Source organism: Nicotiana attenuata, unplaced genomic scaffold (genome assembly GCF_001879085.1).
Source record: "Nicotiana attenuata strain UT unplaced genomic scaffold, NIATTr2, whole genome shotgun sequence".
Taxonomy (NCBI): domain Eukaryota; kingdom Viridiplantae; phylum Streptophyta; class Magnoliopsida; order Solanales; family Solanaceae; genus Nicotiana; species Nicotiana attenuata.
Genome location: NW_017670970.1, coordinates 11,707 through 155,885, shown reverse-complemented (window position 1 = coordinate 155,885; position 144,179 = coordinate 11,707). Strand labels below are relative to the sequence as shown.

The 144,179-nt window shown below is 40.0% G+C and overlaps 1 protein-coding gene across 1 annotated transcript; it reads right to left on the bottom strand.

Annotated features, from left to right (window-relative positions):
- Positions 1-104,239: 104,239 nt before the first annotated feature.
- On the bottom strand, positions 104,240-106,833 carry LOC109244925 (probable tyrosine-protein phosphatase At1g05000). The gene is made up of 5 exons (XM_019412094.1): positions 106,329-106,833; positions 106,110-106,203; positions 105,195-105,249; positions 105,056-105,099; positions 104,240-104,656 (listed from the first exon to the last, which is right to left on the bottom strand). The coding sequence occupies exons 1-5, from the start codon at positions 106,475-106,477 to the stop codon at positions 104,402-104,404; spliced, it is 597 nt and encodes a 198-aa protein (XP_019267639.1). The 5' UTR covers positions 106,478-106,833; the 3' UTR covers positions 104,240-104,401.
- Positions 106,834-144,179: the final 37,346 nt, after the last annotated feature.

Sequence of the window (144,179 nt, the reverse complement as noted above, 5' to 3'; positions counted from 1 at the left end):
CTGTTCACCAGAAAATTTCTGATGCGAGGAGTCGAGTTTGGAAGCTCATATCTTGCAATTTATAAGTTTAACGACCCGACCGGTCATTTAGAGCTTTTGAACTTTGCTCGCCAGTTCTCGGGTATGACCTGCCCCTTATGATGTATTGAGACTTATGTAAATTGTTGGTTTTGACTTTCAGGGTAATCGTAATGAATTTGAAATAACAGTTCTCAGTTTGAAGCTAGAAATTTGAAAGGTTTGACCAAGATTTGACTTGTTTGTACATGATCTCAGATCGGAATTTTTATGATTTGGTTAGCTCTGTTAAGTGATTTGGGGCTTAGGAGCGTGATCAGAATGCATTTTGGAAGTCCGGGGAAGGTTCAGGCTTGAATTGGCGAAATTAAGATTTCGGCTTTTTTTGTTTGATAAGTGAGATTCTGATATAGACGTCGGAATGGAATTCCGGAAGTTGCAGTTTGTTATGTCATTTGGGATGTGTGTGCAAAATTTCAGGTCATTCGAACAAGGTTTGGTTGGGTTTTTTATCAAAAGCGGAATTTGGAAGATTTTAGAAACTTAGGCTTGAATCCGACGTGTTTCGGTTGATTTGATGTTGTTTGAGGTGTTTTGATGATTGGAACAAGTTTGAATAAGGTATTAGGATGTGTTCGTGCCTTTGGTTGAGGTCGTGGGGGCCTCGGGTGAGTTTCGGGTGGTCAATCGGATCATTTTGAAGTTGGAAAATGCAGAAGTTGCAGGTTCAGCTATTGCAGGTTTTTACTCTTCACGTTCGCAAGTGGACCATCGCGTTCGCGAAGAGCCAGTGGAGGTCTGTGGAAGATTAGCCTTCGCGTTCGCGAGATGGGCATCACATTCGCAGAAGATTGGGAAGTGATGCATCGCGTTCGCGAGAAGGGCTTCGCGATCGCATAGAGGAATTGGGTCAGCTGGGTTTGAGGTCAAGTTGTTCATCGCGTTCGCGGTAGAGGGAGCGCGTTCTCAAAGAGTAAGTCTGAGGAAACATCGCATTTGCGATGGTCATGTCGCGTTCGCGTAAGAGGAAAGTTAGTCAAGGTAAGTTTGTGCTTCGCGAACACGATGGTTTTACTGCGTTCGCGAAGAAGGAAATTAAGGCCTGGGCAGAATGTTTTAAGGGTCGTTTTGTCCGCGAATGTGGAGTTTATTTCTTCCATTGTTGGTCGTTTTTGGAGCTTTTATAAAGAGATTGAAGAGAGATTCAAGGGGAATCACTTTGAGGTAAGATTCTTGGACTTAAAACTCGATTATTATGTGAATTCCACCTAGTAAATCATGAAAATTAAGCCAAACGGTGAAGAACTAGGGCTTGGAAATTTAGACTTTTGATTGGGGATTTGAAGGACCATTTCGGGTCGGATTTGAGAACTTTTGATATGTATGAACTCGTTGGAAGATAAGGAATCTATTGGTGTAAAAATTTCTAAATTTCGAGACGTGTGCCTGGGGGCCGAGTTTGAGCAATTTCGGGATTTTTGATTCAAATTGGATATTTTCGAGTGGGCTTTGTTCCCTTAGCATATTTTGATGATTACGTTCTGATTGTGGCTAGATTTGGAGCACCCGGAGGTCGATTCGTGCGGGCAAAGGCATTGCGGGCTAGAGTTTGGACCGGATCGAGGTGAGTAATGATTGTAAATGATGTTCTGAGGGTTTGAAATCCCGGATTGCACCTCGCAGTGCTATATTAAGGTGAGGCACATGCTTGATGACGAGCGTGAGGTCGTGCACTATTGGGGACTGGGACTTGGTCCGCCCGATTGATGATTTTACCGCGTATTTGACTGAAATCGATTTGTTATCATCATTATTTTGGCTGAATGCCATATTTGGGCTTCGTGTCAACTATTTGAACCCTTCGGGGATCTTTGTTGATATTTCCTCACTGTTTTGATTTTATACTTGAACTCAGTCATGTTATTTTCCACTGTTTCAAAACTCAGCCATGTTCACTCAGTTTTAATACTCAAATGATACTTAAATGATGTTTTGGGCTGAGAAACACTGTTTTACTGTTGCCCGAGACGATTATGTGATCTTTGACTGAGTAAGGCCGAGGGCCTATGTTGTAAGGATATCTTTTGGGTCGGACTGCACGCCGCAGCGGTGATACACTAATACTTATTTGAGGCTGAGGGCCTAAGATATGTACGCCACGAGGTGGCTTGATTGATATGAGGCCGAGGGCTTAGATTTGATGCCATGAGATGGCTTGTAATTGCGCTTGGGCCGTAAGGGGCCCCTCCAGGAGTCTGCACACCCCCAGAGAGCGCGGGTACTCATTGTGATGTGAGATATAGCCCGAGGGGCTGGTATGGTTCTATGTGATTGCCCGAGGGGCTGGTATTGTTCTATGTGATTGCCCGAGGGGCTAGTACTGATTTGAGATTTTTCCCGAGGGGCGGATTTGTTGACATTGTGCCCGAGGGGCGAACCTTATGTGCTTATCTTTCTTATTTGCCTGTCGTTTACCTGCTTAATTGTGTATTTGTGCCCGAGGGGCGGATTTCTGTGCTTATCTGCACTAGTTGTTTTGCATTCATTTGCGCAACTGTTGAAAAAGTCATTTTCAAAGAAGTTTAAACTGAGCTAAGATGTTTTAAGGGATGTTGCAGCTTCATGGCTTTCTTACTGGTTTTTGAACTGCTTCTATATAGCATGTTGATGCACTTTTTGTGATTTCTTACCATTCAGACTTTAGTTATGATTATTACTCAATGAGTTGGAGTACTCACTTTACTCCCTGCACCTTGTGTGCAGATTTAGGTATTTTTTGGACCCGGTAGCGGGTATTGATTGATCGGAGGCAGAGTCGTCGGAGTTTAGCAAGGTAGCTGTCGGCGTTCACAGCACTGCTTTCTCTCTCTTCATTCTATTAGATTGTACTGAGTACATTTCAGACTTTGTTAGTTGTATTTAGACATAGTAGATGCTCATGACTAGTGACACCCCGGTATCGGGCTGAGTTGGGTTGTATTCCGCAAATTGTTTTGTATTGTCATTGTTACTTCTGAGTTTATATCATGTTTTAGATGTAATGCTTATTGTTTAATTGCTTAAAGACTGGATTGGAAATGTGTCGGCTGGCCTTGTCTTCACGAGAGGCGCCATCACGACCGGGTCTGGGTTTAGGGTCGTGACAAGTTGGTATCAGAGCCTAGGTTACATAGGTCTCACGAGTCATGAGCAAGTTTAGTAGAGTCTCGTTGATCGGTACGGAGACGTCTGTATTTATCCTCGAGAGGCTGCAGAACCTTTAGAAAAACTCCATATTCTTGAAGTTCTAATCGTGCGTCCTTGATTCAGTTTGAAATATAACTCTTTGAACTCCTTCCACGCATTCGTCTACGCGAACAAGCGCTCAGTATCAGATGTGCATCGATGGCTTGTGATTCCCTGATTGAGGGGCGAGATGTGATCTCTATGTGCTGATGTTGGGCCAGCCTGGAGGACTCGAGGCCGAATTTTTGCCTATAGCTTGAGCATCGAGGTGTTGATTGCGTGAGCACGTGTTTCTGGATCTAGGTGTTCTGTTGTGTCCCTATTAAGGGAAGTAATGACTGGATAGTACGTGATGAGGGTGATGTACTGCGAGATGTATTCATATGATTTAGAAGCAACCAGAAGGGTCTGCTGGAGGATGGATGAACTATGAGGTACCTGATTTCCATCTTGATTTGAGGTATAGCCCCGAGTTAGGGGTGCGTGAAGAATCTTTTCCTGTTTTCTAGTTGGGAGTGAAGTAAATTTCATGTTGCGGTATGAGTTCAGGAAGACTAAGTGACTGCGTAAAGTTTATGTCGGTGGAAGGTATACAGAAATATTAGTTGGAGGCAAATCAGGTGGGTTATCTCCTGCGGAATGTTCTGAATTTGTGCGATCCTTATGTTGTCTGTTAGAAGATCTCAATTTCAAGTAAAAGATATATGTTGTAATTTGAATTTGGGTCGCTTAAGAGAGTGGGTTTAACTGTTGCGAGGGTGAATGCGAGATCTGCAGAAGATTTAAAGTACCAAATGGTCTGTGTTTCACGAGCTTATGAAGGATTGAGTTTAACCTCACTACGGAAGTATGGCAGTAACAGAGTATATTCATTATGAGTTATGGTGCATTTTGATCTATGGCTTCAAGCCAAGTGGGGGAGTCTGCTATTAAATAGTTTATTGCACGGTTATGTGCTATGATGGTTCCAGTTCGAGGCGTATTTGTGAATCAGTTATGGCTCGAGTAAAGGAAATTCTAATAAAGGTTATGTTATGCTTTATGGGTGTATGAGAATCGGGGAATGGCTTGAGTTGTTGTTGGTAAGGGATGCTCAGTGCATAGAGCAGGAAGTTGCTTGGTTGTATTGGGATGAGGTTACATTCTGCGGTGTCGGAGTGCTAATGAGGCACGGGTTGTTCGGTTTATTTGATCAGGCTAATTGAATCTTGAGTAGAGTGGATGACTCTAGAGAATGGTAATAATGCGTTCAAGGTTTTTTATGTAATAATTGGAGATTTTCAGGTGTATAATTTGGCTAGAAACTAAGGTTTGCATTGGATGGTGTCAAGACTTGTGATATTTCTATATCCATTATGGGGATTCTTATGTCGGTATTAGGAAGGTAATGGTTCCAGAATCGCAAGAAGTTTCTTCGGGGTAGGTATTCTGAACACGGTGCTTTTGGGAATATTTAAGAGAGTATCCAGCGGCTTATGAGCCTTGGACGGCGTGGTTTTATGCTTGGGTCTCGTATGGTGAGTCTGGGTTGAGGAACTCTGGTGCTATAGCAAAAAGGAGTATCAAGTTGAAGGTAAATCAGAAGGAACTTGGATAGATGGGATAGCTTGGTAGTAGGCCGAATCGGTATGGTAAGGATATGATTAGTTCTTTGGATGCTTATGAGGTAATGAGTTTATACAGGTGTTTCGCAACAATTCTCTTGGGTCTTAATGGCCTGCGTAGCTTGGTTGAGTCAGAAGGATTCAGTCCTGATGGTTTAATTTTGTGCAAGTGGAATACGGAGAGTCCTTCATGGTTTCTACCACGGTTAGAGGTGTATATTTTCGGCGAGCGTGAGAAGCATAGGATGTGTAGTGATTTTTCTTCTAGGTAGGATTAATGGAAAGTTCTTGACTAGTTGAGTACGTAGATGTTTGTGGCTCGGAAAGGAGATGAAGTTCTCATGTTATCCTAAGATGGTATGGTATATGCGGTATGTTGTGGAGGATTGAGATTTGCGTGTGTAAGGTTACGGTTCAGTTCTGAACGGAAGGTCATAAAATTCTTAGGCAGCACGGGCAATTTCAGATAATTAGAGAAATGAGCTTCAGATGATTAGGGGAATGATCTTCAGATGATTAAGGAAATGGTATTGCTAATTGGGGTGATTTGACGAGGGTATATGTTTCAGAAAAAGGCAATGTGATTAAGTTGATGGTACTTCATTAGTATTGCGGCACTTTCTTGTTGGATCGACTACTGACACTCAGGTTTGCTTGGTGGTACGAAAGAATCATAAGAGTATCTCTCGTGGGAATGATTGGGTATTAGAGGTGTGTTGTATACTCGGACAGTGGAATCGGGATCAGATATGGTGATTCGTGTGCTGTACGGAGTTGGAGATTGGGGGTTCTCATATTCAGGTTATGTTGTGGTTGTGGGTCGTGGGTATCGGACTGCTTACTGACTATCGGGGTTTGGAGACCCGAGTGGATCTTTGCTGCTTGGTATGTTAGATTTTGGATGTAATATTGGGTGTAGACTGGTTGTCTTTGTGTTGTGTTATTCTGGACTATTGCGCTAAGGAGGCAATGTCGGCTATGCCGGGAATGCCACGGATTGAGTGGCGAGGTTCGATGGATTATGTACTTAGTAGGGTGGTTTTATATTTCGAAGACCCAGCGGATGGCTGGGAAGGATTGTCTTTCTTATTTGGGCTTTCGTGATGGATGTCAGTGTAGAGACTCCTACCATTGATTCAGCTCCGGTAGTGAGGGACTTTTCCGATGTGTTTCTTGTGGCTGGGCATGTTGCCGGACGAGGTTGTTGATTTTGGTATTGATTTGGTGTCGAGCACCGTAGCATATGGCACCGGCGGGGTTAAAGGAGTTGAAGGAATAACTTCAGGAACTCCTTGATAAGGGGTTCATTAGTAGACCTATATGGATGTGTGTTCTGCATCGAGACGGTTTTGTTGACTTGAGTTTCTATTGGTGAGAGATGTGTTGATTCGGTTGTTACTGAGCTATTAGTGTTCTGAGGTGATCTATGGGTTACTTTTCTATGTTAAGAGGTGCTATGATTTGTTGGTTATAGGCACATGTGGTGCGGTTCTTTTGGGGTTCGTATTGTAACTCGAGCGAGAAGAGTATTGGGTATTGCTCGACAGACGGCGTATCGGTTGTGTCCCTTCGGGTATGTGTAATGTTATGTCAATTGCTTCGCCGTGGTTATGATGATTTGCTTTGGTTCTAGACATCAAATTGTGCGCGGTTGTCGATTTTGAGCATAATGACTTGAGGTGTTTCATGTGGACCAGTGTTGGATAGGGTCGCGCATTGCAGCGATGTTATGTGGGGGTATGACCCTTTGAGTTAGATTCGTGTGTTCTATTTCTATGATGTGTGATGGGTTCTCAGCATTGTGTGTGGTGGTACTGGTGAGCTTGCAGCGCAGCTCTCTCATTTGAGTCATTTTCGCGATTTGAGTATGTTCGTGTTGTTGCTTATCGGTGCACGGGTTGCACGAGTTGCGGCTTTAGATCGTATTGATGTGTCATATCACTAGAGTAGTTGTGTTGGATTAGATGAGATCGTTGGGATCTAGAATGAATACAAACGGATTCGGTTTCAGTATGTTGGAAGGATAATATCAATGTTCGGCTCAGAAATTTGCTATGGTCCTTGCCGACGGAGAGGGAGCTCCATGATTGGTTGATATGAGGAATGGTTATGACTTTCTACATGTTTTATTCATCATTGGCGGTATACAAAAGTGTTAGAATGAGGCTTTATTTGATAAGAGGTTTATGATCGATATTCGGTTGTTCTGAGCAACTGATGTGATCAGAAGTTATCGTTACAAGAGTTTGAGCTATATGGTATATCATGTAATTGCATCTGAGGTTGGAGGTATGGCTTGTTACAGCTTGTTCGGGCTTATTCAGAGTGTAAATGTGAGATTCTAATCTTGTAGATAATATTGAGAAGTAGAAATCTAGTTCTAAGGTTTATGGGCTAGGTTGGATTGCGAAATTTCAGTTACATTGTGTTATCGGACCTATATGAGATAGGGTGACGTAGTATCACCCTTGTATATGCATGGTAAGGCTATTCAGCAATTGGTTGGCTCTTGGAGCAACTCTAGGCACGTTCGAGGACAAACATATGTTTAAGTAGGGGAGGATGTAACGACCCGATCAGTCGTTTAGATCTTTTGCACTTTTCTCGCCAGTTCTCGGGCATGACCTGCCCCGTATGATGTATTGAGACTTATGTTAATTGTTGGTTTTGACTTTCAGGGTAATCAGAACGAATTTGGAAGAACAGTTCTCAGTTTGAAGCTAGAAATTTGAAAGGTTTGACCAAGATTTGACTTGTTTGTATATGATCTCGGATAGGAATTTTTATGATTTGGTTAGCTCCGTTAGGTGATTTGGGGCTTACGAGCGTGATCAGAATGCATTTTGGAAGTCCGGGGAAGGTTCAGGCTTGAATTGGTAAAATTAAGATTTCGGCATTTTCCGGTTGATAGGTGAGATTTTGATACAGAGGTCAAAATGGAATTCTGGAAGTTGCAGTAGTTTTGTTATGTCATTTGGGATGTGTGTGCAAAATTTCAGGTCATTCGGACGTGGTTTGGTTGGGTTTTTTATCAAAAGCGAAATTTGGAAGATTTTAGAAACTTAGGCTTGAATCCGATGTGTTTCGGTTGATTTGATGTTGTTTGAGATGTTTTGATGATCGGAACAAGTTTGAATAAGGTATTAGGATGTGTTCGTGCCTTTGGTTGAGGTCCGGGGGGCCTCAGGTGTTTCAGGTGGTCAATCGAATCATTTTGAAGTTGGAAAATTGCAGAAGTTGCAGGTTCAGCTGTTGCAGGTTTTTACTCTTCGCGTTCGCGAGTGGACCATCGCGTTCGCGAAGAGTCAGTGGAGGTCTGTGGAAGATTAGCCTTCGCGTTCGCGATATGGGCATCGCGTTCGCGGAGGATTAGGAAGTGATGCATCGCGTTCGCGAGAAGGGCTTCGCGATCGCGTAGAGGAATTGGGTCAGCTGGGTTTGAGGTCAAGTTGTTCATCGCGTTCGCGGCAGAGGGAGCGCGTTCGCGAATAGTAAGTCTGAGGAACCATCGCGTTCGCGTAAGAGGAAAGTTGTTCAAGGTAAGTTTGTGCTTCGCGAACGCGATGGTTTGACCGCGTTCGCGAAGAAGGAAATTAAGGCGTGGGCAGAATGTTTTAAGGGTCGTTTTGTCCGCGAAGGTGGAGTTTATTTCTTCCATTGTTGATCGTTTTTGGAGCTTTTTGAAGGAGGCTGAAGAGGGATTCAAGGGGAATAACTTTGAGGTAAGATTCTTGGACATAAAACTCGATTATTATGTGAATTCCACCTATTAAATCATGAAAAATAAGCCAAAAGGTGAAGAACTAGGGCTTGGAAATTTAGACTTTTGATTGGGGATTTGAAGGACCATTTGGGGTCGGATTTGAGAACTTTTGATATGTATGAACTCGTGGGAAGATAAGGAATCTATTGGTGTAAAAATTTCTAAATTTCGAGACGTGGGCCCGGGAGCCGGGTTTGAGCAATTTCGGGATTTTTTATGCAAATTGGATATTTTCAAGTGGGCTTTGTTCCCTTAGCATATTTTGATGATTACATTCTGATTGTGGCTAGATTTGGAGCATCCGGAGGTCGATTCGCGCGGGCAAAGGCATCGCGGACTAGAGTTTGGACCGGATCGAGGTGAGTAATGATTGTAAATGATGTTCTGAGGGTTGAAACCCCAGATTGCACATCGTAGTGCTATATTGAGGTGAGGCACACGCTCGATGACGAGCGTGGGGTCGTGCACTATTGAGGACTGAGACTTGGTCTGCCCGGATTGATGATTTTACCTCGTATTTGACTGAAATCTATTTGTTATCATCATTATTTGGGCTGAATGCCATATTTGGGCTTCGTGCCAACTATTTGAACCCTTCGGGGATCTTTGTTGATATTTCCTCACTGTTTTGACTTTATACTTGAACTCAGTCATGTTATTTTCCACTGTTTTCAAAACTCAGCCATGTTCACTCAGTTTTAATACTCAAATGATATTTAAATGATGTTTTGGGCTGAGAAACACTGTTTTACTGTTGCCCGAGAGGCTTATGTGATCTTTGACTAAGTAAGACCGAGGGCTTGTGTTGTGAGGATATCTTTTGGGTCGGGCTGCACGGCACAACGGTGATACACTGATACTGATTTGAGGCCGAGGGCCTGAGATATGTACGCCACAAGCTGGCTTGATTGATATGTGGCCGAGGGCCTAGATTTGATGCCACGAGATGGATTATTATTGCGCTTGGGCCGTAAGGGGCCCCTCGAGGAGTCTGCACACCCCCAGTGAGCGCGGGTACCCATTGTGATGTGCGATATAGCCTGAGGGGCTGGTATGGTTCTATGTGATTGCCCGAGGGGCTGGTATTGTTCTATGTGATTGCCCAAGGGGCCAGTACTGATCTGAGATATTGCCCGAGGGGCGGATTTGTTGACATTGTGCCCGATGGGCGAACCTTATGTGCTTATCTTTCTTATTTGCCTATCATTTACCTGCTTAATTGTATATTTGTGCCCGAGGGGCGGATTTCTGTGCTTATCTGCACTAGTTGCTCTGCATTCATTTGCGCAACTGTTGAAAAAGTCATTTTCAAAGAAGTTTAAACTGAGCTAAGATCTTTTAAGGGATTTTGCAGCTTCATGGCTTTCTTACTGGTTTTTGAATTGCTTCTATATAGCATGTTGATGCACTTTTCGTGATTTCTTACCATTCAGACTTTAGTTATGATTATTACTCACTGAGTTGGAGTACTCACTTTACTTCCTGCACCTTGTGTGCAGATTTAGGTATTTTCTGGACCCGGTAGCGGGTATTGATCGATCGGAGGCAGATTCGTCGGAGTTTAGCAAGGTAGCTGACGGCGTTCGCAACACTGCTTTCTCTCTCTTCATTCTATTAGACTGTATTGAGTACATTTCGGTCTTTGTTTGTTGTATTTAGACTTAGTAGATGCTCATGACTAGTGACACCCCGGTATCGGGCTGAGTTGGGTTGTATTCCGCGAATTGTTTTGTATTGTCATTGTTACTTCTGAGTTTAGATCATGTTTTAGACGTAATGCTTATTGCTTAATTGCTTAAGACTGGATTGGAAATGTGTCGGCTGGCCTTGTCTTCACGAGAGGCGCCATCACGAACGGGTCTGGGTTTAGGGTCATGACAATAAGGAATCAGAAAAATTGCAAAACATGAAAGTTGTAGCCCTTACATTCTAGTTTCCAGAAAGTTAAGCCATTCATGATTTGGACATCTTATGAGAAAGTTATGATTGATTGAAGATGGCTGGTGGAGCAGTTTCGACAGAATTTTCTGATGCATGGGGCCGACTTTTGACGCTCATATCTCGGAATATATAAAGGTTTATACGGTGTACAACCTATCAAATGAAAGATCTTCGAGTTTAGTTTCTAAATCTTCAAACCGTTTGTCATTTGGATATTTCCACAAGGAGTTATGGGCGTTTTAACAGAAGGTGTACAGCAGGGGAAATGGTAAGAGGATGTACAACCCGCACAGCGCAAGGTACAACTCGATGAAGCCTGGGCAGATTGTTTTAAACACGAGTTTTAGCCCATTTCTTTCATTTGGCTTGGACGATTTTGGAGAGCTCAAGGAGGAATTTTCACCAAACAACACTAGGTAAGTGATTTCTTCCTATTTTTGAGTTAAATATGTGATCTTAGCTGGATTTAGACATGAAAATCAATAGAAAAAGGTGGAGTTAGGGCTTGAGATTATGAGACCTTCTAGGGATGATTTGAGGGGTCAAACAAACTCCGATTTTTGAGTTCTTTATATGTACGGATTCGTGAGATGATGAAGAATATTTTGGTATAAAGTTAAGCAAAATAAAGGACGCGGGCCCGAGGGTCAGGTTTTGACTGATTTCAGGTTTTGTGCTTAAAATCGATATTTTTCAATTGAAATTCATTCGTTTAGCATAATTTGATGATAAAAAATCTGAACTTGGTAGATTTGGAGCACTCGGAAGTTGGGTCGAGAGGCGAGCGTGTTGCAGAGTAGCTTTTCGGGCTAGTTCGAGGTGAGTAATGATCTTAAATGTTGTCCTGAGGGTATGAAACCCCGGAATTTCACAGCGTTCGGCTATGTTGAGGTGACACACACGCTAGATGACGGGCGTGGGGTCGTGCACCGTTGGGGATTATGGCTTAGTCCATCCCGAATGACTGTTTTACTGCGTATTTGATAGCTAATTGTTTGATATTATTATATTTTAGGCTAAATGCCATATGTGGGCTTCGTGCCAACTGTTTGAACTCTTAGGGAATTTTAAATGATATTTTCCTCACTGTTTGATTTTATACTGGTGCTCAGTCATGCTATATTTTTACTATTTTAAGAACTCAGCTATGTTATTTCTGTTTTAAAAACATTAATTGATATTTTCAAAGATATTTTTGAGCTGAGCTTCATATTTTACTGTTGCCCGAGGGGCTTATGAGATTCTGACTGAGTAAGGCTGAGGGCCTGTATTGTGAGGATACTTTTGGGTCGGGCTGCACGCTGCAGCAGTGATATACTGATTATGATAATGTGGCCGAGGGCCTAAGATTGTACGCCACGAGGTGGCTTGTGATTATGCTAATGAGGCCGAGGGCCTGAGATTGTACGCCACGAGGTAGCTTGAGATTGATATGAGGCCGAGAGCCTGTTTATGATACCACAAGATGGCTTGATATTGCGCTTGGGCCGTAAGGGGCCCCTCCCGGAGTCTGTACACCCCCAGTGAGCGCGGGTACCCATTGTGATATGAGACATAGCCCGAGGGGCTGGTATTGTTCTATGACATAGCCCGAGGGGCTGATTCTGTTGTTACTGTGCCCGAGGGGCAGTTATTATGTGTTTACTCTTTTTAGTTGTTTTTCCTGTATATTGTTTAACCGTTTAAGGGATGTTTATGAGATTTCACTACTTAATTATACTTATGGATTTTTGTTATGCTTCTTTTAGCTTAATGTTGTGTCTTACGTGATTTTATATCGCTCAGTCTTCATTTATTTTTATTACTCACTGAGTTGGAGTACTCACTTTACTCCCTGCACCCTTGTGTGCAGATTCGAGCGCTACAGGTCCTGCTCCTGAGGGTTGATAGTTCCAGCAGGTCTTCGGAGATTTACTAGGTAGCTGCTTGGCGATTCGCAGCCCAGTGCATTCTCCCTCTATCTTAGTTCTTTTGATTCAGTTATGTAGTAGTGGATTAGACTTCAAACTTCTAGTATTGTTTTAGATGCTCATGACTGGTGACACCCCGATGTTGGGCTGTGTTGGTTTTTACTTCCGCCACTTATACTGTTATTTTGGGATCTTATTTCTATTAAAGACTTGGTATTTATTATTTTAAATGCTTAAAGTGAATTGGAAGTGTGTCGGCTGGCCTTGTCTTCACGAGGGACGCCATCACGACCGGGTTTGGGTTTAGGGTCGTGACAACCCTGATCTCACCCCAAAAGTACATGTTATAACATTTCCAGCTTGTCGACTTTCGATGAAACATTGTTTTCTTCAATTCCTTAGCTTCTGAACCCTCTTTGTACTTGTTATTCATGATCCTCAATATTTGTAACCTTAGAGGTAACATGATTAAATTACTTTATATTCTTTCAAAGATGATCTCATTTGTGAGCTTACATCAATTGACTTACGACGTATTCTCACGTACAAAACTATGGGGTGTAACATCATTCCCCCCTTTGGAACATTCGTCATCGAATGTTGACTGATGCGCTTATTAGTCTCATAACTTATAGCTCTTACAAATAATCTAGTATTGTCCTTGACATATAGGCAACTGTTTTGTCAATAAATCCGAAGGCCAGGGCATTCCCCCCTTTAGGCCTCTTTCTCACACCATGACTTATTGTCAGAATTCTTCCAATCTCATAACTGTTGCGACCTTATGCCATGCAGCATGTACGACTTTGTCCTTGTATGTGCGCCTATGCAACTCTTATGTCCTTTTCCTCCAACTTTTAGCCAATCTCTAGGCCTCACTTTGGGAACATATACAGAACTACGGCAAGTTGTCCCTCTAGGCATCTATAGGTATACTGAAGTCCTTCGCTTGGTACTTTGTCGAACTTACGACTATTGCTATATCTTGCTTCACAGCCTCGTATATCTATCCTTATGGCCTTAGTGCATCTAGGTAGGTCATACTATACCATAACACTTACTTAGATTTATTATTACCGAGGTCTACTACCAAACTCCAAGTTACTCTCTCGCTGCTTATCCTATATGTATAAATATATGTCCTTTAATTCTTTCTCATTACTGTTCATCTTAAGAATGCCAACCAAATCTCATCTCGTACTTTGGAACTTTTATCCCTCTATTGTTGATTCTCCTTAATGTTGATCTTGATCTACCATTTATAACTTGAAACCTCTTACGTAATATATTGTCACTAGGGCTCACATCTCATCGGGGAACATCTGGAGTTATTTGCCTGATCCACTTAGGGTCAATATGTCACGACCCGAATTTCCCACCGTCGGGACCGTGATGGGGCCTAACATTGTACTCGCTAGGCAAGACAACATTACAGACTATTTCACCTTTTTCGTTTATCTTTTAACAATTAAAATTAAAAAAAATAAACCAGCGAAAATAAATGCAGAAGAACACGGTTTAAAAGATTATCTTTATATTAATAACAAAACTGTAATAAATTCCACGCAGAACTGGTGTCACAACTCACGAACAGTCTACGAATACTACAAATAATGGTTTGAACGAAAAGTTTACATCTGTCTCGAAAGTAGATAAAACAAAAATTAAGTAGGATAGAAGGGGACGCCAGGGCCTGTGGACGCCTGCGGGACTACCTTGGGTCTCCGGAAAGCAGTGATAGCAACCAACCTCACGATCAGCCACTAGCTCCAAAATCTACACAGAAAGTGCAGAGTGCAGTATTAGTACAACCGACCCCATGTACTGGTAAATGCCGAGCCTAACCTCGGCGAAGTAGTGACGAGGCTACGGTGGGGCATACAACACATACAACCTGCAACAGTTAATACTAAACAGAAAGGAAATACAGAATGTAATAAAGTAATAACTGGCATTAAATGATCTCGGAACCCAGATGTCCTACTAGTATTTAGCTATAACCAATCCTTAAGGGTGTTTCAACATCACAGTAATGGGCCTCAACAGAAATGAAAACATAATAACAACTGATGCGGTGTGCATCTCGATCCCAACATATAAACAACAACAGTATCAATATTCACCCTTGTTCCTCCTTGTTGCGGCGTGCAACCCGATCCCACCTGTCCACCCTTATTACTCCTCAACACATATCACCCTTATTCCTCCTGTTGCAGCGCGCAACCCGATCCCACCTGTCCACCCTTATTACTCCATGTTGCAGCGTGCAACCCGATCCCACCAGACAATTACATTTCACCCTTATTCCTCCTGCTGCAGCGTGCAACCCGATCCCACCATATCAGTACCAATCACACAATAAGAACAAGTATTTCACAATTCAGCTCAACCCCCCACAATATTTATGCCTCAAACCAATACAAATAGAAGGTTATACACTTATGAAACTTCACTCAATTACTACTACACAACGAGACCATCCAACATATACCATGATCCACCGATAAACCAACTTAAACCAATAATGCAACACAATGAAACTACGGAACAGTTACTACCTTCAATAAGGAAAACAACATCTAACAAGAAGCAATTAACATAGAAGCACCAATAAGCATGTAGCAGTTAAGACAGGAAAACAATATATTAGGAACGGGAAAGGGAACAGGCTAAACAGATAATTTTGGCGGCGCATAGGTACTCGTCACCTCACCTATACGCCACACACATGGATTTTCACATAGCAATTATGTCGGGGATCCCTAATGTCATGCCCCGAACCTGGGCCTGGACGTAACACGACACTCGGTGCCTGACTACATGTGACCGAGCGAACCAACTGGCTGGTTGAATAAATATGTGATATCATAGCATACTGAATGCGGAAGTGTAACGACCCGGCCAGTCGTTTCATGAGTTACCACCCTGTTTCCCTCATTTCTACTTCTTATTATCTTGTTCAGCTGTATTATGTGTTATCGGGTTAGTTGGCTTGGGTTCGGAGAGGTTTTGGTAAGGTTTGAGACACTTAGTCTCTTTTGAGAAAGCTTAAGTTGGAAAAGTCAACCGGATGTTGACTTTTGTGAAATAGGGCTCGGATGTGAATTCCGAAGATTCGGATAGCTTCGGGAGGTGATTTGGGACTTAGGAGTGTGATCGGAATGTGTTTTGGATGTCCGGAGTAGCTTTAGGCTTGAATTGGCGAAAATGGATTTTTGGCGTTTTCCGGTTGATAGGTGAGATTTTGATATAGGGGTCGGAATGGAATTCCGGGAGTTGCAGTAGGTCCGTTGTGTCATTTGGGATGTGTGCGCAAAATTTCAGGTCATTCGGACGTGGTTTGATAGACTTTTTGATCGGAAGCGGAATTTGGGAGTTTTTGGAACTCTTAGGCTTGAATCCGATGCAAATTTGGTGTTTTGATGTTGTTTCAAGCGTTCCGAAGGTTGGAACAAGTTTGAATGATGTTATGGGATACTTTGGCATGTTTGGTTGAGGTCCCGAGGGCCTCGAGTGAGTTTCGGGTGGTTGAACGGACCAATTCCAGTTGGAAAAGATTGCAGAAAATCTGCTGTGAGTGTTGCAGACTTTTGGCCTTCGCGTTCGCGAGTGGGACCTCGCGTTCGCGAAGGGTTAGGATGAGAGGCAGGAGGTTTGGCCTTCGCATTCGCGATGGGAGTCCTGCGTTCGCGAAGGGTTGGGGTCAATGAGCTTCGCATTCGCGAGAGGGCAGCCGCGTTCTCGATGAGTTGGAAGGCTGAGGCTTCGCGTTCGCGTACGGGGAGTCGCGTTCGCGATGAAGGAAAAATGGTCAACTTATGTTTTTGCTTCGCGAACGCGAGGCGTTGACCGCGTTCTCTACTAAGGATTTTGAACAGCTGGGCAGAATGTTTTAAAAGGCCATATCCGCGACTTTTAGCCTAAGTTTCACCATTTTTGGGCGATTTTAGAGTTTTTTGAAGAGGATTGAAGAGGGAATCAGAGAGGAACACTTGGAGGTAAGATTTATGGACTTAATACTCAATTCTAATGTGATTTCTACCTAATTAATCATGGAAATTGTGGAAAATAAGCCTGAAAATTAGAAGTTAGGGCTTGGGAATTGGAGACCTAAATCTAGGGATTTGAGGGGCCATTTGTGGTCGGATTTTGAAGTATTTGATATGCATGAACTCGTGGGAAGTAAGGGTTCCATTGATGTTAATTTTTTCGGATTCCGAGACGTGGGCCCGAGGGTCGGGTTTGGTTAATTTCGGGATTTGTGTCATAATTTGATTATTTTCGAGTGGGCTTCGTTCCCTTAGAGGCAAAGGCATCGCGGGCTAGAGATTGGACCGGATAGAGGTAAGTAATGATTGTAAATGTTGTCTTGAGGGTATGGAACCCCGGAATTCACATCGTTGTGCTATTTTAAGGTGACGCACACGCTGGATGACGAGCGTGGGGCCGTGCACCGTTGGGGATTGTGACTTAGTCCATCCCGTATGTCTGTTTAATTGCGTATTTGATTGAAAACTATTTGCTATCATCATGTTTTTGGCTGAATGCCATACTTGGGCCTCGTGCCAGGATTTTTCTGCTATTCCTCACTATTTTGACTTAGTATTTGTATTCGGTCATGCTAAATTTTACTGTTTCCACAACTCAGCCATCTTTACTCGTTTTTAATATTTTAAATGCTATTTTTGGTCTGAGCATCGTGTTTTACTGTTGCCCGTGTGGCTTGTGAGATTCTGACTGATTAAGGCCGAGGGCTTGTGTTGTGAGGATACTATGAGATCGGGCTGCACGCCGCAGCATGTGGTACTGATTGTGATATATGAGAGGCCGAGGGCCAGATTTATTATGCCATGAGGTGTCTTGTGATTTATATGAGGCTGAGAGCCTGTTGATTATGCCGCGAGATGGCTTATTATTGCGCTTGGACCGTAAGGGGCCCCTCCCAGAGTCTGTACACCCCCAGTGAGTGCGGGTACCCAATTTGTGATGTGATATAGCCCGAGGGGCTGTTATTGTTCCATGTTGTTGCCCGAGGGGCTGATACGAGTGATTTTGAGATAGCCTGAGGGGCTGGTTCTAATGGTATTTTGCCCGAGAGGCTGTTTTGTGTTTTCTATATTTTATACTGGTTTTTATTCACTCGTTTGAACTGCTAAAAGATGTTTTAAAAATGGTTTTTCTGAATTAAGAAGTTTTTATGAGTTCTTACTGTTTACTGTATTGTGCTGGTTTACACTGCCTTGCTGTGTATTTACGTGTTTTCTTATTGCTCAACTGCCTTTACTTTTATTAATTACTGAGTTGGCGTACTCACATTACTCCCTGCACCTCTGTGTGCAGATTCAGGAGTCTCAGGTCATGCTAGCGAGGGTTGATTTGCTTCCAGCAGGCTTATTTGGAGTTCACTAGGTAGTTGCTCAGCGTTCGCAGCCAAGTGCTTCTCCTTCCTACTTTTATTTTATTTGTCCTAGTTTTGTAATAGACTATGTTGTATTTTTATACTCTTAGACGGATTTTAGATGCTCATGACTGGTGACACCCCGATGTCGGGCGCATTTTCTTTTAGTTCATTCTATTTTGGGATTCATCACTTATTAATGACTGCTTATGAATCATTATAACTGTTAATTGGGTCGTGACAAGTTGGTATTAGAGCCTAGGTTACATAGGTCTCACGAGTCATGAGCAGGTTTAGTAGAGTCTCGCGGATCGGTACGGAGACGTCTGTATTTATCCTCGGGAGGCTGCATAACCTTTAGAAAAACTTCATATTCTTGAAATTCTTGTCGTGCGAATCTGTTGATCCGAGTACTAAACTTCTATTATTCTATTCTCTCACAGATGGTGAGGACACGAGCGACCGGACAAGATGGACAACCACCAGTACCACCAGCTGGGGCCATTAGAGGCCGAGGATGCGGTCAAGGCCGTGGTAGGGGCAGAGGTGTAGCCCGCACAGCAGCTGAGGCATGGAGCAGTAACACATGATTCGACGGGTCGGGTCGTCACATCCTCCCCAACTTAAACCAGCGCTCGTCCTCGAGCGTACCCAGAGTTGTACTAGAAGCAACCCAATGGTTGAAATNCTAACAACTCTGAAGCGGAGGTGCACTAATAGGTGCTGGTGGTGCACTGTAGGACTGCTGATCAGAATAGTGCATTTTGAGAACCATGGCCACCTGAAGCACCGTCAGAAACCGGAAGTGCTGACTGAAAAGGCCTAGCCGGTTATGTGCTATGATGGTTCCAGTTCGAGGCGTATTTGTGAATCAGTTATGGCTCGAGTAAAGGAAATTCTAATAAAGGTTATGTTATGCTTTATGGGTGTATGAGAATCGGGGAATGGCTTGAGTTGTTGTTGGTAAGGGATGTTCAGTGCATAGAGCAGGAAGTTGCTTGGTTGTATTGGGATGAGGTTACATTCTGCGGTGTCGGAGTGCTAATGAGGCACGGGTTGTTCGGTTTATTTGATCAGGCTAATTGAATCTTGAGTAGAGTGGATGACTCTAGAGAATGGTAATAATGCGTTCAAGGTTTTTTATGTAATAATTGGAGATTTTCAGGTGTATAATTTGGCTAGAAACTAAGGTTTGCATTGGATGGTGTCAAGACTTGTGANCTTCCGATCTTCATGACTGGTGACACCCCGATGTCGGGCGCATTTTCTTTTAGTTCATTCTATTTTGGGATTCATCACTTATTAATGACTGCTTATGAATCATTATAACTGTTAATTGGGTCGTGACAAGTTGGTATTAGAGCCTAGGTTACATAGGTCTCACGAGTCATGAGCAGGTTTAGTAGAGTCTCGCGGATCGGTACGGAGACGTCTGTATTTATCCTCGGGAGGCTGCATAACCTTTAGAAAAACTTCATATTCTTGAAATTCTTGTCGTGCGAATCTGTTGATCCGAGTACTAAACTTCTATTATTCTATTCTCTCACAGATGGTGAGGACACGAGCGACCGGACAAGATGGACAACCACCAGTACCACCAGCTGGGGCCATTAGAGGCCGAGGATGCGGTCAAGGCCGTGGTAGGGGCAGAGGTGTAGCCCGCACAGCAGCTGAGGCAGCACCTACAGATCCACTAGCCGCCCCGTTCAGGATCAGGTCCCAGTCGTGGGTGCTCCAGCAGCACCAGCTCAGGCACTAGCTGTGCCCATTGTGATTCCAGGTCTTCAGGAGACCTTGGCCCAGATCTTGACAGTGTGTACGAGTCTTGCTCAGGCGGTCGCAGTTTCTACTACTGCAGCCACTTCTCAGGCCAGGGGAGGCACTCAGACTCCCGCCGCCCGCACACCCGATTAGGTTGTTCAGGGGTTGCAGACACCGGAGGCACCACTAGCCCAATCGGTGGCAGCTGCTCAGGGTTATGTAGCTCCAGCTATGCTAGAGGACGAGCATCGCAGATTGGAGAGGTTTGGTAGACTCCATCCTCCTACTTTCAGTGGTACAGAGGGCTAGAATGCCCAGGGTTTCTTGGATAGATGTCAGAGGTTTCTTTGCACCGCGGGTATTCTGGAGACCAGTGGGGTCGCATTCACGACTTTTCAGTTTACGGGAGCTGCCTTCACTTTGTGGGAGGCATATAAGAGGCGTAGGCCTGCTGGTGCGACACCTCTTACTTGGCAGCAGTTCTCCGGTCTCTTTTTGGAGAAGTATGTGCCACAGTCCCGCAAGGAGCAGCTGCGTAGGCAGTTCGAGCAGTTACGACAGGGGGATAAGACTGTGACACAGTGCGAGATGAGGTTCTCAGAGTTAGCTCGTCATGCTATTTTGTTGGTTGCTACGGAGAGAGAGAGGATCAAGAGGTTCGTGGATGGCCTCACATATCAGCTTCGGATTCTCATGACCAGGGAGAGGGTGTCAGGTGCTACGTTTGAGGAGGTTGTTGATATTGCTCGTGAGATTGAGTGAGTTCGCCGCCAGGAGCGCGAGGAGAGGGAGGCCAAGAGGCCTCGAGGACATGGTAGTTTTGGGGGTGCTCCTTCGAGGGTCAATTTCAGCACGGTAGAGGTCGCCCATTCAGGCATGCTCAGTCAGCTCGCCCAGGTTATCATGGGGCATCATCGGGCCATGGTTCTCACGGTTCTCAGCTGGGTCATTCCTCACTCAGTGCCCTTCCAGCCCAGGGTTCGGCCTGTGCTCCATCAGTTCAGGACTCTTCTGCGCCAGGTGCGTCTGCTAGTCATTCGGGTGCTAGGGGTCCTCTTTAGTCCCCGTCTCCGGCACCAGGGAGTTGTTATGAGTGTGGAGAGTTGGGACATATGTGGAGGCAGTGTCCTCGTCGCCTTGGGGGTTCATCTCAGCAGAGGGGTCAAACATCAACTTCGGCACCAGTTACTTCACCATCCACCCAGCTAGCTAGGGGTGGAGGATAGTCATCTAGAGGTCGCCCAAGAGGGGAGGTCGATCCGGTGGTGGTCAGGCCCGTTTCTATGCACTTCCAGCTAGGCCTGATGCGGTTGCTTCAGATGCGGTGATTACAGGTATTATCTCAGTCTGCCGCAGAGATGCCTCTGTGTTATTTGACCCTGGTTCTACTTTCTCTTATGTGTCATCTTACTTTGCCCATTATTTGGATACACCCTGCGAGTCTCTCGTTTCTTCTGTTCATGTCTCTACTCCGGTGGGCGATACTGTTTTGGTAGACCGTGTGTACCGGTCGTGTGTTGTGTCTATTGGGGGTCTGGAGACCCGAGTGGATCTTCTGTTATTGTGTATGGTAGACTTCGATATGATATTGGGCATGTATTGGTTATCTCCGTGCCGGGCTATTCTGGACTGTCATGCCAAGACAGTGACGTTAGCTATGCCGGGTGTATCACAGATTGAGTGGCAAGGTCTGTCTGATTTTGTTCCCAGCAGGTTAATCTCATTCTTGAAGGCCCAACGTACGGTTGGGAAGGGTTGTCTTTCATACTTAGCATTTGTGAGGATGTTAGTGCAGAGACTCCCAGCATTGATTCTGTTCCAGTTGTGAGAGATTTTCCAGATGTGTTTCCTGCAGACCTGTCGGGCATGCCACCGGACAGGGATATCGATCGATTTTGGTATTGATTTGGTGCCGGGCACTCAGCCCATTTCTATTCCACCGTATCGTATGGCACCAGCGGAGTTGAAGGAGTTAAAGGAGCAGCTTCAGGAACTCCTTGATAAGGGGTTTATCCAGCCTAGTATGTCACCTTGGGGTGCACCTGTTCTATTTGTGAAGAAGAAGGATGGCACGATGAGGATATACATTGATTACAGGCAGTTGAACAAAGTAACAATTAAGAACAACTACCCTCTGCCTCGTATCGATGATTTGTTCGACCAGCTTCAGGGAGCGAGGGTGTTCTCCAAGATTGATCTTCGCTCAGGGTATCACCAGCTAAAGATCAGGGACACAGATATTCTCAAGACAACTTTCAGGACCCGATATGGTCACTATGAGTTCCTTGTGATGACTTTTCGGCTGACAAATGCCCCAGCAACATTCATGCATTTGATGAACAACGTGTTCCGCCCTTATCTCGACTCGTTCGTTATTGTCTTCATTGATGATATTCTGGTATACTCGCGTAGTCAGGAGGAGCACGTGGAGCATTTGCAGAGGTTGAGAGAGGAGAAGCTTTATGCAAAGTTCTCCAAATGTGAGTTTTGGCTCAGTTCAGTGGCTTTCTTGGGGCACGTGGTGTCCAGCGAGGGTATTCAGGTTGATCCGAAGAAGATAGAGGCGGTTCAGAGTTGGCCCAGACCGTCCTCAGCCATAGAGATTCGCAGCTTCCTTGGTTTGGCAGGCTATTACCGCCGGACTGTTCCGGGATTTCATCTATCGCATCGCCCTTGACCAAGTTGACTCAGAAGGGTGCTCCATTTCAGTGGTCTTATGAGTGTGAGGAGAGCTTCCAAAAGCTCAAGACTGGCTTGACCACAACTCCAGTATTAGTGTTGCCATCAGCTTCCGGTTCATACACAGTGTATTGAAATGCTTCGAGAGGGGGTATTGGGTGTGTAATGATGCAGGAGGGTAGAGTTATTGCTTATCTCGTCAGTTGAAGCCCCATGAGAAGAACTACCCTGTTCATGATTTTGAGTTGGCTGCCATTGTTCATGCGTTGAAGATTTGGAGGCATTATCTGTATGGTGTGTCTTGCGAGGTATTTACTGATCACCGTAGCCTCCAGCACTTGTTCAAGCAGAAGGATCTCAATTTGAGGCAGCGGAGATAGTTGGAGCTGCTAAAGGATTATGATATTACTATCTTGTATCATCTAGGCAAGGCCAATGTGGTGGCCGATGCTTTGAGCCGGAAGGCGGTGAGTATGGGGAGTTTGGCATATATTCCTATTGGGGAGAGACCTCTTGCAGTTGATGTTCAGGCCTTGGCCAATCGGTTCGTGAGGTTGGATATTTCGGAGCCCAGTCGGGTATTGGCTTGTGTGATTTCTCGATCTTCCTTGTTTGATTGCATCAGAGAGTGCCAGTATGATGATCCTCATTTGCTTGTCCTTAAGGACAGGGTTCAACACGATGATGCCAGAGATGTGACCATTGGTGATGATGGGGTATTGAGGATGCAGGGCCGGATATGCGTGCCCAATGTGGATGGTCTTCGGGAGTTGATTCTAGAGGAGGCTCATAGCTCGCGGTATTCTATCCACCCGGGTGCCGCGAAGATGTATCAGGATCTGAGACAGCATTATTGGTGTAGGAGAATGAAAAAGGACATTGTAGGGTTTGTAGCTCAGTGTGTCAATTGTGAGCATCAGAGACCGGCTGGCTTGCTTCAGCGGATGGATATTCCAGAGTGGAAGTGGGAGCGGATTACCATGGACTTTGTAGTTGGGCTCCCACGGACCTTGAAGAACTTCGATGCTATTTGGGTGATTGTGGATCGGCTAACCAATTACGTGCACTTCATTCCTTTGAGTACTACCTATTCTTCAGAGCGGTTGGCGGAGATATATATCCGGGAGATTGTTCGTTTGCATAGTGTCCCAGTTTCCATCATTTCAGATAGGGGCACTCAGTTTACTTCACAGTTTTGGAGGTCTGTGCAGCAAGAGTTGGGTACTCAGGTTGAGTTGAGCACAACTTTTCACCCTCAGACGGACGGGCAGTCCGAGCGCACTATTCAGATATTGGAGGACATGTTGCGCGCTTGTGTCATTGATTTTGGAGGGTCATGGGATCAGTTTCTGCCGCTCGTGGAGTTTGCTTATAACAACAGTTACCAGTCGAGTATTCAGATGGCTCCATATGAGGCTTTGTATGGGAGGCGGTGTAGATCTCCGGTCGGTTGGTTTGAGCCGGGCGAGGCTAGGCTATTGGGTACAGACTTAGTGCAGGATGCCTTAGACAAGGTGAAGGTGATTCAGGAGAGGCTTCGTACAGCACAGTCCAGACAAAAGAGTTATGCTGACAGGAAGGTTCGGGATGTGTCCTAAATGGTTGGTGAGAAGGTTTTGTTGAAGGTTTCGCCCATAAAGGGTGTTATGAGGTTTGGGAAGAAAGGTAAATTGAGTCCTCGGTTCATTGGGCCTTGTGAGGTACTGAGGAGGATTGGGGAGGTGGCTTATGAGCTTGCCTTGCCGCCCAGCTTATCGAGTGTGCATCCGGTATTTCATGTTTCTACGCTCCGGAAGTACATTGGCGATCCGTCTCATGTTTTGGACTTCAGCACGGTTCAGTTAGATGATGATTTGACTTATGATGTGGAGCCAGTAGCTATTTTGGAGCGGCAGGCTCGAAAGATGAGGTCAAAGGATATAGCTTCAGTGAAAGTGCAGTGGAGAGGTCGGCCCGTGGAGGAGGCTACCTGGGAGACCGAGCAGAAGATGCAGAGCAGATATCCTCACCTATTCGAGGCATCAGGTATGTTTCTTGACTCGTTCGAGGACGAACGTTTGTTTAAGAGGGGGAGGATGTAACGACCAGGCCGGTCGTTTCATGAGTTACCGCCCCGTTTCCCCCGTTTCTACTTCTTATTGTCTTGTTCAGCTGTATTATGTGTTATCGGGTTGGTTGGCTCGGGTTCGGAGAGGTTTTGGTAAGGTTTGAGACACTTAGTCTCTTTTGAGAAAGCTTAAGTTGGAAAAGTCAACCGGATGTTGACTTATGTGAAATAGGGCTCGGATGTGAATTCCGAAGATTCGGATAGCTTCGGGAGGTGATTTGGGACTTAGGAGTGTGATCGGAATGTATTTTGGAGGTCCGGAGTAGCTTTAGGCTTGAATTGGCGAAAATGGATTTTTGGCGTTTTCCGGTTGATAGGTGAGATTTTGATATAGGGGTCGGATTGGAATTCCGGGAGTTACAGTAGGTCCGTTGTGTCATTTGGGATGTGTGTGCAAAATTTCAGGTCATTCAGACGTGGTTTGATAGACTTTTTGATCGGAAGCGGAATTTGGGAGTTTTTAGAATTCTTAGGCTTGAATCCGATGCAAATTTGCTATTTTGATGTTGTTTCGAGCGTTCCGAAGGTTGGAACAAGTTTGAATGATGTTATGGGATACTTTGGCATGTTTGGTCGAGGTCTCGAGGGCTTCGGGTGAGTTTCGGGTGGTTGAACGGACCAATTCTAGTTGGAAAAGATTGCAGAAAATCTGCTGTGAGTGTTGCAGACTTTTGGCCTTCGCGTTCGCGAGTGGGCCCTCGCGTTCGCGAAGGGTTAGGACGAGAGGCAGGAGGTTTGGCCTTCGCGTTCGCGATGGGAGTCCCACTTTCGCGAAGGGTTGGGGTCAATGAGCTTCGCGTTCGCGAGAGGGCAGCCGCGTTCGCGATGAGTTGGAAGGCTGAGGCTTCGTGTTCGCGTACGGGGAGTCGCGTTCGCGATGAAGGCAAAATGGTCAACTTAAGTTTGTGCTTCGCGAACGCGAGGCGTTGGCCGCGTTCGCGAAGAAGGATTTTGAATAGCTGGCAGAATGTTTTAAAAGGCCATATCCGCGACTTTTAGCTTAAGTTTCACCATTTTTGGGCGATTTTAGAGCTTTTTGAAGAGGATTGAAGAGGGAATCAAGGAGGAAAACTTGGAGGTAAGATTTATGGACTTAATACTCAATCCTAATGTGATTTCTACCTAATTAATCATGGAAATTGTGGAAAATAAGCCTGAAAATTAGATGTTAGGGCTTAGGAATTGGAGACCTAAATCTAGGGATTTGCGGGGCCATTTGTGGTCGGATTTTGAAGTATTTGATATGCATGAACTCGTGGGAAGATAAGGGTTCCATTGACGTTAATTTTGTCGGATTCCGAGACGCGGGCCCGAGGGTCGGGTTTGGTTAATTTCGGGATTTGTGTCATAATTTGATTATTTTTGCATGGGCTTCGTTCCCTTAGAATATTTTGATGTCGTGATTCTGATTTTTGTTAGATTCGACGCGAGTTGAGGCGGATACGAGAGGCAAAGGCATCGCGGGCTGGAGATTGGACCGGATAGAGGTAAGTAATGATTGTAAATGTTGTCCTGAGGGTATGAAACCCTGGAATTCACATCGTTATGCTATTTTGAGGTGACGCACACGCTGGATGACGAGCGTGGGGCCGTGCACCATTGGGGATTGTGACTTAGTCCGTCCCGTATGTCTGTTTAATTGTGTATTTTATTGAAAACTGTTTGCTATCATCATGTTTTGGGCTGAATCCCATACTTGGGCCACGTGCCCGGATTTTTCTGCTATTCCTCACTATTTTGACTTTGTATTTGTATTCGGTCATGCTAAATTTTACTGTTTCTACAACTCAACCATCTTTACTCGTTTTTGATATTTTAAATGCTACTTTTGGGCTGAGCATCATGTTTTACTGTTGCCCGTGTGGCTTGTGAGATTCTGATTGATTAAGGCCGAGGGCCTGTGTTGTGAGGATACTATGGGATCGGGCTGCACGCCGCAGCATGTGATACTGATTGTGATATATGAGAGGCCGAGGGCCAGATTTATTATGCCAGGAGGTGGCTTGTGATTTATATGAGGCCGAGAGCCTATTGATTATGCCACGAGATGGCTTATTATTGCGCTTGGGCCGTAAGGCGCCCCTCCCGGAGTCTGTACACCCCCAGTGAGCGCGGGTACCCAATTTGTGATGTGATATAGCCCGAGGGGCTATTGTTGTTCCATGTTATTGCCCGAGGGGCTGATACAAGTGATTTTGAGATAGCCCGAGGGGCTGGTTCTAATGGTATCTTGCCCGAGGGGCTGTTTTATGTTTTCTATATTTTATACTGGTTTTTATGCACTCATTTGAACTGCTAAAGATGTTTTAAAAATGGTTTTACTGTATTGTGCTGGTTTACACTGCCTCGCTGTAGTATTTTGCTACGTATTTACGTGTTTTCTTATCGCTCAGCTGCCTTTACTTTTATTACTTACTGAGTTTGCGTACTCACATTACTCCCTGCACCTCTGTGTGCAGATCCAGGACTGTTAGGTCATGCTAGCGAGGGTTGATTTGCTTCCAGCGGGCTTATTTGGAGTTGACTAGGTAGCTGCTCGGCGTTCGCAGCCCAGTGCTTCTCCTTCCTACTTTTAATTCATTTGTTCTAGTTTCGTAATAGACTATGTTGTCTTTTCATACTCTTAGACGGATTCTAGATGCTCATGACTGGTGACACCCCGATGTCGGGCTGTGTTTTGTTTCCGCATTTTCTTTTAGTTCATTCTGTTTTGGGATTCATCACTTATTAATGACTGCTTATGAATCATTATAACTGTTAATTGGTTTTGGAGGTTTGTGTCGGCTGGCCTTGTTTCACGAAAGGCGCCATCACGACCGGTTCCGATTTGGGTCGTGAGAGGAAGATAAACTAACATATGCTGATATACTGAAAGTCTGGATGATATAAATCAAAGTGCGGAAATACTAATACAATGCTAAAACATATTTGTAGCCAACATAGCTTAATTTAAAAAGCCTACGACTCTGTCTAGCTGTTACTCTAGTCTATGAAGCCTCTAATGAAGTACTGAAGACTGTAAGGTAATAATAATGCCCCGAAAGAACTAGGGATCACCAAATAGCTGGTACGAGAATCCTAGCGCTCTAGATCGCCAACCTGTAAATCATTACCTGCATCGTGAGATGTAGGCCCCGGGTAAAAGGGACGTCAGTACATTTGAATTGTACTGGTATGTAAAGCAACTTAAAGAAAGAATTAAAAATGCTGAAACTAAAACTAAGCTGATAACTGAGAATCGATAATTGATAACTGAAATGATAACTATTGAAACTGAAACTGATAGCTGATAACTGAAATGATAACTGAACTGATAACTAAAATGATAACTGATAACTGAACTGAACAAAGGAAGTAAGGATATGAATACTCCCTCTTCTGAATGATGAATAACCTGTTTATCTGAATAAGCTATGGCCTCGGGCCCAATATATATGTGCACAAGCTATGGCCTCAGGCCCAAGTATGCGTATACATAAACTACGGCCTCAGGACCAAACATGCATAAAGCATAAACTACGGCCTCAGGCCCAAGTATGAATAAAGCATATAAACTATGGCCTCAGGCCCAAATACAGGTGTTCAACATTCAGGAACTGAGAATGATACTGAAATACATGATACTGAAATACTGAACCATACTAAGTTACATGATACTTGAATGCTGAATAGAGCTAGACTGAGACATGTATTCATGAACTGATTATGAAAATTGAAACTTCAACTGTTTATGACATGCTGAGTAATCTAGACTGAGACTCATGGTCATCAAACCCAAGTCTATATTGATTACGTACTGATTTCACAACGTTCATAATGAAAGTCATGAACGAGTTACGAAGCTAGAGAATAGAAGTTCTGCGACTACTCAAGAAACTAGGCTTAACTATATTTCTGAGGCAATTGGTAACGTGGTAAAAGAAACATAGTGTAGGGAGAATCATTAGCATTCCCAAATATAGAGAGTTAGCCTCATATACCTTAACTTCCTGCTCTTGAGCGTAATACAACATTCGCTAACCCTTTCAACTTTAATCTATATCAATACAAGTCAAAGGAATTCCATATTAGCAATAATACTCATATTTTGGTTACTTAGGCATTTTATCAAATACTCGGTGAGAATAAAGCTTCATAGTCCTTATTAATGGTGTCTCTATACCCAATAACACATTCTCTTGCTCCTAGATAAATTCTAAAGTCTCAAATGGCTATAATCAACATTATTCTTTATCACCCATAAGGTAAACAACACCCTTAACCAATAATCAACAATCAACACCCCAAACCTATAATCGTTCATGCTTTTCTATCAAACCCATCAATTCATATCTCATGAACTAGAGTCTATAATCATTAATCCAATGCTAGAATCAATTAGAGGGTGAAGACATTACCTTTTTGAAGTTCAATCCCCTTGAATTCGAGTTCTAGGGTTCCTTCTCTCAACAATGATATCCCAATCGAATATCTAATGATAAGCATTTGAACTCATTATAGTGCGCATGGAGGGTTTACCCATGTTAATAAGATGTTGGGAAATTGAAATTAACTTAGAATCACCATTAGAACTTTCCTTGGGTGGTGGAGGGACCTTTAAGGAGTTAGGTTTTTGAGAGGTCCCCTTTCTAGAGCAAGTTTTTGTGTTTTGGGGCTGTGGGGACAAAGTAAGGCTTTAAAATGACCCCCCATGAGCGCCCCCGCGCACCTGGTAGGCCTGACCGTGCAAAATGGCAGTAACACTGCCACAGGAGCGCGGCCGCGCTCGGGATGCGCTCAGGGAGCGCATATCGCGTACTGTTCTGTAAAACACACATAACTTTTTGCACAGAGATCCGTTCGGGCTCCATAATATATTGTTGGAAAGATATTTCAAAGACCTACAACTTTCATCTTTTGAATTTTCCAAATTTCTTACACATTTTCACTAACTGCTGCTGGAAGACGGACCTTTTGTAAACTTAGTCGATTTTGTCGAATCTTATGCACCTCACTCTCCATCTTGATTCCGAAACAACTACTTGCTTCAATAATCATCCCTCTAGGAATATGTCTAAAATATCAAATTAATACCCATTTAACATATCCACACCTAGTTCGAATGTACGGGGTGTTACATCATCTCCCCCTTGGGATCATTCGTCCTCGAATGATTGTCCTGACTGTAACTTCTGCTAAATCCGGACCTTAAACGGGTCTGGTGGAAACATGAACTTTCATTAACACTTGCATAATAAACTGAATGAATACATGATTACTGGACTGTTGAGATACTGAACTGAATGGCTACTGCATAGACTGAATATTGGTCTGCCATGGATACGTGAATACTGAACAAACATGGATATATGAATATTGAACTGACACGAATAATTGAGTATTGAACTAACATCAATATCAGAGTACTAAGATGGCATGAATATCTAAGTATTGGACTGACATGAGTAGCTGAGTATTGAACTGACATGAGTATCTGAGTACTGAATTGACATGAGTATCTGAGTACTGGAAACTTGAATGTTATAACATGATACATGAAATACTGGCTATACCACCGCTAATTCTGGTGGCAACTCCAACTCATAAGCTATTTGACCGACCTTTTGTAGGATTTTATATGGACTAATATAGTAGGGACTATGCTTCCCCTTCTTCCCAAATCTCATAACGCATTTCATAGGCGAAACTTCCAGAAACACCCAATCATCAACTTGAAACTCTAGGTCTCTATGCCGCACGCTCGAATAGGACTTTTTGCGGCTCTGAGCCGTCTTCAAACGCTCTTGAATCAACTTAACTTTCTCCATAGTCTTATAGACCAAATTTGGTCCCAACAACTCCTCTTCACCACCTTTGGACCAACCAATTGGCGATCTACACCTTCGCCCATACAGAGTCTCGCACGTGCCAGCTTGATACTAGAACGGTAGGTTATTATTAGCAAGGTCAATGAGAGGTATGTGATCATCCCAATTACTTTTAGCATCAAGGACATATCCTCAACTTTTTGAATAATGCGCTCTACCTGGCCATCTTTCTGAGGATGAAAAACTTGTTCCTAATCCTTTCTGAAAGAACTTCTAAACGTTCATTTTAAATTGAGCACCACAGTCTGAAATGACGGACAATGGAGTCTCATGCAATCAGACAATTTCCTGAATGTATAACTTGGTATAATCTTCTGCTGAATCTGTAGTCTTTACTGGCAAGAAGTGTACTGACTTGGTAAGTCGATTTACAATCACCCAATCAAATGATGCTTTCAAGATGAGCAAGATAATCCTGTTATAAACTCCATATTTACCATCTCCACTCAAAATATGTGTATTCTATGGTGAAACACTAGGCTTTGTGCTGCTCGACTTTCACTTGCTGATAATTTGGACACTTGGCCATAAAGTTTGCAATGTTCTTTTTCATGTCGTTCAACCAATAAATCTCCTTGGTCATGATGCATATTTGGGGAGCCTGGATGGAAAGAATACCTGGAATTATGGGCTCCTAACATGATCTTCCTTCTTTAAGTCCATCTATGTCTGGAACACACAATCTGTCTTGGTACCTCAAAGTACCATCATCTCCCCCTTGTTCAAAAGCCATCATCTTATACTTGTGAATCTCCTCTTTCAACTGCAACACGTAGAGATCATCAAATTGTTTCTCCTTCTCTACGGCTACTAAGGGGGAACAAGTCCTATTCTAGCCAACAACTCCGTCATCTTCAGAGTCCGAAGTCAAACTCCTATCTTGGCTGGTGAACTTCTTTTACTGGAGTTCTCTTATCTACCTCAATCATGAGTTATACTTCTCACACTTTATCTTCTTAAGCACTTCCTAAAAACACTTATAGCATAAATGTGACCTAAGTCTTTGACCAGTACTCCAAAGACTAGAGTCTCGTGCAATGGCACTACCCTCGTGACACATAAATAGGCATGATTATATAGCTTTTATGTGATCACTTTATCATCAATAACTAAGCTCGATGATCATTCTAATCACTTTGTGTTTCTTACACATTCTAGACATAATCCTTGTGGTAATTATACAATTTTCCCTCATTACCGAACTGATTTTCTTTTTCATATCCCATGCTAACTATTCGGGCTTCAAATCTCTAACTGCACTTACTGATGGTTTTCACATCACCCTTAGACCAAAGGTCTTATACTTGCGGATCCTTCCTTTTTTTTTTGTTGGGATCCAAATAACTTTCTTTATTTTCTGCAATTCTTTGCACTCTACGTCAATGACGACTCATCTTCCAACTTACTTCTGAGAAATCTTTCTTACTAGGAAAAACTAAATTATTCACTTAACGGAAAGCTAACATATTCACAGCTATCATACACAATCTTAATAATTTAACTCTGCTCACACTGTCAATCCTGGAGAAACCACATTACGATAATTCCTAAAGGCTATTCTTCTATAGTTTGTGCTCTCATTGCTAGCTGATTTTTTTTCCACTGCCACTGTACTTCGGGTTTAACTTAGACTCTTTGGGTTCTAACACGCGTTCGGTATTTCAAGTTGTCATCCACTCACTATAGTTAACCTGGCTAAGTGGATCAAATTTTACTCCTACTAGCTTTGCTGAAATTGCTAATTTGTTGTATCTGCTCAAAACTTACTCACTATCCTTTTACTAACACCTGCTAGCATCATATTTTCTTCTCCTGCTTTGTATAACTAAAGTGAAACAAAAGATTATTCCTAAAACCCCTCACTATCTGACCCTATTCTACGATCGCATACTATCCTTTTTTTTCTTCTAAGCTATGTGCATGGATCACACTTAGGGAATTCATCTGTCTTAAACAAAATTAGAATATCTAACCCCAAACTTTCTATATAATACAAAATCATATCATACTATAAAAATCCGCGGTAATCACTTAGTCACATAACCTAAGGGAAACAGCCATATCTTTTATCTTACATCAATAGCTGCTTCTCATAGTAGTTTACTAACGTGGTACTTCTAGTTCTGATTTGAATAAATATGAACAACTTAAAATCATTCCCTGAAATTCGCTATTGGCTGCTCTTGGTTCTCATTGGATACATCATATCTTCTAGTCATTTGCATGAGTTGTACGAGATTACATCTTTGGTAATAACAAACGTTTCTGACTCCTAGGTATTTTACCCTTAGGCTCTTTTCTGTCTAAAACTATAGTGATCAATGTTAGGGTCTAACATCTGAACTATCATCATCCAACTTGTGGCTCCATTTCCAAAAATTAAATGAAGTTGTTCTAGGAGGTGAAACACATACGAGTACACTACCATGAACAAACTTATCCTTCAAAGTATACCATCATATGATAAATCACTTCTTGCGCCATCCGGTGAGTCTTGGTCTTAATCCAGACCTAAAATATGCGAAGATTAGCTACAATCCCTGTTACTTACATTTTCTTTGAGAACCTATATGCATCACTGTATGCTCACAAGTCACCAGAAATTTTGTTGCACTGAAAATTGGATAACCATAAGATATGATAATTGCTTTTGTACTTTCTGATAAGGTTATGCTCTAATCTGTACTACTATCCATTGCATCCCACTTTTAACATCCTCTCAAGTCTCATATTTACCAACCTGTACTCCATAATTATACCCCAATGGGCAATTATCCTCTCTATGACCTTAGGTTTCTCCTGCGCGTCGCTTGGGCATCCAATACGACTATTTCTCTAAGCTTCATGGCACGATCTAGAGTAGAAAGAAATGAGACAATACTGGATGTCTTGGTAGTTAACCATTTATATGAGTGGCCGGCACACACATATAAAGGAAACTCCACTGGACACGGCTTCATTGACTCCCTAGGACTCTTGAACCTAGTGCTCTGATACCAAGCTTTGCCACGCCCTGAACCTGGGCCTGAACGTAACACGGCACTCGGTGCCTGACTACATGTGACCGAGCGAACCAACTGGCTGGCTGAATCAACATGTGATATCATAGCATACTGAATGCGGAAGATAAACTAACCCATGCTGATATACTGAAAGTCTGGATGATATAAATCAAAGTGCGGAAATACTAATACAACTCTAAAATATATTTGTAGCCGACATAGCTTAATATAAAAAGCCTACGACTCTGTCTAGCTGTTACTCTAGTCTATGAAGCCTCTAATGAAGTACTGAAAACACTGACTGTCTGAAAGTATTGAAGACTGTAAGGTAATGATATGCCCCGAAAGAATTAGAGATCACCATAAGAGCTGGTACGAGAATCCTAGCGCTCCGAATTGCCAACCTGTAAATCATTACCTGCATCATGCGATGCAGGCCCCGGGCAAAAGGGATGTCAGTACATTTGAATTGCACTGGTATGTAAAGCAACTGAAAGAAAGAATTAAAAATGCTGAAACTAAAACTAAGCTGATAACTGAGAATTGATAATTGATAACTGAAATGATAACTATTGAAACTAAAACTGATAGCTGATAACTGAAATGATAACTGATAACTGATAACTGAACTGATAACTGAACTGATAACTGATCACTGATAACTAAATGATAACCGATAACTAAACTGAACAAAGGAAGTAAGGATATGAATACTCCCTCTTCTGAATGATGAACAACCTATTTATCTGAATAAGCTACGGCCTCGGGCCCAATACATATGTGCACAAGCTATGGCCTCAAGCCCAAGTATACGTATACATAACTACGGCCTAAGGCCCAAAAATGCGTAAAGCACAAACTACGGCCTCAGGCCCAAACATGCATAAAGCATAAACTACGGCCTCAGGCCCAAGTATGCATAAAGCATATAAACTACGGCCTCAGGCCCAAATACAGGTGTTCAACATTCAGGAACTGAGGATCGTACTGAAATACATGATACTGAAATACTGAACCATACTGAGTTACATGATACTTGAATGCTGAATAGAGCTAGACTAAGACATGTATTCATGAACTAATTATGAAAATTGAAACTTCAACTATTTATGACATGCTGAGTAATCTAGACCGAGACTCATGGGCATCAAACCCAAGTCTATATTGGTTACGCACTGATTTCACAACGTTCATAATAAAAGTCATGAACGAGTTACGAAGCTAGAGAATAGAAGTTCTGCAACTACTCAAGGAACTAGGCTTAACAATATTTCTGAGGCAATTGGTAACGTGGTAAAAGAAACATTGTGTAGGGAGAATCATTAGCATTCCCAAACATAGAGAGTTAGCCTCACATACCTTAACTTCTTGCTCTTGAGCGTAATACAACATTCGCCAACCCTTTCAACTTTAATCTATATCAATACTCATATTTTGGTTACTTAGGCATTTTATCAAACACTCGGTGAGAATAAAGCTTTATAGTCCTTATTAATGGTGTGTCTACACCCAATAACCCATTCTCATGCTCCTAGAAAAATTCTAAAGTCTCAAATGGCTATAATCAACATTATTCTTTATCACCCATAAGGTAAACAATACCCTTAACCAATAATTAAAAATCAACACCCCAAACCTATAATCGTTCATGCTTTTCTATCAAACCCATCAATTCATATCTCATGAACTAGAGTCTATAATCATTAATCGAATGCTAGAATCAATTAGAGGGTGAAGATATTACCTTTTTGAAGTTCAATCCCCTTGAATTCGAGTTCTAGGGTTCCTTCTCTCAAAAATGATGTCCCAATCGAATATCTAGTGATATGGAGGGTTTACCCATGTTAATAAGATGTTGGGAAATTGAAATTAACTTAGAATCACCATTAGAACTTACCTTGGGTGGTGGAGGGACCTTTAAGGAGTTAGGTTTTTGAGAGCTCCTGTTTCTAGAGCATGTTTTTGTGTTTTGGGGTTGTGGGGGACGAAGTAAGGCTTTAAAATGACCCCCCATGAGCGCCCCCGTTCACCTGGTAGGCTTGACCGCACACCTGACCGCGCAAAATGGCAGTAACATTGCCACAGGAGCGCGGCCGCGCTCGGGGCGCGCATATCGCATACTGTTCTGTAAAACCCACATAACTGTTTACATAGAGATCCGTTCCGGCTGCATAATATATCGCTGGAAAGATATTTCAAAGGCGTACAACTTTCATCTTTTGAGTTTTCCCAAATACCTTACATATTTTCACTAAATACTGCTGGAAGTCGGACATTTTGTAAACTTAGTTGATTTTGTCGAATCTTATGTACCTCACTCTCCATCTTGATTCCGAAACAACTACTTGCTTCAATAATCATCCCTCTAGGACTTCATATGTCTAAAATATCAAATTAATACCCATTTAACATATCCACACCTAGTTCGAATGTACGGGGTGTTACACCTAATCCCTCAAGTCAAAGTTAGACACAACACTTACCTCAATCCAACGACCAACTCAATGCTCAATTATTGCTTTTCCTCTAGATTCCACCTCCAATCCACTCGTATCTAGTCATAATTAACTTAATAACATCAATTATCGCTAAAGAACAACATTTCCCCCAAAAAGTCAAAAACCGACCCCGGGACCGCTTGGTCAAAATCCAAAATTCGGACCAAAACCCGATTACCCATTCACCCTCGAGCCCGGATATACAATTGGTTTTGGAATCCGACATCAATTTGAGGTCGAAATCCCCAAATTTTGAAATTCCTAAGTTCTAACCAAAAATCCCCAATTCCACCATGAAAAACCCTAGATTCTAGGATGAAATCTTGTCAAAAGATGTAATAGATTGAAAAAAATGAGTTAAGAATCATTTACCTATGATTTGGGAAGAAATAGCCTTAAGAAAATCGCCTCTTGGGGTTTAGGTTTTGAAAAATGGGAGAATGAATGAAAAATCCCGTCCAAAATCGTTTTTGAATAGTTGTAGATATCGCATTCGCGATCAGGGGTTCGCAAATGCGAACCCCGAAAATGCGAACATCCCTTCGCAAATGCGAAGAATGTCTAGGACCTTCTACTATCGCAAATGCGAACAATTGTTCGCAAATGCGACATGTTCGTATCGCAATTGCGATCCTAAGCTTCGCAATTGCGAAGGTCCCCTTCCAGCCCTTCTAATCGCGAATGCAAAACTTCTTCGCAAATGCGATGCTCGCATTTGCGAGCCAGACTTTGCAAATACGAAGTCCGCAGACCTGATGCATACCAACAATTTTCCTTAAGTCTAAATTAGTCCGTAGCCTATTCGAAGCTCACCCGAGCCCTCGGGGCTCCAAACCAATCATGCGCACAAGCCTTACAACATCATACAAACTTGTTCGCGCGATCAAATCGCCAAAATAACACCTAGAACTACGTATTTAGCACCAAATTGCATGAAATTTTCAAGATAGTTTCAAAACATCTATTTTCTCAACCAAAGGTCCGAATAACGTCAAGTCAGTTCCGTTTCTCATCAAACTTCACAGATAAGGTATGAATATCATAACGGACATATACTGGGCTCCAGAACCACAATACGGACCCGGTATCAACAAGATCAATTATTAACCAAATTCTTGAAACCTTTATAATTTCAGTTTTAACAATTTTCATCAAAAATTCATTTCTCTGGCTAGGGACCTCGGAATTCGATTCCGGGCATACGCCCAGGTCCCATATTTTACTACGGACCCACCGAGACTGTCAGAATACGGGTCCGTTTACCCAAAACATTGACCGAAGTCAACAAAAATCAACTTTTTAGGCAAAAAATTATTATTTCTTCAATTTTCATATAAAAGCTTTTCGGATACATGCCCGGACTGTGCACGCAAATCGAGGAGGAATAAAATGAGGTTTTGAAGACCTCGGAACACAGAATCGAGTTATAAAAAATAAGATGACCCTTTGGGTCATCCCAATAGTAACCAAACCTGATCTTGGATTGAACAATGGAATTCGTCCTCGATTGGACCCCCGGTACAAGCTCGGTCCTGGGCGAAGTAAAGAACAAAATAAGCAATGCTTTGAACAATAGCTAGAAGACAAAAGTAAATTTTTATTGCTTTGATTTGTGTGTAACCATCTGTCAGAATAAAGAAAACCTTCCCCTTATATAGTAGGAGAATTTTAATCCTAATACAAGTTTTAATAAGGTAAAAAAACTTCTTTTTCTGATAAATCTCGATCCACGGTTGATATTGGACGGGATTCGCGCCGTGATATCCAATTGAGGCCGAGCATTTCGGTCCTCTACTCTCCATGCATAATCATTCTCCGTGTTTCCCGAGGTTCCGAAGCTATACTAGGTCTAGGTCGGTTATCCCACCATGCCCAGCTTTAGAGGCGTCATTCGCTCCTCCTAGATTTTGATATGAGAAGTTCCAGGGCCTCGATTGTGATCACGTTGAGCCGTGCTTCCTCTTTGTTTCCTAATCGAAAAATCGGGGAAAGCTCTGCCCCCGATTTTACACGTGTGCAGATAGTCCCCTCATTTTCCAGAGGGTAGATTTATCGAAGCGATACAAAGCGACAATTTAACCCCCGGTTCCTTCTTTCGTACGCTTCAACCGAGTTGGCGAGTCAACATCAGTCGCGTCATTTTGACTTCGTACACGTGTCAGCTGCCTGTTAACCTTCCCTGAATGCGAAACGTCATGCATTGATTAGCATTTCTCTGTAAAAGATCCGACCTCTTTTTCACTTTTTTACTTTTCGATTCTAGAGCTCATTGATTTACCCTCAAATTCCTCACTTAACTCTAACCTCTTCAAATCTTCATATATTGTTTTCCTGATCTTCATATCTTCATCTTCAAATCTTTATACTCTTTCTTTAATTCTTCAAGTCAGACTTTCATACCTTCGTCCCTATCTTCAAATCTTCTTTCTCATCTTCAAAACTTTATCATTACCTTCAAACCTTCATATTTTTCAGAATTCGATGGCAAAAACATCAAATCAGATGCCGAGGTGGCCGTTCATAAGGTGGCCCCGAAGCCTCCATTAAATAGCTTCATCCCCGGGGCTGTTCCATCGAGAACGAATTCAAAGTTGAGAAAGCCTCCAGTAAGAAAGACCGAGGGGAGGGGGTATGGAGGTACATATCCTCCATTACCAAAGATATACTCCCCACAGTCTAGGTGGACTGCAACTGGGAGGGCAAGGGTGTGGTTGTCCCTGGGCCTAATGAGGACATTATTGTCGCACCTCGTTTTCTCGCGAAAGCGGGCTTTGACTTGTGAAAACTCTTTTAATGGATATTAAAAGAGGAGAGTCGCCACCTAACAATTTTAAGGTGCGTTAGGGCACCTATTTTGCGAATAACTCCGTTTGACTAGTCTGTGTCACCCAAGATCGGGTAAGGGCTCACATTTCTTCAAAGAGAAGGTTTTAGGCACTCTTCGTGGTCCACAACTGTGGGTCCCGACCGAGCTTTAAACTATGTGGATTATGTAATCAAAATAGGTGAGCGTATGAAGGAAGATATGAAAGTTGAAAGTCCTGTTGTAACATAAGCCAATATGAGGAAGCATAAACTATATGAATACAAGTTTAAAGATCACAACTACGTCGGTCTCTATTTAATGATTACGTCCTTTTAGCAAGCATAAATGGGAAGGGGGGGGGGGTGGTGCTAAAGGATCACCCCGTGCAACATAAATAATACTTCGCAACTCCCTTAAGGTAGAAGTTGCTCATATTATTCAGTGGGCACAAACTATCATCTCCTGCTACCCAATTACTATGCTGAAGTTGTTTACCTAAAGGCGCTCTAATTCAATTCTAAGCCGCGTCCTATGCGTGCATTACCCGTCCCATGCCTATGGTCCAAGAGGCTTTGGAACTCTATTTGGGTGGTTCTAGACTTACTTAGGATGGTCAAAATGATAAAAACTAGGCAACATTCAAAACAATTAGGACTGCACATAATAGCAATGAAAGGCTTAAGTTAACCTCCACACATAAGCACAAAAGCACGCGATCAGTCACAGATTTTCAGATTAGGGAGTGCACGTTATTAATTGTTAAGTCCTATAGGCAGGATCTCTATGTGATTCTAATTTCCAGTATTATATATAAACAACGTTCAGGCAGATTAAAATATTGCAAGTCCTATAGACATGATTTCTAATTGATTCTGATTTAAGGCGTTGTACAGGCAACATTGCAGCTTTAAACTAACAGATTTGTATATTGAAGGCGTTACAGGTCCTATAGACGTCATCTCTACTTGTTTGTATGAAGAGGCAGTAAGGCCATTTGAAAACTCATAGTTTGCGACATTGATTTTATAAACATGCTGTCTAAGATGAATAACCACACCCTATAGGCAGGATTTCTAACGATTGACAATCAAAACTGGTTTTATAACAGTTTATTCCTGTAAGCATGTTTTCTAGGCGGGTGATAATATCCTATAGATAGGATTTCTAATAATGAAGTAGTAATGAAGCAACACAAAGTTGTTGATTAATTAATTAAGATCCTATATCCATGGCATCTAAATGGGCAGTACACTAAAGCAATAGAGGCCGTTGACTAAATGATTATTTGAAGTTCAATAGGCATGGTATCTAGTTGAGCAATGCATATGTGTCACATCCTATAGGCATGCTATCTAAATGTACGGTAATAACATAGAAGCAAGTATGGCAAATACTTAGACTAACGTGTTTGATCAGTGTACAAATGAAGTATGCGTGATTCCTATAGGCATGCTTTCTACACATGAAACAAAATAGCATATAAGGCATGTTGAACAAATAACAAATAGACCACATAGATCCTATAGGCAGGTTTTCTACCCTTTCATGTAGATATAAGAATGTACCCTTCTCCCGCAATTTCACTATTTTTCCCATAATTTAGTTTAGAAGTTGTTACAGACCATATTGAACAAAATTCCGGACCAATTACAAATATAGAATAACCCAGTAACCTGCTCAGAACGTCATACGGATAGTAGGCCCAATCTTCAAATGTGAACATTGCATCTCAGACCTCCAGTACTTAACCAAAGGGATGCCTAATTCGACCTTAGAGGTGACAAAATACTCATTGAATCGATTAACAATTTTCATACTTGATTCCTAAGGCTAACAACAATTCTAGCCAAATGCATGAAAAAAAGATAAGTTCAAAAGACTCACGCTTGCAAAGCTAAAGTAGCAGAATTGATCATCATAGGATAGTGAGCTATTCCAAAAGGTTTTCAAAAGTAAACTAATTCAGAATTACCTAAAGAGCCTTAGACACAAGATTCAAGCATGACAATCTAATAGAGTCATAGACAATAACAAATAGAGCATAACCTTCTCATGAAAAGTTTCAATATTAGGGCTTAATGAAGACAACATAACAGAATAGACTCAAGCAATCATTTAGTCGAGAATGAGAAAACTTTAATATGCTGAGTATCAATTACAACACCAGAAGATTTATAGTGAACAAAATATGTCACCTTCACACCAGACAAGCATCAAACCTTATGCTAATTGGTCACATATGTGGGAAAAATGGTATCTACTCTAAAGGTCTCAATTGATACTGAGGGACACAAGGTTGAGCAAGTCAGGAACTCAGCAGGGTTACAAATAGCATGTGAAAAATCATAGCTAACAGGAGAATTCCATAAAGATAATAGGTTGGGCATGAATGTCTCAACAGAAATTAAAACACATTTTGGGCATGAGTTAGTTATCACGATAGTGCAGAACAAGGCAAGAAGCCAAACTTAGGATAAGCAACATGTATAAGTAACATGATGATCATTCAGGTTGGACACAATTAAGGTTAGCATATTAGGCCAAGCATTTAGGCATGACTTGCAGAGAAACAGCATTTTAGGCATAAAGGATTCAACATGAAGATAGCAATTTAGAGCCAGAACATAGTCTCACAAAGGGATTTCATTGCAAGAAATCAAACAAAGTTGAACAACCATCAATTAGGTTTCAATTACAAATTAGGCAGGCGCCATGAATCAACTTAGCTATACACATATGAGTTAACATCAAGACTTGCACTTAATTGAAGCTAATGGAACTATAGAGTAATGCTAAAATAAGCGAAATTGTATATGAAATGGCATAATATCGAGATTAACTCAGAGAATCCAGATAACACCAATGCACATGACATAAGCACAAACAGAAAGGAGTAGAATTACGAGGGTATATGGGCACTAACTAGTTGCAAACAAACGAATAAAGAACGGAAAATCAAAATCTCAGGGATAGCAGCAATTGCAGGAGACTGATGAAAAAACCCCAAATCTCTAGTGCTTCAGATTTCACAAGAGCCTCGAAACGGACCCCGAGCAGTGCTTGCACTGAAGGAAGGTTAACAGAATACGGTGGCCTTGGCTTTCAGCTGGCCAGAAGATTAAGCCTCAGAATAGTGTAAGAATAAGGAAAACGGTAGGAGTTTTTAGAGATTAGAGTCCGTCCAAAGGGGAAATTGGGGAGGGGTTTATATAGCATCAAAATCAAGTACCCAAACAAGTAAAGACAATCGATTTAAACACAAATAAGGAAATTATAGCATGCAAAATCAATTAGAATCAATTTAGGGGAAATCCGGCAAACCCTAGTTTAAAATGAAGAACAAAAATTGTAAAAATCTAACTGAATCAGACCCATAGTGTTTGAGAAGAGGAAGAGACGAATATAGAGAGTAGGGGCGCTTCGAATGAGGAAATGGGTCTTTAGGGTTGGGGGGGGGGATATATATAAAAGGGTTAGTTTATTAGGGGTCGTTGATCATTTGAGATCAACGGCCAAGATAGAAAGGGGAGCNNCACTCTTTGGGCATGCTTATATATGCATGTACATGCTATTTTGAAAATATTTTGTATATTAAAAGGTACATTAGGAGTAAAAATTGGGTATCAACATTTAAACAAGGTGTGTATGGCTAAAAACCCCCTTTTCTTAGAAATTGAGCTCCCATGGTGCCCATGTAAAATTGTAAGTCCGGAATTTGATTGACGTAGTACTTGTTATTTCAAAAGAATTGGTGTTGCAAGAATATATGTGAAAAGTGTGTCCCAAGATGTTCAATATGCTATTCTTGATAAATTGGTGACATGTGAAGAATGTGAACTATATGCTAAATTGCCCTAGATTTCAAGTCAAGTTTAAATTGTGATTATTATGCCAAGTCATATGAATCTCTCTCTATGCTTACAACATGAATTGCTCNAAAACGGGAATAAGTAAACTAAACCGACTATTCTTCTTTTTTTCTTTTCCTCGTTTTTTTTTTTTTTTGCCTTAATGACCACTCTAAACTCATAAATATATTAATGATGCAAAAATGACCTTTTAAAAATATATATTCTATTTGAAAAAAAATATGAGGGCAAAATTTGGTATCAATAGTTGTCACTCTTTACCCGGGAATGATGAAAGAGTTATCGGGTAAAGAAAATGATGACCAATTCTGTCCGAAGTGAGTGAGGAATGATGTGTTTTGAAAAAATGGGGGCCGAACCCTGGTTCTTGAGTTGCCTACATATCCCTGGTTTTACGGAAATCAGGTCGTGTGTAGTTCTGGATCCAACGACGAACGAAACCGATGGAGTTACTACAAGAGGTGGTTGTATGTTTCGAAAAGGTTCTTTTTGGGCAGGATAGTGTCATAGGTAACGAATATTTAGGCGGGGTTATGAATGCGAATTTGGACATTACGGGTGTATCACAAGGCAAAAATTTGATCGGTAATAGAGTAAAAGGTAGTCAATTACTGGTCGTCAATTACGTTTGAGGTAGTCAAAGGATGTGAACGTTATGAACGAAAATCGGAGCGAAGATTGCTCCTGTTTGTAGAACGGTTACCTCTCGAGTTACCTACAAAACTTAAAACACGGTGCATGCGAATATACATGTGTTACACCCCATGTTTCGTACATGAAGGTACGCCATAAGTAGATTGATGGAAGCTCGGAAATGAGATGTTACATCTCGCATTTTAGTATGTTAAAGTTTCGTCGTAACTTAATCGACGTAAGTTCAGGAATGAGATTATTTTGAGATTATAAGCATTATGCTATTTAAAACAAGTGATGAATAAATTCGTGAAGGTGAGAGGGTAAGCAAATCGAAGAAAATGAATTTCGTTGAAGTTGGAGATAAAATACGGTCCAAGCTATAATACCCCGTATTTATGGACTAGTGCCATACAAGGTACCACATGACCATGATAAAAAGGTATATAAAGTGCGTTAAAGTGAGTAGTATTTTAAGTAATTTGAAATAATTCTTAATTATGTGGATAATTAATTAATGGTGGGGATAATTATGATTAAGTGGATAAGGATCCTTGTTGGGGCTGCCACTTGGCATTAAGCTAAGCAAAAGTGGCACCCATATGAATGATGAGTCATATGACACAACAAGCCTTGTTTACACGTGAATTGTTCTTAGGATAAATACCTTGGATTGGCTTCTTTAGTGGTAATATAACTTGGAGAATTAGACCAGCAAAGTTATGATATAATTTGGAGAATTAGTGGTAATATAATTTGGTTTGGATGATGAGTTATGGCATGCTTGCCACTTTAGAACTTGACCAGCAACATTGGAAACTTCATAATGCGATAAAGCGTGAAATTTGTGATTTTAAGGGAATACAATGCAATCTTTCTCAAGAATATCATACGGATTTTTCCCTACTTCGATCCGTCGTTACGTATTATCGCAATTGACGTGTGTTAGAGGGATTGTCAAAAGAATCGGCTCAGGTATGTTAAGTCTATCCCTTCTTTCCTTTTGGCACGATCCATACGATACAAACAAAATGAGTAAATGCACAACTTCCATAAATGACTCTATTCATAGAAGTATTAGAGGTGCCTATGTTCTTGAATTCCCATATGTCTTATTATTTTATCGTATGTTCACGGGTCTCAGAAAATACGTAAGTTGATAAAGTTTATTTCATGATATTAATCGGAGGTATAATGGTCTTATGACGTTCCGAGAGATTTTATTGATGTACTTCTCATGCATTACATTCATTTATACGTGTACACTGACCCATGATCAGACGATGTTATATATATATATATATATATATATATATATATATATATATATATATATATATATATATATATATATACGGCGTTATATACACACCACCCTTGATCAGCTAGTATACATTGATGATTTGCCCACAGTGGCCGAGATGATATGATGGGATACCCTCAGAGACTTGATGATGTTATGAACGCATATACCCATGCATAGTATGAAATTTATATGCATATGCATGACATTATTATATTAAATGATTCACAGAGCTATTCAAATATACATGTTGAGTCTTTTACTCCATATTTCTCTCACGTCTATTGTTTACTGATTTTCCTTCCTTACATACTCGGTACATTATTTGTACTGACGTCCCTTCTGCTTGGGGACGCTACGTTTCATGTCCGCAGGTCCCGATAGACAGGTTGAGAGTCCTCCAAGTAGGCTATTAGCTCAGCGGAAGATGTTGCTGCTCTCCATTTACTTCGGAGTTGCTTATTTGGTTATTATGATTTAGACATGTATTGATTGGTATGTCAGGGCCCTCTCCCGGCCTTATGACGTTTATGTACTCTTAGAGGCTTGTAGACATATGTCATGTATATGAAAGATTGTATGGCCTTATCGGCCTATGTTCAGTGTACGAGTGATTATTCTGGTCTTATAGGCCCGTACATTATATGTATAAGCTAGTATATTAGGTTGGGTCATTTTATGTCGAGTGTTCACTCATGTTTTATTCTTGTTACATCATACAGCCCTTCTGGCCCATTACCCATGTTGATGTAATGAGAAAGATACGTTACGTTGGTACTCGGTTGAGTAAAGGGCATCAGGTGCCCGTCGCGGCCCATCGGTTTGGGTCATGACAAAAGTGGTATCAGTGCAGTTCTGTCCTAGGGAGTCTGCAAGCCGTGTCTAGTGGAGTCTTGTTTATGGGTGTGTCGTGCAGCACACTTATAAGCAGGAGGCTACAGGGCATTTAGGACTGTCAGTCTTTCTTCTTACTCTAGATCGTGTGGTAGAGCTCAGTTGTAAGAACTCAATTTACTAAACTCTATCTTATTCGTAATACGACGATGCCTACATCCAGAAAGACAATTGGTAAGGGATCGAATGCGGTTGTGGAAGAGTTGAGTCAGAGGAACTCTATTTTGCATCATGCTTATGCTGAGTAAATGAAAGGTCTCCAGCAGATCATGTGTGTACTAAGACGTGTGAGCTTCTGGAAAAGGAGTCCTAAGGCATGAATATCTATCCACCCATATGGTAAAAAGCAACGAGAAATTCAGAAGGTAGTTACAAGCTTCAACAAGTAAAAGGAGCAAGGTGAGAAGGGTACGAGGTACCCAGTTAATGAAGATTATTAGTAATTACAATTCAGGCAGAAAGATATAAGCATTTTGAGTTCCCTTCAACAGCAACAGAGATGTGTATAATTGGCCACACCGATCTAAGTTATACCCTATGGGAGCTAACAAATATGATTTAAGAGAAGGACGGAATATCAGGATATGGCTGGGGTTAGAGTGACCTAAAATGGTGGATTGATTGTTTACCTTAGTTGATATTTCCGAAGGATATTGCAAATGTGCTAATAGATCTCCTTGTGAGACACCCAAATAGTGCACTCTAAAATAGTACAACTAGATATGAGCACTACAAAGATAGGCACTGGAAGCCTTGAAGGGATAAATATTACCTTATTGTGGCCCCGTCCCTAGTAGAGAAAGAATGTTAGGCAACCCGAAGAGCCAGTAGTTGGAGCAAGAGGAGCTAAAAGCAAAAGAATGTCTTGTTCGAGTTTTCAGAATAAAGTGATAGACATAGATGATAGCGGGAAATAAGAAGAGAGTTAATGAAGCATTATGAGTAAAATATGATACATGGATGACAACGGTAGATAAAAAAGATGACAGTATTACAGAGTCTATAGTCAAGTGAAGGAAAATACGAGAGGTGACAGGCCTTGAGGCAACAAAAAAGTATAGGTCATAAAGTCATATCCTCATCTCGATAAATAAGTTCGTGACTCTAACATGATTACCAGAAGGAAAAGTTAGACCCTATAGTAACAGAAATCAGTATGGATTGGTGAACAAGATAAACTAAACATGAATTAGGGACTGAGTGATTTGATCGGTATGATGGGAATTTCATATTGCGTTCCGGTAATAATAGAATGGACAACAGAAGAAGATTCATGAGAAATTTAGAGAATGGTCATTTAGGAAGACGCTTCCCTAAAGCAAGTAATGTGAGCAAAGTTAAGCTTAAGGGACTGTATGTGCCAGTTGCACTAATTGTCACCATCGCGTGTAAGAAAATTTAATTACCCTTGGCACAGAAAGATCACCACAAGGCAAGCAAGAGTCATCGATGATGTGAAAAGACGCCAAAAATGAAAAGGTAAAACATCTATAGGCAGCTCTTCGTAACAATAATTCTTAGTATTCCATTAAAGGAGGGGATATGGAGTGATGTGGCATTAAGTTAGAATTAAGTGGTTCTAGTAACTATGGAATGGTAAAGGAAGAATGCGATAAAAATAAGAAAGGAATGAGATGCAAGCACGACGTCAAGGAAAGGAAGTAAGGGTTCCTGCCCGGGATGTTATTGATAAAGAAGGAGCTAGCGTGAGAGGTAATATAAGACAAAGGAAATAACCCAAGAAAGATTACCCAGAATATTGATATGAGAATGGGCCAACGAGTAGTTAGTAGTTGATTCAGGAAGAGCCTAGTTATGGCTACACAAGAGGTTGCAGACAAATCAGCAGATCGTGCAAGGTAAATATAGTAAAATTCAATATAGTAAAGTCAGCCTCGCAGTAATGACATTTTAATACTTGAGATATTTTCAGATAGGAGTTGAGGAAGTTAAAGGTACCGTAGGAGCATTACGGAAATAAAAGAGAACGCCACTGGGAAGACTGTCAAATATCAAGTTCAGAAGCAACCCTACAAGCACAAGGGCGTGGATGTAAGTAACTACGGATAATTATACGAGGAAGGACATCAAAAATTCCGCTGAGTATACAATGTAATAAGCTCGCAACTTTACAAGAGTAAGAGGGTCCTCCCAAAGTACTACAATGAAAGACTAGCTGAGGAAAATAAGGAAGAAGGCTTTAACCTAAGCACAGTGACCTAAAGAGGAAATGGTCTTGTAAAAATAGTCCAACAACATTGTATGCACCTCATAAGAAAGTGGCACCTGTCGTGGCTAATGTACGGGAAGTAAAATCAAAAGTAATATCCGAGATCATATGTGTTGCATGAAAACTCTAGCATGCGTGGGAACTAAGATAAGCTAAGTATGCATGCAACAAGGGGGCAGAAAGACCAGGAAAAGTAATACCTTACGTTTAAACAAAGTTGAGAAGGGAAAAAAAGAATTATTTGATTAATGATCCAGAATTAGTTACGTTATGAACGCACTTAATAGTTCAGAATATTATCCATGCAACATATATGTGTCAAATCATACAGCCGTAGAAGATTCCGATATAAGTTAAAAGAAAGAATTGAGCCCAGGTCATAGGCAACAGATTGAATTGTTAGAAGATTGTATCATGAATATTCCATAGCGTCCATGAAGGGCTAAAGTAATAACTAATACCATGAGCCGTAGATCGGAAGATAGCTTAAGCCTACATAAAGGTAGGTTAGAGGAAAGATGAAACTAAAGAGTTACATCAACTAAATAAATTAGGAGTTTGATTATTGGACCTAGAAAATTATGGACATCGTGATTGAGAACATTGCAGAATCACTCCTAATATCAGAGGTACAAGAGAGACAATACAGTAGCCATATTTTATAACGACTCTACGATAAAGCCAATTAGCAGAGCACCAGCCTCATAAGAAGTCAGTATGAAGCTCTCACCGAATCATGTAGAGAGGTGCAAGTATTTAATAGAAGTTCAAGTTGTGGATGTGAATTATACCTATGTGAAAGGGAGGTCATGAAAGAGATAGAAGATATGATGCTAGACTTTAAGGTAAGTAAGGTAAAGGTGAACAACGTACGCGATACTCAAATGCAGAAGGATGTGAATAGTCCATACTTCGGATAGAAGGCTAGAAGCGCGGGGATTGAATATCCAGGAATGACAGCAGCGTCGTCAGTGGCATACCTTCTAGCCAGTGGTTTCTAGGTATCGAGAGGCCTAGTCAAGAGAGTAAAGAAGAGTTAGAGACGATGTGATGTCTCGCTTAATATTCCATAATAACATAAGGAAATCTATGGTGCAAGCAAGTTGAAGGAAGGTTGCGAATAACATAAATAGATATGTGTAGGTCGCAAGCTAAAGTATGGTAGAGCGGCAAGGTTTTAGGAAGACATTAGTAAGGATAAGAAAAGGGTCAGTGAGGAGGTGACGAGAATGGATAAGTCCTCAAGATTAAGCCCATGAAAACAAGAGAGCTAATGGTTTCTCTAAGTTATAGAAAGCTCAGTATAGCCTGAATGAACTCAAAGGAGTCTAAGACTAATAGCATTTAGAAGAGATGGAATGATGCCCTGGTAGTAGAATGAGGGTGTGATTGTGATAGATGAAGGATGACGTTTGGTTCCTCGATTGAGTAATGATTTGAAGAAAGAAAAGAGAAAGGATACATGAATTGTATGAGATTAAAATACCCATGTAAGGTGAATCACATTGGGATGCCATGAAATACTGTTATTGAAGTATAGTATCCCCCTAGGTAGATTAGGCAAGTCATTTCAGATATCCCCCAATGAGACGTAAGCCCTAGTAATAATGTATTACGTAGGAGGTTTCAAGTTATCAGTAGTAGATTGCAGATGAACATTGAGGTGGATCAACAATGGATAGATAAAAGTTACGAAGTATGAGATGAGATTAGGCCGTCATTCTTAAGATAAACAATAATGAGGAAGCATTAAAGGACTTAGATTTATACATATATAATAAGCAACGAAAGTAACCTGGAGTTTGGTAGAAGAACTCAGTGACGATAAATCGAAGTGAGAGTAATGGTATAGTATGACCTACCTAGATGCAGTAAAGTCATACGGATGGATAAACTGATCTATGAAATAAGATATAACAATATTCGTAAGTTCAACAAAGTACCGAGCGAAGAACTTTAGTATACCATAGATTCCTAGAGGGGCATCTTATCAAGTTCTGTATATGTTCCCAAAGTGAGGCCTAGAGATTGGCTAAAAGCTGGGGGAAAAGGAGAGAAGAGTCGCATAGGCGCACTTACAAGGTCAAGAGTCGTACAGACTGCATGATAGAATGTAGCAACAGTTACGAGATTGGAAGGAATCCAACCACAAGTCGTGGTGTGAGAAAGAGGCCTAAAGAGGGGAATGCCCTGGCCTTTGGATTTATTCACAGAACAGTTGCCTAGATGGCAAGGAGAGTACTAAAGTATTCGGAAGGCATAAGTTATGAAAATGATAAGTGCATCAGTCAACATTTGAGGACGAATGTCCCAAAGGGGGAATGATGTTACACCCCATGTTTTGTACATGAAAGTACGCCATAAGTAAATTTATCGAAGCTCGGAAATGAGATATTACATCCCGCATTTTAGTATGTTAAAGTTTCGTCGTAACTTAATCGACGTAAGTTCGGGAATGAGATTATTTTGAGATTATAAGCATTATGCTATTTCAAATAAGTGATTAATAAATTTTTGAAGGTGAGAGGGTAAGAAAATCGAAGAAAATGAATTTCGTCGAAGTTGGAGATAAAATACGGTCCAAGCTATAATACCCCGTATTTATGTACAAGTGCATACAAGGTACCATATGACCATGATAGTAAGGTATATAAAGTGCGTAAAAAGTGAGTAGTCTTTTAAGTAATTTGAGATACTTCTTAATTATGTGGATAATTGATTAATGGTGGGGATAATTATGATTAAGTGGATAAGGATCCTTGTTGGGGCTGCCACTTGGCATTAAGCTAAGAAAAAGTGGCACCCACCTGAATGATGAGTCATAAGACACAACAAGCCTTGTTTACATGTGAATTGTTCTTTGGATAATACCTTGGTTTGGCTTCTTTAGTGGTAATATAACTTGGAGAATTAGACCAGCAAAGTTATGGCATAATTTGGAGAATTAGTGGTAATATAATTAGGTTTGGATGTTGAGTTATGGCATGCTTGCCACTTTAGAACTTGATCAACAACGCTGGAAACTTCATAATGCGATAAAGTGTGAAATTTGCGATTCTAAGGGATTACGGTACAATCTTTCTCAAGAATATCATACGGATTTTTCCTACTTCGATCCGTCGTTACGTATTGTCGCAATTGACGTGTGTTAGAGGGATTGTCAAGAGAATCGACTTAGGTATTTAATGATATCCCTTCTTTCCTTTTGGCTTGATCCATACGATACAAACAAAATGAGTAAATGCATAACTTCCATAAATGACTATGAGGGTGCTTGGATTGGCTTCTAAGCTGTTCAAATCAGCTTTTAAGCTTTTTTTAAAGCTTTTTTCAGTGTTTGGGAAAGTTAGAAAAGTGCTTAAAATAAGTTAAAAACTGCTTAAAACAAGCCAAAAGCAATAAGCTGGACAACCCCAACTTATTGCTTTTTGGCTTAAAAGTTATTTCTGTTGAAAAACCAATTTTTTAAGCCAATCCAAATGGGCTCTATATTCATAGAAATATTAGAGGTGCCTATGTTCTTGAATTCCCATATGTCTTATAATTCTATCGTCTGTTCATGGGTCTCAGAAAATACGTAAGTTGATAAAGTTTATTTCATGATATTAATCGGAGGTATAATGGTCTTATGACATTCCGAGAGATTTTATTGACATTCTTCTCATGCATTACATTCATTTATACACGTACATTGACCCATGACCAAACGGCGTTATATACGCATATATATGTATGTATGTATATATATGAGAATAGGTTACGGCGTTATATATGTACCACCCCCTGATCAGCTGGTATACATTGATGATTTGCCCACAGTGGCCGAGATAATATGATGGGATGCCCTCATAGGCTTGATGATGTTATGAACGCATATACCCATGCATGGTATGACATTTATACGTATATGCATGACATTATAATATTAAATGATTCATAGAGCTATTCAAATATACATGTTGAGTCTTTTACGCCATGTTTCTCTCATGTCTATTGTTTACTATTTTTCACTCCTTACATACTCGGTACATTATTTGTACTGACGTCCCTTTTGCTTGGGGATGCTGCATTTCATGCCCGCATATCCCGATAGATAGGTTGAGTGTAAGGCCCCGGAAAATTTTGCTAAGTAAACTAGGACTTCGTGGTGCCATGTAGGCTAGTTATAATATTTTATGTGCTATTAACATGATGGGCATCAATTGAATTTGGTATATAAGTGTATAAGTAGTTTAATAAGTAATGTGGGGTCTAATGGGGAGGCCTAAGTCTAAGTCAAGTTAGAAGATTTCATAATAGACTAAAGTTGTAAATGAGTACGCATAGGACCTCACTTTAGACAAGCATATCTGCATTTATATAAGGTGTTAGTGTGATGCACAACCTATACAAAATTAAAANAAGCCTTTCTCTCGGTCAAGTCTATGGCATCTCCCAATGCGGCTTGTAATAACTGGTTGTGTAGAAGTGTGTTGTAGTGCTTTCATTTATGAAGTAGAGTTGATAAACATAATTGGATTTTTGAATTCTGGAGCTATACATCACGTGACTGCATACAGAGATCTTCTTTCAAAAATTTAGTTTCTCGTAATCCCTTATATTACCACCCTTCCTAGTGCTTACAATGAAAGGTTACTTCCATAGGCTTTCTCACTTTCTTTTCATTTACCTTGCATCATGTGTCGTTTCTCCATATTTTTCACTACGATCTTATCTCATTTTCTCGACTAGCTATCCAACTATATGATTCGATTCAATTCACCTCACTTTTATGTATTCTACAAGCCCCCTTTTCAAAAAAAATAGAAAAAATAAAAAGAGACACTGGAAGTGGATAAATACACCTTTACTATAGACTTCTAATGTCTTCAACTCAGTTTAAACTTGTGGGTTCCAAATGGTGCTCTTTAGTTTTGCTGCCCTACTATCTATTTCATCTGATAGGTCTCATTGTAAAACTCGTTTTATGTTTTATGGCATCAAAGAGGGAGTCTTATAGCATCAAGGAGGGAGACATATTCCTTTTGTTAGAATAAATAAATATTGTTGGTATTCCTTGTAGATGTTCTTCTAACAACCATTTACCTGCTCTGCTTGTTCCTGTGACTAGATAACCTAGGTTACTTTTCCCCGATAAATGCATTAAGACGTCTCATTCTTTCAAACTTATTCATGTGGACACTTTGAGGCCTTGTTCTACACCAACTCGTAATGGTTTTTAAGTACTTTCTCGCCATTGTTAATGATTTTCTAAGGCTACATGGGCTTGTCGCATGGGTTCCAAAAGTAATGATTTACCCTAAGTTCAAGCTTATATTGCCATAATTTCAAACCAAAGCGCGTCCCCTTTTCAAAACGTCTTAAGTGGGTCGGATTGGATGGTTACGTGGCCTTCTGCTCACTCGACTTCTAGAATAATTGACTATGTCATTGTCATATGAGGGGAGTTTTGCTACCCTTGGTATTCCACCTCCCTGGGTGGATAGGAGTGTCATTTGTCTTTCTTCCCGGAGCATCATGTTAACCATTAGGACCCCTCTAACCAATACATGATTTCGTCCCAACATTCAGATGTCCTAGCTATGTGGTTTTACTCGTGAAAAGTTGAGATTAGATGCCTTCAGATTTTTGCACATATCATGAGCATATTGATTTGGAAGATAAGTTGTTGTATCTTTAGTTATCTCGTATAGGATCAATTATCAAGAAGGGTTAAGCTGTTTGAAATATGATAATCTCATAAGTGTTCAACTTCTTTTCATCCTAATGGGCTTGTGGCATAGGTTCCTTGTGTCAGTTAACGTTAGGGGTGTAATTCAACTTCATGTATTTGGAAACCTATATAGCATTCAAGGTGCCAGAGTATACTCATTCTTGATAAACGGATTTTTCCTACACTCCAGGAGGCGACTGGGTCACGTACCTGAATATTCCTCCTTAACGATTCCTATTGCCAATGTACTAGTTACCCATATGACTCATTTTTCTGATAATTGATGTCGTCACAATGATTAACCATGTTGGTATTGTTAGCGGTAATCATCGTGCCTCTTGGCATATAATCTCATGAAACACTCTGCTCAGCACATTAATGGATTCCTGAATAATTCCAGCCTGATCTTGAATTCAGTTGCTCCCCATTGTATTAAATCTATTGGGTATTAAAGGTTCAAACATGTCAAAGACGAAGCATCCTCGTGTGATCACATATATTCGATAGGTAATTTTATGGTCAGTTTATGATAGCACATCTTAGATTAACTGTTGAAGGTCATCAAGGGTTTAGTGTGAGTGTTCGCCTAGAGATTTAGAGTTTAGGAGGGTGAACAGGTTAATCTCAAATATTTTTCCCCTGAAGATGTTATGTGAATTGATAATGAAGGTTAAATAAGCGTAGTTCACATTAGGCCGTTCTATGAGTATGATATTTCCCCATCGTTGTTCTCCATGTATTCTGTGTTCTCATATGTCTATGTCGAAGAATGTAGTTGGAAATCCCTTGTGCATCATTTCAGTGGAAATTACTGAAGGTGGAGGTAATGGATAGTTGGCCTATGAACAGTACCTACTTGTCATCCTTGTAAGGTAAGTTTGGGGGTCGTGATTTCTTCCTTGAATATGTTCTGGCAAAGTTTGTAGGTATGGGAGGCCACATGGAAGGCCGAGAGTGTTGCGGAAATAAAATACTTTCTCTTGATTGTATAGCAGTTGGTTTTTGATTTGAAAGGTACCTTCTGGGAGTTATGATTTAAAAATGTGCAGTCCATGTCCAGGTATCATCGTGATAATGTAGTGCTTGTAATGCTGAGGTTCGTGTTATTGATATATACCTTGTGGTGCTTTGTCAGGTTGTGGATGTGTTTTTAGGATGGTTTTGGTGGTTCTCTGACAGGTGGATAGGCCTAGATACAAAGGAGACTCTGCCAAAATTTCTGAGAAATTTCGGGCTCTACCTCTCATTCGAGGACCAATGATCCTAAGCGGGGGAGAATGTAATGCCCCGAAAAATTTTGCTAAGTAAACTAGGATTTTGTGGTGCCATGTAGGCTAATTATAATATTTTATGTGCTATTAACATGATGGGCATCAATTGGATTTGGTATATAAGTGTATAAGTTGTTTAATAAGTAATGTGGGGTCTAATGGGGGGCTTAAGTCTAAGTCAAGTTAGAAGATTTCATAATAGACTAAAGTTGTAAATGAGTACGCATAAGACCTCATTTTGGACAAGCATATCTGCATTTATATAAGGTGTTGTGTGATGGAATACCTGTCAAATTAAAGCTCTTTGAGTCTAGTTTCCAACGCATCAAACCGTTCGTCATTTGGAGGTGTATACAGAAAGTTATGACCATTTTACCGGACCTGTGTCAGACGCGCGTCCGCGGCGCGGCCGCGGGAAAACTGGGTGTTTCTGCTTCCAAACGCGGCGCGAGCGCGGCCACCGCGTCTCGGGCGCGGTTTGACTGCGGTCGCGCGCCTAGCAGCCCTATAAATACCCCAAGACCGGGTATGGAGAGTCTCTAAATCATTTTTTTGAGCTAGGGCTTGCTCTATCAAGGGGAATCCGTCCCATACTTCCCTCCTATGATCCAAGGTAATGTTTTTGGAGTATTTTGAGGTTATTACTACTCCTAAAAACTTATATTAACAAGGATTGATCTTGAAAATGCATAGATTCCCATTCAAATCCCTAAATTGATGAAGAACACTACAAGTGGGGATTCTTAAGATTCTTACTACAAGAGGTATGTCTATCATCTCTAACTACTCTATGGTGATTATTTATGTATGATATATACGTTAGAACTCATGGCATGGTGATTGGAAGCCATAGGTGCCTAACCTAGGTTGTGTTGGTGTTGTAGAGATTGTGAGATGGGTTATTGGGTATGATTCTTGGGTGTAATAGTATTATGTATACATGCATGTACAAATTAGGTTTGTGGGAACATTGTTGAACATAAATAAGTAAAGATTGGGTTGGGGAATGAAGAAAATCTTGTAAAAGAGATTTGAAATCAAGATGCTCAACTAGTTTTTGATAAAATGCTCAAATGAGCTGAAACCATGAATACCTTCCTAATTTGTGTTCAATTTTGTTATGTCTCAAAGTAGATTGGGATTGCTAGAATTTCCGGAACGTCGTAGTAACTTAAGGAAAGCTTAAACAAGTTGTGTATGGCTAAAACCCCCTCATCTTAGAAATTGAGCTCCCATGGTGCTCATGTAAAATTGTAAGTCCGGAATTTGATTGACGTAGTATTTGTTATTTCAATGGAATTGGTGTTACAAGAATATATGTGAAAAGTGTGTCCCAAGATGTTCAATATGCTATTCTTGATAAATTGGTGACATGTGAAGAATGTGAACTATATGCTGAATTTCCTAGATTTCAAGTCAAGTTTAAATTGTTATTATTATGCCAAATCATGTGAATCTCTCTCTATGCTTACAACATGTATTGCTCTTGTATGTGCCCATTATCTTAAATTGAAAGCTTGATGTTGAAAGTGAAAGAGATGTGGAATGTGAATTGTGAAATGTGGCCTAGCGCCAAGTATAATGTGAAAATTGTGGCCCTAAGTGCCTATGAGTTGATACATGTGAAACCAAAGATTGAAGTAAGATGATTAATGAAATAATGGTAACGTCTCGGGGAAACGGCTTAGCCGATCGAGCCGTGATTTGACGCCATGTTATACACACATAGTGGTAATGTATTGATAATTGGAACTGGAAAGTGAGAATGAAATAATGGTAACGTCTCGGGGAGACGGCTTAGCCGATCGGGCCGTGATCGGACTCCGCTCAAGAAAGCGGTGGTATTGTGAACGATGATGCAACAATATGGAATGCCCCAAACTAAAGTTATGGAAATTGTGTGAAAGCTATGTGATCTCTTATTTGTATTTGATGATGTGGTGATTGTTTAAAAGCTTTGTTGATCGTTATGATTTCTTTATTCTTGTATGGTTGTTCTTTCTAATGAGATGGTGTTTAGTTATACATACTAGTGCTATTCGATGGCACTAACGTCCCTTTTGCCGGGGGCGCTACGTCTTTAAATGGATGTAGGTGTTTCTATAGCAGGCAGTGTTGGTCGCAGCTAGTGCCGCATCATCCTTTCAGTTGACTTGGTAAGCTCTACTTTGTTTCGGGGTCCTGTTTCATTTGTTTATCATGTACACTTTGTATTTGAGGTATAGCCGGAGCCTTGTTACCGGCATTTCCATATTACATTACTCTTCAGTTGTGTTTAGAGGCTCCATAGACAGGTTGTGGGTAGTGTCGGGTATTGGAATTAAAGTAAAAATATTGATGTTTGGCAAAGATTTATAAAACTTGTAATATTTTGATAATTATGATTTAAGCTGCTAATGGAAATGAAATGGAAGTTGTTAATGAAATACTTACTAAGTATGATTAATGGAGTCCATCTCCTATTTATTCATGAATTAGTTGGGTAGAATGAAACATAACAAGCTTGCTCAGTCGGGTTTACTCGGTTGAGCACCGGTCGCACTCCTAGGATGTCTCGGAGCCGTGTCTAGTAGAGTCCCTCTTATCGGTGTGTAGTCGACCACATCTATAAGTTGGAGGCTATTCGGACATTTAGGAATTTCACCCTTCTTTGATACTCCAGATTGTGCAGTAGAGCTCAAGATAGGGAGCTAATTTCCATTCTATGTCTCAATCTCAAGATGAGTAATTCATAATTTTGGAAGCAGTAGGGAGGGAATAACCCCAGCATTGAATATGAGGGATATTGCCCAGGCGTTTGTTAGGAGAACGTATCGAGCCATGGAGGGATCAGTAGAACTTGTTGTTAAGGGGAGTACCCTTGTTCCTATTAATGTCACTGCACCACCAGATAATGTAGTATATTAGTATGTTACCAACGTGCGTTAGGGATGTGGAGTCGAGGGGCATTGATTGAGTTATTGCCCTATCAACCTAAAGCCACCAAGTAAGTCACTCCCTAGTGCATCATTATGAATATCACAAAACTTTTACACATTGTATGTCTACATCCATATTGAAGCGTCCTCATAAACATGGTCTTAATAAGAAGTGAGTCACAAAAACTTGTGTGTAACTACTCCTTGAAGGAGACATATTGTTCGTGAATCCACTCTATCACAAATTCTCTTATTTACATCCTCTTGTGGAATTAAGTTCTACAAATACGTCCTTGAATGGAGTTATAATTCTAGGATTAATACTTCCCACTTTCTTTCCTAAATTCTCAACAGGGGGCTACGTCCGATGAATTTGTTACAAAATCTTTTTATGGACAACGTTTGCTCATTTGTGCCTATGCATGCACCGTCGTAAAGTTTACCTATGTAGTGTCAAGTTCCATGTAAAGCATCCCAGTGTTGCGATCCTTCTTGAGTCACTCTTTTACTCACTTGTGTATATGGATTATATGGTTTGAACAATCACTCTACTCTCTTGCGAGTATCATCATGAAAGCTTCTCAATATCTAGTAACATAAGAGCATAACTTAACACCTATCACATGAGTTCATGTCAATCGAAATGGTCATCGTGTGCATAAAGTCTCTCTGAAAATTAGGATCCTCACATCCCCGTCATAGGAAGATCTTGTGTCGCCATCTTAGTATAACTTTCGTGTCCACTTGGGGCATCCCACAATAAGTAGCTCACTTTGTTCCTAGTATCGCGGTTTCCCGTGGCGTGGTCGTTTATTGCAGTTGGGAGTTAATATAGCAGAAGCATGTCTAGCTCATAACAAATGGTTACTTTCTCTTTACACCTCCACAACATGTGATAATTGTGTTCCTTAGTAGTGAATTCATTGTGCTAGTTTCCCCACACTTGTTCAATAACCATGAGAGAACATATCCTTCTATGTGTCATTGTAACACTTTCTTTCTCGTAAGGACCTTTACTAGGCTCTCCGTCAAGACCAAGCACACCTTTGGAGGTTATCATAGCACAACGCCTGTTTCTCCTATTTTTTGTCTTTCATTAGCATCTGGGTATTTCTCAGGTCAAAATCCATGGAGAACTCATTATGAACATTTGCAAACCTTCCATGATTATTCTATAATGTCTCATTGGGTTCCCACCTCGCTTCAAGTTCATCAAGGGTTGATAGCATGCCGAAATTGCTGAGATTGAATGATCTCCTTTCGATAATGGATTATCTACGCATGTGCTAGTCCGACGATCTGCTTATCAGTCTAACTCTCGCCTTCTGATTTTGGGTTGACCAAGGAGAAATACACCTAGTAACACATTCATATGTCAAAGCCTTTCTCTCGGTCAAGTCTTATGGCATCTCCCAATGCGGCCTGTAATAACTGGTTGTATAGAAGTGTGTTGTAGTGCTTCATTATGAAGTAGAGTTGCTAAACATAATTGGATTTTTGAATTCTGGAGCTATGCATCACGTGACTGCATATAGAGATCTTCTTTCAAAATTTAGCTTCTCGTAATCCCTTATATTACCACCCTTCCTAGTGCTTACAATAAAAGGTTACTTCCATAGGCTCTCTCACTTTCTTTTCATTTACCTTGCATCATGTGTCGTTTCTCCATATTTTTTAATATGATCTTATCTCATTTTCTCGACTAGCTATCCAACTATATGATTCGATTCAGTTCACCTCACTTTTATGTACTCTACAAGCCCCCTTTTCAAAAAAAAATGAAAAAAATAAAAAGAGACACTGGAAGTGGATAAATACACCTTTACTATAGACTTCTAATGTCTTCAACTCAGTTTAACTTGTGGTTCCAAAGTGTGCTTCTTAGTTTTGCTGNAGTTTTAAAAGGATAAAAGTCTAGGCGACAAACAAAAACACATACTCAAATAGGGGAGAAGCAAACAACAGTTAAGGCTCAGATAGGCCTCCTCACTTAAAGGCAAATATATAGCATGACTTCAAATACTGGTTATGGTCTGAATTAAATTTAAAAGCGTTAGGACAGGCTGATTTATCACATATTTCTCAGATGAGGAGTCTGAATTAGCCTTGTCTGGTTGTAGTTATCAAAGCTGACACAGTTAATTAATTACCTAATGGTTTGCCTAAGTGAGACCTATAAGCATGATATCTAACAATGCATACTGATTTTAGAGAAAGGATCACTGGTTTTATAGATAAAAGATCTGCAGATTTTAAACGAACTTATGACTGGTTTTAAACGTATAGATAAAATGGACGAGGCTGATTCGATTGATTATTCCTATAGGCAAGTTATCTAAGCGTCATTGGCTTAAAAACGATTACAGAGATGCAAGAGTCCTATAGGCATGGTATCTAGAATGAAGTTGATTGTTATTAGACCTATGATTGTTTGCCTAATGACAGGTATATGCAGAAGTGCAGAAAAGAAACCTATGATCATGATTTCTATATGCAGAAATGTAGGGGCTTAGAGACAGGATTTCTATATGCAGAGATGCAGAAATAAATGACCTACAGGCATGCTGTCTATGTGAATGTAGGAATTAAATATCCTATAGGCAAGTTATCTAAGATGAGAATGCAGAAGTTTATAGGTAACCTATGGGCATGTTTTCTAAGATGAGAATGCAGAAATAGGTAACCTATAGGCATGTTTTCTGAGATGAGAATGCTGAAATAGATAACCTATAGGCATGTCTTCTAAGATGAGAATGCAGAAGTAAATAAGTAACCTATAGACATGTTTTCTACCCTTTTTCATACATCCATTCCCATCCCTTTACACTAATCCATCCCCAATAGTTATTACAAATTATTACAGACCCGAATGAATCAAAAGAAAGAGAAGTAAAATTACATCAGAAGTTCCAGCTACAACCAAGCAGCCTAATTCAGACTCAAAGTCCAACAATATGAGATAAACCAACTTCCAAGATCAAAACTTCCAAAAGCCTTTCTCATCCTTTGGGTGTGTCAAAGTTCCAAGGAGCTTTATGAACTCCAGGCAAAGCTTACACCCAATTACATTGCAGAATTAAGATTATGGTGCAGTGTGGAATAGCCAGCCCTAGAATGTCCAAGTTCAGAGGGAGCTCCAGGTCCCAAAGCAAGGCTCATAAGAGGGGGGCAGAACTTAAGAGTCTAAGAATAAGTGTAAGTGCATCGGGGGGGGGGGGGGAATTAGGGAAAACCATGACAAGCTGGTGGTCACGCCCAGCAATTGGGAATGCTGGCACACCCCTGACCAGCCTGTCAGCCAAAACTTGGGAGTTAGGATCCTTTGAGGATCAGGTTCAGGCCTGAGCAGTAACTTGGATACTGCCAGGCCAAAACCTTAACTCAGACACATAGAGGAAAATAGGGGTAGGGATTCACAATAGAAACAGATAAAGGAAAGAACATACATAATTTAATCACTGAACATGCACATTAAAGAGAACAAGAATGCTGAAACTATAAAGTAAACACATAGAGGTGAGGCAAAAAAAATTAAATCAGACATACCAGTTTCAGGGAAAATAGGTAAAAAACAGTTGAAAAGCCAATTTGTAAGCAAACAGTTCCAAAAAATCTCAGAAAAGCAGAGTGTTGGGAGAGTATTGAACTCGAAGCAGTACCGTAAACGTGTAAGTTGAAAGTAAAAGTTTGAGGTATTGAACTTGAAGTGTGTCAAGAGTGTGGAAGGGTAGTCCCTTTTATAGTGCAGAGAAACAAATAAGAAAGGCAAGGAAATATCATTGAAATCAGTCTCCCTTTGGTTAAGGGATTCTGATTCCAACGGGTAAAAGCCAGTTAAGGAAAGAAAATTTTAATTAAAACCTTTCAAAGTAGCACAAAAGGGGTAAATACATAGAAGTTATTTAAGGAAAACGATCAACAGTACACGGTTTGTGCCAAATATGGCAAGGGAATCAATCAAACAGCCATGAAACCAAAATTACAAGTTCAATTGGAATGAACCAAGTCAAGAAAGGTAAAGGGGGTTCAATCGAAGAAAAATCAGTGACAATTCGTTAGCCTTATTAAAAGGATTTCAGAACCAATCAATTAATTGGTAAAAAAACCTTTTGAAAGAGAAATTTCTCATATATAAAGCATACCAATCAAGCAGAAGGAATCGTCAGGTTACTTAGGAAAAAGAGTCTATCATTGAAAGCCTTGGAATCACAAGCAAGAAGAGATTCAAGTTCAGTTGTGGACTCATAGTGAGTCTGAAAGCCTAGGGTCCCAAAGTGGAACCCAAATACCACTTGCCAAAGAAACCCCCAAATCCTAGGGTTTCGAATTAAGTCAGACATAGAGGTGAGAAAACATGTCATTGAAAGAGGCTCAGAAGTCTTTTCCAAAGACTGATGAGAGACAAACACACACGATAGAAAGAACACTTTGAGAACACGTTTGAGAAAACTCGGAACATAAACAAGTTCAAAAGAAAGAGATGATACGAGTTTTAAACAAAAGTAGATGAAATATGCTTAGCAGGAACACAAACAGAGTTTAGTAAAGTGAACAAAATCAAAGAACTCAACCATAAACACATATAGCAAATAACACGGATTAACATGCGAGTACAGGAATAACAACAGAAATAGAAGAATCTTGCATAATAGAAAGAGAAACAAAAAGCAACCTCATGCGTAGTAGAAAAGAAAACATACGAGCCTAACATAGATGATCACACATTAAGAAAGAACAGAAAGAATCAGAAAGATATTTGAAGAAACTTTTTCAGAAACCCTAAAATCGAAATTGACGATTTTGAAAAGGAAATTTGGGGAAAAACTTTAAAATGTCAAGTAAAGCCCAGACATATCACAGATCTAAGAAAATAAGCAAGTATAGAACCTCAGACGGCTTAGAGTTGTAGAGAAAACCCTAGAAATGAGAAAGGTCTTGAGGAGAGTCAGATCCTGAGTCGAAAAGACTCATATTGCTTGAACATGCCAGAATAATGGCCAGAGAAGCCATAGATCTACAAATCTGAGAAGGATCTGAAGAGGNATAATATTGAGGGCCTATGTCTTGAATTCCCATATGTCTTATAATTCTATCGTCTGTTCATGGGTCTCAGAAAATACGTAAGTTGATAAAGTTTATTTCATGATATTAATCGGAGGATCTTATGACATTCCGACATACATTGACCCATGACCAACGGCGTATACGCATATATGTATATATATATGAGAATAGGTTACGGCGTTATATATGTACCACCCCCTGATCAGCTGGTATACATTGATGATTTGCCCACAGTGGCCGAGATAATATGATGGGATGCCCTCATAGGCTTGATGATGTTATGAACGCATATACCCATGCATGGTATGACATTTATACGTATATGCATGACATTATAATATTAAATGATTCATAGAGCTATTCAAATATACATGTTGAGTCTTTTACGCCATGTTTCTCTCATGTCTATTGTTTACTATTTTTCACTCCTTACATACTCGGTACATTATTTGTACTGACGTCCCTTTTGCTTGGGGATGCTGCATTTCATGCCCGCATATCCCGATAGATAGGTTGAGTGTAAGGCCCCGGAAAATTTTGCTAAGTAAACTAGGACTTCGTGGTGCCATGTAGGCTAGTTATAATATTTTATGTGCTATTAACATGATGGGCATCAATTGAATTTGGTATATAAGTGTATAAGTAGTTTAATAAGTAATGTGGGGTCTAATGGGGAGGCCTAAGTCTAAGTCAAGTTAGAAGATTTCATAATAGACTAAAGTTGTAAATGAGTACGCATAGGACCTCACTTTAGACAAGCATATCTGCATTTATATAAGGTGTTGTGTGATGCACAACCTATCAAATTAAATCTCTTTGAGTGTAGTTTCCAACGCAACAAACCATTCATCATTTGGAGTTGTATACAAAAAGTTATGACCATTTTACAGGACCTGTGTCAGACGCGCGTCCGCGGCGCGGCCGCGGGAAAACTGGGTGTTTCTGCTTCCAAACTCGGCACGAGCGCGGTACGAGCGCGGTCACCGCGTCCCGGGCACGGTTTGACCGCGGTCGTGCGCCTAGCATCCCTATAAATACCCCAAGACCGGGTATGGAGAATCTCTAAGTCATTTTTTTGAGCTAGGGCTTGCTCTATCAAGGGGAATCTGTCCCATACTTCCCTCCTATGATCCAAGGTAATGTTTTTGGAGTATTTTGAGGTTATTACTACTCCTAAATACTTATATTAACAAGGATTGATCTTGAAAATCCATAGATTCCCATTCAAATCCCTAAATTGATGAAGAACACTACAAGTGGGGATTCTTAAGATTCTTACTACAAGAGGTATGTCTATCATCTCTAACTGCTCTATGGTGATTATTTATGTATGATATATACGTTAGAACTCATGGGATGGTGATTGGAAGCAATAGGTGCCTAACCTAGGTTGTGTTGGTGTTGTAGAGATTGTGAGATGGGTTATTGGGTATGATTCTTTGGTGTAATAGTATTATGTATACATGCTTGTACAAATTAGGTTTGTGGGAAGATTGTTGAACATAAATAAGTAAAGATTGGGTTGGGGAATGAAGGAAATCTTGTAAAAGAGATTTGAAATCAAGATGCTCAACTAGTTTTTGATAAAATGCTCAAATGAGCTGAAACCATGAATACCTTCCTAATTTGTGTTCAATTTTGTTATGTCTCAAAGTAGATTGGGATTGCTAGATTTTCCGGAACGTCGTAGTAACTTAAAGAAAGATTAAATGTCGATGCCCCCTTTTTCTAAAGGCGAAATCGGGTTTACGACATTTGGGCGGACAACTCTATTCCTTTTGGGAATTTGGGTTTGAGATTTAGAAGAGTCGCCACCTAATGATTAAGTGCATTAGGACACTAAGAATTTAAAAGAAAGAAGAACCAGAGAATGGGTAAGGGCTTGAAATTATCTCAGGGGGAAGGTGTTAGGTACCCCCCAAGATCCACTAGTGTAGTTCCTGGCCATGTACAATTGTGACTTTAAAACAAGTAAACATACAAGACAACTTCCACATAACGATTACAAATAGGAATGTATAAAAGTTAAATAAACATGCTGAAGTCAGGGAATAGGTGGTTTTATAGTTGTTTAAAAGAATGTATAAGTGCAGAGAAATGAGGATCAAATAACGAGTGCAAATAATCAGACAAAAGAAGTGAAATGGGCGGAAGTTTAAAAAAAGAAAATACTGCTGGAAATTCAAAGAGGCTTTAAATGATTTGAAGCGAAATACAAGGTTTAAAGAGCTGGAAACTAACGGTTTAAAGAAAACAATAACGAAAGTACATAAGGAGGGGGGGAGGGGGGGGGTCCTAGGTTTATACATAACATGGATCATCCACGCAACACCCGGTAACCAATTATATGCATGGTGTTATCGCGTGATCATCATATCCATGTCTACCCTTTCCCACCCCGTTAAGGTATTAAAGCGCGGAATAGTATCGTTACTTATTGCATGCTATTACCCGTCCCGATCCTATCAGTCCCGGAGGCATTGAGACTACTAATCCTCAAGGGGAGGGAGTTGGGGCTTTTCAGAAGTTTTAAAAGGATAAAAGTCTAGGCGACAAACAAAAACACATAATCTAATAGGGGAGAAGCAAACAACAGTTAAGGCTCAAATAGGTCTCCTCACTTAAAGGCAAATATATAGCATGACTTCAAATACTGGTTATTGTCTGAATTAAATTTAAAAGCGTTAGGACAGGCTGATTTATCACATATTTCTCAGATGAGAGTCCGAATTAGCCTTGTCTGGTTGTAGTTATCAAAGCTAACACAGTTAATTAATTACCTAATGGTTTACCTAAGTGAGACCTATAACCATGATATCTAACAAGGCGTATTGATTTTAGAGGAAGGATCACTGGTTTTATAGACAAAAGATCTGCAGATTTTAAATGAACTTATGACTGGTTTTAAACTTATAGATAAAATGGACGAGGCTGATTCGATTGATTATTCCTATAGCAAGTTATCTAAGCGTCATTGGCTTAAAAACGATTACAGAGATGCAAGAGTCCTATAGGCATGGTATCTAGAATGAAGTTGATTGTTATTAGACCTATGATTGTTTGCCTAATGACAGGTATATGCAGAAGTGCAGAAAAGAAACCTATGATCATGATTTCTATACGCAGAAATGCAGGGGCTTAGAGACAGGATTTCTATATGCAGAGATGTAGAAATAAATGACCTACATGCATGTTGTCTATGTGAATGCAGGAATTAAAAATCCTATAAGCAAGTTATCTAAGATGAGAATGCAGAAGTTTATAGGTAACCTATAGGCATGTTTTCTAAGATGAGAATGCAGAAATAGGTAACCTATAGGCATGTTTTCTGAGATGAGCATGCAGAAATAAATAACCTATAGGCATGTTTTCTAAGATGAGAATGCAGAGTAAATAAGTAACCTATAAGCATGTTTTCTACCCATTTTCATACATTCATTTCCATCCCTTTCCACTAATCCATCCCCAATAGTTATTACAAATTATTACAGACCCGGATGAATCAAAAGAAAGAAAAGTAAAATTACATCAGAAGTTCCAGCTACAACCAAGCAGCCTAATTCAGACTCAAAGTCCAACAATATGAGATAAACCAACTTCCAGGATCAAAACTTCCAAAAGCCTTTCTCATCCTTTGGGTGTGTCAAAGTTCCAAGGAGCTTTATGAACTCCAGGAAATGCTTACACCCAATTACATTGCAGAATTAAGATTATGGTGCGGTGTGGAATAGCCAGCCCTCAAATGTCCAAGTTCAGATAGAGCTCCAGGTCCCAAAGCAAGGCTCATAAGAGGGGGCAGAACTTAAGAGTCTAAGAATAAGTGTATGTGCATGGGGGGGAGGGGGAGGGGAATTAGGAAAACCATTACAAGCTGGTGGTCATGCCCAGCAATTGGGAATGCTGGCACACCCCTAACCAGCCTGTCAGCCAAAACATGGGAGTTAGGATCCATTGAGGATCAGGTTCAGGCCTGAGCAGTAACTTGGATACTGCCAGGCCAAAACCTTAACTCAGACACATAGAGGAAAATAGGGGTAGGGATTCATAATAGAAACAGATACAGGGAAAGAACATACATAATTTAATCACTGAACATGCACAGTAAAGAGAACAAGAATGCTGAAACTATAAAGTAAACACATAGAGGTGAGGCAAAAAAAATTAAATCAGACATACCAGTTTCAGGGAAAATAGGTAAAAAACAGTAGTCTTGAAAAGCCAATTTGTAAGCAAACAGTTCCAAAAGATCTCAGAAAAGCAGAGTGTTGGGAGAGTATTGAACTCGAAGCAGTACCGTAAACGTGTAAGTTGAAAGTAAAAGTTTGAGGTATTGAACTTGAAGTGTGCCAAAAGTGTGGAAGGGTAGTCCCTTTTATAGTGCAGAGAAACAAGTAAGAAAGGCAAGGAAATATCATTGAAATCAGTCTCCCTTTAGTTAAGGGATTCTGATTCCAACGGGTAAAAGCCAGTTAAGGAAAGAAAACTTTAATTAAAACCTTTCAAAGTAGCACAAAAGGGGTAAATACATAGAAGTTATTTAAGGAAAACGATCAATCAAACAGCCATGAAACCAAAATTACAAGTTCAATTGGAATGAACCAAGTCAAGAAAGGTAAAGGGGGTTCAATCGAAGAAAAATCAGTGACAATTCGTTAGCCTTATTAAAAGGATTTCAGAACCAATCAATTAATTGGTAAAAAAACCTTTTGAAAGAGAAATTTCTCATATATAAAGCATACCAATCAAGCAGAAGGAATCGTCAGGTTACTTAGGAAAAATAGTCTATCATTGAAAGCCTTGGAATCACAAGCAAGAAGATATTCAAGTTCAGTTGTGGACTCATAGTGAGTCTGAAAGCCTAGGGTCCCAAAGTGGAACCCTAATACGACTTGCCAAAGAAACCCCCAAATCCTAGGGTTTCGAATTGAGTCAGACATAGAGGTGAAAAAACAGGTCATTGAAAGAGGCTCAGAAGTCTTTTCCAAAGACTGATGAGAGACAAACACACACGATAGAAAGAACACTGATTCAAGGTCATGAGAACACGTTTGAGAAAACTCGGAACTTAAACAAGTTCAGAAGAAAGAGATGATACGAGTTTTAAACTAAAGTAGATGAAATATGCTTAGCAGGAACACAAATAGAGTTTAGTAAAGTGAACAAAATCAAAGAACTCAACCATAAACACATATAGCAAACAACACGAATTAACATGCGAGTACAAGAATAACAACAAAAATAGAAGAATCTTGCATAATAGAAAGAGAAACAAAGAGCAACCTCATGCGTAGTAGAAAAGAAAACATACGAGCCTAACATAGATGATCACACATAAAGAAAGAACAGAAAGAATCAGAAAGATATTTGAAGAAACTTTTTCAGAAACCCTAAAATCGAAATTGACGATTTTGAAAAGGAAATTTGGGGAAAAACTTTAAAATGTCAAGTAAAGCCCAGACATATCACAGATCTAAGAAAATAAGCAAGTATAGAACCTCAGACGGCTTAGAGTTGTAGAGAAAACCCTAGAAATGAGAAAGGTCTTGAGGAGAGTCAGATCCTGAGTCGAAAAGACTCATATTGCTTGAACATGCCAGAATAATGGCCAGAGAAGCCATAGATCTACAAATCTGAGAAGGATCTGAAGAGGGCCATCGAAGTCGGGCTTCAAACCTTGAATAGCTTAGGTCTGATGGTGAGAAAGGATGAGTACAGACCGTCCATGGCCGGAGACGCCATGGATTCCGGTGGAAACATGGTGAGATAAGGTGGGAAACGATTAGGGTTTCGGAGAGGTTCGAGAGTTTGAGAGATGAGAGGTTTCAAAGGCGGCGGGTAAGGTGGGAATGAGGGGGATTAGGGTAGTCGTTTAGGTTTAATAGTAATAATGATTTTAAAAGTAAATTAAAAACACTGAGCCAACAAACACTATATAAATATTAATCTAAAAATACTGGAAATAATTTTATAATTATAAAATGCCATTAATCGTAAAATAGGCTATAATTTCAATTACATGCAATTTTAGCTTTAAAAATGCAAAATAAATTTGTGAAAATATACAAAAATCACCTTAATTATATTTTGGTGTAAATATGAGAATAGAAATAAATTATTCACCAAAATGATAATCTTGGGAATAATTATTGGATTTTGTACTGCTAAAAATAGACAGTAAATTGATTTTAAAATCTTTAAAAATTAGGAAAAAATACCAACACTCTTGGGCATGCTTATATATGCATGTACATGCTATTTTGAAAATATTTTGTATATAAAAGTACATAGGAGAAAATTGGGTATCAACATTAAACAAGGTGTGTATGGCTAAAACCCCCTTTTCTTAGAAATTGAGCTCCCATGGTGCCCATGTAAAATTGTAAGTCCGGAATTTGATTGACGTAGTACTTGTTATTTCAAAAGAATTGGTGTTGCAAGAATATATGTGAAAAGTGTGTCCCAAGATGTTCAATATGCTATTCTTGATAAATTGGTGACATGTGAAGAATGTGAACTATATGCTAAATTGCCTAGATTTCAAGTCAAGTTTAAATTGTGATTATTATGCCAAGTCATATGAATCTCTCTCTATGCTTACAACATGAATTGCTCTTGTATGTGCCCATTATCTTAAATTGAAAGCTTGATGCTGAAAGTGAAAGAGATGTGGAATGTGAGTGGTGAAATGTGGCCTAGCGCCAAGTATAATGTGAAAATTGTGGCCCTAAGTGCCTATGAGTTGATACATGTGAAACCAAAGATTGAAGTGAGATGATTAATGAAATAATGGTAACGTCTCGGGGAGACGGCTTAGCCGATCGGGCCGTGATCGGATGCCATGTTATACACACATGGTGGTAATGTATTGATAATTGGAACTGGAAAGTGAGAATGAACTAATGGTAACGTCTCGGGGAGACGGCTTAGCCGATCGGGCCGTGATCGGACTCCGCTCAAGAAAGCGGTGGTATTGTGAACGATGATGCAACAATATGGAATGCCCCAAACTAAAGTTATGGAAATTGTGTGAAAGCTATGTGATCTCTTATTTGTATTTGATGATGTGGTGATTGTTTAAAAGCTTTGTTGATCCTTATGATTTCTTTATTCTTGTATGGTTGTTCTTTCTAATGAGATGGTGTTTAGTTATACATACTAGTGCTATTCGATGGCACTAACGTCCCTTTTGCCGGGGGCGCTACGTCTTTAAATGGATGTAGGTGTTTCTATAGCAGGCAGTGTTGGTCGCAGCTAGTGACGCATCATTCTTTCAGCTGACTTGGTGAGCCCCACTTCGTTTCAGGATCCTGTTTCATCAGTTTATCATGTACTTTGTATTTGAGGTATACCCGGAGCCTTGTTACCGGTATTTCCATATTACATTACTCTTCAGTTGTGTTTAGAGGCTCCGTAGACAGGTTGTGGGTAGTGTCGGGTATTGGAATTAAAGTAGAAATATTGATGTTTGGCAAAGATTTATAAAACTTGTAATATTTTGATAATTATGATTTAAACTGCTAATGGAAATGAAATGGAAGTTGTTAATGAAATACTTACTAAGTATGATTAATGGAGTTCATCTCCTCTTTATTCATGAATTAGTTTGGGTAGAATGAAACCTATCAGGCTTGCTCAGTCGGGTTTACTCGGTTGAGCGCCGGTCGCGCTCCTCGGATTTTGGGGCGTGACATTGAGAGTCCTCCAAGTAGGCTATCAGCTCAGCGAAAGATGTTGGTGCGCTCCATTTTCCCCGGAGTTACTTATTTGGTTAGTATGATTTAGATATGTATTGATCTGTATGTCGGGGCCCTGTCCCGACCTTATGACGTTTATGTACTCTTAGAGGCTTGTAGACATATGTCATGTATATGAAAGATTCTATGGCCTTGTCGGCCTATGTTCAGTGTACGAGTGATTATTTTGTCCTTATAGGCCCGTACGTCATATGTATAAGTTAGTATATCAGTTTAGGTCGATTTATGTCGAGTGGTCGCTCATGTTTTATTCTTGTTACCTCATACAGCCTTTCTGTCCCATTTACCCATGTTGATGTAATGAGAAAGATATGTTATGTTGGTACTCGGTTGAGTAAAGGGCACCGGGTTCCCGTCGCGACCCATCGCTTTGGGTCGTGACAACATGGGCTATTGCGAAAATTTAAACATGATGCAAATTCCCTTTAGACCATGAAGGTTGTCTTTGGACGATGTCCTTAGACCATGACGTCCTGGGCCATGAAGCGTGTAATAAGGGATTCGCAGGCCATGAAATGGTGTCCTTGGGCTATGAGGAAGATGCCTTTGGACTATGACGCCTTTGAATAATGATGTGCGGTTTCGAGGGATCCTCAGGCCATGGAATGGTGTCTTCAGGCTATGAGGATGGTGCCTTTAGACTATAACACCTTCGGACAATGTGGCGATGTTTCAGCCCATGAAAATGCAAGGATATGGTGATATCGATCGTTTGATAGAGGAAACAGGTGATGCTTAGTCATATGCAAGGACGAGACAAGACAAGGCTTAGTCTTGTATGAGATGAGGGCAGTGTTTAGCCCTATACGAAGAAAGGGGATAGTGCTTAGCCTTATGCAGTGTAGCGGAGACAGTGTTTAGTCTCATGCAAAGAAAGGCAATGTTAGCCTTATGCAGTAATGGAGGCAATGCTTAGCCTCATGCAAGGAATGGAGACAGTGCTTAGTCTCAAAGAAAGGCAGTGTTTAGCCTTATGCAGGGTGAGGGCAGTGTCTAGCCCTATGCAAGTAGTCGAGACGATGCTTAGTCTCATGCAGAAAAGGCAGTGCTTAGCCTTGTGCAGTGTAGCAGAGACATTGTTTAGTCTCATGCAAAGAGAGGCAATGTTAGCCTTATGCAGTAATGGAGGCAATGCTTAGCCTTATGCAAGGAATGGAGACAATGTTTAGTCTCATGCAAAGAAAAGGCAATGCTTAGCCTTATGCGATAATGGAGGCAATGCTTAGCCTTATGCAAGGAATAGAGACAGTGCTTAGTCTCATGCAAAGAAAGGTAGTGTTTATCCTTATGCAGCAATGGAGGCAGTGCTTAACCTCATGCAAGGAATGGAGACGACGCTTAGTTTCATGCAAAGAAGGAAGTACTTAGCCTTGTGTGATAATGAGGGCAGTGCTTAGCCCTATGCAAGAAAAGCAATGAATAGCTGCGTGAGAGTAAAGTATTTCTTAGCTTGATGTGTTTACGTTTGGCAACTTTGTCGTTATGAAGATAGCAATTTTGCTGAGTGTATGTATTTGCGAATATTCCTGTGTATGTTCATCGTGCCTGCATTCAAAGAAAAATTGTGAGTTTTGCGGGGGACGGTTGGTTCGTGCTCTCGATTTCCTTGCATTGCCTTTTTCCTTGAGACCCTGCTTGAGTTACCCTAGGTAACGTCTGGCTACCATAGAAACAATTTTTTTCGAAAAACATGCATGTATTTGACAATCATTTTTTTCTAGAAATGTAGTTGTTTGAAATATGTGATAATACACGAGATCAAATTATTTAGATGGACTGGTGACTGTGATGCATTTTGAGACATTGCAACCTCCTTGCTTTAGAATTTTAAGGGTCCTCCTCAAAATTTTGCCCCAGTTTAAATGCATACTTCTGGCAACACATTCCTTGGTTGTTCCAAACGTGATGAAATCGGGAAAACCCGAGATCTTGCCTAGTTTCTGATCATGGGGGAAATGAATATTTTATTATGATGTGACCGAACCCATAGGGTTGCCTACGTATCCCCTCTTAAACGGGAATCAGGTCAAGCGTAGTTCAGCTACATAAAATAGGAAATGCAAACAATCTTAAACATAGTGTCTCTTGACTGTGTCTGAATTGATAGGTTTCGGCCAAATCTCTCCGTCTATTTTTGCAAGTATAAGTGCTCCTCCTGTCAATACCCGGTGAACCATGTAAGGGCCCTGCCAGTTGGGTGAGGATTTCCCCTTGGCTTCATCCTGGTGCGGGAAGATTCGCTTTAGCACCAATTGCCCCGGTGCGAATTGCCTTGACCTGACCTTTTTGTTGAAAGCTCTTGCCATTCTATTCTGGTAGAGTTGACTGTGATATACCGCATTCATTCTTTTTCCATCAATGAGAGCTAGTTGTTCATACCGGCTTCGTACCCATTCCACATCATTGAGCTCAGCTTCTTGTATGATTATTAAAGAAGGAATTTCCACTTCAGTGGGAATAACGGCTTCAGTACCATAAACCAGTAGGTAGGGAGATGCCCCAGTTGATGTGCGAATTGTGGTACGATACCCAAGTAAAGCAAATGGCAGCTTCTCGTGCCATTGTTTGTAATTGTCCACCATTTTCCTCAATATCTTCTTGATGTTCTTGTTGGCGGCTTCTACGGCTCTGTTCATTTGCGGCTTATATGCTGTGGAGTTACTATGCTTGATCTTGAATGTTTCACACATGGCTTTCATCAAATCAATGTTGAGATTGGCGGCATTATCAGTAATGATTAACTCCGGTACTCCAAATCGACAAACAATGCGGTCCCGAAAAAAATCCGCTACAACCTTCTTAGTTATAGATTTATAAGATTCAGCTTCAACCCATTTTTTGAAGTAGTCTATGCCCACCAAAATAAACCTATGCCCATTTGAAGCTGCGATTTTGATTTGTCCGATGACATCTATACGCCAAGAGAAGAAAGGCCAGGGTTAACTTGTTGAGTTGAGTTCATTGGGTGGTCCTCGTATCATGTCAGCATGTATCTGGCACTGGTGACACTTCTGAACATACTTGATGAAGTCTGTTTCCATAGTCATCCAGAAATATCCTGCTCTTAGTATTTTCTTTGCCAAAATGGAACCATTCATGTGGGGTCCGCAGGTTCCGGCATGTACTTCCTCGAGCAATCTGGATGTCTCCTTGGCATCGACACACTGTAGTAATCATAGGTCAGGAGTCCTTCTCTATAGAATTCCTCCGATTTGAAAGAAACGGTTGGCTAATCTTCGAGGCGTGCGCTTTTGAGTATGGGTAGCGTGCTCTGGATATTCTCCCTTTGCCAAGTATTCCTTGATGTCGTGGAACCACAGATTTCCGTCAATCTCTTCTTCAACATGAGCACAATAAGCTGGCTATTTTTGAATTCCTATTTGGATATGATCGATGAAATTCTTATCTGGGTGTTGTATCATGGAATACAAAGTGGCTAACGCATGTACAAACTCATTCTGAATCCTCGGAACATGTTTGAATTCTATCTTTGTGAACCTCTTGATCAGCTCTTGTACACAATGCAAATATGCAATATTTTGGTCGTAGCTCATTCCCCTAGAACCTGGTGCACCAAAAGATCGGAATATCCGATTACCAGCAAATCCTGAACGTTCATGTCAATGGCCAATTTGAGTCCCAAGATGTGAGCCTCGTATTCCACCATATTATACGTGCATGGAAACCTGAGTTTTGCGGATACCGTATAGTATTGACCGATTTCTGATACTAAGACAGCTCCGATATCTACTCCTTTGAAGTTTTCTGCTCCATTGAAGAACATCCTCCAATCATCATACACCTCGGTGATATCTTCTCCTACGAACGACACCTCCTCATCGGGAAAATACATCTTCAATGGTTCGTATTCCCCGTCAACGGGATTTTCTGCCAAATGGTCTGCCAATGCTTGCCCTTTAAATGCCTTCTGAGTTACATAGACGATGTCGAACTCACTTAGCAACATTTTCCATTTTGCTAACTTACCCATAGGTAGGGGTTTCTAAAAGATGTACTTTAGCGGATCCATCCTTGATATGAGATATGTAGTGTATGCACAGAAATAATGCCTCAACTTCTGAGCTATCCATGTCAAAGCACAACAGGTGCGTTCCAACAAGGAGTACAGGGCTTTATAAGGCGTGTACTTCTTTCTTAGACAATATGTCGCCTACTCCTTTCTTTCAGTTTCATCATGTTGTCCAAGAACGCAACCAAAAGCCCCATCTAACACGGACAAATAAGGCAGTAGAGGTCTTCCTGGTTCTGGTGGGACCAACACGAGCGGCTTAGATAAATACTCCTTGATTTTGTCGAAGGCCTTCTGGCATTTTTCAGTCCAGCTTGTTGCAGTATCTTTCCTCAGCATTCTAAAGATTGGCTCACATATCACAGTTGATTGTGCTGTGAAGCGTCTGATGTAATTGAGGCGCCCTAAAAATTTCATCACATCTTTCTTATTCTTTGGAAGTGGCATGTCCTGGATAGCTTTGACTTTTGATGGGTCTAACTCAATACCTCGGCGATTGAAGATAAATCCTAACAGTTTTCTCGTAGGGACTCCGAAGGTGCATTTTGCAGGATTCAGCTTTAAATTGTATTTTCGAAGCCGATCGAAGAATTTCTTCAGGTCTGCTATGTGATCCGAACTCCTTTTATATTTGATGATAACTTCATCCACGTACACCTCTATTTCCCTATGTATCATGTCGTGGAAGATGGTTGTCATGGCTCTTATGTAGGTGGCTCCAACGTTCTTCAAACCAAACGACATCATTTTGTAACAGTATATCCCCCATGGTGTGGTGAAGGTTGTCTTTTCGGCATCCTCTTGATCCATCCTCTGATGGTATCCTGCGAAGCAATCCACAAAGGATTGGAGCTCATGCTTGGCACAGTTGTCAATCAATATGTGTATGTTGGGAAACAGGAAATCATCTTTGGCACTTGCTCTGTTCATATCTCGGGCTGTCACATACTCTAACTTTCCCATCTTTCTTCGGAACTGGCACAATGTTGGACAACCAAGTCGGGTATTCGACCACTCAGAGAACCTTGGCTTTCATTTTCTTGGTGAACTCTCTTTTATCTTCAAACTCATATCCGGTTTGAAATTTCTGAGCTTCTGCTTTACCGGTGGACACATGGGATTGGTGGGTAGCTTGTGAGCTACTATGGATGTGCTTAAACCAGTCATATCGTCGTAGGACCATGCAAAGATGTCTTGATATTCTTTTAGGAATCTGATGTATTCTTCCTTTTCTGACGATGATAGATAAATGCTTATACGTGTTTCCTTGAACATTTTGGAATCCCCTATGTTAACGGCCTCAGTTTCCTCCAAATTAGACTTTGGTTTGTTTTCAAAGTTTTCTACTTCTCTGATGATTTCCTCAGGTATTATAGATCCTCTGAATCACTATCCCTTATGTTGCATTGTCTCATTACATGTCACAGTCGTAGGTTCATCGGGATAGGTAATAATTATGCTGAAAAGAAAAATGTAAAAGATAATAATAAATACGAAAAGCAGTAATGCATTTATAAAAATTATAAAACTCAACAAGTGCGGCTCGATGGCTCGAGCAATTATGTCAAAACAAACTACTGAAAAATGTCTCAAATGCTCAAAACTATTTTTAAAGTAATTCATGCTAATTTGCTAGGCTACCCAAGAACTCGACGGGCCCAGGATGGTGCACCAGTTCTGTTCTTGAGAACAACTCCTTCCTCCATGGTCTGAATGGTAAGGTCTTCCTCATCCTCCTCCTCAACTATTGCACTGCAGTCCATGTCTTCTTTATCTAGAAACAACTTCCTCATGTCAGCTAAGACCTCATCTTCCTCATATCCCCATATAATGTCAGCTTGATGGAATGTCAGGTGCAGGGGTGGTACCGGTTGTTCCAGTGGATAATAAGGAGCACGCCATGGTGGTGACCAATCCCGGTGTTCTTGCCATGTGTATTTGTATCCAAGTCCAAAAGTCGTACCTTGGTACTGTGGTTGTACGAGTTTAGTGATCCCTTTGAGATTTTTGTCGAGACCTTTGTCGGGTTCATACCCTGTCCATAGCAGTATGCTTTCTATCTTGTTGCTCCACCATCGGTCCATTTCAATTGCGTTGACTCGTTCGATGTGATGGTATGTTTCTCCGCCCAGCTTCTTTCTATTTTTGATGACCGCCACAGTCTGATTGGTGTAGATGGGGTTACATCCATCTCCATAGATGATCATTGCCTGATGATTCCACTCAAACTTCACAGCCTAGTCCAGAGTTGAGGCTACCGCCCCGGCGGCATATATCCAGGGTTGCCCCAACAATAGATTGTAAGTAGCGGATATGTCTAGCACTTGGAACTCGACATCAAACCAAGTCGGACCCATCTATAGACTGAGGTTGATTTCTCCAATGGTGGCTCTCTGAGATCCATCAAACGCCTTCACATTCATGCTTCCCATCCGTATCTCGTGCAGGCCTTTACCTAGTCTCTTTAGAGCAGTCAATGGGCATATGTTGAGACTTGAACCTCCATCTATCAAGACCCCGGCGATGAACTTATTTTTAAATTGCACCGTGACGTGTAGCGCCCTGTTGTGACTCGGTCCTTCTAGTGGTAATTCATCTTCATGAAAAGTGATTTTATGGCTCTCCAATACTTGTCCGACCATGTTAGCCATCTCCCCACTAGTGATGTTGGTGGGCACCTAAGCTTCACTCAACACCTTCATTAAAACATTCCTGTGTGTGTTTGAGTTTTAGAAGTGATATGATGGATATCTGAGCACCAGTTTTGTTCAAGTGGTCAATAACTGAGTACTCCCTCGCTTGTACCTTTCTCCAAAGGTCGTCGATGCCAGTCTAGACAACAGGTGGCTTAGGTGCAGCTTCCTTGCTTGTTCCTCCTAAATTCTCAGGTGTATAAACTCTGCCAGTTCTAGTCATACCTTGCGCCGCACCTGTTTCCTCCATTTTTGCTTTTCCTTTCTTCTTGCTTTCGCAACATAGTCCCATGGGATGGCATCAGACTTGTAAGATGGTGTGGCAGCTACCATCACAATGAAGGGTGTAGTTACCTCGACTTCAAACGACGCCTGGGTCTGTACCACAACTGGTGTGAGGGTGACCGAAGATATTTTAGGAGCATCTCTCTCTCGAATGAGTCCGATGGACCCCTTTTGATCCCATTCTTTATCAGTCTCTATCACATTTACTCCTTCACCTCTATGATCCGGGAGAGGATTGTTACAAACATTTAGTGCAACTTCCTTTGCCTGTATGACCTTAGTGTCGGTTAGCGTCTGAATCTTGTCTTTCAACGTGCGGCACTCATCAATGATATGACCTTTCATGCCTGAATGATAAGCACATGTTTTGTTGGGGTTAATCCATTAGGAGGAATTTTTCATAACAACAGTAGGGATGGGAGTATCATAACCAGTAGTCTTCCGTCTCTCACACAGTTGGTCTATGGGTTCAGCAATTGGGGTGCATTGTCTAGGTGGTCTGCGGTCAAAAATTAGTTGTGGCCTCTGGTAGTTTTGGTGGGCGGGTGGTGGTGAATGGTAATATGCCGGTTGAGTATTATAGGTATGGTAGGTGGTTGCAGGTTGTTGGTATCTAAGGGGTGAGGGTTGATATGTGGTTGGAGGTGCTTGGTATGTGAGAGGAGACTTAGGACCCTGGGCTACCATCACGACACCTACTTCTTTCTTCTTCGGAATACCTCCTAATTTCAAAGCTTTATTTGTGGCCTGCAGTGCCTCAAAATTGGTCACCATCCCATTTTTAATTCCTTCCTATATTCTTTCTCCTAACTTGATGATATCGGAGAACTTGTGATTTTCAATAACCATCAACCTTTCATAATACTGTGGGCCTTGAGCTTTGACAAAGCACTTGTTCATTTGTTCTTCTTCAAGTGCTGGCCTTACCTTTGCAGCCTTTGATCTCCAACGAGTATCATACTCGCGGAAGGTTTCTGTCGGCTTCTTCTTGAGGTTTTAAATATACAAAACGTCTGGCGCGTTTTCAGTATTGAACTTGAATCTATCCATGAAGTCGGACGTCATACTCACCCAACCAACCCACTTTTTTGGTTTTTGACTGATATACCAAGACAAGGCATCTCCTTTGAGACTTTGCATGAACAGTTTCATGCGAATTTGTTCATTCTTGACTACTCCTACAAGCTTGTCACAATACGTTCTCAGATGTACTTTCGGATCACCAGTTCCATCGATCATTTCAAACTTGGGAGGTTTGTAACCCTCCGGTAGTTCCACATCCGGGTGAATACATAGTCCTCATAGTTCAGACCTTCGACACCTTTACCACCCTCAACACTCTGAACTCTACCGGTGAGTTTCTTGAGTTCCTCTGCCATGTTTTTAATGAGTAGGTCCTTCTTAGTCGATTCGGGTATGTATAGGTTTTGCTGCGGGGTGTGGGGTAAAGTTTCCACATTTATCAGATTGCTTTGATGGATTCCTGGAACTTGGGTATAAGGGTGGTCATTGGTCGAGTTTTTCGGGTGGGGAGTAGGTTGTGGCACATTCTAGGAAGTGTGATAAATAGTGGTTTGTGGGTAACGAGTTGGATGATGGTGGTGTTGTTGAGGGGTTGGTACTGGTGGCGGGTTAAGGTTTTGGGGAGGTGTGGGGTACTGGTGCGGTGTGGGAGGATTTGGTGGTGGGTTTTGGTTTTGTATGTTTTGCGGTGGTGTTTGGTTCTGGGTAGTCGAGTTTTGTTGGTTAATGTCGGGGACATTGAGAGTGAGGGACAGGTTTGCCAAATTTCGGACTTGCTCAAGCTCGCCTTGTAGTTCCAGGATTTTCTGTTCCGGACGTAAGACCAACCCGTTCTGTGCCGGAGTACTTCGGCCATCTGAAGTTTCAATATTTTCCACCATAGTAGCATTGTCTTTCCTGATTCCACTCAAATCATCCATTTTTCCTTTTCCTTTACTTTTTTCTTTATGATCTCTTGGTCGAGGAGGAGGTGTAGGACCTCTGGATCTAGTGTGGTATGCTGATGATGCCAGTATGTAAGAATCAACCTTTAGTTGTGGGAATAATCAAAAAGAAAGAAAAAGCAAAAGGTAACCAAGTTAGTAAGGTAAAATAAAAGAGTATTTGCAATATGTAAACATATTTCACAAAGTCATGCAATGATTCGCATCCTAATTTATGGGCCTCATTGTGCCTGAAGTAGACCTAAGCGACACGTAGACTTGGAGAAAATTGGTGCCAACACTTGCATCATTTCGCTAAAACAAAAAAATGAGTCAAACCTTTACTAAATCGACAATAATAATAAAAATACTAATGGCATTTAGCCTTATTACAATTGAAATCTAAAGCTAACCTAGAAAGCAGTAAAGAATATCATTTCCTAGTCTACTTGGTCCCAGAAGGACCTTCTCCATGCTTGGCTCTTTTGACCACATCAATCAGGTTCCCTAGATCGCACATATCCAACAGTAAGTAAGCTTTTGCTAGATGTCCTCCTTCCCCGCCATCGATTCCTTGGCAATCCGAGAGTCTCTCTCTCTCATCTTTCCTTCTAGCTCCATTAATCCTTGTTCCAAGTATTCCAATCATACTGTTGACTTAGTGGCAATTTTCTTCCATTCCTTAATCGCCTCCATATTCACTTTGTATTGTTCCAGATGTGTAGCTTCAGACTCGAAAACCCTTTTGCGTAGCCTTCTATACTTAACATGTGCCTCAGCTGCGTCATCTACAATCCTGTCCTTCAGATTGACTCCTGGCTTGACGTCTCCCGCTTCATCGTCCTCCAACCATGATAGATAGTAGTATACATGACCGACGTGATACCTGTCTTGCTCAATGGTTTCTCTTTCCATAATGATCTTTTGGTTCCACATATGTTGTGCCTCGAACTTAAATGGAATGACGTCTCCTTTGAAATCTACCTTGTATTGGACCATGTTGGAACCCCGAGGTATGACCTGTTTTCTCCCTGCTTGCCTCATTACCCTTATGGGAGCATAAGGATAGAGGCCTCGCAACCCGATCAGTACCGGATGAGTAGTCCCCCTTGACCTGATGATGAACTCACTGCTACGAAACCACTCAAACATCCAATGTACCTGCTCGTCCATCAGATTGCTGAAGAAACGCTCCCAACTTACAGTATTTCCAGGCTGTGCGAACCTGTCTGGGATAAACGTCATTTTCTTCGGGTGATGGTTGGCTATGTAGTCATTCAATGGCCTTCTTAGAAACTCTTGACGATACTCTCCTCTCTGAAAGTGTTCTAACAGCCAGAATTATAGTAACAGATTACAACCTTCAAAGTGTCCAAATCCCTGCTTGCACCGATCTAGAGCGCGGTACAGCTCAGCTAAGATCATAGGGATGATGGTATAAGTTTTTTCCCTCGATGCCCTCCATCAAGGACCTGGCGACCATGGCTAAGCGAGTATGAATCCTTCCTCCCTTCATTGGAAATATCAATAACCCCAAGAAGCAAACGACGAATACATAAACCCGGCGGTGCATCCAACCTAAAGAAGTAATGGCGAGTTCATCATGATGAAGACGATAGGACTTGCTATGCCCATAACGCTCGTAAAGAAATTCAAAAGGGATGTATGATTTCTTTAAACAGAGCAGCTTATAATTTTCTTAAAACCCAACATCTTTAGAAAACTGCGGGGAGTGCGATTCTCTGGTACCAGTACTTCTAGACTATCCCATGGCAACTTAGCGAAGCCTCCTATTTCTTCTAGGAGAGGAGTCCTTTCTATATTGACAAATCAAAACATAGCTCTTTTCTCATCCCACAACATGGTAGCGGCCTCAATCAATTCTCTATTTGGCCGAATGTTTATAAGGGATGGTAGGTCTCATGATTTTTGTCGCAAGGCGCAAGATCTTTCCACCAGTCAAGTAGCAAGGGTGGTATGTTTTGGACCATACCAAACCCGGGGATTTCATGCTTCATTTTCTGCAAATAAACAAAAGTTAGCTCTTCCTCCTCCAGATTTGACTACTTTCGCAATAATGATCAACACGTTGGCACATTTTCTCCAAGTAATGCATATAATATGATAGTGTCCATTGGGATTGTGGATATCCCGTCGAACTTTGGACAAGGTTCATCTTAGCGGGTTGTTATGTTAATAACGCTCCAACCCGTACTAGGTTTAGCATGATGCATGTACCTTTCAAGTTGGAGTAGGGTTTCTAGAATGGTCTAGACTAGTACTCCCAAGTGGACAACTTGAGAGGGAAAGGCACGGGACCGTCGATTGTACCGCTGATCGACTAGTCTACCGCAAATAAGCCTTCCCGATTTAAAAAGGGTAATTTTCTGAAGAACGCGAACACTCATCAAGCACCGCTATATTGATAATTGGCACGAGTGGAGTATGATGTTGATCATGCTTTATGCAGAAATAAGAACACGTTGCCAGGTATTTGCATGATAAACTATGTAATAGCAATAAAATAGCAAAATTAAACATGGAAAGAATAGAGAAGAAAGACAAAAGAAAGAAGTCAGTTCAGTTCATAAAACAATTATGCGAGAACGTAATGAAGCAGGTAAGGAAATAGGGATGGGAAAGGCATGATATAGCAGTTTTAGACAAGGTGAAAAGAGATGGAGAGCGGCCACAACAAACAAGGAGAATAGAGGAAAGGATGTCATAGCAAATTTAAACAAATAGAGGTGAATGGGGGAAGGGATGTGCATGTCATAGCAAATTTAAACAGATAAAGGTGAATAAGTGAGGTGCATGTAACAAAAAAAGTAATTCACATAAGTCAAGCTCGTTATGGTAAGAGCCTAAGTGTAAATCACCAGCAGAGTCACCATGTTGTCGCGCCCCGTTTTCTCGTGAAAGTGGGCTTCAACGTGTGACAACTCTTTTAATGGGTATTAAAAGAGGAGAGTCGCCACCTAACGATTTTAAGGTGCGTTAGGGCACCTAATTTGCGAATAACTCTGTTTGACTAGTCTGTGTCACCAAAGATCGGGTAAGGGCTCAAATTAACTCAAACAGAAGGTGTTAGACACTCTTCGAGGTCCACAATTGTGGGTCCCGACCGAACATTAAACTATGTGGATTATGTAATTAAACTAGGTAAGCGTATGAAGGAAGATATGAAAGTTGAAAGTCCTATTGTAACATAAGCCAACATGAGGAAGAATAAACTATATGAATACAAGTTTAAAGATCACAACTACGTCGGTCTCTATTTAATGATTAAGTTCTTTTAGCAAGCATAAAGGGGAAGGGGGGGGGGGGGTGTCCTAAGTTTATTAGCCTAAAAGATCACCCCGTGCAACATAAATAATACTTAGCAACTCCCTTAAAGTAGAAGTTGCTCATATTATTCAGCGGGCACGGACTATCATCTCCTGCTACCCAATTACTATGTGCGCTCTAATTTAATTCTAAGCCGCATCATATGCGTGCATTACCCGTCCCATGCCTATGGTCCAGGAGGCTTTGGACCTCTATTTGGGTGGTTCTAGACTTACTTACGATGCTCAAAATGATAAAAACTAGGTGACATTCAAAATAGTTAGGACTGCACATAATAGCAATGAAAGGCTCAAGTTAACCTCCACACATAAGCACAAAAGCACGCGATCCGTCACAGATTTTCAGATTAGACAGTGCACGTTATTAGTCGTTAAGTCCTATAGGCAGGATCTCAATGTGATTCTGATTTCCAGTATTATATATAAACAGCGTTCATGCAGATTAAAAAATTGCAAGTCCTATAGGCATGATTTCTAATTGATTCTGATTTATGGCGTTGTACAGGCAGCATTGCAGCTTTAAACTAACAGATTTGTATATTGAAGGCGTTACAGGTTCCATAGACGTAATCTCTACTTGTTCGTATGAAGAGGCAGTAAGGCCATTTGAAAACTCAGAGTTTGCGACATTGATTTTATAAACATGCTGTCTAAGATGAATAACCACATCCTATAGGCAGGATTTCTAACGAATGACAATCGAAACTGGTTTTTATAACACTTTACTCCTATAAGCATATTTTCTAGGCGGGTGATAATATCCTATAGACAGGATTTCTAATAATGAAGCAGTACAGAAACGGCACAAAGTAGTTTGATTAATTAATTAAGATCTTGTGGCCATGGTATCTAAATGGGCAGTACACTAAAGTAATAGAAGCATTTGACCAATTGATTATTTGAAGATCTATAGGCATGGTATCTAGTTGAGCAATGCATATGTGTCACATCCTATAGGCATGTTATCTAAATGTATGGTAATAACATAGAAGCAAGTATGGCAAATACTTAGACTAACGTGTTTGATCAGTGTATAAATGAAGTATGCATGATTCATATAGGCATGCTTTTTATACATGAAACCAAATATCATATAAGGCATGTTGAACAAGTAACAAATAGACCACATAGATCCTATAGGTAGGTTTTCTACCCTTTCATGCAGCTATTAGAATATACCTTTCTCCCCCAATTTCACTAGTTTTCTCCATAATTCAGTTTACAAGTTATTACAGGCCATATTGAACAAAATTCTGGACCAACTACAATTATAGAATAACCCAGTAACCTATCAGGGCCTTCCAATATGCTCGGAACTTCATACGGATAGCAGCCCCAATCTTCAAATGCGAACATTGCATCTCATTTAGTTTCTTCTTTTTTGGCCGGTCCCGCATTTCTTGATGTTGAGACCGCGGGCACCGGGATCACTTCATCGACAGAAAACATTTCCCTTGTGACTGGCTGTTCTCTGTATACCATTTTGACTCCCCCAGCGTGGGAAATTTCAGCGCGTGGTGAAAGGTCGAAGGTACCACCCTCATGTTGTGGACCAATGGCATTCCGAACAAGGCATTGTACCTCATATCCCCTCCGATCACGTAGAACTTTGTTTCATGTGTTGTCCCAGAAGTATTTACCGGCAACATTATCTCTCTTTTCGTGGTCTCACACGCCATGTTGAATCCATTTAATACGCGGACTGCCGGCATGATTTGATCTTGTAACCCTAGTTGCTTTATGACCCTCGATCTGATGATGTTGGCCGAGCTACCTAGATCAAACAACACATGATTAACCCGAGATTTATAGATAAGTACAGATATTACCAGTGCATTTTTGTGAGGTTGTACGATGCCCTCGACGTCTTCATTGCTGAATGAGATAGTTCCTTCCGGGATGTAATCTCGGGTGCGTTTTCCCCTCATATTAGACACCTTAGTGCATTTCACCATCGGCCCCTAGGGGACGTCAACTCCTCCAATGATCATGTTGATTACGTGCTGAGGCTCCTCTTGTTCGACCTGTTTGTAGGCGTTCCTGTTTCTGAAGTGGTTCTTGGCTCGCTCGCTTAGGAATTATAGAAGGTGTCCATTGTTGAACAATCGAGCAACTTCTTCTCTTAACTGTCGGCAATCTTCAGTTTGATGACCATGAGTACCGTGGTACTTACACATCAAATTAGGGTCTCTTTGGGCAGGGTCGGATTGCAACGGTCGGGACCATTTGGTCCTTAGCCCCACAGTGGGCACCAAACTGTTTACCCCAAAAATGAGTAATAATTGAATTTGTATGCGGTTTAAAGGATATGTGGTTTGATTCAATACGAATAATCAAGAACAATGATTAAATGAGTTAAAGACAAAAAAAATGATCAAACCAATCCCAATATAGTAACCAAGCCTAATCTTAGATTGAACAATGGAATTCGTCCTCGATTGGACCCCCGGTGCAAGCTCGGTACCGGCGAAGAGAAGAACAAATAAGCAATGCTTTGAACAATAGCTAGAAGACAAAAGTAAACTTTTATTGCATTGATTTGTGTGTAACCATCTCATAGAATAAAGAAAACCTTCCCCTTTATATAGTAGGGCAATTTCAATCCTAATACAAGTCTATAAGGTAAAAATCTTCTTTTTTAGATAAATCTCGATCCATGGTTAATATTGGACGGGATTCGTACCGTGATATCCGGTTGAGGCCGAGCATTACGGTCCCCTAATAGCTATGCATAACCATTCTCCGTGTTTCCCAAGGCCCCAAAGCTATACTTGGTTTGGGTTCGTTATCCCACATGCCCGGTCTTAGAGGCATCGTTCACTCCCCCCGGGTTCCAATATGAGAAGTTCCAGGGCCTCGATTGTGATCACGTCGAGCCGTGCTTCCACTTTGTTTCCTAATCGGAAAATCGGGGAAAACTCTGGCCCCGATTTTACCCATGTACTTAGATCACTATATATATATATATATATATATATATATACACGATATACACATAGAAGAGAAGAAGAAAATCATGGGAGAGAACTCTCACGAAGAAAAAAAAAGCAATAAAAATTTATTTAATTTTTCAGTAAAGTTCCTGAAATTTTGTGATGAAGCTCTGGCAATTTTTCGACGGATCAGTGGCGGCCAACAACGGGGGTAGGATAGGGACAGTGGCAGCTATGGTTTATATGAAAGAGAAGATAATATCGTGGGATTTGTTAAAGATTTTATATATTTTATAAAAAAATTATTGCTATATTATGAACATAAAATAATATTATTAGTTACAATGATTAGGGTCACATTTTAGCATATGTAGGAAATTATCCATGCTTCTTATAGGGTTCAAACTTGCGAAAATGCTTTATTATTCTTACTACTGGGTAAAGCTCAATTGGCTTTTGACATTGGTGTCCAAGAAGTTTTCCTCTATCATATTTTATGTGACACTATTACTAATTATGGAATTAAACAGTTATTTTTTTATGATTTGTTCATTCTCTTTTACACATTTTGATTATTAACTAAGTTGAATTGTATTAACTTTTCACATAATTTTAAATATATAGATTTCAAAAAATTGTAAATTTTTTGATGAATTTGTAACAATCCGGCCGGTCGTTTTGAGAATTACACCCCGATCCCCTATTAACTGCTTTCCCCATATTAATTTCTTCTATTGTGATTTGCCGGGAAGATTCGTTTTGAGTTTCGGAGTGTTTTGGGACACTTACTCCCTAAATGAGAGCTTAATCTTTAGAATTTGGACCGTAGTCGGAATAGTGTGAAGACAGCCTCGGAATGGAATTCCATCGGTTCCGTTAGCTCCATTGGCTAATTTCGGGCTTAGGGGCTTGTTCGGATTGTGTTTTGGAGGTCCGTAGCTTATTTAGGCTTGAAATGTTGAAAGTTGAATTTTTGAAGTTTCCGGATCGATAGTGAATTTTGATATCGGGGTCGGAATCCGATTCTGAAAGTTGGAATAGTTCCGTAGTGTTGGATGTGACTTGTGTGCAAAATTTAGGGTCAATCGGACATGGTTTGGTTGGTTTCGGCATCGGTTGTAGGATTCTTGAAATTTCAAGTTCTTTAGGCTTGGATTGGAGGGTGATTCGTGGTTTTAGCGTTGTTTGATGTGATTTGAGGGTTGGACTAAGTTCGTATGATGTTTTAGGATTAGTTGGCATGTTTGGTTAAGGTCCCGGGGGCCTCGGATGCTTAACGGAAGTTGAATTGGACTTAGGAAATTTTTAATCTTTGCTGAACCTGTTGGTTTTGCACCTGCGGAGCTTGGACCGCAGGTGCAGCGCCGCAGAAGCAGGTTGGCAACCGCAGATGCGGTCTAAGGCATAAGGGCAATGGGTCGCAGATGCGGCTCAAGGACCGTAGAAGTGGAACCGCAACTGCGAGGTAAGGAGCGCAGGTGCGGAATCTGGCCGTTTAATGAAATTCCGCAGGTGTGGAGTATTGGTCGCAGAAGCGGGACCGCATGTGCGATTAACCCCTCGCAGAAGCGGAAATTGCTGGGCAGAAAAGAAAGAAATCGAGGGTTTGAGTTCATAACTCTAAAAATCGAATTGGAGCTCGGTGGAGGGCGATTTCTGGTTAGATTTTGAAGGGGAAAGATTGGGTAATGAATTCTAACTCTAATTTGGTTCTAATACATTAATCTATTGTCAGTTTTATCATTTAATTTCGGATCTGGGGGAAAATTTGGGAAAAATTGAGAAAAGTTCTTAGGCCGAATTTTGGGATTTTGGTCGACATTTTGGTATATGATTTGAGTGATTTTGGTATGGTTAGACTCGTGAGTGAATGGGTATTCATAATTTGTGACTTTTACCCGATTCCGAGACGTGGGCCCGGGGAGGATTTTTGGGCGTTTTCTATTTTCTAGACTTAGCTTCGATTCCTTTAGCTAAACTCGTTGTTTGTAGTTATATTTATATTATGAAATTGATTTGATTAGATTTGGGCCACTCGGAGTTGGATACTCGTGGCAAAGGCGTGATTTTGGATTGATTGAGCTTGGTTCGAGGTAAGTGGCTTGCCTAACCTTGTGTGGGGGAACTCCCCTTAGTATTTTTGGTACTGTTGTTATATGAATGCCGTGTACGTGAGGTGACGAGTGCGTACACGTGCTAATTGTTGAAAAACCCCATTTTCATTAAGTAAATATCTGTGTTTTCCTTAAATTGAGCAATACTTGTACTTGAAGTTTCCTGTTTAGCTTAGGAAAGCATGATTATGTGACTTAACTGCCTGCCTTAACTGCTTACTTTGTTTCTGTGTAGCATGTTTAGAGTAGAAATTCCTGTTTTCTTGAATAGAACTGTTGATTCCTTTCTTGAGACTGTTGTGTGTTTACTTTGGGACTACGGGACGGTATCCCGGGAGATCCCCCTTGTTTGTTTACTTTGGGACTACGGATCGGTATTTCGGGAGATCACCCTGCATCTTTATATTTGGGACTACGGGACAGTATCCCTGGAGATCCCCTTGTACTGTTTATTTACTTTTGGACTACGGGACGGTATCCCCGGAGATCCTCAGCACATTTATGTTTGGGACTACAGGACGTTATCCTGGGAGATCCCCTGTTGTTATCACTGCTTACTGAGTTATTTCCTTTTTGAGATTTCACCTTTATTTGACTGTTAGCATCTTAAAATACACTGTCACATTCTATATTGTTTTACCTTAGTACATATTTATATAACCAGTAGGGCCTTGACCTTCCTCGTCACTACTCGACCGAGGTTAGGCTTGGCACTTACTGGGTACCGCTGTGGTGTACTCATGCCCTTTCCTGCACATGTTTTTCGTGTGCAGATCTAGGTTCTTCTGCTCTGCCGTATTATCAGTGAGACGAGGCGATTTCAAAGACTTCGAGTTATATCTGCCGCGTCCGCAGACCTAGAAGTCCCTTTCTACTCTTCCTACTGTTATAGACTTTTCCCTGTATTTCCTTTGTTATTAGTTGGAATCCTTATGTAATTTTGTTAGCTTGTGATTCATAAGCTTCCGGGTTTTGGGAGTGTTTTGTTCATTTTAAAAGAGTGTTATTGTATATGCCGAGCAGAATTATAACTTTCTTTATTATATTACTCGTAATTTGCTAGTTTCGTACCTTTTAATTCTTTTTCCGCAAATTGTTAGGCTTACCTAGTCGTAGAGACTAGGTGCCGTCACGACAGTTCATGGAGGGAGAACTTGGGTCATGAAAAGTTGATATTAGAGCTCTAGGTTCGTAAGAGTCATGAATCACAAGTCGGTTTATTAGAGTCTCGCAGATCGGTACGGAGATGCCTGCACTTATCTACGAGAGGCTATGTAACTGTTAGGAAAATTCCACTTCATTTGATTTCCTTGTCGTGCGAGATTTTGATATCAAAATTCTAAACCTCTATCGTCTATTCTCTCACAGATGGTGAGGAAACGAGCTATCGGAGATGACTAGGCACCCGCGGCTCCTGCCAGAGCCGTCAAAGGTCGGGGCCAGGGTAGAGGCCGAGGACGCGCACGTGGTGCAGCCAGAGCACCGGCGCGAGCTGCTACAGAGGAGCCACCAGCAGCTCCAGCTGAAGCCCAGGCGCCTGATACGCCTACTGCTACTACCACTCCAGCTCTCCAGGAGACCCTTGCACAGTTCATGAGCATGTACACCACTCTAGCTCAGGCAGGGTTGCTTCCCCTTGCTGCAGCCACATCTCAGGCCGGGGGAGGAGCACAAACTCCCGCCGCCCGCACTCCATAGCAGCGAGTGCATGTTGATCAGGTCCTATAGATTATAACGGCACCGTCTGTAGCCCCAGTTCAGCCCGAGGATAGGGCAGTAGCTTCAGAGGAGGAGCAGAGGAGGCTTGAGAGGTTCAAGAAGTACTAGCCTCCTACATTCAGTGGTCTAGCATCGGAGGATGCTCAGGGATTTTTGGAGGAGTGCCACCGTATCCTCCGCACTATGGGTATATCAGGATCGAGTGGGGTTTTTTTCACTACCTTCCAACTTCGAGGAGCAGCCTATCAGTGGTGGCGTACTTTTGAGTTAGACAGTTCAGCTGAGGCAGCTTCCCTGACATGGACTCAGTTTTTAGATATGTTCTTGAGAGAGTATGTCCCTCAGAGCCTCAAGGACGCATGGCGCGCGGAGTTTGAGCATTTGCGCTAGGGTTCTATGACTATTTTGGAGTATGCTGTCTGTTTCAGTGACTTGGCTAGGCATGCACTGGCCTTGTTTTCTACTGTTCGCGAGAGAGTTCGCCGGTTTATTGAGGGGCTTATTCCCAACATAAGATCTAGCATGGCCCGGGAGTTGGAGATGGATATTTCTTATCAGCAGGTGGTGAGCATTGCTAGGAGGTTAGAGGGCATGCATGCTCGAGATAGAGAGGAGAGAGAGGTCAAGAGGTCTTGAGAGTCGGGCCATTATTTTGGTGCCCGTGCCCCAGCTGTAGTTCGTCATGGTAGGGGTTATATGAGTCACCTCGTTCATTTAGCTCATCCAGCAGCCAGTGGTATTCCAGCTCCTCCTAGACCTCAGGAGCCTTATTATGCACCTCCGGTATCTAGTGCACCTCCTGCTCGGGGTGCTTCCAGTGGTTAGTCCAGCAGACCTGGCCCGAGCCAGTCACAACCGCCACGTCCGCCTAGAGATTGTTTTGAGTGTGGAAACATACGCCATATGGTGAGGGATTGCCCCAGACTTAGGAGGGGTGTACCTCCGCAGACTTCTCAGCCACAACGTGCTCCGTAGAGTCCTAGGCTATGATTACAGCATCAATTTCTACCCCACCTGCCCCAGCCAGCTAGAGGTGGAGGTCGGGGAGGTAGAGGTCGCCCTAGAGAGGGAGGCCATGCCAGATACTATGCCCTTCCTGCCCGTGCTGAGGTTGTTGCCTCCAATTCTGTCATCACAAGTATTGTTACGGTCTGTCATAGAGATGCATCAGTTCTATTCAATCCAGGCTCCACTTATTCTTATGTGTCCTCTTATTTTGCCCCGCATTTGGGCGTATCTCGGGATTCTTTGAGTTCCCTAGTTTATGTTTCTACTCTTGTGGGAGATTCTCTCGTTGTGGACCGCGTTTATCGGTCGTGTTTGATTGCTCTTAGTGGTTTTGAGACCAGAGCCGATTTGTTATTGCTCAGCATAGTAGATTTTGATGTTATCCTGGGGATGGACTGGTTTTCACCCTATTATGCTATTCTTGATTGTCACGCCAAAACCGTGACGTTCGCTATGCCAGGTGTACCGCGAATATAGTGGAGGGGTACCTTAGATCACACGTCCAGTAGAGTTATTTCATTTCTTAAAGCTCAGCGAATGGTTGAGAAGGGGTGTGATGCGTATCTAGCTTATGTGAGAGATGTTAGTATTGATACCCCTACAGTTGATTTAGTCCCAATAGTACGGGATTTCTCCGATGTGTTTCCAGCTGATCTTCTGGGCATGCCGCCCGACAGATATATTGATTTTGGCATTGATATGTTTCCGGGCACTCAGCCCATTTCTATTCCTCCTTACTGTATGGCTCCTCCTGAGTTGAAGGAGCAGTTACAAGAATTGCTTGATAAGGGTTTTATTCGGCCCAGTGTTTCACCTTGGGGTGCTCCTGTCTTGTTTGTGAAGAAAGGATGGTTCTATGCGTATGTGCATTGATTATCGCTAGTTGAACAAAGTTATAGTGAAGAAACGGTATCCTTTGCCTCGTATTGATGACCTGTTTGATCAGTTACAGGGTGCTCGTGTGTTTTCTAAGATTGACTTGCGTTCGAGTTATCATCAGTTGAAGATTCGGGAGCCAGATATCCCAAAGACTGCTTTCAGGACTCGGTATGGTCATTACGAGTTCCTTGTTATGTCATTTGGGCTGACCAATGCCCCATCAGCATTTATGCACTTGATGCACAGTGTGTTCCGGCCATATCTTGACTCGTTCGTCATTGTCTTTATTGATGACATTCTGGTATACTCCCGGAGTCGGGAAGATCATAAGCAGCACCTCGGGACAGTGCTTCAAACTTTGAGGGAAAAGAAGTTATATGCGAAGTTCTCGAAATGTGAGTTCTGGTTGGATTCTGTGGCACTCTTGGGTCACGTAGTGTCGAGTAAGGGGATCAAGGTGGATTCGAAGAAAGTGGAAGCAGTGTAGAGTTGGCCTAGACCATCCTCAGCTACAGAGATCCGTAGTTTTCTTGGCTTGGCGGGTTATTACGGTCGGTTTGTTGAGGGATTTTCGTCTATTGCAGCACCTATGACTAGGCTGACCCAGTAGGATGCTCCATTCAGGTGGACGGAGGAGTGTGAGGAGACCTTTCAGAAGCTCAAGACAGCTTTGACTACAGCCCCAGTATGATATTGCCTACAGGTTCGGGGTCTTATAATGTCTATTGTGATGCCTCAAGGATTGGCCTTGGAGCGGTATTGATGCAGGACGGTAGGGTGATTGCCTACGCGTCCAGACAGCTGAAGGTGCATGAGAAGAATTATCCTGTCCATTATCTCGAGTTGGCTGCTATTGTTCACGCCTTGAAGATCTGGCGTCATTATTTGTAGGTGTTCTTGTGAGATCTATACTGATCATCTGAGTTTACAGCATCTGTTCAAGCAGAAGAACCTTAATTTGCGCCAGAGGAGGTGGTTAGAGCTGCTGAAGGACTATAACATCACTATCTTGTATCACCCAGGCAAGGCCAATGTGGTGGCCGATGCTTTGAGTCGTCGAGCGGAGAGTTTGGGAAGTTTGGCTTATCTACCAGCAGCGGAGAGGCCCATGGCGATGGATGTTCATGCCTTAGCCAGCCAATTTGTGAGATTGGATCTTTCGGAGCCTAGTCGGGTCCTTGCTTGTGTTGTTTCTCGGTCTTCCTTGTTCGATCGTATCAGAGAGCGTCAGTATGATGATCCTCATTTGCTTGTCCTCAAGGACAAGGTCCTGCATGCCGACGCCAGAGATGTGACCATTGGTGATGACGGGGTATTAAGGATGCAGGGTCGGATATGTGTGCCCAATGTTGATGGGCTACGAGAGTTGATTCTAGAGGAGGCCCACATTTCACGGTATTCCATCCATCCGGTGCCGCGAGATGTACCAGGATTTGATGCAGCACTATTGGTGGAGGAGGATGAAGAAGGATATAGTTGGGTTTGTAGCTCAATGCCTCAATTGTTAGCAGGTAAAGTATGAGCACCAGAGACCGGGTGGCTTGCTTCAGCAGATAGAGATTCCGGAGTGGAAGTGAGAGCGGATCACCATGGACTTCGTAGTAGGACTCCCACAGACTTTGAGGAAGTTCGATACCATTTGGGTGATTATGGATCGGCTGACCAAGTCCGCACACTTCATTCCTGTGTGTACCACTTATTCTTCAGAGCGGTTGGCTGAGATTTATACCCGGGAGATTGTTCGTCTGCATGGTATTCCATTTTCCATCATTTCAAATAGAGGTACTCAATTCACATCACGGTTCTGGAGGGCCGTACAGCATGAGTTGGGTACTCGGGTGGAGTTGAGCACAACATTTCACCCCCAGACGGACGGACAATCCGAGCGCACTATTCAGATTCTTAAGGATATGCTCCGTGCGTGTGTGATGGAGTTTGGAGGTTCTTGGGATCAGTTCTTGCCACTGGCGAAGTTTGCCTACAATAACAATTACCAATCCAGCATGCAGATGGCACCGTATGAGGCTCTGTATGGTAGGCGGTGTAGATCCCCGGTGGGTTGGTTTGAGCCGGACGACGCTAGATTATTGGGCACAGACTTGGTTTAGGACGCCTTGGAGAAGGTTAAGGTGATTCGGGATAGACTTCGCACATCCCTATCCATACAAAAGAGTTATGCGGACCGGAAGGTTCGCGATGATTCATTTATGGTTGGAGAGCGAGTCTTACTTCAGGTTTCGCCTATGAAGGGCGTTATGAGATTTAGGAAGAAGGGAAAATTGAGCCCGAGGTTTATTGGTCCCTTTGAGGTATTGCGACGCGTTGGGGAGGTTTCTTATGAGCTTGCCTTGCCTCCCAGCTTGGCAGGAGTTCATCCGGTATTTCATGTTTCGATGCTCCGGAAGTATCACGGTGATCCGTTGCGCGTGTTGGATTTCAGTTCAGTCCAGTTGGATAAGGATCTATCTTATGTTGAGGAGCCAGTGGCTATATTGGACAGGCATGTTCGAAAGCTGAGGTCAAAGAGTATTGCATCAGTAAAGGATCAGTGGCGGGGTCAGCCGGTCAAGGAGGTGACTTGGGAGACCGAGCAGAATATGCGCAGCCGTTACCCTCATCTTTTCACCACTTCGGTATGTCTCTATGCTCGTTTGAGGACGAACAAATGTTTTAAGAGGGGGAGGATGTAACGACCCGGCCGGTCGTTTTGAGAATTTACACCCTGATCCCCTATTAGCTGCTTTCCCCGTGTTTATTTCTGCTATTGTGGTTTGCCGGGAAGATTCGTTTTGAGTTTCGGAGTGTTTTGAGACACTTAGTCCCTAAATGAGAGCTTAAGCTTTAGAATTTGGACCGTAGTCGAAACAATGTGAAGACGGCCTTAGAATGAAATTCTATCAATTCCGTTAGCTCCGTTGGGTGATTTCGGGCTTAGGGGCGTGTTCGGATTGTGTTTTGGAGGTCAGTAGCTTATTTAGGCTTGAAATGCCGAAAGTCTAATTTTTTAAGTTTCCGGATCGATAGTGAAATTTTGATATCGGGGTCGGAATTCGATTCCGAAAGTTGGATTAGTTCCGTAGTGTTGAATGTGACTTGTGTGCAAGATTTGGGATCAATCGGACATGGTTTGGTTGGTTTCGGCATCGGTTGTAGGATTCTTGAAATTTCAAGTTCTTTAGGCTTGGATTGGAGGGTGATTCGTGGTTTTAGCGTTGTTTGATGTGATTTGAGGGTTGGACTAAGTTCGTGTAATGTTCTAGGATTGGTTGGCATGTTTGGCTGAGGTCCCGGGGGCCTCGGATGAGTTTCGGATGTTTAACAGAAGTTGAATTGGACTTGGGAAATTTCTGATCTTTGCTGAACCTGTTGGTTTCGCACCTGCGGAGCTTGGACCGCAGGTGCGGTGCCGCAGAAACGGGTTGGCACCCGCAGATACGGTGTAAGGCATAAGGGCAACGGGTCGCAGATGCGGCTCAAGGACCGCAGAAGCGGAACCACATCTGCAAGGTAAGGAGCGCAGGTGCAGAATCTGGCCGTTTAATGAAATTCCGCAGGTGCGGAGTATTGGCCGCAGAAGCGGGACCGCAGGTGCGGTTAACCCCTCGTAGAAGCGGAAATCGCTGGGCAGAAAAAAGAGAAATCGAGGGTTTGAGTTCATAACTCCAAAAATCGAATTGGAGCTTCGTGGAGGGCGATTTCTGGTTAGATTTTGAAGGGGAAAGATTGGGTAATGAATTCTAACTCTAATTTGGTTCTAATACATTAATCTATTGTCAATTTTATCATTTAATTTCGGATCTGGGGTGAAAATTTTGGTAAAAATTGAGAAAAGTTCTGAGGCCGAATTTTGGGATTTTGATCGAGATTTTGGTATCGGATTTGAGTGATTTTGGTATGGTTAGACTTGTGAGTGAATGGGTGTTCATAATTTGTGACTTTTACCTAATTCCGAGACGTGGGCCCGGGGAGGATTTTTGGGCGTTTTCTATTTTCTTGCCTTAGCTTCGATTCCTTTAGCTAAACTCATTATTTGTAGTTATATTTACATTATGAAATTGATTTGATTAGATTTGGGCCACTCGGAGTTGGATACTCGTGGCAAAGACGTGATTTCGGATTGATTGAGCTTGGTTCGAGGTAAGTGGCTTGCCTAACCTTCTATGGGGGAACTCCCCTTAGGATTTTTGGTACTGTTGTTATATAAATGCCGTGTATGTGAGGTGACGAGTGCGTACACGTGCTAATTGTGGGAAAACCCCATTTTCATTAAGTAAATATCTGTGTTTTCCTTAAATTGAGCAATACTTGTACTTGAAGTTTCCTGTTTAGCTTAGGAAAGCATGATTATGTGACTTAACTGCCTGCCTTAACTGCTTACTTGGTTTCTGTGTAGCATGTTTAGAGTAGAAATTCCTGTTTTCTTGAATAGATCTGTTGATTCCTTTCTTGAGACTGTTGTGTGTTTACTTTGGGACTACGGGACGGTATCCCGGGAGATCCCCCTTGTTTGTTTACTTTCGGACTACGGATCGGTATTTCGAGAGACCCCCCTGCACCTTTATATTTGGAACTACGTGACAGTATCCCGGGAGATCCCCCTGTACTGGTTATTTACTTTTGGACTACGGGACGATATCCCGGGAGATCCTTGGCACATTTATGTTTGGGACTACAGGACGCTATCCTGGGAGATCCCCTGTTGTTATCACTGCTTACTGAGTTATTTCCTTTCTGAGATTTCACCTTTATTTCACTGTTAGCATCTTAAATTACACTGTCACGTTCTATACTGTTTTACCTTAGTATATATTTATATAACCGCTGTGGTGTACTCATGCCCTTTCCTACACAGATCCAGGTTCTTCTGCTCAGCCGTATTATCAGTGAGACGAGGCGATTTCAAAGACTTCAAGGTATATCTGCCGCGTCCGCAGACCTAGAAGTCTCTTTCTACTCTTCCCACTGTTATAGACTTTTCTCTGTATTTCCTTTGTTATTAGATTTCTGGACTTAGAATCCTTATATAATTTCATTAGCTTGTGATTCATGAGATTCCGGATTTTGGGAGTGTTTTGTTCAGTTTAAAAGAGTGTTATTGTATATGCCGAGCGGCATTATAACTTTCTTTATTATATTACTCGTAATTTGCTAGTTTCGTACCTTTTAATTGTTTTTCCGTAAATTGTTAGGCTTACCTAGTTGTAGAGACTAGGTACCGTCACGATAGTTCATGGAGGGAGAACTTGGGTCGTGACAGAATTCATACCAAAAATTAGGTGCTTTAATAGGATGGAGGGAGTACTTTTTTAAATACTAACTTTTGTAAAAGTTAAGCTAAACAGGCAATAAAAATTTTTAGAGGGGCAGGCTCATGCTCAGATTTATATGGCCCATAAGAGAACAATTAGTTGGATTTTTGTGTTTTTTTTTAGGTTACGAAGTTCCTTAAGTATTTATTATTTATATGCTGGAATAACTTCTTTTTGATTGGAAAGCTTTGTAGTACCAGATTTAGGCAACAAATAATTGTACTTGCTTAAAGTCGTAAATTCACATTGATTTCGAAGGTAAATATTTGACTAGATTAAAAGTTTAGACCGCTAGTAATGGTTACAGACATAATTTTATCAACATGGAACATAAATATAATCTTTCAAATGAAAAAGTTTATTAATATTTCCTTTTGGTGTTTTCGCTCCTTTGCACGAGTATAGATTAACTCAAATCAAATAAAACCGCAAATTATCATTTAAGGATAAATACTTATTGGTACTTAGTGTTTATACTAAATCAAACAACTCAATTTTAGTAGTTAAAATTAAAGTAAGATATAGATAACTTAATCATCATTAAGTGATATATAAAAGACACATATCCTTCCTCATTGTTTTTATATAAACTAGTGTTAGAACTCGCGCGATGCACGAATAATTTATATTTTAATAAATATTAGTAGTTGTTATTTTATTATTTAATACAGTGCACAGAAATATAACAAAATTTATACAAAATCAAGAATACACATCATATAGTAATCAAACAAATTACTTGTTCCTTATTTATTCTTTATTAAATTAGCAAGTACTTAGTACGCTACATTTACTAATGTGACTTTTTATTAACTTGTTAATTGGCTTAATATCTTGATACTACTTCTCTTTTAATATTCTAAAAATATTTTTATTTTTTTTAACTTATGATACTGTTCAAAATTCTTCAATGGTCTAAAGTTATCAATATTTTCTTGAGTATTATTTACTTATATTTTATTTATTAATTAATTTAAAATATAAATATCATAAAATTATCCTTATCCCCCTCTTTTCGTACATTCTTTTCTACTGCAATATTTAACTATTATGTAGTAATATTAAAATTAAAATTACTACATAATAAGTTAAATTATATCTTTATATGTTTTGTTTATTTCATGAAACTATTGTTTATGTTTTTGTCTATACTTTTATTTATTATAATATTTTTAGTTACATGATCTTATCCATATAGCATGATCGTATAAACTATTATTCAAAAAATTTCTCATATCAAAAAATAAATAACTCTTAGCATTTATATATCTCTACATTGAAGTTATTTATTTATATATTTTTCTTTTTTATAATAATTTCCTTACAAACATATAATATTTAGTTATTTTTAATTCAAAATCAAAAAGAGTTACTAATTATTGATTAATCTAACCAATTTTGTCTTAAATTTTGACACTAAGGGTGTGTTTGGTATGAAGGAAAATATTTTTCGGAATTTTTTTTTCAATTTTCCCATGTTTGGTTGGCCTAAATATTTTCCTCGTGAACTCATTTTCCTCCAATTGGAGGAAAAAGTTTTCCATATCAAGAGAAGGAAAAATATTTTTCAAAGCTCTTTCTCAACCTTCCCCGCCCTATTTCCCATCCCCACCAACCCACCCCCATACCCCACCCCCACCCACCCAACCCCACCCCAACCCCGCCCCACTCCCACCCCACCCACCCCATTCTAAATAAGGATATTATTAATAGTACTTTCTTTTCATGTTATAGATAGATTTTTTTTTCATTTCAACAAATGAGTTTTTTTCTCGCATAACTAAATTGTAAACTAAACTAAACGCAATGCTCTTGGCGCACATTAGTTAAACGTATGCCGCCTGTAGCCATGGCGAAAAGGAGAGGCAGAGGATGAGGTCGACCTCAAAAATACCCGTTAACTACTCTTGTAAGCTTGATGGTGACTGGAAATCAGCCATTAGCCATTGATGGAGAAAGCAGCACCAGAAACAACTCCACCTTCATCAACTCAAACTGCAGATCCAGCTAAGGGAGGTGTTGCATGTGAATCTGGTACTACTTTGAGCCATCCTAACATCTCTAAGAGAATAGATCTAACTTCTCCAGTGTCAATTGGTCATGTAACAGCTACTTCGACAGTGCCAGTCAATGGAACAACAAATGTGATCAATCCATCTCAAAGTCAAGTAAACTCCCTAGGCTCATCAGAGAAATCAACAGAGGCAGAGGTGGTGATAGCAAGTGAAACTGCACCTAAAGCTCTATGGACAACCTTGTTCCAGAAGAATCGATTTGCTACGAATGGTATGTCACTATCCTATATTCTACCGCAAATTGTTGATGGTCAGCCTATGGATCAATTAGACAAATCAAAGGTAGAAGAGGAAGAGAACAAATGGATGTGTGCATTGATTTCATATATTTTAGGTGATGGACCAAGGTATAATGTGATGAAGAGGTACATTAATTTACACTGGTCATATGTTGCTGAGCCTGATATGTTTTACCACGATGAAGGCTATTACATAATTAGATTTCACACTATTGAAGATGCTCGTGAAATACGATGTGCTGGTCATTATTCAATAGCCAATAAGCCTATTATTCTAAAACAATGGACCCATGACTTTGATTTCACTGAAGAGTTTCCTACTGTTATTTTGTGGGTCAACTTTCCTAAGTTGTCTATGTCTTGTTGGGGAGTTGGCTCACGCAGCACAATTGCTAGTGTAATTAGGAAGCCTATATTTGCTGATGAGTGCATTACTAAGCAGACTCGGGTATTCTTTGCTCGAATGCTTATTGAGGTTAATGTTACAACAGAGCTGCCAACTGAAATTGTGGTTATGGACTCAACTGGAAAGAAGTTTTTGCAAGGTGTTACCTATGACTGGAAACCTGCCTATTGTGACAAATGCTTGGTTGTGGGACACAAGTGTTCAAATCAAACCAGACCTATGATGCAACAGCCAATCCAGCCTAAGAAAGTAAGGGGTAACAAGGTGATCATACAGGAATGAAGAACTAAAGGTCCTATACCTAATGCATCTGAGCCACTGAATATAACCTTATCTAAGACTCAATAACAAGGTGTCAACAATTTGGAAGCTGGAGATCATAGAATAGCAACAGACACTTGAACCTAAGGAGAGTAATACTCAGCAAAACTTGGTACCTGTAGCTGAGAAACAAGATGATAAAGGCAAAGCAGTGCAAAGCCCTGAACTTAATCTCATCAACTTTCCTCCTTTATCTCCCATCCCAATGAGAAATAGGTTTGAGGCAGTTTCTACAAGTAGACGTGAAGTACACATTCCTCCTGGTGATAGAGATGGAAGTTGTAATCAACAATCATGAATTGGTTGTTCTGGAATATAAGAGGTGTAAATAAAAGGTATAAACAGAAAGAGGTTAGGGAGTATATTAGGAGCAATAAAATAAATTTAGTAGGTCTTGTAGAAACTAAAGTGAAGGAGGGGAATGCTCAAAGGATTTCAAAAGCTATTGTTCCTGGATGGAATGTACTGACAAAATTATAAGGATGCTAGGAATGGAAGGATTTGGTTACTATGGGATACCAGTCATCTCATTGTTACTGGTATTAAAGATAATGCTCAAATGATACATTGTCAGGTGAAAAGTAGAAGGGGAGATATAGATTGCTTACTCACTGTAGTGTATGGTTACAATGGGATAGAACAAAGAAGAGCTCTATGGGATAACCTACAACTGCTATCAGTAAGTATAACAGTTCCATGGCTAATAGCATGTGATTTCAATGCAATACTATATTCAAATGACAGACTATCTTGTAACCCAGTAAGCTACTCAGAAATTCAAGAATTTGCTGCTTGCCTTCAACAAACAACATTGACAGAACTAACTTGGAAGGGTGACTATTATACATGGACTAATAAACAGCCTGGTGTAGATAGGGTCGGCAGTAGACTAGATAGAGTCTTTGGTAACTATGAACGGATGATGTCCTAGGGCCATGTGGAAACAAACTATGGTTTACCTCAAATATCAGACCATGCTCCTATTTAACACTGTCATCTTCAACATGGACTGGTAGAGTGCCTTTCAGATTTTTCAACATATGGGCAACACATGAAGATTTCTCTCAAATAGTGGCAAGCATATGGAATCCTCACAATACTCATGGAACTTTGAAATCAGTATGGACAAAATTGAAAGACCTAAAACTTGCTCTGAAAGCTTTAAACTCTAGGGAATTCAAGGGCATCACTCAGAGAATTGAGAAGGCTAGAATAGAGCTGAGGACCATCCAAGAACAGATTTTAATGACTTGTACTGATGCATTGTTAGATATGGAGAAGGAAACACTACTCAAACTTGAGAAGTGGTCCTTAATTAAAGAGAGTGTCCTACAACAGAAAGCTAGAGCAAGATGGATACAGCTTCGAGATTCCAACTCTAAATACTTCACAACAGTAATGAAGGATAGAACTCAAAGGAAGCAGATTACAAAAATCACAACATTACTAGGAGACAAGTTGACTGACCCTAAAGCCATCAAAAGAGAGATCATGGATTTCTACAACAGTTTAATGGGATCAGCTGCCAATTTTTTACCAGCCATAAACACATCATACATGAAGAATGGTCCTACACTGTCTTATCAGCAAAGGGTGGATTTGTGTGCAGAGGTAACTAACCAAGAGATTGTTGAGAGTCTTAGCAATTGGTGATGATAAAGCTCCAGGTATTGATGGTTTTAATGCAGTTTTCTTCAAAAAAAAAAGCATGGGGCATTATCAACATTCAGATTACAGAGGCTATAAAGGAGTTCTTCTCAACTGGAAAGATCTGTAGACAATAAACTGTACCACTGTCACATTAGTTCCTAAAGTGACTAAGCCTGCCACAATCAAAGAGTACAGACCAATAGCTTGTTGTTCAATCCCATACAAGATAATCCCGAAGATCTTGGCTTCTAGATTGCAGAAAGTCATGTCATTCATAATTTGTGAAGCTCAAGCAGGTTTCACTCCTGGTAGAAAGATTGCTGACAATTTCATCCTAGCTCATGAACTAGTTAAATCCTATACTAGAGCTTAGATATCCCCTGGGTGTATGATAAAGATTGACCTTCAAAAAGCATATGATTCAGTGGAGTGGATCTTTTTACAACAGGTGATAAAGGAGATAGGTTTTCCTGACAGATTTATCAAATGGATAATGGAATGCATCATGACAGTAAACTATATTGTCCTTGTGAATGGAGAAACTACTGAACCTTTCAATGCTGCTGAGGATCTTCGACAAGGAGATCCTATCTCTCCTTTTCTATTTGCAATAGTGATGGAGTACTTGAGTAGGTCCCTCCATGAGCTTAAGAACGAGCCTACATTTCAGCACCACCCCAGGTGCAGGAAATTGGACATAACTCATATGAGTTTTGCTGATGATCTATTGTTGTTTACCAGGGGTAATCTGTCCTCGGTGACTACACTATACAAGTACTTTTCTCAGTTTCCTGAAGCATCAGTTTTGCAGGCTAATTTGGGTAAAAGTTCAGTGTACTTTGGTGGAGTGAAACAAGATATGAAAAAGCAGATTTTGGATCACCTGGGATTTGAACAAGGTTCCTTGCCTTTCAAGTACCTAGGCATTCCTCAATCTACAAAGAAAATTGCTCTCATACAATGGCAACCTTTGATTGAAAAGATCACAGCCAAGATATCCTCATGGACTGCTAAAATGCTCATATGTTGGTCGTGTGCAGCTGGTGCAATCTGTTATATTTTGTATTCAAGCCTATTGAGCTCAACTGTTCATCTTGCCTGCTAACGTTTTGAAAATGATTGAGGCACTCTGTAGAAGCTATATTTGGTCAGGAACTAACACGATAACTAGGAAAGCATTAGTGGCATGAGATAAGATGTGTACTCGTAAGTCAGTTGGTGGTCTTAACCTTATAAATCTCTCTTTGTGGAACAAAGCAGCAATTGCTAAAACATGCTGGGATTTAGCTCACAAGCAGGACAAATTATGGATAGGTGGATTAATGCATACTACATCAAACAACAGCAGCTACAACATATGCCAATCCCACAACAAGCAAGTTGGACGGTGAGAAGAATAATTGAATCAAGAGTTACCATGTTGCAGGCTTAGAACTCCAGTGATCACAATACCAGTAGTATTAGACAAATATACCTACAGCTGCTAGGAGAATTGTCAAGAGTGAGCTGAAAATGTCTAGTCTTTTAGAATTCCGCTCGACCAAAGGCAGTATTCACTATGTGGTTGCTACTATATGGAAGACTACCTACTAAGGACAGGCTAGCCAACTGGGGACTAAGTGTCACTCCTCACTGTGTCATGTGCCAAGGTCAGGTTGAAACAAGGGAGCACATGCAATGTTCATATGCAATAGAACTGTGGAAGAAAGTAATGAAATGGATTCAGAAAATCACTCATTTTTCATGAAAACATTTTCTCGAAAAACATTTTCCATAGAAAACATTTTTCTTTATACCAAACACACCCTTATTGTATTTTTGTTGTATATCGAATGTAATTGACATCTATCCTTAACCGTATTTGTCTGGTAAAACTTTTTTCTTTATTTTATCTAACTAATAGCAGAAAACGACAAGTTTCCCATATTACACCCGCAAAAGTCGCATATTCTCATGTATCATCTGATTGGCAAGAAAAGTTGAAGAACTTCACCACAGAAAGCCTTATCTTCACGTTCTCCTTGAATAGTAAAAGCAATAGCTAAAAGTATAATCCATATTTTATAACTAACATTTGGACGATGCATGCAAGTTCACTTATCTGTTTCGTTCTCCCCGTCAACTTCCTTTTAAAATGGACAAACTTTTGCCAGACTTAGTGGGCGTTTGGACATAAGAATTGTAGAATCTCAAAATACGGTGAAATTTTTTTTCAAATGAAAATGGTTGAAATTTAGAGTTGTGTTTGGACATGAATATAATTTTGGGTTGTTTTTGAAGATTTGTGAGTGATTTGAGCGAAAATTTTGAAAAATAGCTTTTTGGAGTTTTATCAAAATGCATCTTCAAGTGAAAATTGAAAATTTTATGAACAAACGTTGATTTCGAAAAAAAGTGAAAACTTTTTGGAAAAAATAATTTTTTTTTTATGTCCAAACGGGCTCTTAATTGAAATCTGGTGAGCTAGGAGTATAATAACTTGTTTGGTCGAGCTTCTCCAATCTTAGAAGTACTTTTTTTTTAAAGTTGAAATATTTGGCCAAGCTTTTGGAAGAAAAAAAAATGCTTTTGAGGAGAAGCAGAAGCAATTTTAGAGAAGCAGAAAAAAATAGCTTCTCTTTTGAGAAAGATACACTTAGAATCAGTTTTCAAAAGCTTGGCCAAACACTAATTGCTGCTCAAAAGTGTTATTCAAATTAATTAGCCAAACACAAATTGCTTCTCATCAAAAGTACTTTTAAGAAAAACACTTTTAAAAAGTATTTCTCAAAATAAGCTGATTTTTAATACGCTATAAGTTTCGACCGATTGTCCCCACAGTGAGTGAGAGTAATGTCTTAGGTGGAATATCCTAATCATTTATTCCACCTTTCATCTTTACTGTATTTCTATAGAATCACCTATGTGCCTTAAAACTCTTTACTCATTACTACTATGACTATGCCTCAATCCTAAGCAAAGCAAATTGGGTCAAGCTTAAACTGAATTAATTTTTTAGTTGTTTAATATGAAGGGTGACTAAGTAATGTACAAGAACAACAATCTACAGAAGAAAAAGGAAAGAAAGAAAGAAGTAGAGCAAAATATAGCATCCGAAACAAATTGGTGTATAAATGAATCTGACGCAGTGTGTAATGACTAAAAAGAAAGAAACTTAAAAGGAATAAAGAGCAATAGGATATCCAATCCAGGCTAAAAATTAAGATGGATAATCCCTTTCTACAGAACAGGAGTCATCTGTGACTTCTGCAGACTTTCTTCGCTGTATAGCAAGCGCCTCTTCTTCGCGCCATAGTACCTATAGATAATGCTCTCGAGACAATGCCTTATGCATGAAACGTCGTAGCTCTCCAGAAATTTGAGGTCTGTTTCCCTCCACTTAGTGCCGGAAAAATGTTTGTACTCCTCAACAACAGCAGACATACACCAGTTCTGCAATTTCCTCAGGCACCCAACAAGGCAACCAGTTCGGTGCTGCACGACAAAATACAAACTTGTTACAGCCATAGCACGCGAATTGGAATTAGTTATGCAGAAATCATAAAGTCTTTGTATTTCACTTGAAGAAAACGACAATGATGCTCAAAATTCAAAAGAAAACAATAACCAGATAGATATGATATGCAATCCATATTTAAACATGAGAGACAACACAATGAATCAACAGATTCCATACATATTACCAGAGGATATATTAGTGGCATACCTACAGCAATGTGCATCTATTAACACGGGCAAAATTCCTCGATAGGAATGAAATATACACACAATAAAGAGAATACTTAGAAGGTAAGCATAGACACAAAAGCCAATGGTGCACAATAAACACACACGTAAGAACAACCCAAACAAGAAAAGATGAAGATTATGTACCTTCCCGCGCTTGCAGTGGATGAGAACTGGGTGATTTCTGACATCTAAAGACCAAAATAAAAAAGAGACAGTAAAAAATCATGTACTGCAAATTAATAGCCATTAAAACATGACAGATAGAGCGGCAAAGAGTGTTTACCAGTTATCACTTTCAGAGCCTCTGTTATAGCACAGCTGGACATAGCTGATGGCTCCTGAATGGAAAAAGGTTCCATTTTACAAAGCAATACTAATGCAAAATGGATATCAAAAGTTTGTACCACTGGTAGATTCAGATAAAAAATTAACATTAACAAGTTTCTTTGTGCGATTTTTTAATATCAAGATAATAGTATGCTGCAGACCTTCTCATTCGAGCATATTCCAAAAATCACCATATAAGAAAAAGAAAAACTCTACAAAATAGAGAATTAAAAAAAGACAATCTCTAAGCATCTAAACTTCATCCAATATTGAAAACAAGAAAATATCATGAGGCAAAATCTTGATGCTGAAAACTTTAGAACAATAGTAGTTGACTTTAATGCAATGTATTTTTCTTTTCTTTACCAAAGAATTAGAACTCTAATTCAATCTAGCTTTAAATTTACCAGCAATATCCAAACATCAAACACAAATTAACCGTTAATTTTTAGTAATGATTCCTAAAACTGCAACTTTTAGAAAGTATTTTCAAGAAGGAAAAAGTTAGTGTGAACTGTACCATTTAGATTCCAACAACCATTTATTCCATTCTATTTAATCATAATTAAAAACCATAAGCCACCAATAAATAAAACCAAAAAAATTACATAAAACGAAAAGGAAAGAAGAAAAAGAACAAAATCTCTCAATTACGAAATTCCATCAATTATACATAACGAGGATAGAAAAATTCTCACAGCTTTCGTTGAATTTCATTTTTATAAACCAAGAAAACATCAAATTAATCATGAAACAACAGCAATAAACAGAAAAACATCCCCTCAAATAATCAACAAAGATTTAAGCTAAAAAAGACAACAGAAAACAATAAAATTAAGTAGAAAACGAAAGAAAAACAAAAAAGGAATACCTTAGTGCCATCAATTCCGAATTGGAAAAGCTTGATATTGTTAATTCGAAGAAACTCCAAATTTTGCTCAGGATAAGGCTCAGGGCACAAATATCTGCAAACACAAACCGCAATTACACCAAACAAAGTCTTTAACACAAACCCAACAAAAGAAAATAGAAATTTGCAATTCATAAAAAAGAGATTTCTTTTTCCCCAAGAAAGAAGAAAAGAACTAACATGATAGAGCGTAGATTAAGGGACTGGAGAAACGTGAAATTGGAGGACTGAGGAAACCCAGATCTATAAATGCAATTATCTTCAACAGCAGAAAAATTTGTGGGCGGCACCAACAAATCACCACCCTCTATTTCCAAAATCTGACACATTTTTTTTTTCTTTTTTCTTTATCAAATCACAATTTACAACCAATGCTAAAGAACAACTACCACCGCCATCATCAACATCATCTTATAATCAGTTTAAAAGGCAAGATAAATGGTTGTTTCAATTTATTTCCATGAGGGCGGCGTGGAAGTTGCAAAGAGGGATGATTGTAGGGTATAGGGTGCTAGGGTCTATCTGTTGGATTGATTTGTAGAAAAGAGCAAATCAAGAAAAAGGCATGATTGCCAAGGGGATTTCTCACTACGTATAATAATAGGATTTGTTTTATGTTGGGACTTGGGATCGTCGAGGAATTTGTATAGATATAGAATTATAGCAAAAGTTTGACTGCTTTCGAAATATAATAAGCGTACCCTACAGTTACCTATTGTTTTTTGACCTTTCAAATTTCGACGAATTCTTTTCTCTATTATGGAATTTTCATGTCCATGAGAAACTAACATGTATACGTGTGTTATATTACTTCCCAAGTAGATCTAGGATCTAAAATTTCTACAACAATTTTAAATTAATATATAATAATAATTAAAGTGATAACTTATGTTTAAGTTATATATATATATATATATATATATATATTATATATATATATATATATATATATATATAAAACTAAACTGAAAGAAGACAAAACTAAACTGAATATGGACTTCTCTTTATGTCTCGTTATCAAACATATGTAGTTACTGGATCATGCCAAAATAAAAGAAAAGTTTTGCCTTACCATACCTTAACTTCGTTGAGTCCTTAATACCTTCCAAGCAATTCTTCAAAAAACTCAACTCAATCTCGTAGGGATCGTTCTAATGTTATCGCTTCTTGATTTCGTACCTGAAATGTTAATCTTCTTGGAAACCCTTGTAGAGAGCTTAAGGGTAAGTTTATGGGGGGTTTTCTGGTCGTGTTCTATGAAAAAAAAGGAAGAGAAAGACGATTTAAAACGTTTATATATATCAACTTTTGAAAAGTCAAAGAGGTGCTAGCTTGGCACCCTAGCATTGGCCCTTCTTCCGACACTTTTATCTTTTTATCCGGATGTCGTATGAATGAACGGTTAAGAGCACTAGAAACTAAATTCCAAGACCTTCAATTTGGTATATAATATGTCCCAAAAAGACCTCATATAACAGACGAAATGTATTGCTCAAAAAGCTTTAGTCACACACCTACTTGTCACCTATGCAGTCTGCGCAGTCTCGCGTAACTGCAAATATTTCTCTACTCCTATGTCGTATCGATGAACGGTTTATTGCGTTAGAAACTAGACTCGTAGATCATCAATCTGGTACGTATATCATCCCCTAATTCCAAGTATATTGGGAGAAAAGCTTAGCTACATTTGACCTAAGTTTCAACACATTTAAGAATGTAACTTGTGATGACCTTTTTCAACTTTTGTTCCACAACTCGCTTGACTTCAAAACATAACACACGTCTATCATACGACTAAAATAACTCATAACATAACCTCCTTATAATTTTAATCACCCTATTCTCACCCCAAAAGTACATTTTATAACATTCCCCAACTTGTCGACTTTCGACAAAACTTATTTTCTTCAATTCGTTTAGCTTCTAAGCCTTCCAACCCTCTTGGTACTTGCCATTCATGATCTTAGATATTTGTAACCTCCATGGTAACATGATTAACTTACTTTATGTACTTTCAAAGATGATCTCAATTCTGAGCTTACATCAAATGACTTAAGACGTACTCTTACGTATGAAAACATGGGGTGTAACATCATTCCCATTTGGAACATTCGTTCTTGAATGTTGGCTGATGTGCTTATCAGTCTCATAACCCATAGCTGCTATGAATATTTTAGTATTTTCCTTACAATCTAGGGAACTGTTCTGTGAATAAATCTGAAAGCTAGGGCATTCCCCCCTTTAGGCCGCTTTCTCACACCACCACTTGTTGTCGGAATTCTTCCAATCTCGTAACTATTGCGACCTTCTGTCATGCAGCCTGTATGACTTTGTCCTTGTATGTGCACCCATGCGACTCTTCTATCCTTTTTCCTCCAGCTTTTAGCCAATCTCTATGCCTCACTTTTGAAACATATACAGAACTATGATAAGTTGTTCCTCCCGGTATATATAGGTGTACTGAAGTTCTTCGTTCGGTACTTTGTTGAACTTATGACTGTTACTATATCTTGTTTTTAAGCCTTGTATATCTATCCGTATGGCTTTACTACATCTAGGTAGGTTATATTATACCATAACACTTACTTCGATTTATTATTACCGAGGTTTGCTACCCAACTTCAGGTTACTCTCTCGCTGCTTATCCTATATGTATAAATCTAAGTCCTTTAGTTCTTCCTCATTACTGTTCATCTTAAGAATGACGGCCTAATCTCATCTCATACTTTGGAACTTTTTTCTGCCCTATTATTGATTCACCTTAATGTTGATCTATAATCTACCACTGATAACGTGAAACCTCTTACGTAATACATTATCACTAGGGCTCACGTCTCATAGGGGAACATCTGAATTTGTTTGCATGATCCACCTAGGCACGATACTATACTTCAATAACCATATATCATCGCATCCCAACGTGATTCATCTTATGGAGGTATTCGAATCTCATGCAATCCATAAAGTCCCTTATCTTTGAATAATTACTCAATCGAAAGCCTAAATGTCATCCTCTTAACATTTATCACAATTACACCCTTATTCTACTACCAGGGCAACATTCCCTCTTTTTTAAATGAAACTCCTCTGAGTTCATTCAAGGTGTACTGAGTTTTTTTTATAACTTACGAAAATCGTCAGCTCTATTATTTTGATGTGTTTAATCCTGAGGGCTTACTTATTCTCGTCACCTTCTCACTTACCTTTTCTTATCCTTACTCTCGTCTACCTAAAACCTTATCGCTCTACCACACTTTGGCTTGCGACCTACACATATCTATTTATACTACTCACAACCTTCCTTTAACTTGATAGCACCACAGATTTCCTTATGTTATTCTTGAACCTCAAGCGAGACATCATGTCGTCTCTAACTCTTCATTACTATCTTAACTAGACCTCTCGGTACCTAGAAATCATAGGTTAAAAGATATGCCACTGACGACACAACTATCATTTGTGGATACTGAATCATAGTGCTTCTAACCCTCTAAATGAAGTCTGGACCATTCACAACCTTATGCACTTGAGTATCCTGTAGCTTCTTCACATTTACCTTACTTACCTTTAAATTTAGCATTGTATTTTTTGTCTCTTTCATAACTACCCTTCCACATAGGTGGAGTTCACATCCACAACTTGAAGCTCTACTATAATACTGCACCTCTGGTGCATATACAATCCAACAGGAGCTTCTTACTTACTCCTTATGAGGCTGGTACTTTTCTAACTGGCTTTATCGTAGAGCCATTATAGAATATAGTTGTTGTACTATCTCTCTTGTACCTCTGATATTAGGAGTGATTTTGCAGTGTTTTGAATCACGATTTCTATATTTATCTGGGTCTAATAATAAGACTCCTGATTCACTTAGCTGATGTAACTCTTTAGTTTCCTCTTCTCCTCAACCTTTAAGTAGGCTTAAACTATCTTCCGATCTGCGGCTCGGGGTATTAGTTATTACTTTCGCCTTTGGTGGACGTGATGGAACATCCATAATATAAGCTTCTAACAATTAAAGCCTTTGTCTGTGAGGTGGATGTGAGCACGTGATTTTTGCCTCACACGAATTACTCCTACAGAATTCCCAAGAATTAGATTTTTCTTTTAATTATTTGTTATTTTAGGAGTAATTGTAGAATTTTCTGATTATTTGCATTGTTGTGTGCATGTTTAATTCTATTTAATTCATGAAAAATACAAAAAATACATTTCATTTGCATTTAGGATTTAATTTTACATATTTTAGATTAATTAGTAAATTAGTTTGTTTTACAAAAATGGAAAAATCACAAAAAATAATTCATTTTTGCACTTTTGATTTCTAGCTTCGATTTTTGTAGTTTACTTTCAATTTGGTAATTAATTACTTATTGTAAATAATGTTTTAAGTAATTAATATAATTTGGTAGGCTAATTTAGTTTTTAAGAATTAGTTTAGGGTTTTATTTTTAATTTGAAAAAAAAAAGAAGAAAAAAGATTTGAATTTGAAAAGAAATTGAATGAAAAAGGAAAATAAAAGAAGGAAATTTGTTTTGGGACAAACCCACTTAAATTCCCAAAGCCCAATTGATTTAAACACCCTTTACCCGTTAAAATTGGCCTAGATCCGCGTCCCAACCCGGTCCGTTCATTTAAGTAACCAAACGACACCGTTTTAGTCTCTCATCATCTGAGCCATTGATTTTACTCAATCGAACGGACGGGAACTGTGGGGATTGACAGTATAAAACTGTCCGAATATGTAACCCCCCCCCCCCCTAACTCATCTCCTTCACCCTTCGTCTCCCTCTTCAGAGACTGAACAAAAACCCTAGAGCTGCCCCAATTTTCCACCGCCTCAAGCCGGCGGCGCTACCTCTGACCGACCCCAAATTAACACCATAAAACCCTTACATCATCCCCTTTCCCAATCCATAACTCTTTTCCCTCGAATCCCTCTGAAACTCGTCGAATCTTAAATCAAAGACCTGAACCCTAAAATCCTAAAATCCCAAATCAGCGAGTTTAATGAAGGTTTGAAACCGAAATTGACCTTATTCGTGTGTTTTCCTTTGAGAACACACGATTAAGGCCCATTTCGATCAAAATCGAAGGCTCGAGGGGTAATTTCAAGATTTGTTCCGACTGGTTCTTAGGTATTTTCATCTTTCTTTTTCCTTCTCTCATTTTTCTTCTTCTTTTGCGTTTAAATTCCAGTTTGCATCTCTTCTTGCTTCATCTCTTCTGTTTTTCTCTATTGTTTTCTTTTCGTTTTGAATCATTTCTAATCGCATATTTAAATTTAAAGTCTGTTAATGCATGATTGTTTTAACTTCTTTGTTCTTGTTGTTATTTCATTTTTTTTTTGTTTTCAAAAGAAAGTAACTCTAAAAATTCTGCCTGACCCTTTGAATTCATATTTTCCTGATTTGAATCTGGGCTCTGTTAATCAGAGGCCTAGGAAAAAGGAATTAAACTAGTCTTGCAAGCCCAGGTTTTTTTTGAGCTGAACCATTGGGTCAAATTGACCCATGAGATTTCTAAAGTAAATAGCAGGAATTTAAGGGTTAGTTTAGGAATTTAGGATAGGGAATATATGTATAACTGATTTAGGAAACTTCTAGGAAGGTGTCTTTGGGACTAAACTGAAATATTGATTTTTGAACTAAGGATTAAACAACAAAAATGAAAACTTCAAAAGGATAAATGTGCAAAAACCGAATTCCTTCTTGCTGCCCTAAGACTTGCCTATAAAGGCACTCTTTCTTCACTCACAAGTCAGATTTTAGAGATTGAAAAACATAAAAAATTGAAAACGGCTGGGTATTTTCTCTCAAGTAAAAAGCACTGAAAAATTGCTCAAAATTTGGCCAGTTTCTGGTTTTCTGATCTTCTTTGTTAGCTAGAAATTCCGAAAGGTTTCGAAGTCTTGCATTTGGGTGACAATGGTTTGATTTTTGGGGATTTAAAAGTTTGATTTGAGCTACTTGGTTTTGGGTACTATTCTATTGCTGGGTTAGGCTGATCCTGCTGCTGCTCTTGCTAATTCCTCATTCCTTTGGTTCTCTTTTGAATTCCAGGCACATGTTTATGAATTCTACCTCATGTGAGGCTTGATTTGAAGTGTGAAATGGAAATCTGGAGTTTTAAGCATAGCCTCAACATGTTCTGATTCATAGTTTAGCTTCGTTTTTTCCTGAATTGCATGGTTCTGAGTTTATCTGATGCACTGTATTTTGCTGGTTTTTCGTAATACTCTTCTAAGAGATGTATTTGGTTTGTACCTAGTGGGAATTCAATTTTCTATCAAGCACCTTATAGCTAGATGTTGATTTGTGACAATTGAACTCTTATTATTGTATCCGATCTTGGACTGTCACAAAAACTTGATGAAAACCTGTTAGTCGAATCAGTAGTTAGATTCTGCGTTCAATCATGTTAAGTAGGGTATACTGTATTAGATCTCTTCCTGCTATGCAATTCATTTGAATTTTATAACATAGTGATGTGTTCATGCGATGGGCAACTGATTGTTTCTTAAGTAGTACTTAGTATAAAGTCATGTTAAAAGAAAGGAAATGGTCTAGGTTACTTTAAGAGTTAAGCTATGCACTGATTTAATTATGGTGTGCTTTTAAGCATATTTAGTTTTAGGTTGACGTTTAGATTCATATTTGTTTATTGGATAATCTCATAGGATTTCATTTGTCTATTATATGTATTGAATAGAGGTTTTAAGTAAATTTGGAATCTTATAATTGTCTTTTGAAACTAGTTGAAGACTAAGTCAAGCATGAGTGCCAAATGATTGTTTGTTATTGGAGGCCTTGTTGGGCTCATGTCAACACTCCTGATTTTATATGCTATTTACGTGCCTGGGGATTCGACCTCGAGTCCTGTCCTATTTAGTCTGTGTTTCTCAAAAGATTTAGGCCATTTCTTTGGGCTTTAGACCATGAGGCCATCTGAAACGGAACTGTATGGCTTCATCATGTCAGGGCCTGCCTCTTATTTTCCCATCTGAATGCTGTTGTTGGCCCAAACCATTTCCTTCAAATAATCGGCCCTGATTCTCTTTAAAGCAATTTCCCTTTAATTATTTTGAACTTTAGTTTAAAAGTGAATTTCCAATTCTTTTAGTGTTTAATTAATTAGATTTTGTTAATAAGTTTGAGGTGTGCCATATTAGACAAGTTATAATTTATGGCCCTCATATAAATACAAAATTAGTTTAGAAATGCCTTGAACCTTCGTAGTTTGCTTTAGGCGCGTTAATTAATAAAATCATCATAAATACGGGTACGGTTCCCGTGACGTAGTTGTGGTACCTAATTCCCAAATCCGGGGGTACATTTATGTGACCCGGCCATAACAACTAATAATTTTAAATAAATTAAACATGTTATAGATCGTGGGTACGATTTTCGTGACACGATTCGCAATGTGTATCAGACAAACAAGTGTACGACAATCGTAACTTGATCTAGAATAATTTCATAAAATAATTAAAAGCGGTTACAAAGCTAAAAATGTACAGTAGGTTTAGAATATGTAATAAATCAGATAATAGGCCAATTTTAATAGTTTAAGCGACCGTGCTAGAACCACAGAATCTGGGGGTGCCTAACACCTTCCCTCGGGTTAACAGAATTCCTTATTCAGAATTTCTGGTTCGCAAACTTCAAAAGGAAATTCGAAATTTCCTCGATTTGGGATTTAAAATAAATTGGTGACTTAGGACACCCATTAAGATATTCCAAGAGGCGACTCTAAATTAAATAAATAATCCCATTTCGAAGAATGTCACTTAAAGTGGAAAAACTCCCTTATATCTCCCTCGGGTGTGTAAAAAGGAGGTGTTACAGCTCTGGCAACTCTGCTGGGGATCAAAACCCAAAACTACGGTTCAGGGTTCAAGAATTCGAGCTTAGCATAACTGTTATAGTTGGCTTCATTTATTATCTGATTTTTACATGTTTGGGCCTAATGTGCTAAATGCCGCCTTTTACTGCTTTGATATTATTTGAATTGTATATAAACTGTTACGGAACCCTTCTCCTTCTCATCTTCGGGGATGTGCACGCTGGCGTGACTCCCTATTCTGTTAGCGTCATACCTTGAAATAAGAAAGAGGCTCGGACAAGTTACAAAGCCGGATGGCCTTTTGGTTCTCGGTACGTAACCCCCTCCTCGGCTCGAGTTGTCCGCTCGGGTACACAAGTCTAGAACAGTATACCCAGGTTTTATACTTAGAATAACTCAGCCTCATGCCGGATCCCTAGTAGGAACGTTTGTTTGCATCATGTGAATTTGACTTTGGGGATTCAACAAAGGGGTTGGGTGCGTCTAGGACAGGTGGACCCCAGAATCAAAGACCATTCTGATGCATATTTTACGTGCTACTTGTACAACTCTTTGCTTCGGTTTGCATGTTGACCGGCTGCTAGAATAGGGAAGGAATTGGGAAAATAAAATTGAGGTATGAGAGAGTTGATTACCCGTTTTCGAAAAAAACCTGGTGTCCAAAATAAGCCGAAACTCTGCCGAAATTTCGAAAAAAAAGAGAAAAAGGAAAAAGAAGAAAGAATTCGGTTTCAAAAGTTTCATGTCTTTCCTCTATTTTTATTATGTCAAAACTAACCGAACTACGTGGGTCTGATTCTCACCGGATGTGAGATACGTAGGCAAACCTCATCAGTTCCGACCCCAATTTTCAAAAAATCTAAAAATATTTTCTTTCAGTTCTTTCTTTAGAAATCTTTCCTTAGAAAATTTAAAAAAAAAAGAAGTTTTTAAACTCAAAATTAGTTTCCTTCTTTCTGAAGTCTTTCATATGGAAAAAGAAATAAAAGAAAAACCAAAAAGAATAAAAATCTGAAATACAGGTTTCCTTTATTTTGAAGTGTTTTTCCAAAAATTAAAAAAAAACCAAAAAAAAGAAGAATAAAAAAGGGAAATTTTTTCTTCTTTAAAAGTATTTCTTTCGTAAATGTTAAAAAAGAAAAATTTGAAAAATTGAAGTCCAAAAATATTTTTGCTTTTCTTTAGAAGTACTTTTGTAAATAAATAAAAATCCCATATATTCAAAACATTTTCTTAAAGTCCCTCTTTCGAAAATTAAGAGGCAACTTCCAAAATCCAAAAATATTTTCTTTCTTCTCTAGAAAGAGATAAAACAAATGAAAATTCAAAAAAATGTCTTCCTTTTAGTTCCAATCAAAAGAAAAGGAATTTTTTTTAGAAGTCTTCCTTTAAAAAAAAAGGAAAAATCAAAATCAAAAATCCAAAAAAATAATTCCTTTCTTCTTTTAAAGCATTTCTTTCGAAATTCCAAAAAAAAAAAAATGTAGCTTATTTACTCTATTCTCGATTTTCCCGAACTACGCAAGATCTGATTCATGCGGGGTCATGATACGTAGGCAATCCCCATCGGATTCGATCATAGTCATAAATAAACGAGAGAAAAAATAATCTGAAAGAAAAATAGAGTGAAAAAAGAAAGAAAAAGTGAAAAAAAAGAGAGTGACAAAAAAAAAAGAGTGCCAAAAATAAAAGAGCGACAGAAATGAAATGAAAAAAAAATCAAGAGTGATTTAAGAGAGGCAAAAATAAAAGGAAAGAAATACATACTGAAAGGGCTAGTTAAGGCCGGGATGAAACATGCAACCGTTCAAACACACGGTAGAAGCATTTAACTGTTAGGTGCATTGCATCCCAACGTGCGATTTCCTATATGTTAAATGTCTCAAAACTAACAAGTTTGTTGGTGTGAGCAAATTAGCCAGGTTCTTTTCAGGTAGTTGGTTTTGTTGGTACGCGGTGATGAACGCACAACTTTGCACGCGACCACAACATTATACACAAAAATCGAGCTCTACCTCCCAGAAATGCCCATCCTTACCAAGCTCCATATAATCCCCAATCAAATGTTCCCTCAGTACAATCCTCGCCCAAGAGAGCCTTTCAAAAGGAATCAGCTCACCCCTATTGGTGAATTATACTTGGGTTTGTTCCAAAAGCTAGTCAGGCGAGGTTTCCTGCAGCCAGTGGCCCCAAACCGGCCAAACCCCGAGTCCCCTCGCGCCGAGATGATGATAGATGTGAATACCACTCTGGAGCAGTGGGGCACAATACAGAGGACTGTTGGACCCTCAGAGGGCAGTTGAAGATTTGATTGAAGCTGAAAGAATCATTTTTCAGGACGAAGAGGCTCCTAACATGATGAACAATCCTCTATCTACTCACACCAATGGGCCAGTAGTCGGAATGACTTGTGAAGATAAGAAATTTGATTCGGTACTGAAGGCCAGTGCAGCCATTTCCGAGATAGAAGAAAAGTAAAAAAAATAAAAAATGGTTGCCAAGCGTGAAAGTTCCCTATCAGACGGGAGTCTCGGTAGCCAGTCTTGCTATCCTTTCTGCAGCCGGATTATCTCAGGGTGTGATCCGGATGTTTTACTCTATTGTCTTACTTTCTGATGTAAACCCTTCTCTCTTCAAAAAAAAATCAAAAAAAAAATTCAAAAATCAAATGAAATTAATATTTCATTGTCCAGGAATGTCTCTTTTCTTAATCTTGTTGTTTTTCTTATTCTCTTTTCAGTTCTGTTAAATGCAGATTTCAATAACATGACATGCTTGCGGACTTCATGCCCAGATCCTAAGACGCTGTCAGACTTCGAAATAATGAATCAAGAACCGGAATATGATGAAGAAGGGGCTTTTAGGGAAATAAATCGAGAATTGGATCAATTTAAGAAACAGAACTTAAATGATACCGTGCCGGTTAATTTGGGTAGTTCTGAAGAAGTCAAAGAATCCAAGATAAGCATTCACACAGATGAAAAAATCCGGGATGCGTTGATCCAACTGTTGTTTGAATTCAAAGATGTGTTTGCTTGGTCATACGATGACATGCCAGGGCTAAGTGTTGATTTGGTGGTTCATAAGTTGCCAACTTACCCCGATTATCCCCCTGTCCAGCAAAAGCAAAGAAAGTTCAAAACTGAATCAGTGACAAGATTAAAGAAGAGGTCACAAAACAGTTGAAAGCGGGGGTGATCCGGGTGGTTCAATACACCACATGGTTAGCCAATGTAGTTCCAGTGCCAAAGAAGGACGGTAAAACTCGAGTGTGTGTGGATTACAGAGATCTGAACAAAACAAGTCCTAAGGATAACTTCCCTTTGCCAAACATCCACATCCTTGTTGATAACTACGCCAAACATGAGATACAGTCCTTCGTGGATTGTTACGCAGGATATCACCAGGTGTTGATGGATGAAGAGGATGCAGAAAAGACAGCTTTTACCACACCCTGGGGCACGTACTGTTACAGGGTCATGCCTTTTGGTCTGAAGAACGTTGGGGCAACCTATATGAGGGCCATGATGCCATTTTTCATGACATGATGCACCAAGAGATAGAGGTGTATGTAGACGATGTAATCATCAAATCCAGGACCCAGGACGGCCATATTCGGGACTTGAGAAAATTCTTTGAGCGGCTACGCAATGATTTGAAGCTAAATCCAGCCAAATGTGCATTTGGGGTTCCGTCTGGCAAGCTCTTGGGATTTATAGTCAGTCGAAGGGGCATCGAGTTAGACCCAACGAAGATAAAGTCCATTCGAGATTTTCCCCCTCCAAGAACCAAGAAAGAGGTTATGAGCCTGCTTGGAAGGTTGAACTACATTAGCCGATTCATTGCTCAGTTAACTTCTACATGTGAACCAATCTTCAAGCTGTTAAAGAAAGATGCAGCAGTCAAATGGATGGATGAGTGTTAGGATGCTTTTGACAAGACCAAAGAATATTTGTCGAATCCGCTAGTTTTGGTCCCACCTGAACCTAGGAGGCCGTTGTTCCTATACTTGACAATGTTGGAGAATTCTTTTGGATGTGTCCTCAGGAAACATGATGTGACCGGGAAAAAAGAGCAGGCAATCTACTATCTGAGTAAGAAGTTTACCAGTTATGAAGCTAAGTATACTTTGTTGGAAAGAACTTGCTGTGCTTTAACTTGGGTCGCTTAGAAGCTGAGGCACTACTTGCTAGCCTACACCACTTATCTCATAACCAGGTTGGATCCTCTAAAGTACATATTCCAGAAGCCATTGCCCACAGGGAGGTTAGCAAAGTGGCAGATCCTGCTCACCAAATTTGACATAGTCTATGTCACCCGCACGACAATGAAAGCCCAGGCTTTAGCAGATCACCTGGCTGAAAACCCTATTGATGATGAATACCAGGCTTTGAGCACCTACTTCCCGGATGAAGAGGTAAATTCAATTGAGGTAATATCCGAAGACACCCATGCTTGGAAAATGTTCTTTGACGGGGCTGTGAACGCAAAAGGTTTTGGAATTGGGGCAATCTTGATCTCACCCACTGGTCAGCATTATCCAGCCACAGCCCGACTTCGGTTTTTCTGCACAAACAACACGACCGAGTATGAAGCCTGAATTATGGGTATGAACATGGCAATTGACCAAGATGTTGAAGAATTGTTAATCATGGGAGATTCGGATCTGATTATCCGACAAGCCCAAGGAGAATGGGAGACTCGAGATGTCAAACTTATTCCCTACAGGCAACATGTGGAAGATCTTAGCAAGCGATTCAAGTCAATAGAGTTCAGGTACATCCCTCATTGTCTCAATGAACTAGCTGATGCACTTGCTACTTTGGCCTCGATGCTGCCATACCTAGGAAATGGCCACATTGATCCCTTGGAAATCCAAATCCGAGAAAGGCACGGTTACTGTAATGCTGTTAAGGCAGAACTAAATATTCAGCCATGGTATCATGACATCAAAGATTTCTGAAAACTAAAGAATACCCCGAACAAGCCAGTGGAGACCAAAAGAGAACCCTTAGACGGCACGCAAGTGGTTTCTTCTTGAGCGGTGATGTCTTGTACAAAAGAACTCCGGATCTCAACTTGTTAAGATGTTTTGACGCCGAAGAGGCCGGAAGAATCATGTATGAAGTGCACGCAGGAGTGCGCGGACCCCACATGAACGGGTATGTTTTGGCAAAGAAAATCCTTCGAGCGGGTTATTACTGGATGACTATGGAAAAAGACTGCTTCAGTTTCGTCCGGAAGTGTCATCAATGTCAGGTGCACGGTGATTTGATTCATGCACCGCTTACAGAACTGCATCCCATGTCAGTGCCTTGGCCATTTGTTGCCTGGGGCATGGACGTCATTGGGCCGATTGAGCCAAAAGCTTCAAATGGACATAGATTCATATTGGTCGCTATCGACTACTTCACAAAGTGGGTCGAAGCAATTACTCTCAAATCCGTCACCAAGAAAGCTGTAGTAGACTTCGTGCATTCCAACCTCATCTGTCGTTTTAGTATTCCTGCAACTATTATTACGGGTAATGCTGCAAATTTGAATAGTCATTTGATGAGGGAGATATGTGAACAATTCAAGATAACACATCGGAACTCTACTCCTTATCGTCCCAAAGCCAATGGTGCCGTCGAAGCAGCGAACAAGAACATCAAAAAGATTTTGAGAAAGATGATTCAAAGTTCCAGGCAGTGGCATGAAAAGTTGCCTTTTGCATTGTTGGGGTATCGCACTATTGTGCGCACATCGGTCGGAGCAACCTCGTACCTTTTGGTTTATGGCACTGAAGCCGTAATAACCACGGAAGTTGAATCCCTTCTCTCCGGATCATTGTTGAAGCTGAAATTGAAGACAGTGAGTGGGTCAAAACCCGTCTGGAACAATTGATCTTGATCGATGAAAAGCGAATGGCCGCGGTCTGCCACGGGCAGTTGTATCAACAAAGAATGGCCCGTGCCTACAACAAGAAAGTGCGGCCTAGAAACTTGAAGTGGAGCAACTCGTTTTAAGGCGTATTCTCCCCCATTATCAGGAAGCAAAAGGAAAATTTGCTCCTAATTGGAAAGGCCCATACATTATCAGAAAATTGTTGCCAAAAGGGGCATTGTATCTGGGAGACATTGAAGGAAATGACCCTGAAACAGCTGTAAATGCAGATGCGGTCAAAAGGTACTATGTCTAATCCTTCTGCAGCATTAACATTATCTGATTGGGATGACGAAGGCTTTTATTCTTGCTACCCCAAACACTCCAACCCTTTGTTAACCCTTTGAGACGGTTACCTTTCTTTCATTACCCTCTTTGGAACTTGAAGATGTTAGTAAAAAAAATGATGAAAAAAAAATAAAAAGAAAAACAAAAACAAAAACAAAATGTTTCCCTGAACTACGTTTGACTTGATTCCGAAAGGATACATAGGCAGCCTCTCTCTGGGGTTCAGTCACACCAAAATAAAAATCCAAAGTCCCCCAAAAAGTGAAACTGGGGAAGATGTTATAATGGTTCGGCGATGGTCCCGCCCAAAAGGTTCCAAAGTTGTAACTCAATCCAAATCCTTTTTACCCAAACCCTAATTCAAGTCCTTCTGATCAATCGGTGAGAATGTTCAAGGATCACAGAACACAGCTACTTGGATCTGATACAAAGAAATGAGAGAAATAAAATGAGAGAGTCTTATTGGTGAAAACCCACACGGGCACCGTGAGGCGATGGTAAGCAGAGAAATGCAAAATGAGAGAGTCTTGTTGGTGAAAACTCGCAAAGAGCACTATAAGGCGATGGTGAGTAGAGAAATGAGAGAGGTCAGCTCGCGAAATCCCGCAAAGGGCACCCTTGATCGAACAAAGGATCCTCATAGCCATCAGCACCGACAGAGTCCTGGCAAGGTTTCTCGATTTTGAGGCAAAAAATTGTGATGAATTTCTGAGAGTCGGATGGTTTATACAGATCAGGCATCCAGTCCAAAAGGCATGTCATGTTCATTGAAGTCCGCAGATACTCCAGATAATTCCTTCTTTCCTTTCCCCGAAAGGGACACTTCTTGTTTTAAGCTCATTCTCCGTTCCATTATTTGTTTTCTTTGAATCCCTTTCGGTCTAACACTGTTCCGAAACTAAGACAAAGAAAGGATGGCAAGACTGATTTATAGGGCTCTCATTTGGCGCGAGCTAATGTGCAAAAAGGCAACCAGCCTCGTCACGGGCATCAAGTCGACCCCGACTAGCCATGGCGGCCGATGCTTCGAAATCAAAACTCTTGGAAGGAAAAAATCAAATTAAAGTGCCTATAAAGGCAATTGAAGCCTAAAAGGTTGAGTCCCACGTGGCTAACCGCCTCGGCAAAAGTTGAAGAAGCCAGGGTACCCCAAATGCTTTGAAATTGAAGTTGGAAGAAAGAAGCCAGAAAAGAAAGGCCTACAAAGGTGAAATAAAGTTGGAATAGGTTAAGTCCCACGCGACTAGCCGTTGTAGCAAAGTTTGAGGAGCCAAAAGTTCCCCAATGTTCCAAATAAAAAAAATTAAAAAAAAAAGAAAAAAAAAGAAAAAAAAAGAAGAAAAAAGAAAAAGGAAGTCAGAAAGGAAAGGCCTACGAAGGCAAAATAAAGTCGAAAAGGTTGAGTTCCACCAACCAACCGTCATGGCAAAATCNAACATTAGGGCTCCAATCTCTGAGTTGAGATTTTAGACATAGGGCCTCCATTCCCTAGTCGCCTTTTTTGCCAACATTAGGGCTCCAATCCCTAAGTTGAGATTTTAGACATAGGGCCTCCATTCCCTAGTTGCCTTTTTTACCAACATTAGGGCTCCGATCCCCGAGTTGAGTTTTTAACATAGGGCCTCCATTCCCTAGTCACATTTTATCAACATTAGGGCTCCAATCCCTAAGTTGAAATTTTAGACATTGGGCCTCCAGTTGAATTTAATAGGGCTCCATTCCCTAGTCGCTTTTGCCAACATTAGGGCTCCAATCCCTAAGTTGATATTTTAGACATAGGGCCTCCATTCCCTAGTCGCCTTTTTGCCAACATTAGGGCTCCAATCCCTAAGTTGAGATTTTAGACATAGGGCCTCCATTCCCTAGTCGCCTTTTTGCCAACATTAGGGCCCCAATCCCTGAGTTGAGATTTTTGGACATAGGGCTTCCATTCCCTAGTCGCCTTTTTGCCAACATTAGGGCTCCAATCCCTAAGTTGAGCCAACATTAGGGCTCCAATCCCTGGTTGAGATTTTTTGACATAGGGCCTCCATTCCCTAGTCGCCTTTTTGCCAACATTAGGGCTCCAATCCCTGAGTTAAGATTTTTAGACATAGGACCTCCATTCCCTAGTCGCCTTTTGCCAAAATTAGGGCTCCAATCCCTAAGTTGAGATTTTAGACATAGGGCCTCCATTCCCTAGTCGCCTTTCTTGCCAAAATAGGGTCTCCATTCCCTAGTTGAGATTTTTAGACATAGGACCCCCATTCCCTAGTCGCCTTTTTTTCCAACATTAGGGCTTCAATCCCTAAGTTGAGATTTTAGACATAGGGCCTCCATTCCCTAGTCGCCTTTCTTGCCAACATAGGGCTCCATCCCTAGTTGAGATTTTAGCATAGGCCTCCATTCCCTAGTCGCCTTTTTGCCAACATTAGGGCTCCAATCCCTGAGTTGATATTATTAGACATAAGGCCTCCATTCCCTAGTCGCCTTTTTGCCAACATTAGGGCTCCATCCCTAGTCGCCTTTTGCCAACATTAGGGCTCCAATCCCTGAGTTGAGATTTTTAGACATAGGGCCTCCATTCCCTAGTCGCTTTTTTTGCCAACATTAAGGCTTCAATCTCTAAGTTGAGATTTTAGACATAGAGCCTCCATTCCCTAGTTGCCATTTTGTCAACATTAGGGCTCCAATCCCTGAGTTGAGATTTTTAGACATAGGGCCTCCATTCCCTAATCGCCTTTTTTTCCAACATTAGGGCTCCAATCCCTAAGTTGAGATTTTAGATATAGGGCCTCCAATCCCTAGACGCCTTTTTGCCAACATTAGGGCTCCAATCCCTAAGTTGAGATTTTTAGACATAGGGCCTCCATTTCCTAGTCGCATTTTTGCCAACATTAGGGCTCCAATCCCTAAGTTGATATCTCTTTCTCCTAAAGACACACAATCCTTATTTTATCGCTTTCAAAAAAAAATCTAGATTTCAGTTACAATTAACTCACGAAATTTTCCTAGTGAAAACTGGGGCGGAAAAATTTCGTTCGTTTGTTTGTTTTGGTGTCTGAGCAGGTTTTACCTCGAGACAAAGGGTTCGAGATGACTAAAAGAATGAGTCTCAATCCAGAATAAAGAAAAGAAGAAAAAAACAAAAAAAAGAAGTGAACTCAAAGTACTGAAACGGAGAAAAAAGCGGACTGCTCAAGATATGATTGAAGTTACAAGCTTCGCATGTCCCGCCTTAATCCAAAGCTGAAGAAAGAACCAACACCTACAACTGACGAGCATCAAGATTCAGATCGGAGTCCACAACAAGAACCAGCTAAGACTCAAGATCAAGCTCCAAGAGATTTATAGATAATAATCTTGTAACTCGTAATTGATAGGCTTAGCTAGTTTAGCTTTTTATTTTTTATTTTGGTGTAATAAGGAGTTCAGCAAGCAGTAGCAGCAGCAGCAACAGTGAAATCACAGCTTCCTGGTAGTCCCGGCTACCAAAACTTCCAGAACTACACTGACATGATTTCTTAATAGCTAAGGATATGTAGGCAACCTTTGAAGCAAGGTTCGGTCAACTCTTTTCAAAAATGCTTCTCATGGAGTGTCAAACGGGGAAAAATCCCTCATAATTGCTCATTTTATCTTTGCCCGAAAACCCTTCGTGTCTCCGAGCAAAGAGGGGCAGTTGTGAGCACGTGATTTTTGCCTCACACGAATTACTCCTACAGAATTCCCAAGAATTAGATTTTTCTTTTAATTATTTATTATTTTAGGAGTAATTGTAGAATTTTCTAATTATTTGCATTTCTGTGTGCATGTTTAATTCTATTTAATTCATGAAAAATACAAAAATACATTGCATTTGCATTTAGGATTTAATTTTACATATTTTAGATTAATTAGTAAATTAGTTTGTTTTACAAAAATGAAAAAATCACAAAAAATAAATCATTTTTGCAATTTTGATTTCTAGCTTCGATTTTTGTAGTATACTTTCAATTTGGTAATTAATTAGTTGTTGTAAATAATATTTTAAGTAATTAATATAATTTGGTAGGCTAATTTAGTATTTAAGAATTAGTTTAGGGTTTTATTTTTAATTTGAAAAAAAAGGAGAAGAAAAAGATTTGAATTTGAAAATAAATTGATAGAAAAAGGAAAATAAAAGAAGGAAACCTGTTTTGGGCCAAACCCACTTAAATTCCCAAAGCCCAATTGATTTAAACACCCTTTACCCATTAAAATTGGCCCAGATCCGCGTCCCAACCCGGTCCGTTCATTTAAGTAACCAAACGACACTGTTTTAGTCTCTCATCATCTGAGCCGTTGATTTTACTCAATGGGACGGACAGGAACTGTGGGGATTGGAAGTATAAAACTGTCCGAATCTGTAACCCCCCTAACTCATCTCTTTCACCCATCGTCTCCCTTTTCAGAGACTGAACAAAAACCCTAGAGTTGCCCCAATTTTCCACCGCCTCAAGCCGGCGGCGCTACCTCTGACCGGCCCCAAATTAATACAATAGAACCCTTACATCATCCCCTTTCCCAATCCATAACTCTTTTCCCCCGAATCCCTCTGAAACTCGTCGAATCTTAAATCAAAGACCTGAACCCTAAAATCCCAAAATCCCAAATCAACGAGTTTAATGAAGGTTTGAAACCGAAATTGACCTTATTCGTGTGTTTTCGTTTGAGAACACACGATTAAGGCCCATTTCGGTCAAAATCGAAGGCTCGAGGGGTAATTTCAAGATTTGTTCCGACTGGTTCTTAGGTATTTTTATCTTTCTTTTTCCTTCTCTCATTTTTCTTCTTCTTTTGCGTTTAAATTCCAGTTTGTATCTCTTCTTGCTTCATCTCTTCGGTTTTTCTCTATTGTTTTCTTTTCGTTTTGAATCATTCGCATGTTTAAATTTAAAGTCTGTTAATGCATGATTGTTTTAACTTCTTTGTTCTTGTTGTTATTTCATTTTTATTGGTTTTCAAAAGAAAGTAACTCTTAAAATTCTGCCTGACCCTTAATTCATATTTTCCTAATTTGAATTTGGGCTCTGTTAATCAGAGGTCCAGGAAAAAGGAATTAAACCAGTCTTGCAAGCCCAGGTTTTTTTTAGCTGAACCATTAGGTCAAATTGACCCATGAGATTTCTGAAGTAAATAGCAGGGATTTAAGGGTTAGTTTAGGAATTTAGGCTAGGGAATATATGTATAACTGATTTAGGAAGCTTCTGGGAAGGTGTCTTTGGGACTAAACTGAAATACTGATTTTTTAACTAAGGATTAAACAGCAAAAATGAAAACTTCAAAAGGATAAAAGTGCAAAAACTGAATTCCTTCTTGCTGCCCTAAGACTTGCCTATAAAGGCACTCTTTCTTCACTCACAAGTCAGATTTTAGAGTTTGAGAAACACAAAAAATTGAAAACGGTTGGGTATTTTCTCTCAAGTAAAAAGCACTGAAAAATTGCTCAAAATTTGGCCAGTTTCTGGTTTTTTGATCTTCTTTGTTAGCTAGAAATTCTGAAAGGTTTCGAAGTCTTGCATTTGGGTGAAAATGGTTTGATTTTTGGGGATTTAAAAGTTTGGTTTGAGCTGCTTGGTTTTGGGTACTGTTCTATTTCTGGGTTAGGCTGATCCTGTTGCTGCTCTTGCTAATTCCTCATTCCTTTGGTTCTCTATGGAATTCCAGGTACATGTTTCTGAATTCTACCTCATGTGAGGCTTGAATTGAAGTGTGAAATGGAAATCTGGAGTTTTAAGCATAGCCTCAACATGTTCTGCTTCATAGTTTAGCTTCATTTTTTCCTGAATTACATGGTTCTGAGTTTATCTGATGCATTGTATTTTGCTGGTTGCTCGTAATACTCTTCTAAGAGCTGTATTTGGTTTGTACCTAGTGGGAATTCAATTTTCTATCAAGCACCTTATAACTAGATGTTGGTTTGTGACAATTGAACTCTTATTATTGTATCTGATCTTGGATTGTCACAAAAACTTGATGAAAACCTGTTAGTCGAATCAGTAGTTAGATTCTGCGTTCAATCATGTTAAGTAGGGAATGCTATATTAGTTCTCTTCCTGATATGCAATTCATTTGAATGTTATAACATAGTGTTGTGTTCATGCGATGGGAAACTGATTGTTTCTTAAGTAGTAGTTAGTATAAAATCATGTTAAAAAGAAAAGGAAATGGTCTAGGTTACTTTAAGAGTCAAGCTATGCACTGATTTACTTATGGTGTGCTTTTAAGCATGTTTAGTTTGAGGTTGATGTTTCGATTCATATTTGTTTATTGGATAATCTCATAGGATTTCATTTGTCTATTATATGTATTGAACAGAGGTTTTAAGTAAATTTGGAATCTTATAATTGTCTTTTGAAACTAGTTGAAGACTAAGTCAAGCATGAGTGCCAAATGATTGTTTGTTATTGGAGGCCTTGTTGGGCTCATGTCAACACTCCTGAATTTATATGTTATTTACGTGCCTGGGGTTTCGACCTCGAGTCCTACCTTATTTAGTCTGTGTTTCTCAAAAGATTTAGGTCGTTTCTTTGGGCTTTAGACCATGAGGCCATCTGAAACGGAACTGCATGGCCTCATCATGTCAGGGCCTGCCTCTTAATTTCCCATCTGAATGCTATTGTTGGCCCAAACCATTTCCTTCAAATAATCGGCCATGTTTCTTTTAAAGCAATTTCCCTTGAATTAGTTTGAACTTTAGTTTAAAAGTGAATTTCTAATACTCTTAGTGTTTAATTAATTAGATTCCGTTAATAAGTTTGAGATGTGCCATATTAGACAAGTTATAATTTATGGCCCTCATATAAGTACAAAATTAGTTTAGAAATGCCTTGAACCTTCGTAGTTTGCTTTAGGCGCGTTAATTGATAAAATCATCATAGCTACGGGTACGGTTCCCGTGATGTAGTTGTGGTACTTAATTCTCAAATCTGGGGGTACATTTATATGACCCGACCATAACAACTAATAATTTTAAATAAATTAAACATGTTGTAGATCGTGAGTACGGTTCCCGTGACACGATTCGCAATGTGTATCAAACAAACAAGTGTACGACAATCGTAACTTGTTCCAGAATAATTCCATAAAATAATTAAAAGCAGTTACAAAGCTAAAAATGCACAATAGGTTTATAATATGTAATAAATCAGATAATAGGCCAATTTTAATAGTTTAAGCGACCATGCTAGAACCACGGAATCCGGGAAAGCCTAACACCTTCCCTCGGGTTAACAGAATTCCTTATTCAGAATTTCTGGTTCGCAGACTTCAAAAGGAAAGTCGAAATTTCCTCGATTTGGGATTTAAAATAAATTGGTGACTTGGGACACCCATTAAAATTTTCCAAGTGGCGACTCTAAAAATTAAATAAATAATCCCATTTCGAATAATGTCACTTAAAGTGGAAAAAACTCCCTTATATCCCCCTCGGGTCTGTGAAAAGGAGGTGTGACAATGGACCCAATTCTTTCTTTTAACTTATATCAGAGTCTCCTATTGCTATAGGAATGTCAACATATATGCTGCATGGATAATACACCGAAATCTTAAGTGCGTTCAGAATGCAACTAACTCTGGGTCATTGATCGAATAATTCCTTTCGCGCCTTCTCAACTTTCTTTAAAAAGTAAGCAATTACTTTTCCTGGTCATTCTTCCACTTGTTGCATGAATACTTGGCTTATCTTAGTGCCCACACCTATTGGAATTTCGTGCAACACATATGATCTCGAATATTACTTTTTTTTCTGTTCACCAGCCATGATAGGTGCCACTTTCTTATGGAGTGTATACAATATTATAGTGAGATTGTTGTTATAAGATCATCCTCTTTGGGTCACTATGCTTAGCTTGAAGCCTTCTTCCCTATTTTCTCAACTAGTCTTTTGTTGTAGTGCTTAGGGAAGACCCTCTGACTCTTGTAAAGCTGTGAGCTTATTACATTGTATACCCCACGGAATTTCTGATGTTCTTACTCGCCTATCATTATCCTTAGTTACTTACCTCAACGCCCTTGTGCTCGTAAGGTTGCTTCTAAATTAAATTTTCGATTGTCTCTCTAGTGGCACTCTCTTTTATTTCTCTAACACCTATACTGTACTTTCTACTACCCCAACTCCTATCTAAATATTTCTCAAGGATTACGATGACGTATCTGTGAGACTGAATTTCCTATGCTGGGTTTTACTACGTTTATCTTGCATGATCTACTGATTTATCTGGGACCTCTTGTCTAGCCATAACTAAGCTCTTCCTGAATCAACTACTAACATATTCGTCAGCCCATGCTCATATTTATATTCTGTGTAACCTCTCTTGGGTTATGTCTTTTGTCTTAACTTACCTTTTGTACTGGCTCCTAATGTATCAAATGTTCATTCACACTTATTTATCAATAACATCTAATGTGGGAACCCTTACTGCCTCTCCCGACATCATACTTGAATAATGTTCTGGAGTCGTAATATATCTATAAGATCTGAATAAATGCAATCTCATTCCTTTTGCCTTTTTACCACATTCTTTCTTTACTATTCCATAGTTACTTGAACTACATAACTCTGACTTACTACCATATCACACAGTCTTCCCCCCTTTAGGGGAGTACTAGCATTTAATGCTGTGAAGATTTACCTATATATGGTTTATCTCTTCATCTTTGGAATCTTTTCACGTCTTCACTAACTCTTACTCGCCTTGCGGTGACCCTTCTCTACCAGGGATAAGTGAATTCCTTACGCACGAGGGTGACACCTAGTGTAACCGGCACATTTAGTCCCTTAAGCTTAACTTTGCTCAAAGTTTTTGCTTTGGCAGAGCGTCTTCCTAAATGACCTTTAAAGGTTATTCTTCTGTTGTCCATTTTATTGTTACTGGAATGCGATCTTTGAAATTCTCTTGATGTCGACTATTATCACATCATTTGATCCTTAATTGATGTTCAGTTTATCTTATTCACTAGCCCATGCTGATTTCTCTTACTCCGGGTGTCTAAATTTTTATTCTGGTAATCACGTTGGACTCACCAACTCATTTCTTGAAATGAGGATATGGCTTATGGCCTATACTCTTTTATTGTCTCAAGGCATGTCACCTTTTATCTTTTCATTCACTTGACTATAGACTCTGTCATCATATCATATTTTGATTTACCATTATCATCCATTTATCACATCTTATAAATAATACTTTATTTACTCTCTTTTTATTCTCCTGCTAATATTTTCGTCTATTACCTTATTCTGAAAACTTCAACAAAATATTCTTTTGCTTTTAGCTCCCCTTGCTCTATCCACTGGCTTTTCAGGTCACCTACCATTCTCTCTTTACTAGGGACGGGAGCTATACAAAGATAAATATTTATCCCTTCTAGGATTCCACTGCCTGTCTTCTGAAATTTTTCTGGACATTCTAGTGTTCAGATCTAAATGTATTGTTCTAGAGTGTGTACCATCGGGGTGTCACGACTTGTAGACTCCCTAGAATAGAACTACTCTAATACTAAGTTTGTCACGTCCCAAACCTGAAGAGGCGCGGCCGACACTCGGTGCCATACTTGGCCCGAGCGTACCACTCTGTAACTGTGAACTCAGGAGGGGTAACCCTCAACTTAGGCCGATGAGGCCATATTATGAATCATCTTAAAATAATATCTACAACCAACAATACCAAACTAAACATCTACAGAGGGCTGGTAAAGCCACTATACTGACATAAAAAATATACAGGACGTGTCTACAAGCCTCTAGGGATAACTGAACTGTATCATGGTCGGGACATGGCCTCGACCTACCTATCAGACCTGTATATATAAAATGGACTCCACGGTATAGATCTGGTAACTCCGAGGAGTGGAGCTTACCAACCAAGCTAATGTTTGACTTTGTCTACTGGGAAGGTCTATCCATCTGTCTATCAGAACCTGCAGGCATAAAATGCAGCGTCCCCAGCAAAAGGGACGTTAGTACGAAATAATGTACCGAGTATGTAAGGCAAAAGAATAACTGAAAGCTGAAACTGAACTGATAATATAATAACTAAAAGTACCTGGGTGTCAAATATAATTTGAAGGTATGCTTACCTGCTGATACTGACTCATCTCTCTCAATATAGCAATTAAAATAGTTGTCCGGCCCTATAAGGCTCGGTATGTGTAACTGCTCTGCCGTAGTAGGCTCGCTCATAGGTGCTCGGCCATACTAGGCTCTGTATCTCGGTCATCTGGGCTCGCTCATAGGTGCTCGGCCACAGTAGGTTCGGTATATAACTTACCATCTGATCTGAGGTTTTCTAATAGGGGCCTTACCATCGATTATAGCTCGATGGTGGTGAAAATACTGTGATATTGTATGTATTTATATATATATATATATATATATATATATATATATATATATATATATATATATATATATATATATATATATAGACTCTCTGCTCTCTTGGCTGAAAGAAGACAAAACTAAACTGAATATGAAGACCTGATAAGAGAGAATGCTGTAACTTAGGAGACTAGGACAATGTATATTAATTCAGGAATATGAACTTCTTTATGTCTCGTTATCAAACACATGTAATTACTGGATCATGCCAAAATGAAAGAAAGGTTTAGCCTTAACATACCTTAACTCCATGAGTCCTTAATACCTTCCAAGAAATTTTTCAAACAACTCAACTCAATCTCGTAGGGATCATTCTAATGTCATCGCTTCTTGATTTCGTACCCGGGATGTTAATATTCTTGGAAACCCTTGTAGATAGCTTAAGGGTAAGTGTGATCGTGTTCTATTTGGTATATAATATGTCCAAAAAAGACCTCATATGACACATGAAATATATTGCCCAAAAGCTTTAGTGACACAGCTACTTGTCACCTATGCAGCCTGCGCAATCTCGCGTAACTGCAAATGTCTCTCTACTCCTATATCGTATCGACGAGCGGTTTAATGCGTTAGAAACTAGACTCTTAGATCATCAATTTGGCAGGTAGATAATCCCCTAATTCCAAGTATATTGGGAGAAAAGCTCCACTATATTTGGTCTAAGTTTCAACACATTGAAGAATGTAACTTGTGATGACCTTTTCCAACTTTTGTTCCACAACTTGCTTGACTTCAAAACATAACACACGTCTATCATACGACTAAAATAACTCATAACATAACCTCCTTATAATTTTAATCACCCTATTCTCACCCCAAAAGTACATTTTATAACATTCCCAACTTGTCGACTTTCGACGGAACTTATTTTATTCAATTTGTTTAGCTTCTAAGCCTTCCAACCCTCTTGGTACTTGGCATTCATGATCTTAGATATTTGTAACCTCCATGGTAACATGATTAACTTACTTTATGTACTTTCAAAGATGATCTCATTTCTGAGCTTACATCAAATGACTTAAGAAGTACTCTTACGTACGAAAACATGGGGTGTAACAAAAAGATTTCATATTCACAAGATTAAAGTAGCGAAAATGAGGACGTTGAGATGGATGTGCAACCATATAAGGTTGGACAAGATTAGGAATGAAGATATCCAGGCAAAGGTGGGCGTGACCCCCATGTTGGACAATATACGGGAAGCGAGGCTTAGATAATTTGGGCATGTGAAGAGAAGAAGCTCATATGCCAAGTAAGGAGGTGTGAGCGATTGGCTTTCGTGGGTACAGGGAGAGGTAAAGAGAGGCCAAGGAAGTATTGGGGAGAGGTGATCATGCAGGACATGATGTGGCTCCAACTTACCGAGGAGATGACCCTTGATAGGAGAATGTGGAGGTTGATAATTTAATATAAAAAGTTAGCAGGTGGTCGAGCGTATTTATGATCTGTACCGGTGGTATTTGGATTAGTCTGTTAGTTTTTCTTGTTCTTAGATTGTTTATTTTACATGTTTTTTTCCTTTTACCTTCTGCGTTGTTTTCTTAGTATCTTGTTGTGATCAATGCTTGCTGCTAGTGCTTCTGTCCATCAACTTTTTAGCTCTTAGTTTGTTGTTATTATATTTCTAGTCCTTGTTGTTGATATTGCTTGGTTATACTATTTTTTTTCATCTTTCTTGAGCCGAGGGTCTATTTGAAATAACTTCTCTACCCTCTCAAGGTAGGGTTAAGGTTTGCATCCAATTCCCCTTTCCAAACCCCACTTGTGGGACTTCACTAGGTATGTGTTGTTGTAGTTGTTGTTGTTGATTTACTATATTTAGACTTCAAACTGCAACAAAAAAAAATCACTTTATAATTCACTCATTCTAGAGAATACAAATTTATAGATTAAATATAGACTAATATCTTGGTGATAAGACCTTCACCTCCTTGAGCCGAGGGTCTATCGGAAATAATATTTCTATTTTCACAAAGGTAGGAGTAAGACTGTATACACATTATGCTCCCCAAACCCCTATGAGATTTCTATGTTGTCGTTGTTGAAGACCTCCACCACAGGTCATTAACACTTGGCAAATAGTTTTTTTCTAGCAAAAATGAAGTAAAAGCAAAGAAAAGAATAATATTAAGAATGGTCACAATTTATTCTCTTTTCACCCAAAGAATTAAGTTTTTCATTTTTGTGAAATGGCCTATCTTCTTTACTGTGATAAGTTATTCATTTTAGTTTTAAATGGATTGGAGGGAAGCTAACGACCTTCTATTGATGGAGTACGAGGTGAAATTCATAGAATTTGTTTTTTTTTAAATATTTTATTAAAGTTTAGGTTATATATATAGTCAGCTAGCTGTAACTTAAATATATAGGATTTCCTCCAACACAATAATAGGGCAAAATGGTCTTACTGCCCCTAAACTTGCATGGATTTTTCAAGTCGGCTATCAAACTTACGAATTTGTCATTTTAACATCTTTATTTGATTGAATAATCATTGGCCAGTGGCGGAAGTAGAATTTTCTCTTAAGGATTAAAAAGAAAAAGTTAAAAAAAATTAAAAGAAACTATAGCTAGTGAAAATTAAACCAGCAACCTTACAAAGATTTTGAACCCTCTTGATCATTAAGTTAAGCTTCTGATCTATATCAAGGGGATTCAAAATATTACCTTATATGTACAATGTATAATTTTTCCTCGAAGAGGGTTCGGGTGAACCCCTTCCACCCCAAAATCCGCCCCTGCCGTTGGCCTTGCTTATATGGTCGTGGAATAGGTGATATGGACAAATTGTCTGCCAATTACGCATTTTTTTGCGCGTAAATATATATATATATATATATATATATATATATATATATATATATATATATATATATATATATATTGGTCTTTCATTGTTGAAGATATTAATGTGGATTTTTGAAATACTATAACGTTAAATCATTTTTAGGTTCTCATTTCGTATTCTTCACGCAATGTTGACCAATTCCATTTTCCAAATCCTTGCACCAAAATTTTCGTACTGAATTTAATAAAACCATGTTGCTTATTTTTTCTAGAGAAAATGCATAAAGTACTTATTAAACTTATTCGGAAAAATTATTTACACATCTAAACTTTACGGGCGACCTTTTACCTCCTCATTCTTGATCAAAGTGTAATAATTATCTCCCTAAATTAAAGAACCACTTTTGTATTAGAAAGTGTTACGCATGCCCCTGCCACGTCAGAACCACATAAATGCCATCTAAAAAAAATTCTCGTTTTTCCTTTTTTTTTCTTTTGAAATTTTTCCAGTTTATCTTCCATCACCTTCCTCCGTTTTCTTTATTACCCACCAACACCCATATTCCGCCATGAAATATCAAAGCTCAAACTGCCCAAGAAAACATTATTTCTTGAGTTTCTTTTTCTCTAATATAATTAATTACATAAAGATATTAAAATTATTAGACTTGAATGTCAAATTAGTTACCCAACTGTCCCGTCACTCCACATATCCTCTCGCATTCATCCATGGTCAAATCTCAAATCAAGATCCACTTGATTTTTTCTTTCTATATCTTAAATTTTAATCTTCGTAAATGATTTTATGTGAGACTATTTTATCGGAATTTTATTTGCTGACAGTCTTTTAGCGAATTTTTTTTTCCGCCAAACCCAATTGCTTTACTTTTTTTTCCCCTTTCCTTCCCGTTTTCTCTCTTCCTCTTTTTTTATGTCAAAGCCTTCTAATTAACTTAGCATCAAAGATGCTGCCGGATATAGTGGTTGCATTAACAATAGAATTTTGTAGCTTTCACCATTTAAATGTCGTACCAGTTTCTTATTGCTACTCTAGCTTTTTTTCATCTACTAAATACTACTGAAAAAAGAGTTCCAAATAGATCCAGAACAACAAAAGGTCTGTTTGAAAAAAAAATGATAGAGGTGATTTTTGTTGTTGCCTTGTTGGTTCATAAAGTCAGGTCATTTTAATTGCAGGGAAGAAGAAAAGGAAGAAAGTGAAAGTGCAGAGAAGAAAAAAGAACAAAAAATAAAATGAAAAGATTAAGAAAAACTTAAATTTAATTAAAAATGATATTTGTTAAAGTTAATTCATTTTAACTTCTTGTTTTTTTGCCAGCCACGCTCTTTCAAGAAAGTGTAAACACTTTCTCTGCCAACCCACCTCTAAGGAGAATAATTAATACACTTTCATCAAGAATGAGGGGGGTAAAAAGTCGCCCGTAAAATTTAGGTATATAAATATTTTTTTCGACAAGTTTAATAGGTACTTTATGCATTTTCTCTTTTTTTATACGTAAAAGATAACGACAGAAAGATAAATATGAAGAATAAGAACCTTGCTCTTTCTAGAACGCATTTTGGAGGATTCCCTTTACTAAATCCAAAGAAGGTTTGAAAAGGGTGCCTAATTAGGTCATATTCAGTGAGCTTTTGAATCCTCATTTACATTTGACAACGTTGTCATTTTGACAAATCAAATTTAACGGACAAGGCTTCTAGTAACACAGCGAAAAAAAGAAACAAAGAGGAAATATATTTACCATGTTTATATTATTTGAAATCCCTCGTCCTCTTAGCAACAAGAAAATTGATGACAAAGTTAAATGGATGTTGGAAAATTAATTCAAAGTTATAGTAGGATACCTAAATTACTTAGAATTTGGCATTTACAAAGTTATCTAAATTCATGTCTAAATAGGATCTGTAATCATAATTAATATGGGAATAGACTTTCATATTTCTAGTTGAAATAGGTTTCGCACTATTATAAATAGGAGTATTAGTAGCTTATTTTATGTGTGGAGGAAATAAAAAAATGGCAAAGATTTGTGAGAACTGCAGAGAGCTTTCAGAGATCTATAAATAAAATATTATCCTTCAAATTGGTATTAGAGCTTCTACGATCTTGGGAGAGAATCAAGTAGCTTCCGCTTCTGGCGGGTGGCACTACACAATGTGTGTCGCCCGTCGGGACAAAAAGGATGTTGGCAAAATCATAGATACTTGTCAACAAAATTAGGTTATTCGATGAAAAGTTTCGAGACAGATTCAAGAAAAAAGAATAAGTTTAAAGAGGTGCAAACCAATAATGCACAAGATGAAGAAATTCTTCTCTAAAAGTTGGAGAGATGTTTAAAAAAGTTGAAAGTTGATTATGTGTTTCAACAAAATAGAGTGTTGGTGACAAAGTACATCAACGGGCGTTGAAGACATGTGCTTCAACAAAATTGGGTGTTGGTGACAAAGTGTATCAACGTGAGTTGGAGACAGGTGCTTCAACAAATTGGGTGTTGGTGACAAAGTGCATCAACGGGAGTTGAAGACAGGTGCTTCAACAAAATCGAGTATTGGTGAAAGTGCATCAGCGGGAGAGATGAAGATAGGCGCTTCAACAAAATTGAGTGTTGGTGACAAAGTGCATCAATGGTTAGTGACAAAGTGGATCAGCGTGAGTTGTAGACAGGTGCTTCAACAAAATTGGTTGTTGGTGACAAAGTGCATCAACGGCAGTTGAAGACAGGTACTTCAACAAAATTGATTGTTGGTGACAAAGTGCATCAACGGGAGTTGAAGATGATCGCTTCAATAAAAATTGGGTGTGGTGGCAAAGTACATCAACGAGGGATGGAGACATGTTCTTAAGCAAAAGGCAAAAGTTGGAGAGAAGTGTCCTAACACACAACATACAACTTTGAATTAAGGAGAATGTTAGAAAACTAATTCAAAGTTGTAGTAGGATACATAAATTACTTAGGGTTTGGTATTTGCAAAATTATTTAATTCATGTCTAAATAGGATCTGTAGTCATAATTAATATAGGAATAGACTTTCTTGTTTCTAGTTAAAATAAGTTTCGTACTATTATAAATAAGGGTATTAGTAGCTTATTTTATTATGTGGAAGAAATAAAAACTTGTATAGATCTTTTAGTGATTTATAATAAAATATTTTGACAACATTTGTAAAAAGATTTCGAAATTTTGTTTCTTTCTGAAAAGAATAAAACAAATCCTTTACTTTAGTTGCTTGCTTGTATGAATTGGCAGTTTACTTTCAACAAGGGATATTTTTCTCCTCCCTTTTAATCAATGACAAAAACAAAAAGGAAAAAGAAGTAAAAGAAAAATTTAAAATAAGAGGAGAAATGTCTTATTTGCAGTCATTATTGACTCTAAACAAGTTCACTCAATCGATCTATGAATCTTGTGGAGTTGAATACGTAGATTCTCTCGATATTGACAATTGCATGTGTTACACGTAGATTGGATCCTTTTTCATCCACGCTTAAATTGATGATAATATTAATTCAACGAATGCATATCTTGACATATTCAAAATTATGAAAGAATTACAAGAAAATACACGTGACTTCACACCATAACAAAATGGTCCATATTTTTATGTTTTATTCAATCTAACCTATATTGTACATATTTTGAAAGCACTAATAAATTTAAAACTTGTGTTCTTACAACCACTGCTTCTAAATGTTATGGAGTTAAATATGTGTTCTCACAATCATTGCTTCTAAAAGCTATGAAGTTAAATATGTGTTCTCACAACCATTATTTTCACTCTCTGTCTTCTTCTCACATCTTCTATGTATGCTTCAAAGGGTTGTCCGCCATTGCTGCTTCTTATCCTGTGTCACCTGGTTGCAAGTAAGAAAAATGAAGAGTAGAAGTCCACCATTGAAGGCCATTCAAAGCTTTGTTTTCGAAAATATTATTTTTTTAGTTTGTTAGTTGTTTGGATTGGGTGTTGTTCCAATTGATTGAAAATATCAAAAGGAGTTCAAATTTAAATTTGAAGTGATTTGGAGTAGATTTGAGTTAAATTTTAGAAAAGACGCAAAGAAGAAGACGAAGTCAGTTTTTTGTATAATTATGTATAATCTTGTATAATAGTGTATATGAGTGTATAAACATATCTTATACACTATTATACACTTTTATACACCTTTATACAAGCGTCTGTAGACGAAGTTCTTCCACGATTTTCAGTTGCAATTCTTGTTCAAAACCAGTCCAAATCTCCATTAAATGACTTCAAATTTTATATACCACCTCCTTATACTATTTCTAACAAGTCTAAATAACACCCACTCCAAATTTCTCACAAAATCAAATTCGAAATTTAAACCCACATGTTTAAGCTTGTTAAAAATTAAATTTTCACCATCCAAATGGATTTGGTTTGTTGAACTAATATTTGAGTCAGTTACTGATTCGAAAATTAACTTAAAAGCTTGAGCAATCTTTTTTAAAAATTAAATATTAATTTCTAGAACCTATTGGAGTTGGATGTTGAATCTTAACCTATTAATTTTGGGCTAATTGGTTGTAAATTGAAATATGGGCTATAAAATTGAAAAGTAGGGAGCTGATTTTTAAAAATAGCCAGATATACAACTGGTCGTTCAAAAATAGCCCAATTTCAAAAGTAATCGAAATTTAGCCACTTTTTATGTAAAGATAAATCTGAGCGAAAACATTGTTCAAAACCCGAAAAATACTCCAGTATATTATGCTGGAGTTCCAGCATAAGTATACTTGAACTCCAGCATATTATACTAGAGTTCCAGGATAGTATGCTGGAACTCCAGCATAATACGATGGAGTTCCAGCATAAATACACTAGAACTCCAGCATAATATACTGGAGTTCCAGCAAGTATAATGGTCCAGTATAATATACTGGAGTTTGGAGCACCAGTGCTCCAGTATCCAGTATATTATACTGGAGCCAGCAAAGTATACCGGTCCAGCATAATATGCTGGAGTTCATACACAAGTACACCGAACTCCGGTATATTATGCTGGACCGGTCTCTATTGCAGCAAAACAGTGGCTATTTTTCATTGACTTGGTAAACGCTGACTATTTTTGATTGACCAGTCCGAAAACTGGCTATACCGTGAAATTTTGGCCAATTGTTCGTATGTGAAAATTTTCCTTTAATTATTCCATCACGTCCACTTTATTTTATTTTGGTTATTTTTACACATATTAAAATTTTTATATTTTAATGTTAATTAGCAATGAAATTGACCATATTAAACTTCTAGTGCACGGAGCAACTAGCAGAACTCGAAGCAACCGACAGAACACATCAAAAACTTTGTGAGCATAAAAGACTATTTCATATTCTCAGCACGAAATCTCAATTTGTCTTGTAATTTCAATTTAAAAACGTCAGTGAAATATAAAATGGATCCAAAAAATTTCAACATTTCCCACCAAGAATTATCTTATAAAAGAAGGTTTAATTTTCTAAAATGATGAAATAAATATGGCTACAACCAGAAAAAAAAAATCAAATCTCATCACATAACGTAAATCTAAACATTCCTTTTGAATATGAGAACGAGTATGTTTGTAGGGAGCAATTGCCTGATCTCAAATTCCTGACACAAATAGGAGATGAAATGATCACTAGATTTTAATTATAACAAGTAGTACGTAGACTACTAGAGAAGTGAAACGCCAATTTGAGATGGATGAGTTCAATTGCATTGGAAAATAAATATAACACATACTCCAACATTATTTACTCCAAGGGCGATTTCGGGGAATAAATTAATTCATTCTTGAAATTAGAAAAAATTAAATATTTTGGACCAAAAGGAAAAAGCCAAAAAATGAAAAAAAGTAGACCGGAGGAAGTAGTTGTCATTCGTGTTTTAAAAGGTGTTTTTTGGACTAGTCCCTAGGCGTGGGCGATCTAGGGGGGCGACTAATTATTCTGGACATACACTTAAGCATTTAGTGAGATTTTTTTGGGCGTAATGTGATGACCCGCCACGTCATCATGCACATAGGCGCCATTTGGCATATATTAATGCCATGTGGAAGCTTACATAAGAAGAAGACTAGTATTTGTGAGAAGATTCTAGAGAGGTATGGACATTTCCTTAGGAAGAACCTAGATCCTTATGGATTTGCTAGGAAAGTCCTTGGAATCTTCTAGGCTTGTAGAGAATTCTAGAGAAAGCCCTTATCTTGTAAATATTAAGGACTTGTGTAATAATTATTATTTATACACTAGCCCCTAGGAGACTAGTATATAAAGAGGGCCATTCATTTGTAATTCATCAAGCAAACAATTCAAGTTCTCTCTAATACAAAGCTTCCTTTAGCAATTCTCTTCTGTTCTTTCTAGCATTCCCTTAGCGATCTTGAGTGTAGTAAGCCTGACATGGCATAGCAAGAACGTGAACAAGTTGTGCAAGATCGTGAGCGAGTTGTCAAGTGCCACACGTGTACTTAGTTAATTACTACGGACGGGACAACGTGGTATCAGAGCTAGGTTTCAACTAAGGGAATGGCGAACAACAGAGATATTAACGCTACCAACACCCAAGCCAACGTCATCCAGGATGCTGCTGGCAAGAGCGGCCGTAGCAAAAAGAGGAATGCCACCAACAAGAGCCAGGAGGTGCCACCCAGGTTGTGTCAATGAAGGGCTTACATCGTAAGAACCATCTGCCACTGAGGCGAGCGAAGATGAAGTGGAGGTCCTGCCCGAGGACGTCTCGCTCGGTAAAGAGTGGGTGATGAAGATGAACGCGAGGATGACGCCATGGAGATCTTTGGCCAACACTTGAGGAAGGTGGAAAGCACCTTTAGCGTTCTTGAGGGGCAGACTCTTGAAGAGATTGAGAGTATCCGAAATGACTTGGAGGGACGTACACAGACCGAGATGGAACTAAGGCAAACCATCACTATCTTAGAGTGCAAGCTCATGGAGGCTTTGAGTACTATTGATGTTTTAAGCGTCAATACCACACAAGAGGGGGGGAGGGGGGTGATTTGTGTGGTACCCAATTTTCGCTTAAGTTTTTTATGGAAGGACCTGGTCCTTCTAGGTGTTCCAACTACTACTGTTTGTGGAATAATAAATACAAAAAATAAAGAACACAGAGATTTTTACGTGGAAAACACCTGGCTCAAAAAGTGAAAAAACCACGACCTACTACTCAGTAGGATTTTCCCAAACTTCCACTAAAATCACCGAGCCAAAACAATATTTACAATACTCTTTGTAAACCTAAGGATTAACTCTAATCCCGTTGTGGCACACAGCCTCAACTGTTGCGACAACTTCAAGTTAGCTATAACTTGAACACTCTAGGTACCTAATACAATTGCCTCTATGAAAGCTGAAAGGTACAATTTTAAAACACCTACTACAATTGAACTAGAATAAAAGATAGACACAATGTTACTGATTCCTTTATCTCGTTCAAGTAGCTTCAGGAGTGCACACTCAAATCACACATAAATTGCTTGCAAAATCGCCTTGCTCTTTTGCTCTCAATTTAGTTTAACTTCTGCATATGTGCAATACCTGTAAAAGATGACAACACTGTCCTTTAATAGGTTAGTAATCTGAGTTTGATTGGGACCCAATTGCTGCTCTTCTATCGTAGAAGAGTTCATGATGATCTCAAACTCTAACACTATCTTCATCCTGGATTGTGTTCTCTTCATATAAGGAGACTTTCTCCCCTTATCTAATATGCAACCTTTTCGATTAGATCAGGAGATATTGCTGCTTGATCAGTAGACCTTATCTCCTTCACGTGCATATCACATGTATAGATTGATCATGACTGTGCTTCACAAGATGGACCTGGTCCATGATTGAGTTCTTTTGTCAATATTCAAAACTTCACCTGTTCTTGGGCCAACAACTATCGTTGATATGAAGGCAAAGATAGAGTCTCTCGAGGAGCATGTCAATGCTGGCATGACCGAGGCAGCTAACAATGTTGTGGTGACGAGGGAGGCCAAATCCCCAACCTGACCAATGATGACTTGTCGTTCCACTTCATGGATGGGCTGCAAAATTGGGCTAAGCAGGAGTTGCAACGCCGACAAGTCAGTGATATAGACCAAGCCATAGTAGAGGCCGAATCATTGATGATTTCAGGAATGACAAGCAAGACTAAGGCATTGGCAAGGAGTCAAAGGTTAACAATGTCAAAGGCAGGGGAGATCGTGGCAAAGGCAAGGAGATACAACAACAATACTCCAAGACTCAAGATTCCAAAAAGTCGAGTGTTTGTCAGGCTACGCCGAGAAGAAAGCACAGGCCGAGAAGAAGGGATGCTACATATGCAGAGGGTCACACGGCTTCAGGAATTGTCCCGACCTAAAGAGCCTCAACGCCATAGACCGTGAACGAAAAGAGTAGCCGCAAGGAGAGAGTTCAGGAACCGCACAGTTGGGTATGATCGGATTATGTGGTGCTGTCACAAAGCAAGCTATCCAACCTACCGAGAATGGCAATCAGTACGTGGATCTCACCATCAACAACAAGCCTGCTTGTACACTGGTGTATACTGGAGCAACTCATAATTTCATGACTGAGGCTGCCGCAAAGAGACTAGAATTGAAGCTTGCTCCAACAACTCTCGCGTCAAGACCGTGAATGCAGAGGTACAAAATGCCTGTGGGGTAGCTAATGGAGTTGGTATCAAATTGGGAGCTTGGAAAGGTATGAAAAACTTTACCGTAACCACTATGGATATATTTGAATCATATTGGGGCAAGAGTTCTTTAGACATTGTCATACTTTGATCGACCCCTACCTCCAACGTCTCTTGGTTATGGAGTGAGAAGGAGCTTGCACGGTACCTACAGTGACTATGCCACACGAACAGATCCAAGAACAACTCTCAGCTATGCAGGTTGTCAAGGGGATCAAGAAGGGGGAGCCGGCATTCGTGGCAACCATTGCAAGTCTAGAGGAAGACAAGAGTTTTCAAGAGACACTTCCGCCTTGCATAGAGAAGTTGCTGGAGGGAAACAAAGATGTCATGCTCGAGGAGTTGCCTAAGCACTTGCCGCCTAGGCGAGAGGTGGATCACAAGATTGAGTTGGAGCTAGGGGCTAAACCACCCGCATTCGCCCCATATCGTATGGCACCGCCCGAGCTAGAGGAGCTCAGGAAACAATTGAAAGAGCTGCTAGATGCTGGTCCCATTTGACCATCAAAGGCACCTTTTGGTGCACCAGTATTCTTCCAGAAGAACAAGGATGGATCGCTGCATTTGTGCATAGACTACCGAGCACTTAATAAGATCACAGTGAAAAATAAGTACCCGATCTCGCTCTTCGCTGACTTTTCGATAGACTTGGGCAAGCGAAGTACTTTACCAAGGTGGATCTTCGAAAGGGCTACTACCAGGTTCGTATTGTGGTAGGGGATGAGCCAAAGACAACATGTGTGACGAGATATGGAGCCTTTGAGTGGTTGGTGATGCCCTTTGGCTTAACCAATGCACTGGACACATTTTCTACCCTTATGAACAAGATCTTCCATCCCTACCTTGATCAGTTCGTGGTAGTCTACCTAGACGACATAGTCATCTACAACAACACCTTGGAGGAGCACATGGAGCACTTAAGGAAGGTTTTCAAAGTCGTGCGAGAGAACGAGCTATACATCAAGAGAGGGAAATGCGAGTTCGCACAATCAAAGGTGCACTTCTTGGGCCATGCCATTAGCAATGGTGAGCTACGCATGGACGAGGCTAAGGTACGTGCAATCCAGGGGTGGGAGGCACCTACAAAGGTAACAGAGTTGAGATCCTTCCTTGGCCTTGTTAACTTCTATCGTCGGTTCATCAGTGGCTACTCAGCAAAGTCCGCCCCATTGACTGAGCTACTGAAGAAGAACAAGCCATGGGTCTAGATGGAGCATTGTCAAAAGGCATTTGAACACCTTATGGAAACTGTAATAGAGGAGCCAGTCTTAGCGTTACCTGACTTTGCCAAGACATTTGAGGTACACACAGATGCCTCAGACTTCACCATTAGGGTGTCCTGATGCAGGATCAACATCGATTTTGGGTGTTGACATCAGGGGCGGTGAGGGAAAATGACAGGTTTGCCAAATTCCGAACCTGATCCAGTTCTTCTCGATATTTCAACAGCTTTTGTTCCAGTTGTGCAGTAGTTTCCATAGCAACCGGGGTACCCTGAGGAATCTCAATCTCCTTTCTGGCACTTGTATCTCCCATTTTGCCTTTGTTTTTGTTCCGGACAGGACTCGGAGGAGGAGGAGGTGGAGGGCCCTTGGATCTTATGGAGTATGCTGATGGTGCAAGAATGCACGAACCAACCTTTGGGGGGGGGGGAATAAAAATAAAAGAAAAAAAAACAAAAAGGTAACAAGTTAGTGCGGGTTCTGAGGAAAAAGGATTGCAGTATTTAAACACATTGGGTGAGAATATAAATCGCGCCCTAATTTTGGTGCCTCGTTGTGCCCGAGGTAGGCCAAGAGACAAATAGTTTTGGAGAACTTATAATGCTAAATGCCTCATTTTATTGATAAAAATAAGAAAAATCCAAAACGACTCTAAATAATAGAAAGTAAATGTCACTAGTGGCCATTGGCCTTATTACATCATTAAAGCAAAATAAAGGACTCCTAACTACTTGGTCCCAGAAGGACCTTCCCCAGATTTGGCAGTCCTGTCTCCCTCAAACAGCTCCACCAACTCGCGTAGTCCTAGCAGTAAGTAGCCTCGGGCTAGATGTCCGCCCGCATTTATCACTATCCCAGAACAATGT

Coding starts and splice junctions, on each gene's coding strand:
- LOC109244925 (XM_019412094.1), bottom strand. CDS start 106,477: ATGTGTCAGATTTTGGAAATAGAGGGTGGTGATTTGTTGGTGCCGCCC. Junction 106,204..106,328: donor CTTAATCTACGCTCTATCAT/GTTAGTTCTTTT, acceptor TTGTGTTTGCAG/ATATTTGTGCCCTGAGCCTT. Junction 105,100..105,194: donor GGCTCTGAAAGTGATAACTG/GTAAACACTCTT, acceptor TTTGGTCTTTAG/ATGTCAGAAATCACCCAGTT.